We start from the raw sequence: 124,816 nt of genomic DNA on the forward strand, positions 1-124,816 counted from the left end.
CTCAAGCTAAGTGGTGAGTATACCATAGGGGAGTGGAAAAATCAGAACAGCTGAGATAACTCAGGATGGAGAGCTCAAGGATACAAATGGAACTATTTAACCCTTGCCACAGCAGAGCATGAGAAATCTGCCCAGTTAATTGGAAGGTAAAGCAGATCCAACCATTGCAGGTGCACGTATAGCCAGACGCCGGGATCTTCTGATCCCTCTGTTGCGGTATTCCCATGACACTGGGATTGTTTCATCAGACCTCTAACTGCAGGGAGCCAGTTGTCAATCAGCATAACGTTGGCAGTGATGCCTGTCAATAGAGCAGAGCGGAAAAGAAATAGCTGCTCTGTCGACTTGACTTAAAAGGAAGCAGAGTCACTGCCATATCATCACTGGGCAGACAGGCAGTTGGTTTGAAAGTTCTTAGCTCCATACAAAAAAAATAAAAAATAACCAAAGTCTCAGATAACCCCTTCTTTTTAATCCAGATGGCAAAAGTCGCAGACAGACCAAAAGAAAAAACTATGCCAGAATTGCAGTTTTCAGGCACCACTCCTACCTAAAAAAATGGAATAAAAGTGATTAAGACATCATATTAGTAACACATTGGTATCAATAAAACCGTCAACTCAACACGCAAAAAAACCAAGCCCACTTACAGTTCCATTGAAAGTAAAATAACATTACAAGTCTTATAGAATGGTAACACAACCCAAAATTTAAATTTTTCTACAAACGATTGATTTTTCTTCACAGCTTAAATAAAAAAAAGTATATTTTTATGTACAGTTTTTACTGGCCCATGGAGAGATTACCTTGGCATAACCAGACCAGAGAAGAGGCTGCAGAAGAAATGAGACTGGGCTGGTTGAACACCTTATGAAAGGCTTCCAAGAAGGACTGTAGGTTCGACTCTAACAGAACCCCTCTTTCCCACAGAGGATTGAGCAATGCAAGGGCCTCACCAGATAGGTGTGACATGATGAAGGCCACTTTGGCTCGGTCTGAGGTGAACTGATGAGCCATGAGTTCGAAGTGCAGCGTGCACTGGTTAATGAACCCTGACACAGGGTGGGATCTCCGCCAAAGCGTGGAGGAGCCGACAGACAAGGTCCAGAACCTGGTGCATAACTGGCTGTGTAGTGGATCACTGTGGTGGTAACTGCCGCCTGAGAAGATGTGGAAGCGGCTGGTACTGCCAGCGTATCAAGACAGGTATTCACAGACCGTAGACAGGATAGAATCTTGTCCTGCTGATCCTTCTGGAAGGAGACATCCTGGTATAGGTCCGAGATGGAAGACATCTGGGGGCCAGTGGATTCCATAGCCTGTGCAAACTGTAATGGGCTGGGTGGTGGAACCACTGTGCCAAAGCCCAAGGAAGACCTGGAGGGGTGTGACTAGGAGCCTCACCCAATCTGACCACCGACATGCAGCAGCTAATGACACCGAGGACCGTGGAGAGACAAGGGAGGTAATCCAGGTGCTACAGGACTGACTTTGGTTAAATGGCAGCTGACTCCTAGGAACAGGTAGCTGGAATGTCCCGGGGGAATGTCCAACAGATGCAGGCAGGTAGAGAACATGACAGGAACCGTAGGTGCAGACAGGACAGTCTGACAAAGAGATGAGTACTGGCAGGTGCAGCTGGCTCGGATGCAGCTGAGATGAGCACTGGCGGGTGCAGCTGGCTCGGCTGCCATTGAGGAAAGCACTGGCGGGTGCAGCTGGCTTGGCTGCCGTTGAGGTAAATACTTAACCCTGCTGTTCTGTTCGGGTCATAGTGACCCGAACAGACTTTTTGCGGACCTGTAGATATTTTTCTGTAAGTCTATAAAACTTGAGACTCCTTGACTTTTCCTCATTTGGGGGGTCCTACCTATGAGTATTTTTTTTTGTTTGTTTTCGTTTACTTTTTGTTACACGCAAAAAGTTACACTTGTTGTGTTCGGGTCATAGTGACCCGACATCATTTTTTACAGCTGTGAGGCCATATTTTCAGTGAAATAAAGGAGTTATAACCTCAGTTGGGTCTATTTATTGCATCTACTATTGTATATCAATTGATTTATTTCCTAAATTATTTCAATGGGGGTATGCATTGAGATCTGTGCACCATAAAAATGGCTTAATATTGATTATTTTTGGTGTGCAGTCTATTCTAAAATGTAGAGTGCATCCGGAGAGATCACTAGGTGTGCACTACACGTGTATATTATGCGCAGAACGAACTGCTCAGAACGCGCTGTCTAAGACGTTTTTTTTTGTAAAGCTGAGCTGTAAAATCTTGCAAATAATTTTTTTTTGCTAAGTAAGTCTGTCTTCCTGGCTTATCTGCTTGTTTTCAGAAGGGTGCTTCTACCCCCATGGCCTCTTCCGGCATCAAAAGAAAAAGATGCAGCTATTGCCCTTCTACTTGTGACAACAAGACGAGTATAACATGTTCTGGCTGTAAAACATTTCTATGCAAAAATCATGTGTATTGTTTTTCATGCAAGAATCCGTAAATTTATATGATCATGTAAATATATTCACATTGTAATGTTTATTATCTTTAATTTTTTTTATCACAAAATGTTTGATTTGATTGTTTTGTTTTTTGTTTTTTTTACAAAATATGTGTAGTTTTCTATTTTCGTTTTGCTCATTGGATGGATCTGTTTTTTCAGAATAAAAACAAAAAAAAAAGATTTCTAGTTCATTTTTCTTTTTTTTTTTTACTACCAATCATGTTCACAAACAGTCTAGTAAGCAAAAAGTATAAAAAAAATGGAGTTAGAGTGTCTAAAATCAAGGTTTAATAAGTCGGGTCATAGTGACCTGGAACACTACAAGTGTATAGTAAATGCGAACAAAACAGCAGGGTTAAGTAAATAAGGCAGCACACTGCAGCGCTAAAACATGCAAACATGAAACATGAAAATTGAACTGCATTACTGCACTAGAAATATGAAAAATGAGAGCATTTAGTGCATAAAAATGGCCAATTTTATGTGTACCTGGTAGCCACATTAGGGCATCTCTCTTATACCAGGTCCTAAACTTGCCTTTCCGCGCTGAGAATAAACGTCTCCATCTGAATGGGTACATGTGAAACCTCTTCTTAGACTAAAATTCTCTCTCTCTGTGGAGGGGTATTGGACCTGCTGTAATTAAAACACATGTGGCTAGGAGGCGGGAGTGCTCAATCAGAAGGCTAAAGAATACATTTCAAAAACCTGACCGTCACATCCAAACATAGACTAAGTGTGAACAGGTGCTGAACCTAAAGTTGCCAACTCGTATATAGTTAAGTGTTATGGACCTGGTGGTTAGGAGCACCCGGCACGACCTGATAGTTAAACTCACACAGGACAAGCTCTGGGATGTGGGAGCTCTGCTGACCGCAACCCCTAATCCTATCACAACAACTAGAAATAGCCGAGGAGCGTTCCTGACACTCCCTAGACGCCTCTTCACAGCCTAAGAGCTAACTAGCCCTAGAGATAGAAAATAAAGCCTACCTTGCCTCAGATAAATTCCCCAAAGGAAAAGGCAGCCCCCCACATATATTGACTGTGAGTAAAGATGAAAGTCACAAACGCAGAAATGAAACAGGTTTCAGCAAAGGGAGGCCAGACTTACTAAACAGACAGAGGATAGGAAAGGTATCTTTGCGGTCAGCACAAAAAACTACAAAAGACCACGCAGAGTGTGCAAAAAGACCTCCGCACCGACTAACTGTGCGGAGATGCCACTCTGCATCCCAGAGCTTCCAGCTAGCAAGGCAAAATCATGATATCCAGCTGGACAAGGAAACAATGAACAAATAATAACTAGAAGGAACTTAGCTTCTGCTGGAGTAGACAGGTAACCAGAAAGATCCAAGAGCGAACTGAACCAATGCAGGAACATTGACAGCTGGCATGGAGTAACGATCTGAGTGGAGTTAAATAGAGCAGCCAACCAACGGATAAACCACGTCACCTGTGGAAGGAACCTCAGAAGCAGCAGCTCCACTCACAGCCACCAGAAGGAGTCCATGGACAGAACTCGCCGAAGTACCATTCATGCAGGAGGGAGTTCGATAACAGAATTCACAACAGTTAAGTAAATAAGGCAGCACACTGCAGCGCTAAAACATGCAAACATGAAACACGAAAATTGAACTGCATTACTGCACTAGAAATATGAAAAATGAGAGCGTTTAGTGAATCACCCCCAGACACAGGGCCACGAGTTCTCGGTACCGGGCCTCTCTGGTTCGGTTCCTGAGGCTGTCACGGTGGCAAGACCCGGTCCGTGACCCTGCTAAGGGGCGTCCAATAAAGGTGGTACCATCTGTCAAGGGTTTGTGATGCCACCTGTGGTGTTCGGTCAGGGTGACCGACACTGCTGTGGGGTCCGCTGGGGTGATGGAATGGCAGCTAGATGGTATACCTTCCCACAGGTGAATAATGAGGACACAAGGTTGCAGTCTCTTTACCTCTTTACTGAAGGCTTCAGGATCCTCAATCCAGAGTACGTTTAACAGGGCTCTCTGAGACAGGCCGGTCTGATGGGCACTTCCAGAGTTTCCCTCGCAGATGGAAATCGTTGCCCACCACTAGCGCCTGTGTGTTGTAGTCTTACCCTGCTAAGCATTCGGTATAGTCCTCACAACTGCTGTTCTCATTCGTTCGTTCTCTACAGCTCTCTCTCTCTTTAGTTCCAGATGTTACTAGTTTCTCGTCCCCCAGTATGTTTTGGCTAGGACGCACCCGTATGACGGGAAGGCTTGGAGGTCTTCCGGGACCCTAGAGACGCCCCTCTCCCAATGTTGCCCCCTATGTCTTCTTAGGAAATTTAAGGTAGACAGCCAACCTATAATTAACTGTCCTGCGGAGTTCGAAGTAAGGCCTGAAGTCAGTTACTCCCGCGGTGTTCCGGCCACCGGCTACACGCCTCAGTAAGATGTTGCCTCGGTCTCACGGCACGACTCTTACTGGCTCTCCTTTGTGCTTGATCTCGTTTACACTGTTCCACAATATCCTTCCCTTCTTATCTCTTTCTTAGGATGCCGCCGCAGGAGGTGCAGGCGCAGCTCCGTAACGTTCTGTTCTGTTTGCTAGGCACCTGCCAGGTTCCCACGCCTGACAGGGAGCCCCCTGTGTCTTCTCCCTGCAACACCCCCTGCCACGGGGTGTTGCCTGAATCCAACCCAGTCAGCTTCTGACTAACTTCCTCCCCAGCCCCTAGTTTTACCAGTGTGAGGAGTGGCCCAATAAATAAAGCCTTTTTCTCCCCCTAGTGGCCGGAGTGTGAAGTGTAATGTGTTCTGGTGATACCTGGTCAGGAGAATTCCTTCAGTGTCATCAGACGTACCATCACTCCCCTTAGTGGCAGAGTGTCATACTGCAACGACCAGATCTCTGGGGCGCTGCACTAGCGCATAAAAATGGCCAATTTTATGTGTACCTGGTAGCCACATTAGGGCATCTCTCTTATACCAGGTCCTAAACTTGCCTTTCCTCGAGATGCCCTAATGTGGCTACCAGGTACACATAAAATTGGCCATTTTTATGCGCTAAACGCTCTCATTTTTCATATTTCTAGTGCAGTAATGCAGTTCAATTTTCGTGTTTCATGTTTGCATGTTTTAGCGCTGCAGTGTGCTGCCTTATTTACTTAACTATATACGAGTTGGCAACTTTAGGTTCAGCGCCTGTTCACACTTAGTCTATGTTTGGATGTGACGGTCAGGTTTTTGAAATGTATTCTTTAGCCTTCTGATTGAGCACTCCCGCCTCCTAGCCACGTGTTTTAATTACAGCAGGTCCAATACCCCTCCACAGAGAGAGAGAATTTTAGTCTAAGAAGAGGTTTCACATGTACCCATTCAGATGGAGACGTTTATTCTCAGCGACGAAAGGCAAGTTTAGGACCTGGTATAAAAGAGATGCCCTAATGTGGCTACCAGGTACACATGAAATTGGCCATTTTTATGCTCTAAACGCTCTCATTTTTCATATTTCTAGTGCAGTAATGCAGTTCAATTTTCGTGTTTCATGTTTGCATGTTTTAGCACTGCAGTGTGCTGCCTTATTTACTTAACTATATACGAGTTGGCAACTTTAGGTTCAGCACTTGTTCACACTTAGTCTATGTTTGGATGTGACGGTCAGGTTTTTGAAATGTTGAGGTAAATACTGGCGGGTGCAGCTGGCTTGGCTGCCATTGAGGTAAACATTGGTGGGTGCAGCTGGCTTGGCTGCCGTTGAGGTGAGCACTGGAGGGTGCAGCTGGCTTGGCTGCCATTGAGGTGAGCACTGGCGGGTGCAGCTGGCTCGGCTACCATTGAAGGAAGCACTGGTGGGCATAGCAGACTCGGCTGATGTTGAATGAAGTACTGGCGGGCACAGCAGACTTGACTGCCGTTGACGGAAACACTGGTGGGTGCACCAGACTTGGCTGCCATTGAAGGAAACACTGGTGGGTGCAGCAGACTTGGCTGCCATTGAAGGAAACACTGGTGGGTGAAGCAGACTTGGCTGCAATTGAGAAAAGCACTGGCGGGTGCAGCTTGCTCGGCTGCCGTTGAAGGAAGCACTGGCGGGTGCAGCAGACTCGGCTGCTGTTGAAGGAAACACTGGCAGGTGCAGCAGACTTGGCTGACGTTGAAGGAAGTCCTGGCGGGTGCAACAGACTCGGATGTAAGTACCTGAGAACTGACAAGCATGTTAGGAACAAACTCACAACATTGCATAGGCGGTCCCTTTAAGAAAGAGGAAGTGTGCATGTGCATGCTCTAAGCACAGTGCCTGGAGACCTGCAAGGAGTGCACCCCCCCCCCCGATCAGTAGCAAACCCAGAAGAAGCAGGACGGGAGCCTTGGCGTTGAGTACACTGGTGTCTCTGCAGGGAGAGAGGGACTGCAGGCAGAGATGTGGGTGCTGCATACTGTATACATTGACAGAACTGCTGATTGGCTACAGCGCTCACATGCACTGTAATCGTGAAGTCACTATATTATTCTGAATTATACTATATGGTGGACTATGGGTTACATTATACTATATGAAGAAATATGAGGAGTGCATTATACAATATGGAGGACTATGGGATGCATTATACTATATGGAGGACTATGGGGTGTGCATTATACTATATGGAGGACTATGGGATGCATTTTACAATATGGAGGACTATGAGATGCATTATACTATATGGAGGACTATGGGAAGTGTGGTACACTATATGGAGGGCTATGGGGAGTGCATTATACTATATGGAGGACTATGGGGAGTGCATTATACTATATGGAGAACTATGGGGTGTGCATTATACTATATGGAGGACTATGGGGAGTGCATTATACTATATGGAGGACTATGGGGAGTGCATTATACTATATGGAGGACTATGGGGAGTGCATTATACTATATGGAGGACTATGGGGAGTGCATTATACTATATGGAAGACTATGGGGAGTGCATTATACTATATGGAGGACTATGGGGAGTGCATTATACTATATGGAGGACTATGGGGAGTGCATTATACTATATGGAGAACTATGGGGAGTGCATTATACTATATGGAGGACTATGGGGAGTGCATTATACTATATGGAGGACTATGGGGAGTGTATTACACTATATGGAGGACTATGGGGAGTGCATTATACTATATGGAGGACTATGGGGAGTGCATTATACTATATGGAGGACTATGGGGAGTGCATTATACTATATGGAGGACTATGGGATGCATTTTACTATATGGAGGACTATGAGATGCATTATACTATATGGAGGACTATGGGGAGTGCATTATACTATATGCAGGACTATGGGGAGTGCATTATACTATATGGAGGACTATGGGGAGTGCATTATACTATATGGAGGACTATGGGGAGTGCATTATACTATATGGAGGACCATGGGGAGTGCATTATACTTCTGGTATGGAGCCCCATAACGTCCATGTACGCCCCTGGTGAGTATAATGGTTAATTTTTTTCTATAAATTAAAGAACAGAGGTAGAACGGGAAACACATACCAGAATCGGTCCAGGATAGGGACATACTGTATTTTGGACTACAAGATGCACTTTTCCCCAAAAATTTTGGGGGGATATGTCTTATAGACCGAATGCAGCTTATTTTTTTAAAAATATTTTTTTTAAAAAAAGCAAAAAAGTTTAAATCACCTACATTCCCCAGTTCAAAATTAAATTAAAAAAAACAAGACATTCTTTGGTCTGCAAACAACCAAACTACAACAGAATTAGGCTACTTTCACACTAGCGTCGGATTCGGCCCGTCGCAATGCGTCGGGCCAAGATTCCGACGCTAGCGTTTGACGCACTGCACAACGGAGGCAGCGGATGTATTTCTCCGGCGCATCCGCTGCCCCATTGTGAGGTGCGGGGAGGTGGGGGCGGAGTTCCGGCCACGCATGCGCGGTCGGAAAAAGCGGTCCCTCGGCAGCAAAAAACGTTACATTTAACTTTTTTGCTCCCGGCGGTCCGCCAAAACACAGCGCAACCGTCGCACGACGGTTTGCGACGTGTGTCAATACGTCGCAATGCGGCGGTAATGTTACTCTATGGGGCAAAAACGCATCCTGCAAACAACTTTGCAGTATTGCTTATATGCATTGTTAGGCTGCCTTGTATTTATAAAGGCACAGATGATTGGCCTCGGGGAGACCAAAACATCCAACACTGCGGAGACACCATCACGTGTTTCTCAACGCAGTGATTCCAGAACACTGCCCCCATCCCTTATGGGAAATATGCAGATGCATGTAAAGAAGCTGCGGAGACACCATCACGTGTTTCTCGACGCAAGCAGTGAATAGCCAGGCCTTTCCCCGGGAAGGAACAACCACGGGAAGGGCAGCATCCTATGAAGGAAAGCCACCTATGCCAAGCATGGTATCCATCCACAGACAGCTGTTTCGGGGTTTTTGCCCCTCATCAGTGTGGAGTAGGAATCTGGCTATTAGGAGCAGTGCCTAGTAAAAAGGCTATAAAGGCACAGATGATTGGCCTCGGGGAGACCAAAACATCCAACACTGCGGAGACACCATCACGTGTTTCTCAACGCAGTGATTCCAGAACACTGCCCCCATCCCTTATGGGAAATATGCGAGGCCAATCATCTGTGCCTTTATAGCCTTTTTACTAGGCACTGCTCCTAATAGCCAGATTCCTACTCCACACTGATGAGGGGCAAAAACCCCGAAACAGCTGTCTGTGGATGGATACCATGCTTGGCATAGGTGGCTTTCCTTCATAGGATGCTGCCCTTCCCGTGGTTGTTCCTTCCCGGGGAAAGGCCTGGCTATTCACTGCTTGCGTCGAGAAACACGTGATGGTGTCTCCGCAGCTTCTTTACATGCATCTGCATATTTCCCATAAGGGATGGGGGCAGTGTTCTGGAATCACTGCGTTGAGAAACACGTGATGGTGTCTCCGCAGTGTTGGATGTTTTGGTCTCCCCGAGGCCAATCATCTGTGCCTTTATAGCCTTTTTACTAGGCACTGCTCCTAATAGCCAGATTCCTACTCCACACTGATGAGGGGCAAAAACCCCGAAACAGCTGTCTGTGGATGGATACCATGCTTGGCATAGGTGGCTTTCCTTCATAGGATGCTGCCCTTCCCGTGGTTGTTCCTTCCCGGGGAAAGGCCTGGCTATTCACTGCTTGCGTCGAGAAACACGTGATGGTGTCTCCGCAGCTTCTTTACATGCATCTGCATATTTCCCATAAGGGATGGGGGCAGTGTTCTGGAATCACTGCGTTGAGAAACACGTGATGGTGTCTCCGCAGTGTTGGATGTTTTGGTCTCCCCGAGGCCAATCATCTGTGCCTTTATAGCCTTTTTACTAGGCACTGCTCCTAATAGCCAGATTCCTACTCCACACTGATGAGGGGCAAAAACCCCGAAACAGCTGTCTGTGGATGGATACCATGCTTGGCATAGGTGGCTTTACTTCATAGGATGCTGCCCTTCCCGTGGTTGTTCCTTCCCGGGGAAAGGCCTGGCTATTCACTGCTTGCATCGAGAAACACGTGATGGTGTCTCCGCAGCTTCTTTACATGCATCTGCATATTTCCCATAAGGGATGGGGGCAGTGTTCTGGAATCACTGCGTTGAGAAACACGAGATGGTGTCTCCGCAGTGTTGGATGTTTTGGTCTCCCCGAGGCCAATCATCTGTGCCTTTATAGCCTTTTTACTAGGCACTGCTCCTAATAGCCAGATTCTTACTCCACACTGATGAGGGGCAAAAACCCCGAAACAGCTGTCTGTGGATGGATACCATGCTTGGCATAGGTGGCTTTCCTTCATAGGATGCTGCCCTTCCCGTGGTTGTTCCTTCCCGGGGAAAGGCCTGGCTATTCACTGCTTGCGTCGATAAACACGTGATGGTGTCTCCGCAGCTTCTTTACATGCATCTGCATATTTCCCATAAGGGATGGGGGCAGTGTTCTGGAATCACTGCGTTGAGAAACACGTGATGGTGTCTCCGCAGTGTTGGATGTTTTGGTCTCCCCGAGGCCAATCATCTGTGCCTTTATAGCCTTTTTACTAGGCACTGCTCCTAATAGCCAGATTCCTACTCCACACTGATGAGGGGCAAAAACCCCGAAACAGCTGTCTGTGGATGGATACCATGCTTGGCATAGGTGGCTTTCCTTCATAGGATGCTGCCCTTCCCGTGGTTGTTCCTTCCCGGGGAAAGGCCTGGCTATTCACTGCTTGCGTCGAGAAACACGTGATGGTGTCTCCGCAGCTTCTTTACATGCATCTGCATATTTCCCATAAGGGATGGGGGCAGTGTTCTGGAATCACTGCGTTGAGAAACACGTGATGGTGTCTCCGCAGTGTTGGATGTTTTGGTCTCCCCGAGGCCAATCATCTGTGCCTTTATAGCCTTTTTACTAGGCACTGCTCCTAATAGCCAGATTCCTACTCCACACTGATGAGGGGCAAAAACCCCGAAACAGCTGTCTGTGGATGGATACCATGCTTGGCATAGGTGGCTTTCCTTCATAGGATGCTGCCCTTCCCGTGGTTGTTCCTTCCCGGGGAAAGGCCTGGCTATTCACTGCTTGCGTCGAGAAACACGTGATGGTGTCTCCGCAGCTTCTTTACATGCATCTGCATATTTCCCATAAGGGATGGGGGCAGTGTTCTGGAATCACTGCGTTGAGAAACACGTGATGGTGTCTCCGCAGTGTTGGATGTTTTGGTCTCCCCGAGGCCAATCATCTGTGCCTTTATAGCCTTTTTACTAGGCACTGCTCCTAATAGCCAGATTCCTACTCCACACTGATGAGGGGCAAAAACCCCGAAACAGCTGTCTGTGGATGGATACCATGCTTGGCATAGGTGGCTTTCCTTCATAGGATGCTGCCCTTCCCGTGGTTGTTCCTTCCCGGGGAAAGGCCTGGCTATTCACTGCTTGCGTCGAGAAACACGTGATGGTGTCTCCGCAGCTTCTTTACATGCATCTGCATATTTCCCATAAGGGATGGGGGCAGTGTTCTGGAATCACTGCGTTGAGAAACACGTGATGGTGTCTCCGCAGTGTTGGATGTTTTGGTCTCCCCGAGGCCAATCATCTGTGCCTTTATAGCCTTTTTACTAGGCACTGCTCCTAATAGCCAGATTCCTACTCCACACTGATGAGGGGCAAAAACCCCGAAACAGCTGTCTGTGGATGGATACCATGCTTGGCATAGGTGGCTTTCCTTCATAGGATGCTGCCCTTCCCATGGTTGTTCCTTCCCGGGGAAAGGCCTGGCTATTCACTGCTTGCGTCGAGAAACACGTGATGGTGTCTCCGCAGCTTCTTTACATGCATCTGCATATTTCCCATAAGGGATGGGGGCAGTGTTCTGGAATCACTGCGTTGAGAAACACGTGATGGTGTCTCCGCAGTGTTGGATGTTTTGGTCTCCCCGAGGCCAATCATCTGTGCCTTTATAGCCTTTTTACTAGGCACTGCTCCTAATAGCCAGATTCCTACTCCACACTGATGAGGGGCAAAAACCCCGAAACAGCTGTCTGTGGATGGATACCATGCTTGGCATAGGTGGCTTTCCTTCATAGGATGCTGCCCTTCCCGTGGTTGTTCCTTCCCGGGGAAAGGCCTGGCTATTCACTGCTTGCGTCGAGAAACACGTGATGGTGTCTCTGCAGCTTCTTTACATGCATCTGCATATTTCCCATAAGGGATGGGGGCAGTGTTCTGGAATCACTGCGTTGAGAAACACGTGATGGTGTCTCCGCAGTGTTGGATGTTTTGGTCTCCCCGAGGCCAATCATCTGTGCCTTTATAGCCTTTTTACTAGGCACTGCTCCTAATAGCCAGATTCCTACTCCACACTGATGAGGGGCAAAAACCCCGAAACAGCTGTCTGTGGATGGATACCATGCTTGGCATAGGTGGCTTTCCTTCATAGGATGCTGCCCTTCCCGTGGTTGTTCCTTCCCGGGGAAAGGCCTGGCTATTCACTGCTTGCGTCGAGAAACACGTGATGGTGTCTCCGCAGCTTCTTTACATGCATCTGCATATTTCCCATAAGGGATGGGGGCAGTGTTCTGGAATCACTGCGTTGAGAAACACGTGATGGTGTCTCCGCAGTGTTGGATGTTTTGGTCTCCCCGAGGCCAATCATCTGTGCCTTTATAGCCTTTTTACTAGGCACTGCTCCTAATAGCCAGATTCCTACTCCACACTGATGAGGGGCAAAAACCCCGAAACAGCTGTCCAGAGGCGTATCTAGGGTTTCTGGCACCCGGGGCAAGAATTCATTTCGGCGCCCCCCCCCCAGGACATATGTGATTTTCACACTTAGTCATGTACCCACGAGCTCCTCTCCCTAATGCTCTCAATATTCAGTGAAAAACTGAGAGAAGCAGAAGAGAAGCTCGTTGTCACAGGACCACAAGTCTGAAAGTCGCATATGAGTGAAGTGTCCATGTGACGACTACTGGAACCTGCAGAGCTGAATCCTGACATCGCAGCTTCTGAATTCTTTTAGGATTCTCCCTTGCCAGTGGACGGTCATGTCAGCAAAAGCATGTGATTTGTATACTTCTGACCACATTCCGACTAGACGTGCTGGCCTCGCTCAGTTCATTTTCATTGAGTGAGGCCACACATGTCTAGTCAGCACGTGACCGCATGTATGTAAATCACCAGCACGAGAGAATCCTGACAGCGTGCAGGGCGCACTGTGAGAATTCAGAAGTCTGCAGTCACAAAGAATGACTGCAGACTCATTACAAGCCTGGACAACCCCTTTAATGCTCCTAACATAAATAAAAACATGAGTTAGTCAGTATCACAATGTTATGATTAGGTAATTCAGAACCACAATGGACCTTGAAGTTCAGAGCACACAAGTGACCTGACAAAACCCACAAAACATAGGACGAGCTCTGAGACGTGGGAACTCTGCTGACCGCAATCCCTAATCCTATAATACCACACTAAAGGTAGCCGTGGAGCGCTCCTGACAGACCTAGGCGCCTCGGGCACAGCCTGAGAAACTAGCTAGCCCTGAAGGTAGAAAAATAAGCCTACCTTGCCTCAGAGAAATTCCCCAAAGGAAAAGGCAGCCCCCCACATATAATGACTGTGAGTAAGATGAAAATACAAACACAGAGATGAAATAGGTTTAGCAAAGTGAGGCCCGACTTACTGAATAGATCGAGGACAGGAAAGATAGCTTTGCGGTCAACACAAAAACCTGCAAACAACCACGCAGAGGGGCAAAAAGACCCTCCGCACCGACTAACGGTACGGAGGTGCTCCCTCTGCGTCTCAGAGCTTCCAGCAAGCAAGCAAAACCCAAAAAGCAAGCTGGACAGAAAATATAGCAACAAAATAAACACAAGCAGACTTAGCTTATGCTGAGCAGACAGGCCACAGGAAAGATCCAGGAGGAAGCAAGACCAACACTAGAACATTGACTGGAGGCCAGGAGCAAAGCACTAGGTGGAGTTAAATAGAGCAACACCTTACGACTTCACCACATCACCTGAGGAAGGAAACTCAGAAGCCGCAGTACCACTTGTGACCACAGGAGGGAGCTCTGCCACAGAATTCACAACACACAAATAACATTTACATCCAGGTACCTTATAGATGTCGTCATCTCTGGAGTCGTTCTACTTCTTTTCTTCATCTTGTCCAGACCCCATGATGAGTTTTCTCATCCACAGCCGTCTCTGCAGACTTCCATCTTGTCCGCTCTTTTGCAGAAAATCTCCACATGACGCCCTTAAAGATACAAGTGTCATTATAATGCTCCTGAATAAAAAATTGCCCCTCACTATATTGTCTGCCCAAAATATGACCCCCACACTGTCCCTCTTATGGTACATACTCTTCACTCTAACCTCTCCTTTCCATACCGGTCCCCTCTTCACACTGTCCTCTCACACTGTGTCCCCCTCTATAGGGCCCAGTATTTGTACTGTACTCTGATTACACTCCCCACTCCTTGGTATACCGTCCTCTGCTGGCTGTGCCCTTACACTGTCCCCTCATTCTATACCCCTACTGCTCAGTTTCTATTCTGTGCCCACTCACTTTTCTCCCGCATACTGTCTCCTCACACTATTCCCTTCCCTCCTCATACTGTCTCCTCTCACATCCCTCCTGTTCACCAAACTGTCTCCTCATATATTTACCCCCTCGCTTTCTATACTGCCTGCTCACCTGACTCCCTATATTGTGTCTGCACACATCCCATCACCCTCACTCCCCGTACTCTGTCCACATACATTTTTCACATTGCTACTCATACTGTGTCCGCATACATTCCCCCGTTCGCTCCTCATACTGTCTGCACCCATCCCCCATACTGTTTCCTCAGATATGCCCCCCATTCTCCTGAACTGTTTCCTCATATATGCCCATTATTTTCCTCTACCCCACCCCATCATTGCCCTCTTCACCACCACCACTATAATTGCTTTCTCCCCCACCACCCCATAATTTCCCATTCCACCACCTCCATCATTTCCTCCTTTGCCTTTTCTACCATATCCATCATTTTCTTTTCCCCCACCATCTCCATCTTTGCCCTTTCCACCACCATCATCATTGTCTTTTCCACCATCACCATACTTGCCCATTCCACCACCTCCATCATTTTCTCCCCCTCCAATATCATCAGTGTGCTTTCCACCACCACCATCCTTGTCCATTCTACCACCTCCATCATTTCTTCCCCCCCTCATTATTGCCCATTCCACCACATCCATCATTTCCTCCTCCCCCTCCATCCCAATTATTGCCCTCTCCCCGTCAGTCCCATCATTGCCCTCGCCTCTCCTCTCCGTACACACACAAAACCATTTACGTCTCTGCACATTCACCCGCAGCGCTACGCATGCACGCACAAACACACACACACACACTGAGTACAGTAATGTAATGGCCACACCTAGTTACTCCTACACACGTGGCTGAGCTCCGTACACCTTGCACACACGGCTCCGCTCCGTACACACGTGGCTCCACTCCATACACCTCGTATACACACGGCTCAGCTCCGTACACCTTGCACACACGGCTCCGCTCCGTACACCTCGTACACACACGACTCCGCTATGTACACCTCGTACACACACGGCTCCGCTATGTACACCTCATACACACACGGCTCCGCTCCATACACCTTGCACACACGCAGTTCAGCTCTGTACACCTCGTACACACACGGCTCCGCTCTGTACACACACACACGGCTCCGCTCCGTACACACACACACGGCTCCGCTCCGTACACACACACGCGGCTCCGCTCCGTACACACACACACGGCTCCGCTCCGTACACACACACAGCTCTGCTCCGTACACATATGGCTCCGCTCCGTACACACATGGCTCCGCTCCGTACACACATGGCTCCGCTCCGTACACACACACACGGCTCTGCTCCGTACACACACACAGCTCTGCTCCGTACACACATGGCCCCGCTCCGTACACACATGGCTCCGCTCCGTACACACACGGCTCCGCTCCGTAAACACACACGGCTCCGCTCCGTACACACATGGCTCCGCTCCGTACACACACGGCTCCGCTCCGTACACACATGGCTCCGCTCCGTACACACACACGGCTCCGCTCCGTACACACATGGCTCCGCTCCGTACACACACGGCTCCGCTCCGTACACACATGGCTCCGCTCCGTACACACACGGCTCCGCTCCGTAAACACACACGGCTCCGCTCCGTACACACATGGCTCCGCTCCGTACACACACGGCTCCGCTCCGTACACACACACAACTCCGCTCCGTACACACACACGGCTCCGCTCCGTACACACACACGGCTCCGCTCCGTACACCTAGTACACACATGGCTCTGCTACATCCACACAAACCACTCCTGACCCTTACCCTCGTCCAGCACCGAGCACCATGACAATCAGCAGAGTCCTGCACTACACAGAGGCCCTTCATCATGTGACTCCTGACTCCTCCCCCCCGTGACCTCATCACAGGTCCTGTGAGCACAGAGCTGCACAAGCAATAGCTGTGGTGTGCGGCTCTCTGCGGTGGAGGGGCTCTGCTCAGCTGCGGGACAAGTGCAGTCCCACCCGAGCCTCCTTGGACCGCCGCATCATCAGGCGGCCCGCTGGCGCCCCCCTGTCGGCTGCGCCCGGGGCACATGCCCCGGCTGCCCCCCCCTGGATACGCCACTGCAGCTGTCTGTGGATGGATACCATGCTTGGCATAGGTGGCTTTCTTTCATAGGATGCTGCCCTTCCCGTGGTTGTTCCTTCCCGGGGAAAGGCCTGGCTATTCACTGCTTGCGTCGAGAAACACGTGATGGTGTCTCCGCAGCTTCTTTACATGCCTTGTATTTATGTCTCATATGTTACAGTGTTACTTTGCAGTTGTATGTCTCTATATATATTTATTTATACTTTGTAATAGAGTTAGTACTTTTTACCTGTGTACTATTGAGGCATATGCATGTAACATAGTAACATAGTTAGTAAGGCCGAAAAAAGACATTTGTCCATCCAGTTCAGCCTATATTCCATCATAATAAATCCCCAGATCTACGTCCTTCTACAGAACCTAATTGTATGATACAATATTGTTCTGCTCCAGGAAGACATCCAGGCCTCTCTTGAACCCCTCGACTGAGTTCGCCATCACCACCTCCTCAGGCAAGCAATTCCAGATTCTCACTGCCCTAACAGTAAAGAATCCTCTTCTATGTTGGTGGAAAAACCTTCTCTCCTCCAGACGCAAAGAATGCCCCCTTGTGCCCGTCACCTTCCTTGGTATAAACAGATCCTCAGCGAGATATTTGTATTGTCCCCTTATATACTTATACATGGTTATTAGATCGCCCTCAGTCGTCTTTTTTCTAGACTAAATAATCCTAATTTCGCTAATCTATCTGGGTATTGTAGTTCTCCCATCCCCTTTATTAATTTTGTTGCCCTCCTTTGTACTCTCTCTAGTTCCATTATATCCTTCATGAGCACCGGTGCCCAAAACTGGACACAGTACTCCATGTGCGGTCTAACTAGGGATTTGTACAGAGGCAGTATAATGCTCTCATCATGTGTATCCAGACCTCTTTTAATGCACCCCATGATCCTGTACTATCCATGTACTATTCATGATTAAGTCTACCGCAGTCACTGCTATACTGCTTTTGTGAGGTCGGTCTATATGTGGGTCCCACTGTGTCTCTTTCCCGCATCAGTGGTTACTGTCCCAGTATTTGTATGTTTTTATGTGTTTTTCAATAAAGATTATACTCTCTTTTTATTATCTGGTCTTTCTGTGAAGGCATTTTTTCGGTTTTGGTGATTTATCTTCCTTCATGACCCTTTTTAGGGATATTATTTGGTGTTTCTTTCACACTAGCGTCGGGCTCGGCCCGTCGCAGTGCGTCGGGCCGAGGTTACCGACGCTAGCGTTGTAAGAGCCGCACAACGGGTGCAGCGGATGCAGATTTTCATCGCATCCGCTGCCCCATTGTGAGGTGCGGGGAGGTGGGGGAGGAGTTCGGCCGCGCATGCGCGGTCGGAAAAAGCGGTCCGTCGGCAGCAAAAAACGTTACATGTAGCGTTTTTTTTGTGCCGACGGTCCGCCAAAGCACAACGCATCCGTCGCACGACGGATGCGACGTGTGGCAATCCGTCGCAATGCGTCGTCAATACAAGTCTATGGGGAAAAAACACATCCTGCAAGCACTTTTGCAGGATGCGTTTCTTCTGCAAAATGACGCATTGTGACGGATTGCAGTTAACGCTAGTGTGAAAGTAGCCTTACTGTTCTTGAGACTTTGCAAACCGAAAATGAAAAAAAAATTAAAATGAATTAAAAGCTTCCTATGTCAAGGTAAAATAAAAAAAGTAATGGCTCCTGATAGGAGAGGAAGGGGGGAGAAAACAAAGTGTAAACGTGGAAAAAACCTGGTCATGAAAGGGTTAAAACGTTTTTCGGTTCATGATGTTCAGTAGGAGCCGGCAGACAGCCGAGTACAGACCACTTCACCACCAGGGAGCGCTCTATGGATTTGAACAGCGTATTCCGCCCATCACTGCGCAGCCAGCATCAGTCAACCACAGTAGCGACCTGATAGGCTGCCTTAAATCACGTGATTCCCTTCGGACTACTCATACTGCCTCCTCCCACTGTGTAGGCTCCTCCCGCAGCCGTCCGGGTCTCTCCACTAGAGCGTCATCTCTTACTTCAGGCGGGTCTCTGGTATTGTCGCCATTTTTGCGGCTACTACGCTATCAGATATTACCAGGATTGGTCTTCACTAAAATGGCTGCATAGTGCGTAAGCGGACATTGTGTGGAATCGGATTAGCAGCTGGTTTATGCTGAAAGCGGCTCAGTATTTTGAACAGTAATATTATTACTGTGTGACTTTGCTGGAGGGAGAAGAGTGACTTCGGTGTCAGGTATGTGCGGTGTGTATTGTGCTGTACTAGGTCTATCCACATTTATCAGCAGTGTACAGATGACCTGAAGTGTCAGAAAGCTGAAACACTGGAAACACAGGCTGTAGGACTACAGCTCCCAGCGAGCCTAGGGCTGGACATGGGTATTACCAGGGTCAGGAGTCCCAAAGCCTAATATTACTCCACCCCCTATATAGCGCCAACATCACATGTAAGGCTACGTTCACATTTGCGCTGTTGGGCGCAGCGTCGTCGACGCATGCGTCATGCGCCCCTATCTTTAACATGGGGGGGTGCATGGACATGCGCCGGTATGCGTTGTATTGCGTTTTACGACGCATTTACGACCAGACATGGCGCGGAGGACGCTACTTGTAGTGTTTTCCCTGCACCAAAATTCAGGAACATTACTAGTTTATGTCAACGCATGCGTCAAAAAACGCAGCATTGTGTATTGCGTTGTTGGTTGCGTTGACGACGCTGCGCCCAACAACGCAAATGTGAACGTTACCTAAGGTAGACACAGCGCAGCGTGCCGCCATGGACCATTATTAACCCTGTAGAGTTTGTGCTTTCGTTTTTTTTCTCCCGCTCTTCCAGGATCAATAATTATTTTATTTTTCTGTCCCTGTAGTCGTATTGGGGCTCGTGTTTTTTTCCCCCTCCGAATTAGTTGCAGTTTTGATTGACGCCAGTGTCTGTATTTTTGCATGCTGAGCTGTAGTTCTCATTTTCACTATTTTGATAACTTTTTTTTTTTTGTGTTTTTCAGAGGAAGAGATTGTTGCTGAAAATCATTGGGGCTGATTCATCAGAGAGTATACACCAGAAAACTCTGAACATTTTTGCGCAGCGTGGAAGGAGGAGGAAGCCGTGAGCAGGCGGGACGTGGCTGTGTATACCTGACTAATTCATCCATAATGGAGGCGTTTCTTACTCCAGAAGTGTCACACTAGTCCCCTACTGGAGTAACATTTATGACAAGGTGGGTGCACTCCCCTCTTTAAAGGGGTTCTCAGGCTTCAGGCTGCAAGTCATTGTGTGGGACTGCAAACTTGTGAGTCCTCACGTCGCGTACAGTGTGTACTGTAAGGATTCTCCAGCGGCGGTCATGTGACTTCAGGCACTTCTCACAAAATTAGAATATCATCAAAAAGTTAATTTATTTCAGTTGTTCAGAACAAAAAGTGAAACTCATATATTATATATAGTCATTACACACAGAGTGATCTATTTCAAGTGTTTATTTCTGTTAATGTTGATGATTATGGCTTACAGCCAATGAAAATCCAAAAGTCCACCACACACAGACGTATCCAGGACATGGGCTACAAGTGTCGCACTTCTTGTGTCAGGCCACTCATGACCAATAGACAACACCAGAAGCGTCTTACCTGGGCCAAGGAGAAAAAGAACTGGACTGTTGCTCAGTGGTCCAAGGTGTTGTTTTAAGATTAAAGTACATTTTGCATTTCATTTGGAAATCAAGGTCTCAGAGTCTGTAGGAAGAGTGGAGAGACCACAATCCAAGCTGCTTGAGGTCTAGTATGAAGTTTCCACGATCAGTGATGGTTTGGGGAGCCATGTCATCTGCTGGTGTAGGTCCACTGTGTTTTATTGAGACAAAGTCAGCGCAGCCGTCTACCAGGAATTTATGCTTCTCCTGCCGACAAGCTTTTTGGAGATGGAAATGTCATTCTCCAGCAGGACTTAGCACCTGTCCACACTGCCAAAAGTACCAATACCTGGTTTATAAACAACCGTATCACTGTGCTTGATTGTTCAGCAAATTTGTCTGACCTTAACCCCACAGAGAATTTATGGGGTATTGTAAAGAGGAAGATGAGACACCAGATGAGCTGAAGGCTGCTATCTAAGCCACCTGGGCTTCCATAACCTCTCAACAGTGCCATATGCTGATTTCCTCCATACCACGCTGGATTGATGCAGTAATTGATGCCAAAGGAGTCCCGACCAAGTATTGAGTGCATTTACTGAACAAACATTTCAGTAGGCCAACATTTCCGATTTTAAAATAATTTTTCAAGCTGGTGTTATAAAGTATTCTAATTAACTGAGATAATGAGTTTTGGGTTTTTATTCGCTGTAAGCCATAATCATCAACATTAACAGAAATAAACACATGAAATGCATCACTCTGTTTGTAATGACTCTATCTAATGAGTTTCACTTTTTGTATTGAAGAACTGAAATTAACTTTTTGATGATATTCTAAAAAAAAATTTTGTTCCAATAAATACATTTCTTTATCTAAATAAAAAACAAAAGTACACCTATTTAGTATCGCCGCATCCGTAACGACCCGACCTATAAAACTGTCCCATTAGTTAACCCCTTCAGTGAACACCGTAAAAAAAAAAAGAAAAAAAGGGACGAGACTAAAAATGACGCTTTATTATCATACCGCCAAACAAAAAGTGGAATAACACGCAATCAAAAAGACGGATATAAATAAACATTGTACCGCCGAAAACGACATCTTGTCCCGCAAAAAACGAGCCGCCATACAGCGTCATCAGCGAAAAAATAAAAAAGTTATAGTTCTCAGAATAAAGCGATGTTTTTATCGTATAAAAGCACCAAAACAAAAAAATGATATAAATGAGGTGTCGCTGTAATCGTACTGACCCGAAGAATAAAACTGCGTTACCAATATTATCAAACGTGGAACGGTATAAGCACCCTCCCAAAAGAAATTCATGAATATCTGGTTTTTGTTCATTCTACCGCACAAAAATCGGATTAAAAAGCGATCAAAAAATGTCACGTGTCTGAAAATGTTACCAATAAAACCGTTAACTCGTCCCGCAAAAAACAAGACCTCACATGACTCTGTGGATCTAAATATGGAAAAATTATAGCTCTAAAAATGTGGAGATGCAAAAACAATTTTTTGCAATAAAAAGCGTCTTTTAGTGTGACAGCTGCCAATCATAAATATCGGATAAAAAACCCACTATAAATAGTAAATCAAACCCCCCTTCATCACCCCCTTAGTTAGGGAAAAATAATAAAATTTTAAAAAGTGTATTTATTTCCATTTTCCCATAAGGGTTAAGGTTGGAGCTAAAGTTAGGGTTAAGGTTGGAGCTAAAGTTAGGGTTTGGATTACATTTACGGTTGGGATTGGGGTTAGAGGTGTGGTTAGGGATATGGTCGGGATTAGGGTTAGGGGTGTGTTTGCATTAGGGTTTCAGCTAGAATTGGGGAGTTTCCACTGTTTAGGCACATCAGGGGCTCTCCAAACACGACATGGCGTCCGATCTCAATTCCAGCCAATTCTGCGTTGAAAAAGTAAAACAGTGCTCCTTCCCTTCCGAGCTCTACCGTGCGCCCAAACAGGGGTTTACCTCAACATATGGGGTATCCGCGTACTCAGGACAAATTGGACAAAACTTTTGGAGTCCAATTTCTCCTGTTACCCTTGGGAAAATACAAAACTGGGGGCTAAAAAATAATTTTTGTGAAAAAAAATATATTTTCACGGCTCTGCGTTATAAACTGTAGTGAACACTTGGAGGTTCAAAGTTCTCACAACACTTCTAGATAAGTTCCTTACGTGGTCTTCTTTCCAAAATGGTGTCACTTGTGGGGGGTTTCAATGTTTAGGCACATGGTGTCCTATCTCAATTCCAGTCAATTTTGCATTGAAAAGTCAAACGGCGCTCCTTCCCTTCCGAGCTCTGCCGTGTGCCCAAACAGTGCTTTTCCCCCACATATGGGGTATCAGCGTACTCAGGACAAATTTTACAACAACTGGGGTCCAATTTCTCCTGTTACCCTTAGTAAAATAAAACAAATTGGAGCTGAAGTAAATTTTTTGTGAAAAAAGTTAAATGTTCATTTTTTTTTCTTAAACATTCCAAAAATTCCTGTGAAATACCTGAAGGGTTAATAAACTTCTTGAATGTGGTTTTGAGCACCTTGAGGAGTGCAGTTTTTAGAATGGTGTCACACTTGGTTATTTTCTATCATATAGACCCCTCAAAATGACTTCAAATGTAATGTTGTCTCTAAAAAAATGGTGTTGTAAAAATGAGAAATTACTGGTCAACTTTTAACCCTTATAACTCCCTAACAAAAAAAATGTTGGTTCCAAAATTGTGCTGATGTAAAGTAGACATGTGGGAAATGTTACTTATTAAGTATTTTGTGTGACATATCTCTCTGATTTAAGGGCATAAAAATTCAAAGTTACAAAATTGGATCAGGAAAAAAAAGGCATTTAACCCCTTAGCGACCGCCGATACGCCTTTTAACGGCGGCCGCTAAGGGTACTTAAACCACAGCACCGTTAATTAACGGCGCTGTGGAAAAAGTCCATAGCGCCCCCCAGAGGCCGATTTTCTCCGGGGTCTCGGCTGCCGAGGGTAGCCGAGACCCCAGAGAACATGATTCGGGGGGTTTTTAACCCACCCTGCATTTGCGATCGCCGGTAATTAACCGTTTACCGGCGATCGCAAAAAAAAAAAACCGCGATCTCTTTTTAATTTCTCTGTCCTCCGATGTGATCGCACATCTGAGGACAGAGAAAAGGGGTCCCAGGAGGCACCCCAATACTCACCTAGCTCCCCCGATGCTCCTCGTGTCTCCCGGTGGGCGCCGCCATCTTCAAAATGGCGGGCGCATGCGCAGTGCGCCCGCTGGCCGGCACCGGGAGAATCTTTGGGGTCTCGGCTGCCGGGGGTAGCCGAGACCCCAAAGAGCACGATCGGGGTCGGTATTACCGACCCCTGTTTTGCGATCGCCGGTAATTAACTGTTTACCGGCGACCGCGAAAAAAAAAAAGTAAAGTGTAATTCTCTGTCCTCTGATGTGATCGCACATCAGAGGACAGAGAAATAGGGGGATTAGGGGACCCTAGCATACTCACCTAGGTCCCTGGATCCTCTTGCTGCTCCTCCTGGCCGCCGGCAGCAGAACATGGCGGACGCATGCCCAGTGCGCCCGCCATCTGTCTCCATCTGCCGGCCGGCAGGAGAACAGCAGTTGGGGCTAAAATTAGGGGTAGGGTTAGGGTTAGGGGTAGGGTTAGGTTAGGGGTAGGGTTAGGGGTAGGGTTAGGGTTAGGTTAGGGGTAGGGTTAGGTTAGGGGTAGGGTTAGGGGTAGGGTTAGGGGTAGGGTTAGGGGTAGGGTTAGGTTAGGGGTAGGGTTAGGGGTAGGGTTAGGTTAGGGTTAGGGGTAGGGTTGGGTTAGGTTAGGGGTAGGGTTAGGTTAGGGGTAGGGTTAGGTTAGGGGTAGGGTTAGGGGTAGGGTTAGGTTAGGGGTAGGGGTAGGGTTAGGTTAGGGTTAGGTTAGGGGTAGGGTTAGGTTAGGGGTAGGGTTAGGTTAGGGGTAGGGCTAGGGTTGGGGCTAAATTTAGGGTTAGGGTTGGGGCTAAATTTAGGGTTAGAATTGGGGCTAAACTTAGGGTTAGGCTTCTTTCACACTTACGTCGGTACGGGGCCGTCGCAATGCGTCGGCCCGACATACCGACGCACGTTGTGAAAATTGTGCACAACGTGGGCAGCAGCTGTAGTTTTTCAACACATCCGCTGCCCAATCTATGTCCTGGGGAGGAGGGGGCGGAGTTACGGCCACGCATGCGCGGTCAGAAATGGCGGATGCGACGTACAAAAAAACGTTTCATTGAACGTTTTTTTGTGCCGACGCTCCGCCAAAACACAACTGATCCAGTGCACGACGGACGCGACGTGTGGCCATCCGTCACGATCCGTCGGCAATACAAGTCTATGGGCAAAAAACGCATCCTGCGGGCACATTTGCAGGATCCGTTTCTTGTCCAAAACGACGGATTGCGACGGAATGCCAAACGACGCCAGTGTGAAAGTAGCCTTAGGGCTAGGGTTAGGGTTGGGGCTAAAGTTAGGGCTAGGGTTGGGGCTAAAGTTAGGGTTAGAGCTGGGATTAGGGTTAGGGTTTGGATTAGGGTTCGTATTAGGGTTAGGGTTGGCATTAGGGTTACGCTTGGGATTAGGGTTAGGTTTGGGATTAGGGTTAAGGTTAGGGTTGTGATTAGGGGTGTATTGGGATTAGGGTTAGGTTTGAGGTTAGGGTTGAGATTAGGATTAGGGGTGTGTTGGATTTAGGGTTTTGATTAGGGTTATGGTTAGGGTTGACATTAGGGTTGTTTTGGGGTAAGGGTTGTGATTAGGATTATGGATGAGGTTGGGATTAGGGTTAGGGGTGTGTTGGGGTTAGGGTTGGAGCTGGAATTGGGGGGTTTCCACTGTTTAGGTACATCAGGGGGTCTCCAAACACGACAGCCAATTTTGCGCTCAAAAAGTCAAATGGTGCTCCCTCCCTTCTGAGCTCTGCCGTGCGCCCAAACAGTGGTTTACCCCCACATATGGGGCATCAGCGTACTCGGGATAAATTGGACAACAACTTCTGGGGTCCAATTTCTCTTGTTACCCTTGTGAAAATAAAAACTTGGGGGCTACAAAATCTTTTTTGTGAAAAAAAAAAATATTTTTTATTTTCACGACTCTGCATTCTAAACTTCTGTGAAGCACTTGGGCATTCAAAGTTCTCACCACACATCTAGATAAGTTCCTTGGGGGGTCTAGTTTCCAAAATGGGGTCACTTGTGGGGGGTTACTACAGTTTAGGTACATCAGGGGCTCTGCAATCGCAACATAATGCCCACAGACCATTCTATCAAAGTCTGCATTCCAAAAAGGCGCTCCTTCCCTTCCGAGCTCTGCCGTGCGCCCAGTGGTTTACCGCCACATATGGCGCATCAGCGTACTCGGGATAAATTGGACAACAACTATTGCAGTCCAATTTCTCCTGTTACCCTTGTGAAAATAAAAACTTGGGGGCTACAATATCTTTTTTGTGGAAAAAAAAATATTTTTTATTTTCACGACTCTGCATTCTAAACTTCTGTGAAGCACTTGGGCATTCAAAGTTCTCACCACACATCTAGATAAGTTCCATGGGGGGTCTAGTTTCCAAAATGGGGTCACTTGTGGGGGATTTCTACTGTTTAGGCACATCAGGGGCTCTCCAAACGCGACATGGCGTCCGATCTCAATTCCAGCCAATTCTACATTGAAAAAGTAAAACGGCACTCTTTCTCTTCCAAGCTCTGCGGTGCGCCCAAACAGTGGTTTACCCCCACATATTGGGTATCGACGTACTCAGGAGAAATTGCACAACAACTTTTGTGGTCTAATTTCTCCTGTTACCCTTGTGAAAATAAAAATTTGTGGGCAAAAAGATAATTTTTGTAGAAAAAATGCAATTTTTTTTTTTCACGGCTCTACGTTATAAACTTCTGTGAAGCACATGGGGGTTCAAAGTGCTCGCCACACATCTAGATAAGTTCCTTAAGGGGTCTAGTTTCCAAAATGGTGTCACTTGTGGGGGGTTTCCACTGTTTAGGCACATCAGGGGCTCTCCAAACGCGACATGGCGTCCAATCTCAATTCCAGCCAATTCTACATTGAAAAAGTAAAACGGCACTCCTTCGCTTCCAAGCTCTGCGGTGCGCCCTAACAGTTGTTTACCCCCACATATTGGGTATCAGCGTACTCAGGAGAAATTGCACAACAACTTTTGTGGTCTAATTTCTCCTGTTACCCTTGTGAAAATAAGAATTTTTGGGCAAAAAGATCATTTTTGTGTAAACAAAAGCGATTTTTTATTTTCACGGCTCTACGTTATAAACTTCTGTGAAGCACTTGGGGGTTCAAAGTGCTCACCACACATCTAGATAAGTTCCTTAAGGGGTCTAGTTTCCAAAATGGTGTCACTTGTGGGGAGTTTCCACTGTTTAGGTACATCAGGGGCTCTCTAAATGTGACATGGTGTCCGATCTCAATTCCAGCCAATTCTGCATTGAAAAAGTCAAACGGCGCTCCTTCACTTCTAAGTTCTGCGGTGCGCCCTAACAGTGGTTTACCCCCACATATGGGGTATTGGCGTATTCAGGAGAAATTGCATAACAAAATTTATGGTTACATTTCTGTTTTTACACTTGTGAAAATAAAAAAAATGGTTCTGAATTAAGATGTTTGCAAAAAAAAGTTAAATGTTCATTTTTTCCTTCCACATTGTTTCAGTTCCTGTGAAGCACGTAAAGGGTTAATAAACTTCTTGAATGTGGTTTTGAGAACCTTGAGGGGTGTAGTTTTTAGAATGGTGTCACACTTCATTATTTTCTATCATATAGACCCCTCAAAATGACTTCAAATGTGATGTGGTCCCTAAAAAAAAAATGGTGTTGTAAAAATGAGAAATTGCTGGTCAACTTTTAACCCTTATAACTCCCTAACAAAAAAAAATTTTGTTTCCAAAATTGTGCTGATGTAAAGTAGACATGTGGGAAATGTTATTTATTAACTATTTTTTATGACATATCTCTCTGATTTAAGGGCATAAAAATACAAAGTTTGAAAACTGCAAAATTTTAAAAATTTTCGCCATATTTCCGTTTTTTTCATAAATAATCGCAAGTAATATCGAAGAAATGTTACCACTAACATGAAGTACAATATGTCACGAAAAAACAATCTCAGAATCAGCGGGATCCGTTGAAGCGTTCCAGAGTTATAACCTCATAAAGTGACAGTGGTCAGAATTGCAAAAATTGGCCTGGTCATTAAGTACCAAATTGGCTCTGTCACTAAGGGGTTAAACTGGGTGACAAAGAGGAAATTAAAATGATACATCATGAATTGAAGCATAAAATAAAGGAGGCCCAGGAAGCCTTCAGAATTAAACTTGAAAAGAAACTGTCCCACAATAATACCAGAGAGGTTTGGGCAGGAATGAAATTACTGACTGGGCTTAAGCTGAGGCCTGAAAATGATCCAGGAACAATGGACAAGGCTAATGAGATGAATGAGTATTTCAATAGATTTAGCAGTACATGTGTACTGCCAACTGATAGTGGATGGGAACTGGGTGCAAATTCTGCAACATCGATATTGGAGGATGAGCAGACCAATTTTAGAGTATCCGAAAATGATGTGAGGAGGCAGTTTAAGTCACTTAACATTGGTAAAGCTGCAGGACCTGATGGTCTCAGCTCACGTGTCCTTAAAGTTTGTGCAGACCAGCTGTGTACTGTCTTTACACGCCTATTTAATGGAAGTCTACAAACACAGAGGGTACCAGTGTTATGGAAAACTTCCTGTCTGGTGCCGGTACCCAAGACTTCTTCTCCTGCAACCCTAAATGACTATCGTCCTGTAGCCTTAACATCTCACGCTATGAAGGCCTTGGAAAGATTAGTACTTGCTCACTTAAGACCAAGGGTCAATGCTTTTATCGATCCCCTTCAGTTTGCTTACCGACATAGATTGGGGGTGGATGATGCTATTCTTTCTCTGTTACATAGGGTACATTCATTTCTGGAGACTGATGGAACCACGGTGCGAGCGATATTCTTCGATTTCTCGAGTGCATTTAACTCCCTGCAGCCACTTTTACTACACAAAAAGATGACTGATATGAAGGTGGAGGAGGGGATGAGAAATTGAATAACTGACTACCAATCAGATCGGCCACAGTTTGTACAGATGAAAGCAGTGGTGTCAAGCAGATTACTGAGCAGTGTTGGTGCCCCCCAGGGAACGGTGCTTGCGCCCTTTCTATTCACACTGTATACTTCAGACTTTCAGTATAAATCTGAACTTTGCCACCTTCAAAAATTTTCGGATGACTCTGTGGTTGTGGGATGCATTAGGGGAGATCAGGGGGATGAGGAATATAGAAGGGTGGTGTCGAATTTCGTGGATTGGTGCAATGGTAACTATCTACAACTAAATGTTAAGAAAACTAAGGAGTTGGTGGCCAACTATAGCAGGATTAAGTTGGAATGCTTACCGATCACTATTGCTGGTCAGGAGGTAGAGCAGGTGGAGAGTTACAAATATTTGGGGGTCCATTTGGATAGCAAACTGGACTGGAGATGCCACTCAGAGTTTGTCTACAAGAAGGGGATGAGCAGATTGTATTTCCTAAGGAAACTGAGTTCTTTTAATGTGTGTAGCAAAATGTTAGAAATGTTCTACCAATCTGTAGTGGCAAGTGCCATCTTTTTTGCAATCGCGTGCTGGGGTAGTAGTGTGCGGGCCTCTGATGCTAATAAGCTGAATAAGATTATTAAGAAGGCAAGTTCTGCTGTGGGCTGCAAGCTGGACTCTTTTGGGGAGGTAGTGGAGAAAAGAACTCTGAAAAAGTGTATGGCAATTATGAACAATAATGCACATCCACTATATGAGCTATTCATGAGACAGAAGAGCACCTTCAGCAACTGGCTAATACTTCTGAGGTGTAAGAAGGAAAAATATAGGAAATCGTTTGTGCCAACTGCCATGGGAATGTACAACAATAACATTAGGGTTAAACCACCAAGGTGAATGTCTACTTATTTCTCTACATTTCAGTTCACTTGTTGTGTATGTCCTATTCTAATGTATAATGTTCTTCTGTCAACTCCACTGTCATGTCAACTATGTAATTCCTTTATGATTTTTGTGATTTAAGTCGTGCTGCTGTGATGCCATAATTTCCCACGGGATCAATAATGTGTATCGTATCGTAAATTGCGAAATGTTCAAATTTTTCGCCAAATTTCCATTTCTTTATTGCTTCATTGGGGGACACAGGACAACCATGGGTGTATGCTGCTGCTGCTAGGAGGCTGACACTATGCAAAAAAAGGAAAAGGCGAAGCTCCTCCCTGGCAGTATACACCCACCGACAGGCACCAAGCACCTCAGTTTGTGCTTAGTGTCTGTAGGAGGTGGACCTGGATCTTCAGATCTGCTGCTAACCTTGATTCCTTAACAGGTTTTGTTGTTTTTATTAACGTTTTGGCTTTCTTTTTCAGATCACAGCATTCAGTGATTCAGGGTGCAATCTTCCACCCTGCCTCCCCAGGAGGGCGGCTGAGCGAGCAGTGTGGTGTCGTCCGCATCGCAACTCTCAGACCACTGGCAGGACATTATCCCCTGTCATCCTCCCAGGTGCTCCAGGGTCTTTATGGTGGTGGTCCTTGCCAAACAGTCCCCCTCACCCCTCTTCTCGGAGAGGGCTGATAGGAAGACGGTGGTCACCAGCGGTGACCCTCCCCCTTGTCTTTGGGGTCGAGGCCGTCTTCTGGATGAAGGATTTCGTTTCCAGCGACTCCTCTCTCATTGGGCCCCTGGACGATCCTCTCTCCCCACTCTACCTGTGGAACCGGACATGCAGGTACCAGCGCTTCAGCAGCCGTTCCACCGCAGCAGTATCTCCCCCTGACTAGATGTACAGCGCTCTCACATAGAGTCCCGGCCGTTTTACTTTCACTTTCTTCGCTGCGGCCGGCCACGCCCCCTCTGATAGGCCACGCCACCTCCTCGGGCGCGCTTTTTCGGCCCTCTTTTCCTTCTCCAGTCAGGATGGCTCTTACATCTCGGGCACGCCCCTCCCTTTCGGTGCGGCCCTATCAGGAGCCTTGGCTTTTTCCTCACAGCACAGGTCCGCCCCTTCTTCCCCGCTGGCACTTCCTGCCTCAGCAGCTCTGTGCACAGGAGACATTGTGCGTTGGAGGACACAGACAACTCTGCGGTGCGGTAGGATTGCGACGCTATATTGGCCCCTCCCTCGGTATTGTCCATACCACTGTAGGCCCCTTAGTCTTTTCTGTAGTATAGTACTGCAGAATATCCTTATGTCCAACTCTTCTGGAGCCTTCCCTACCAAACCTACCATAACTCACAACGCCTGTGCTCGTTGTTAGATAAAGTGGTCAGTAGGCCAATCGTCGCCTCTCTGCCAGTCCTGCAGTCCTCCTGCCATGTCTGCCCCGCAGGAAGCTTCTGACTCTCGGGATGGGGGCGCTCCCCATTCCCCTGAGTGGGCCGTTGCTATCTCGCAGTCGGTCTCTGATTTGACTAAGGTATCTCAGTCCCTGGTCCAGGCGCTTGAACGTCTTCCACAGCTTCCTTCAGCCACCAGTGCTCCGACCATCTCCCATGGCGAGTCAGCCGCACCTGACCCTGAACCACAGGGAGACAAATCAGCCAGCCACTCTAGAAAGAGGACTCTGTCTGGCTCTTCATCTGGTTCTCCGGGTCTCTCCGCAGCGCTCAAACTGCTCTCCTCCTCCCAATTCCCCTCTTCAGAGGAGGACGTTGGGTCAGATGTGGATTACCAGTCCGATTCTGACTCCGAATCAGACCAGGCTTCTAGCATGCAGGCTGTCGTAGATAGTCTTATTTCGGTTATCTCGCAAACCCTCAAACTAAAACAAGACGAGGTTTCCCCCCCAGGATTCCCCTGTCTCTTTTAAGCGGGTGAAGCGTCCCTCTCGCTCCTTTCCTACCCATGATGAGTTTGAGTCTACCCTGTCTAAACACTGGGAACATCCTGAAAAACGTTTTTCGGGTAGAAAACATCTGGACGTGCTCTCTCTTTAGCGCCTATCATCTCTCCAAGTGGGCTGAGTCTCCCAAGGTCGATCCGCCGATCTCCCGTCTTTCTTCCAAGACGTTTCTCTCCTTACCGGACGGCGCGTTGCTTAAGGACGCATCAGATAGACAAATTGAGGCACTGGCCAAGTAAACTTTCGAGGCAACGGGTGCTTCCCTCTGTCCCAGCTTTGCTTCAACCTGGGTGGCTAAGGCCATCTCTGCCTGGGCTAAGATCCTCCGTCGGGTCATTTTGGCTTTGGCCTCCCCTACCGAGCTGGCTGACCTCGCAGACCAGATTAACCACGCAGGGAAATACCTTCTCACTGCCTCCCTAGATGCAGCAGCCTGTTCAGCCAGGGCAAGCAGTAACACTGTCGCTATTCGCCACATTCTTTGGCTCAAAGCATGGATTGCAGATGCTACTTCCAAAAAGTCTCTCACCAACTTGGCATTTCAAGGTTCCAGGCTTTTTGGTGCTCGTCTTTATCAAATTATCTCAGACGCGACTGGGGGCAAGAGTACCTCTCTCCCCCAGTCCAAGCCAAAACGCTTCTTTAACCCAAAGGGTCCTCAAACATTTTGCCCCTTTCGTCCGTTTGCAGCCTCAGATTCCTCATCGCAACAAGAGCGACCCGCTACCACAGGTGAACGTAGAAAACCCTCTTACAAGCCAGCTCCCATGTGCAGATCCAGGGCTCCACCTCCCAGGTCTTCCGGACCTCGTTCCAACAGATACCGTTCCAAGTGACGGGTCGCCCCCACCTAGGAGTCTTTCCAGGGTGGGAGGCAGGCTTCTTCTCTTCAAAGACACCTGGCTGGCTGTGATTAGCGACGCCTGGGTCAGAGAGATTATTACCTCCGGGTACAAGATCGAATTCTCTACCCTCCCGGAAAATCGCTTCTTTCTCTCTCGTCCCCCAAAGCAACCGTCCCATTTACCCGGCTTGCTTCAAGCCGTAACGTCTCTGGTCGCCGCCCGAGTCGTAGTTCCCGTTCCTTCCGAAGAATGTTTTTCCGGGTTCTACTGTAACCTTTTTGTAGTCCCAAAGAAGGACGGGTCTATTTGCCCTATCTTGGATTTTAAGCTTCTGAACCGCCACGTCCGACCTCGCCACTTCAGAATGGAATCCCTGCGGTCAGTGATTGCCGCCATGGAACCCGGGGAGTTTCTCTGCTCGGTCGACATTCAAGATGCGTACCTTCATGTTCCCATCTGTGTACGGCATCAAAGATTCCTTCGGTTTGCAATCGAAGACAATCACTACCAATTCACTGCTCTCCCTTTCGGTTTAGCGTCTGCCCCCAGGGTCTTCACCAAAATCATGGCGACGGTCATGGCTCTCCTCCGTTCCAGGGGGATCCTCGTTATCCCCTACCTGGACGATCTGTTGATCAAGGGGTCCTCTCGTCTAGACTGTGCTCACAGTCTCCAGGTCTCTCTGGACACCCTGACCGTCTCGGCTGGATTATCAGCCGGACCAAGTCCTCCCTGATTCCGTTCCAACGACTGCCCTTCCTGGGCATGGTGTTCGACACAAACTTAGCTTGGGTCTTCCTCCCAGAGGACAAGTTCTCAGTGCTCCTCAAGGCGGTCCGCCTTCTCAAACGCCCAGCTCCCCAGTCGCTTCGGTTCTGCATGGGAGTCCTGGGAAAGATGGTGGCCTCCATGGAGGCTGTTCCTTACGCCCAGTTCCACACCCGCCCCCTCCAGCTATTCCTCCTATCCACCTGGAACAGGTCTTTGGACTCCCTAGACTGTCCCGTCCACCTTCCCCTCCAGGTCCGTCAGTCCCTAACCTGGTGGACGCTGTCCTCCTCTCTCCTGAGAGGAAGATCATTTCTTCCCCTTCAGTGGCAGGTCATCACCACCGATGCCAGCCTTCTCGGGTGGGGAGCAGTCTTCCGACAGCACACGGCTCAGGGCCGTTGGACCACCCAGGAAGCTCTCTTCCCCATCAATCTTCTGGAGATCAGGGCAATCTTCCTTCCGCTAATCCACTGGCAGTCTCTTCTGACGAATCTCCCCATCTGCATCCAGTCGGACAGCGCCACGGCCGTGGCGTACTTAAACCACCAGGGCCGGACTCGCAGCGGCCAAGTAATGGAAGAAGCGGCAAAGATTCTTCGGTGGGCGGAACGCCACGTTCCGGCCATATCAGCCGTTCATATCCCCTGGGTCGAAAACTGGGCAACCGACTTCCTCAGTCTCCAGGGCCTAGCAGCGGGCGAGTGGTCTCTCCGCCCCGCAGTCTTCGATCAAATTTGCCTTCGCTGGGGTACGCCAGACGTCGACCTTATGGCGTCCCGGATGAACCACAAGGTCCCTCAGTTTGTCGCCAGATCCCGGGACCCTCTTGCCGTTGGCCACGACGCTTTGGTAATTCCATGGTCCCAGTTTGTTTCCCTACCTGTTCCCACCCCTCCCCTTGATTCCAAGGGTGGTAAATAAGATCAAGTTGGAAGGGATTCCAGTCATACTGATAGCGCCGGACTGGCCAAGGCGGCCGTGGTACGCCGAGCTTGTAAACATGCTCGCGGACACTCCTTGGAGAATCCCTGATCGGCCAGATCTCCTCTCGCAGGGACCTCTCTACCACCAGAGTTCTCAGTCGCTGAGTTTAATGGCATGGCTGTTCAGGCCGCAGTCTTGAAGAACTCTGGTCTCTCTCCCCAGGTCATACAGACCATGATCAGAGCCAGAAAACCGGTGTCTTCCCGTATCTACCATAGGTACTGGAAAGCGTTCTTGCGGTGGTGTGAAACTAATGAAGTTTTTCCAATGTCATTTTCTCTTCCGGAGCTTCTCGGTTTCCTCCAGTCTGGTCTCGATTCGGGCTTATCCCTCAGCACACTCAAGGGACAAGTGTCCGCTCTGTCGATCCTCTTCCAGAGTGACCTTTCCTCCATTCAGCAGGTTTGGACTTTTCTACAGGGAGTTGCGCATATCGCCCCTCCTTTCCGTCCTCCCTTGGAACCTTTGGACCTGAACTTGGTCCTTGGTGCTCTTCAGGCTGCTCCCTTTGAGCCTCTTCAGGACGTGCCCTTTTCCCTTCTCTCTTGGAAGGTCGCCTTCCTCATTGCCATTACATCTATCAGGATGGCCTCCGAGTTGGCAGCCCTGTCATTCCGTTCCCCCTTCCTGATTCTTCATCAGGATAAGGTCGTTCTTAGACCGGTTCCCGAATTCCTTCCCAAGGTGGTCTCGGCTTTCCACATCAATGAGGACATCGTCCTTCCATCATTTTGCCCTTCTCCGGCTCATCCTTTGGAGAAGTCCCTTCACAAGCTTGACGTGGTCAGGGCCATTCGGGTCTATCTTTCTAGAACCGCTCCTTTCCGTCAATCCGATTCTTTGTCGTTTCCGAGGGTCGTCGGAAGGGCCTTCAAGCGTCTAAATCCACTATCTCGCGCTGGATTCGCTCGGCAATTTCAGAATCGTACCGTGTTCATGAGGCACGTCCTCCTCCGGGGGTGCGAGCTCACTCCACCAGAGCTGTCGGAGCTTCTTGGGCTGTTCGCCACCAGGACTCCACCTTGCAAGTTTGCAAGGCCGCAACCTGGTCGTCTTTGCACACGTTTACGAGGTTCTATCGGGTTCATACCCAAGCCTCGTGCGATGCTGGTCTTGGTAGGAAGGTACTGCAGGCGGCGGTCGCACACCGGCCGACCTCAGACCTTTTCTCATTTCCTTTCTACCCACCCTTTTCCGGGACTGCTTTTGGACGTCCCATGGTTGTCCTGTGTCCCCCAATGAAGAGATAAAGAAAGAGGGATTTTTGGTACTTACCGTAAAATCTCTTTCTTGGAGCCTTCATTGGGGGACACAGCACCCTCCCTACTTGTTTGTTCTGGAACCGTGTTGGGGCCTGGAGGCCCTAGTTGAGTTGGTCCTTTTCCTATTATGAGTTCTGTTGCTTCTCCTACTGTTTTTTGCACTAACTGAGGTGCTTGGTGCCTGTCGGTGGGTGTATACTGCCAGGGAGGAGTTACGCCTTTTCCTTTTTTTGCATAGTGTCAGCCTCCTAGCAGCAGCAGCATACACCCATGGCTGTCCTGTGTCCCCCAATGAAGGCTCCAAGAAAGAGATTTTACGGTAAGTACCCAAAATCCCTCTTTTTTCACAAATAAACGCAGGTAATATAAAAGAAGTGTTACCACTATCATGAAGTACAATATGTCACGAGAGAACATTGTCAGAATCATCAGGATCCGTTGAAGCGTTCCAGAGTTATAACCTTCTAAAGGGACAGTGGTCAGAATTGTAAAAATTGGCCCGGTCATTTAAGTGCAAACCACCCCTGGGGGTTAAGGGGTTAATAAATGGATCTCTTAGACCTGGTGAAAGCTCTGTAGTTACATTGAAAATCTTTATCCGAAAGGTTACATAATGCTGATAGTAAAGTTAGCATTTTGAGAGCCCATTTGAAACTGTTCATTTTTTAATAGGCGGTAAAACTTTCAAAATTTTCCAAAAAAAAATACCCCAGCCTCATCGGTTGTGCTTGATCTGTAATAATGTTTGCAGTTTTTCTGCTGATATTTCCCCTTTAACCCCTTAGTGACAGAGACAAATTTTTGAAATCTAACCAGTGTCCCTTTATGTAGTAATAACTCTGGAACACTTCAACAAATCCCAGTGATTTTGAGATTGTTTTTTTCTTGACACATTATACTTTATAAATTAATTAATGGTAAATTTAGGTCAATATGTTTTGTGTTTATTTATAAAAAATATTAGAAATTTGGGAAAATGTAAACATTTTTGCAATTTTCAAACTTTGAATGATTAGCCCTTTAATTCAGATAGTCATACCACAGCAAAACATTAACCCCTTCACGACATGCGCCGTACTAGTACTGCGCATGCCGTGAATCCCCCTTTGATGTGGGCTCCGGCGGTGAGCCCACATCAAAGTCGCGACATGTCAGCTGTTTTGTACAGCTGACATGTGCGCGCAATAGCGGCGGGTGAAATCGCTATTCACCCGCCGCTATTAACCTGTTAAATGCCGCTGTCAAACACAGACAGCGGCATTTAACTACCGCATGCGGCCGGATATGACGTCATCGCCGACCCCCGTCACATGATCGGGGGTCGGCGATGCATCAGGAAGGTAATCATAGAGGTCCTTGAGACCTCTATGGTTACTGATGCAGGCCTGCTGTGAGCGCCCCCCTGTGGTCGGCGCTCACAGCACACCTGCATTTCAGCTACATAGCAGCGATCTGATGATCGCTGCTATGTAGCAGAGCCGATCAGGCTATGCCAGCTTCTAGCCTCCCATGGAGGCTATTGAAGCATGGCACAAGTAAAAAAAAAATGTTTTTAAAAATATGAAAAAAATATAAAAAATATAAAAGTTTAAATCACCCCCCCCCCCTTTCGCCCCATCCTAAATAAAACAATAAAAAAAAATCAAACATACACATATTTGGTATCGCCGTGTTCAGAATCGCCCGATCTATCAATTAAAAAAAAGCATTAACCTGATCGCTAAATGGCGTAGCGAGAAAAAAATCCGAAACACCAGAATTACGTTTTTTTTGGTCGCCGCGACATTGCATTAAAATGCAATAACGGGCGATCAAAAGAACGTATCTGCGCAAAAATGGTATCATTAAAAACATCAGCTCGGCACGCAAAAAATAAGCCCTCACCCGACCCCAGATCACGAAAAATGGAGACGCTGCGGTATCGGAAAATGGCACTTTTTTTTTTTTTTTTAATTTATTTAGCAAAGTTTGGAATTTTTTTTCACCACTTAGATAAAAAATAACCTAGTCATGTTAGGTGTCTACGAACTCGTAATGACCTAGAGAATCATAATGGCAGGTTAGTTTTAGCATTTAGTGAACCTAGCAAAAAAGCCAAACAAAAAACAAGTGTGGGACTGCACTTTTTTTGCAATTTCACCGCACTTGGAATTTTTTTTCCCGTTTTCTAGTAAAAGACATGGTAAAACCAATGGTGTCGTTCAAAAGTACAACTTGTCCCGCAAAAAATAAGCCCTCACATGACCATATTGACGGAAAAATAAAAAAGTTATGGCTCAGGGAAGGAGGGAAGTGAAAAACGAAAACGCAAAAATGAAAAAGGGCCGCGACTTGAAGGGGTTAATAAATAACATTTCTATCATGTCTGCTTTACATTGGCACCATTTGTAAAATGTTCTTTTATTTTATTATCATTTTAGGAGGTTTGAAAATGTATCAGTAATTTTTCATTTTTTCAAGGAAATTTTCAAAATTTCTTTTTTTAGGTACCTATCCATGTTTAAAGTGACTTTAAGGGTCCCATATATTGGTAAACCCCCAAAAGTTATGCCATTTTAAAAACTGCACCCCCTGACATATTGAAAACTTCTATCAAATAGTTTATTAACCCTTCAGGTGATTTTTCAGGAATTAATGCAAAGCGGCATGACAGAAATGAAAAAGTGCATTTTTACCACCTAAATGTTGCTGACTTCTGAACAGGTTACAACAGCCATCAGACACAAAGGCCTCTATTTGGCCGTGAATTGCCATGACAAACATTAGGACCTCACAATCATGATCTCAGAGTGCCAATGGGGATAAAGAGGAAGCCCCCACACTCTGTAAACCATTTATATGATGTAGTCACTACTGACAGCAGCATCTAAGGGGTTAAACGGATTTGGACGGTGCAAACACTGATCGTGGCTAATGCAGCAAGTTGTCAGATATAGTGTACAGCCGACAGCTGCTGGATTGTCTCCTGTGTGGGGATGATATTCTCTTATATCTCAGGTCAGTTAAAAGGCGTATTGGCGGTCATTAAGGGGTTAAGTATCTTTTTGATAAATAACTCCATACACATAAGATAACTTTGGCCGATTTGAGTTTTGTCAGCCAATCATCTAATATGTATGGGGCCCCGACTCTACCTCTGAATGACGACACAAATTCCTATTCTGCCGCTCAGAAGGCTGCGGTCGCGGCTTTCTCCTATCCCCATTGAAAGCACAAACGCTTGGGTGAGCAGAGCGTTACTGGGTATGGAGGAGTTAAGAAAGATGGCTGTGTACGGTGTATGGGAACCTTAGACTGTGCCACATGCTGTGACATGGTGAGCATGCACACACGGCAGTGGAGATATTGCAGGAGTGAGGAGCCATTATTAGTGAAACGTCACATTACACAACTCTGTACCGAATAGCATCACACAGAAGTAGTCGCCCACCCCTACAGAGTATTTGGGGGTGAAATGTGCCCCCATGCTAGTGACTTTTGTATTGTGCTCACTTTTGTTTGGCTTACTGCAGGCTCCCAATGCGCAGGATGGAGGCCTTGTTACAAGGAATGCAGGAGAAGAAGATGGGGTGAGTGTACCACAAGTCGGGATTTTTTTTTTTTTAAAGGGACTGTACCGAATATATAATTTATCCCCCCATGTGGCCTCGCTTCAAAGGTGACATGGCCTAAATGTGACCTTAGCACAAAAATTTGTGCAAAAATTGTGAGGCAAATCTCTGGCACAATGTAAGCCCTGCTAATAGGTGGATGCACGCACTATATATCAGGCAGCATGAACCACTGCGATAAACCTGGCGCATCTTAAGGCCTCATTCACATGTGCGTGTTGCATGTACGTGTTCTACCTGTCTTTCACGGATACAACTAGTAGTGGCTGTTCATATATCCGTATATTTTCACAGACCGCGTGTCCATGCAAAACTCACAGAGATATGCCAGTTCGTCTCTAGTATCGCAGATGAAAAGGGCCAATACAAGTCTGTGGGTCTGTAAACATACCTACAGCACACGAATGATATCAGTGTACGGTCTGTGTGCTGTCTGTATTTAAGATTGCAAAGTGTTGGGCGAGCTTAGTCATTTATATATTTATCTGTATGCATTATGGTGTGTGCACATCACGTAGGCGACACCCAGACTGCAGTGTGCACATCACGTAGGCGAGACCCAGACTGCTGTGTGCACATCACGTAGGCGACACCCAGACTGCTGTGTGCACATCACGTAAGCGACCCCCAGACTGCTGTGTGCACATCACGTAGGCGACCCCCAGACTGCTGTGTGCACATCACGTAGGCGACCCCCAGACTGCTGTGTGCACATCGCATAGGCGACACCCAGACTGCTGTGTGCACATCACGTAGGCGACCCCCAGACTGCTGTGTGCACATCACGTAGGCGACCCCCAGACTGCTGTGTGCACATCGCATAGGCGACCCCCAGACTGCTGTGTGCACATCACGTAGGCGACCCCCAGACTGCTGTGTGCACATCACGTAGGCGACCCCCAGACTGCTGTGTGCACATCACGTAGGCGACACCCAGACTGCTGTATGCACATCACGTAGGCAACACCCAGACTGCTGTATACACCTCACGTAGGAGATACATTATACCCCAGTCCCTGAGTCTCCTAAGTGCTCTATGTACACCTCTTTCTCGGGATTGTTCATAGCTATAAATAAATTGCTTGTGATGGCGGCATGTTGGGTCATTTCTGTTGATACAGAAACCTCAGATGACTTCCATGCAGTCAGGTGTTTTCTTTATTTCTCTTTTTTTTTTCTTTCAGGACACTTTTTGGTTCCTGTGAAGCTGAATTGCAAGAACTCATGAGGCAGATAGATATAATGTTGGAGCACAAGAAGTCGGAGTGGGAAGCCCATACTGAGACGCTGAACACTCTCCTACAGCTCCGAGACCAGGAGCTCAGCTCTGCTAGAACACGGGAAGACAGACTCAGCCAAGAGGTACCATCGCCTGCTGCGTACAGATGTTGTGCTGGGTATAGCATCTCACAATGCACCGTCTGAACAGGCACATGAGATACTGCTGTGTACTGACAGACCGGGGTTACTGCCATTGGATGCTGTCTGGCCTGTCAGCATAGCTATTCACTCCTTAATGTGATCCCTGAGCATTTCTGACATGCCCATTATTAAAAGGCGGAACACATATTTACTAACTATTCTGGATTGGGCTGTTCCTCTGTTACTCCTTTTGAACATTTATGAGTATATTGACAACTAGGTGTCCCCCCCCCCTTCCCCCCCATGTCCATCAGGTGTGTCCTTACACAGTCTGACAGCATTGCTTGGGTCAGTACAATGTAATGCTGATCCAAAATTGTTATTTCATGAAAAATACAAGTAATTACTAGAATGCACTTGTCAGGAGAACAGACAGATCTGACACATTTTCTGTGACTTTCACAATTGTTTGCTCTTCGGGTATTGTGCTGCATCCCCTTATCTGCGCTGAGCCCCCAACCCATATTTTATCGTGGAAGGCAACGCATGTACAGGGATTCTCTTTATGGGAGTGGATGCAGACAGGGTTATGGAGAACTAATGTAATTACTATAAAATGCTGCATTGTAGGACGGTGATTGCAGCAGCGGCACAATCAGTGGTGATGCTTTGTTCTTCAGCCAGACGTTCTGCGGAGAGATTTGGCCTCGTCCTTTTCTCTTTGAAGTCACACCATGTGCTATGATTGTGGAGAATCACTGTGCAGCTCTTAGTGGAGGTTTATGACTTAGAACGAGGAATTTTTTTAATGCATATTTTAATGAATATATTTGCAGATTAGGTCTCTGAGAAGGCAGCTGTCAGAGCAAGAGGAAACCCATCGCACCAAGACCGCGGACTATGAGTCCCAGCTGGCACGCTTCCAGGAAGAGGTTTGTTCTAACCTTTATTATTCCCATCGTGCTACTCCAGGGGTGTCAAACTGCATTCCTCGAGGGCTGCAAACAGGTCATGTTTTCAGGATTTCCTTGTACTGCACAGGTGATAATTTAATCACCAACTCATTATTTGTGTAGGTGATTAAATTATCACCTGTGAAGTTCAAGGAAATCCTGAAAACATGGCCTGTTTGCAGCCCTCGAGGAATGCAGTTTGACACCCCTGTGCTACTCCACACTCAAGCCCCCCATACACAGTACAAAGTTCAGCCGACAGCCATCTCTCCCCTCTCCCCCATACACACCAGATAGTTGTCGTTCAGCCGACAGTTCTCTCCCCAGTCCCCCATACACACTAGATAGTTGTCGTTCAGCCATCAGCTGTCTCTTCCCACTCCCCCATTCACATTAGATAGTTGTCTTTCAGCCAACAGCTGTCTCTCCCCTCTCCCTCATACACACTAGATAGTTGTTGTTTACTCTCCAGCTGTCTCTCCTAACTCTCCCATGCAAACTTGGTAGTTGTCGTTCAGCCGACAGCTGTCTCTCCCCTCTCCCCCATACACACTAGATAGTTGTCGTTCAGCCGACAGCTGTCTCTCCCCTCTCCCCCATACACACTAGATAGTTGTTGTTTACCTCCAGCTGTCTCTCCTAACTCTCCCATGCAAACTAGGTACTTGTCGTTCAGCCGACAGGTGTCTCTCCCAATTCCTCCATACACCGAAATGCTCAGCTCGGACCAGCGCAGATTCAGAAGCCTCATACACATTTAGACTATCTTTCGATGTTGGTGTGTTCGACCGATGTTAGGTGAGAGGGAACCTATCAAATCAGATAACATTACTAAACTACCTGTAGAATTGGTTAATTTGCAGGTTAATAGCATTAAGAAGGTGCTGCCAACCAGACATATATATTATATATTAAGAGCACATGCATGCATACATATTTATTTACTTGCTTGCTTAAATATAGGGTCAGCATTTTCTGTAGGAAGTCATTTCTGTCCATCAGAAGCAGGTGAAGAATCCAATATGGATTGGGGGGTGTAATGGTTCTCTGGGCCAGGCCAAGGGTTCATCACTGTCCACTCATTTGCATAGGCATTCAAAGATAAAGGAGTTGTCCAAAGGCCAAAGAAACTTTTCGTCTAAATCCCGATTTATTTTTGTATTCGTATTTTATTTCCCTTATTTATATCCCTATTTATTTCTCTAATCTAAACTATTTTCTAATATACTTGCATTAAAAATTCCCTACCATTCCCTAACTACACTATCTAACTGCTATTGTATTTTTCCCCCTACTTCCTGTGTGATGATGCTTTTAGAATCCCGTGGCATACTGGGATGCTCAAACAAAGCGCCATCATGGGGCAGAGGCCGTGTTGCCAGCTCAGATGTGTACTAACAAGCTGGCAAGACAGAGGAGAGTGCACTGTCAAAGCACGGTGTAAGGGTACCTGGCGTGCAGAGACCAGTGCTGCCCCCTGCAACTGCCGCCACTGGTCTTGGCACGCCATCGGGTATTCTGGCACTGTGTTTTTCAGCAGTTTCCCTAAGTGTATAGCGCAGACACGCAAGACTGTGTGCTCAATGTGTACCGCACTGCTCCTACTGCCCTGTCAGCTAGTTCCAGTGTGCTCAGTGATATTGGCACTTCTCAGTGTCCTTGATCTTCCTGAGGCACATTTTCTGGAATTTTAATCACTCATCAGCAACAAATGAGCCAGCAGCTGACAGAATAACACTGAAAGCTTCTGATTTCACTGAGGACACAGGAACCAGCTGAAAGGCAGGGAGCAGTGTGGTAAACACTGAGGGGAAGTGCCAATGTCACTGAGCACACAGCAATCAGCTGCCAGGCAGAAGAGCAGTGTGGTAAACACTGAGGAGGAAGTGAAAATGTCACTGAGCACACAGGAGGCAGCTGACAGGCAGAGAAGCAGTGTGGTAAACACTGAGGGGAAGTGCCGATGTCACTGAGCACACAGGAAGCAGCAGACAGGCAGAGAAGCAGTGTGGTAAACACTGAGGGGAAGTGCTGATGCCACTGAGCACACAGGAGGCAGCAGACAGGCAGAGAAGCAGTGTCGTAAACACTGAGGCGAAGTGACGATGTCACTGAGCACACAGGAGGCAGCTGACAGGCAGAGAAGCAGTGTGGTAAACACTGAGGGGAAGTGCTGATGCCACTGAGCACACAGGAAGCAGCAGACAGGCAGAGGAGCAGTGTGGTAAACACTGAGGGGAAGTGCCGATGTCACTGAGCACACAGGAAGCAGCAGACAGGCAGAGAAGCAGTGTGGTAAACACTGAGGGGAAGTGCCGATGTCACTGAGCACACAGGAAGCAGCAGACAGGCAGAGAAGCAGTGTGGTAAACACTGAGGGGAAGTGCTGATGCCACTGAGCACACAGGAGGCAGCAGACAGGCAGAGAAGCAGTGTCGTAAACACTGAGGCGAAGTGACGATGTCACTGAGCACACAGGAGGCAGCTGACAGGCAGAGAAGCAGTGTGGTAAACACTGAGGGGAAGTGCTGATGTCACTGAGCACACAGGAGGCAGCTAACAGGCAGAGAAGCAGTGTGGTAAACACTGAGGGGAAGTGCCGATGTCACTGAGCACACAGGAAGCAGCTAACAGGCAGAGAAGCAGTGTGGTAAACACTGAGGGGAAGTGCCGATGTCACTGAGCACACAGGAGGCAGCTGACAGGCAGAGAAGCAGTGTGGTAAACACTGAGGGGAAGTGCCAATGCCACTGAGCACACAGGAAGCAGCTGACAGGCAGAGGAGCAGTGTGGTAAACACTGAGGGGAAGTGCCGATGTCACTGAGCACACAGGAAGCAGCTGACAGGCAGAGGAGCAGTGTGGTAAACACTGAGGGGAAGTGCTGATGTCACTGAGCACACAGGAGGCAGCTGACAGGCAGAGGAGCAGTGTGGTAAACACTGAGGGGAAGTGCCGATGTCACTGAGCACACAGGAAGCAGCTGACAGGCAGAGGAGCAGTGTGGTAAACACTGAGGGGAAGTGCTGATGTCACTGAGCACACAGGAGGCAGCTAACAGGCAGAGAAGCAGTGTGGTAAACACTGAGGGGAAGTGCCAATGCCACTGAGCACACAGGAAGCAGCTGACAGGCAGAGGAGCAGTGTGGTAAACACTGAGGGGAAGTGCCGATGCCACTGAGCACACAGGAGGCAGCAGACAGGCAGAGAAGCAGTGTGGTAAACACTGAGGGGAAGTGCCGATGCCACTGAGCACACAGGAAGCAGCTGACAGGCAGAGGAGCAGTGTGGTAAACACTGAGGGGAAGTGCTGATGTCACTGAGCACACAGGAGGCAGCTAACAGGCAGAGAAGCAGTGTGGTAAACACTGAGGGGAAGTGCCGATGTCACTGAGCACACAGGAGGCAGCTGACAGGCAGAGGAGCAGTGTGGTAAACACTGAGGGGAAGTGCCGATGCCACTGAGCACACAGGAAGCAGCTGACAGGCAGAGGAGCAGTGTGGTAAACACTGAGGGGAAGTGCCGATGTCACTGAGCACACAGGAAGCAGCTGACAGGCAGAGGAGCAGTGTGGTAAACACTGAGGGGAAGTGCCAATGTCACTGAGCACACAGGAAGCAGCTGACAGGCAGAGGAGCAGTGTGGTAAACACTGAGGAGAATTGCCGATGTCTTGAGTGTACAGGAACCAGCAGACAGGACAGAATTGTGCCAACAAGATCTGACGGTGCTCGTGCACTGTGTGACTGAGGTTACCTGTCGCTGCACTGACATACAGAGCATCGGATCCAGCCAGGAGCGCTCATTCTATTTCGGCTCTGCCCCCGCCCTTAGAGACCGTATTCAGGGTGTGTGGAGCTGAATTCAGATTTGCTTCAGAAACAACATAGGGGACATCTTCCAGGAGGTTTTTGACAAGTTTTCTTTTGGTTTTCATGTACAAGGTAGATTTGAAAGATTATTAAAATTACCTGGTCTTCATCATTATTAGATAAAACAGTTATGCTATAATTTCACAATGGCTGTACTAATAACCATACAGTGTTAGTATGATTTTTACAGGGACTAAGTCCCCTATAGCACTGTATAGTTAGTTCAGGAGACATTGTGGAGCTGACAGACTCGCCTTAAACATCTGTGTCCTTACTAGGACGCCCTCATGTCTCAGAGCCAGTGGCTCCATCAGTGCCCTATATAAGCTCGGAGCTATTGCATCATACATATTGGGGTAGAGAACTATGATCCCAACACGTGGGGCATTTTTCACCCTGCGTGACTTGTGAGCAGTATTGGGGCAATTCAGAAGCCTAATTTTTGTTGGAGAGTTTTTTGTGTTTTTTCTGGATGTTTCTTTTTAACATCCATGTGCCCTGCTATCCTTCGCCCTTTACCTACAATATAGCTGGGGCTTTTCCATAAGGCTGGGCTCACACTGGTGACATTGGGGTAACATTTGCAGCAACTTCTCTTTTGGGGACAAGCATAAATGGATGTTCTAAATGTGAACATGGCCCATAACCATCCTATGTCATGTCTGAGCAGATTACTTTCTTTACTGTTGCTCTTATTATTTGGAGCAGGGGTGGGCAACCTGCTTCTGGGGGGCTCCATGCATGCCACAATACTAGTATCTGTCATAGACATGCTTGTTGTCTGGTAGCTGCTCACATGAATCTTATGGGACAAAGAATGGAGGAATGTTGTATAACGTGTGAACACCTTCTCGAGGTGCGGAAGACATAGGGTTAGTGCACTAGTAATTTGTAAGGATCCTGTGTAAATAAATCTTTAATGGGAATCTGTTAGTACGTTTTTACCACCATCTGAGAGCAGCATTTTGAAGAGACAGAAACCCTGATTCCAGTGTTGTCACTTACCAGGCTGCATCAGAACTGCTGCCCTCAGTGCAGTGACAATACTCTTTCTTTATCGCCTCTCATTGGGGGACACAGGAACCATGGGTGTATGCTGCTGCCACTAGGAGGCTGACACTATGCAAATAAAAAAGTTAGCTCCTCCTCTGCAGTGTACACCCCACCGACTGGCATTATACTCTTCAGTTTAGCTTAGTGTCAGTAGGAGGTGGACACGGGTCTTTCATTAGACCCTTATCTACCTCAATGTGCGTCGTTTTCTTTCAGTTTTCCTCGGAGGGATACAGGGTGAACAGTCACACCTGTATTCCCACAAGCGGACTATGAGTACGGTGTGTACTGCCACCCCGTATCCTCATAGATCCCTCACCAGGACCAAGATCCTGGCACACCAGCGTGCTCAGAAGTCCGGTCCTGGCTCCGTCCCCCACCCACTCGCCCACCAGAGCCTGTCGGTTGGAGGAGACGAGGACGTCCATCAGCCCTGGATGTCTCACCCTCCTTTAAGGTTAGTACGGCGTGGGATGTTTTTTAGGTGAGTATTTCCCCTATCCCATCCCAGATCCTTGTTAGGGGGGGGATTCTTGTTAAGGGCTCCCAGACGGTGACCCTCTCTTACCCGGTCATCGCCTGTATCCTTGCGGCGCGGTCGATATTTTATCGGTTCCTGGAGTTCCAGCATTTTCCCGTGACCAGCACCTTCTTTCTTGGCAGCTTTTGGCTGCTGTTCGCTCCTTTCCGCGGCGCACTATCAGCGCGGCGGTTTTTCACTGGGCACAGTCCTCAGCGCAGCAGCCCTGCAGTCTATCGCGCTGCTTATCGCTGCAGCGCATTGCTCCGGCGCCGCAGGAGGTGGATCTGCGGCGCCCTTCAGCGGCGCAGGCTGCGGCGCCTGTGCCGCCAGCCTCCCGTCGCGGCGCACTGCTCCGGCGCCGCGGGAGGTGGATCTGCGGCGCCCTTCAGCGGCGCAGCCTGGCAGGCTGCGGCGCCTGTGCCGCCAGCCTCCCGTCGCGGCGCACTGCTCCGGCGCCGCGGGAGGTGGATCTGCGGCGCCCTTCAGCGGCGCAGCCTGGCAGGCTGCGGCGCCTGTGCCGCCGGCCTCCCGTCGCGGCGCATAGCTCCGGCGCTCTATACCGGCGCCGCGGCTCGTTCCCCGGCCGCCGGTTCCTAATTTAGGCCCCGGCTTCGGCCGGGGCCTACTTCCGGTCTTCGGATCTGTCACTTCCGCTTCTGCGGGCGGGCTTTTTCCCGCCCGACATACTATGACCTGCCCACCGGCGCCTCTGCGTCTAGCTCCGCCCCCTTCCTTGTGGGACACTCGTCTGGTGTGAGCATCGCTTCACACCACAGCAGCAGCCCTTGCAGTGCCTCACGCAGCGCGCCACGCTCCTTCGCCCGCATCTTCTGTGAGCTCAGCACCAGGGGATTTCTCCACCAAGGACAAGTGGGACATCTTCCAGGACCGGGTCCGTGAGTAGCTGCACTGCAGTCTGACACCCCCCTCTGCCCACTGTCCCCTAACCAACTGGCATCTTCAGGGTCCCTCAAAATGTCTTCCTCTAAAGGGGGCCGCTCTCGCCCCCCTACTTCTTCTTCATCTACTACCTTAGTCACGTACTTTGCATGTTCGTCCTGTAACAGCAAACTTCCCTCAGGTCAGTCCTCCCCGCTGTGTCAGTCCTGCAGCAACCCGATTGCTCCCACCGCCCAGGATCCCCCGGCTGTTCCGCCCGAGAGTGATCCCCCCATCCCAGGCTGGGCCGCTTCTCTGTCACAATCGGTGGCCGATTTAACACGGGTGTCTCAAACCCTGGTGTCCGCGCTGGATCGGTTACCCCTGCAGACCCCTGCAGTGGCCAGCGGGTCGCAGGAACCGCCGCCCGAGCCCTCCTTGATTAGCCACAAAAGGTCCAGACAGGAACGTCGGTCTGAGTCCTCTTCGCGTTCCATCTCGCCGCACGGCCCTCCCCCGCGGTTGGTGTCGCACCGTTCCTCCTCCCCTGAGTCAGGCGAGGCTTTATCTGATGCGCCCTCAGAGGAGATGTCGGAGTTGGATCCTAGCCAAATCGCCACCATGAGTGAGTCGGTCCAGAACCTCATTCGGGCTATAAACCAAACCTGTGGCATTAAGGATCCCTCTACGGAACCCGCAGATCAGGCGGTTTCGTTTAGACGGGCCAAACCACCTTCAAAATTTTTTGCCCCTCATCCTGAATTCGAGGAAATCCTGGCCAGAGAGAGAGAGAATCCGACCAGACGTTTTCAGAGGGGAAAACGCCTGGGGGTGTTATATCCTTTTTCACCAGATCTTACCGCCAATTGGACGGTCTCTCCCTCGGTGGATCCACCTGTGTCCAGGCTGTCCACCAACACGGTGCTCCCACTGTCCGGCGGAGCGTCTCTGAAGGATTCTAACGACAGAGTTATAGAATCCTTCGCAAAATCTGCCTTCGAAGCGGCTTCAGCAGCGCTATGCCCGGCCTTTGCTTCCACTTGGGCCTCAAAATCCATCTCAAAATGGGCCAAGGATCTGCGGCGAGGTATCCTGGACGGGGCTCCTCCCGCGCAATTAGCGGAACTTGCCAACCAGATTTCCCACGCTGGCGAATACCTGGTTTCCGCCTCCCTGGATGTCGCCTCTTGTGCGGCTCAGGCTTCCAGCAATGCCGTTGCCATCCGCCGGACCGTTTGGCTCAAGGCCTGGCAGGCGGACTTGTCCTCCAAAAAGTCCCTCACTAGTCTGCCCTTCCAGGGCTCTCGTCTCTTTGGTTCCCAGCTGGACCAGATCATTAAGGACGCCACTGGGGGCACAAGTTCCCTTCTCCCCCAGGCTAAACCTCGTCGCCCTCCTCCTAGACGGCAGTTTCGCTCGTTCCGGCCTTTTCGTCGCTTCGCTGCGTCAAACGCCTTTTCCCAGCAGCAACAGAGGCCACAGGCACGTCAAGAGAAGAAGGCGGTGTCCTTCAGGCCCACTCCGTCCTGGCGTCCTCGCTATTCCCAGGGTAGATCGTCCAGGCCCAGGACTGGAAGATCCACTTCCGCATGACTCTCGGCAAGACTCCAGCCCAACTCCCAGGTTGGGGGGCCGTCTTCTCCGTTTCAGGGACGTCTGGATTTCCGCAGTAGAGGATGCATGGGTCAGGGAAGTTGTGTCTTCGGGATACAAAATAGAGTTCGCCTCCCGACCCAGAGATCGTTTCTTCCAATCTCGTCCTCCAAAAGATCCCGCTTTGGTTCCGGGCTTCTTCGCAGCCATCGCTTCTCTGCTCAAATCCGGGGTAATCGTTCCCGTCCCAGAAAAGGAACGGTACACGGGTTTCTACTCGAACCTCTTTGTGGTACCGAAAAAAGACGGCAAGGTTCGTCCCATTCTGGACCTCAAATTGTTGAACAGGAGGGTTCGCCTGAGACACTTCAGGATGGAATCCCTTCGTTCAGTAATTGCTTCCATGGAGGCTCAGGAATTTCTATGCTCTATAGATATCCAGGACGCCTACCTACATGTTCCAATATTTCCCGGACATCACCGTTTCCTGCGCTTCGCAGTGCAACAAGATCATTTTCAGTTCGTCGCCCTGCCGTTCGGTCTCGCAACCGCGCCAAGGGTGTTCACGAAAATCATGGCGGCGCTGATGGCCATTTTGAGAGTCAGAGGCTTGGTTCTGTTTCCATACCTCGACGACATCCTCATCAAGGCTCCGTCCTTTGCTCAGGCCCACGAAAGCTTGTCCATTGTTCTCGACACCTTATCCCGTTTCGGATGGCTGGTCAACCGGAAGAAGTCCTGCCTTATTCCTTCTCAGCGCATCATCTTTCTGGGCATGCTCTTCGACACTCGTCAGTCCAGAGTCTTCCTTCCCAAGGACAAGAGATCCACCCTTTGTCGGGACATTCTCTTGCTCCAGGGTCCTCGGCCTCCCTCCCTCCGATCGGCCATGAAGGTTCTGGGGAGGATGGTAGCTACCTTGGAAGCGATTCCCTTCGCCCAATTCCATTCTCGACCCCTTCAGCAAGCCATTCTGTCTCAGTGGGACAGGTCGGTCTTCTCCCTGGATCGGCCGATCAGACTCTCCTTTCGGGTCAAGCGGTCTCTCAACTGGTGGCTGACGTCTCCTCTCATCTCCCAGGGCAGGTCCTTCCTTCCGGTTCACTGGCAGGTGGTGACAACGGATGCCAGCCTGATCGGCTGGGGTGCGGTTTTTCGCCACCTGACGGTTCAGGGCCGTTGGTCGTTGCAGGAGTCAACTCTGCCAATCAATGTCCTCGAAATTCGGGCCATCTTTCTGTCCCTCCGCCATTGGGAAAGGATTCTCAGGGGCCTTCCAGTCCGGATCCAGACGGACAATGCCACGGCTGTGGCATATGTCAACCATCAGGGGGGGACTCGGAGCTCCTTGGCCCTTGCCGAGGTGTCCAAGATCCTCCTTTGGGCAGAGGCAACGGTTCCGGTGATATCCGCGGTGCATATCCCCGGCGTAGAAAACTGGGCCGCCGACTTCCTCAGCCGCGAGGGTCTCGCGGCAGGGGAATGGTCCCTGCATCCGGAGGTCTTCCATCAGATTTGTCTTCGATGGGGAACTCCGGATGTGGATCTCACGGCGTCTCGGATCAACAGGAAGGTTCCACAATTCGTCTCCAGGTCACGCGATCCTCTCGCAGTGGGCGTCGATGCTCTGGCCATTCCTTGGTCACAGTTCGAGCTGCCCTATCTGTTCCCACCCCTTCCATTACTTCCCAAACTGTTGAAGAAGATCAAAGCGGAAGGGGTGCCGGTCATCCTGATCGCCCCGGATTGGCCCAGGAGAGCTTGGTTCGCGGAGCTCGTCAACCTTCTCGCGGACGCTCCCTGGTGCCTTCCAGACAGGCCCGATCTGCTGTCCCAGGGTCCGATCTGCCACCCGAATTCTCGGTCGCTCAGTTTAACGGCGTGGCTGTTGAGACCGCGGTTCTAAGAGCGTCCGGCCTTTCGGACCGGGTGATTCACACCATGATTCAGGCTCGGAAGCCTTCGTCTTCCAGGATCTACTACCGCACCTGGAAGGCCTACTTCCGTTGGTGCGAGTCCAACCGTGTGCCGCCTATGGTTTTTTCCCTGCCTTCTCTTTTGGCCTTCCTTCAGGCAGGACTGGATTCGGGCCTGGCTCTTAGTTCCCTGAAGGGTCAGGTCTCTGCGCTTTCCATCCTCTTTCAGAAGACCTTGGCCTCTCGGCCACAGATTAAGACCTTCTTTCAGGGGGTAGCCCACGCCGTCCCGCCGTACAGGGCCCCTGTGGAGGCATGGGACCTAAACCTGGTACTGGACGTTTTGAAGGTTTCTCCCTTTGAACCTCTTAGGGAGATTCCTCTATCAGTTTTATCTTGGAAGGTGGCCTTTCTTGTGGCCATCACGTCCATTCGCCGCGTTTCCGAGCTGGCGGCACTGTCTTGCCGCCCTCCGTTTTTGGTCATTCACCAGGACAAGGTGGTCTTCCGACCTCCACCTTCTTTTCTTCCTAAGGTGGTTTCCACCTTCCACCTCAACGAGGACATCGTTCTACCTTCCTTTTGTCCAGCTCCGACTCATCCTCTGGAGCGATCGTTGAACAAGCTGGACCTAGTCAGGGCAGTGAGGATTTATCTGGATAGAACATCCTCTTTCCGGAAGACGGATTCATTTTTCGTCATTCCTGATGGCACGCGCAGAGGCCAGCCGGCTTCTAAAGCGACTATTGCTCGCTGGATCAGAACGGCAATTTTGGAGGCTTACCGGGTCAAGAACAGAGTGCCCCCTCCTGGGATTAAGGCTCACTCTACCCGGGCAGTCGGCGCCTCCTGGGCGGTGCACCACAGGGCTTCCGCCCTACAGCTTTGCAAAGCGGCAACTTGGTCTTCCATCCACACGTTCGCCAAATTTTACAAGGTCCATACCTACGCTTCGGCGGACGCCAGCCTAGGCAGAAGGATCTTGCAGGCGGCAGTGGTGAGTCCCCTGACCTGATGGAAGTCTGTTTTCCCGCCCTTGGGACTGCTTTGGGACGTCCCATGGTTCCTGTGTCCCCCAATGAGAGGCGATAAAGAAAACAGGATTTTTGGTTGCTTACCGTAAAATCTGTTTCTTGAAGCCTCCATTGGGGGACACAGCTCCCTCCCAATGTTTTCTGTTGTTATCTGTTCTATGACTGTTCTCACGTTACAGTTCTCAAGTTTGTGGTTATGGTTTTTCAACCTTGTTTCATTATCTCCTACTGCTTTCTCACTAACTGAAGAGTATAATGCCAGTCGGTGGGGTGTACACTGCAGAGGAGGAGCTAACTTTTTTATTTGCATAGTGTCAGCCTCCTAGTGGCAGCAGCATACACCCATGGTTCCTGTGTCCCCCAATGGAGGCTTCAAGAAACAGATTTTACGGTAAGCAACCAAAAATCCTGTTTTTGGGAAGTTTGTGTTACTGACTAAAAGTTTCTTCTTTTCTTTTCCAGTTAGACAAATTAAAAAAAACTTATGAAAAAGTCCAGAGAAGGCACCAGAGGCTGGAGATGAAAGGCAAAGGTGGGGAAGACCGATCAGAGGTCAATCGGTTGACACGCAGGCTGGAGGTAAAGATTTAACAATAGTAGCCAGTGTCACACACTTTTTTTTTTTTTTTTATTTAAATCAATTAAGTTTAGATGCATTTTTATTTTTAAAGCCAAACCTTTAAAATGTTTAGGAAAAATATAGGACAAACTTTGGCTCAAAAAATTGAAATGGCATTTGTTAAAAAATGCAATATTGGAAAGTACCGTAGCGACCCCTTGGCGACTTATGGCATGCTATGTTCGTCGTAAGTAGTGTTGAGCGATACCTTCCGATATTCAAAGGTATCGGATGGTATCGGCCGATATCCAAAAAATATCAGATATCGCCGATACCCGATGCCAATGCAAGTCAATGGGACACAAATATCGGAATGTATCCTGGATGGTTCCCAGGGTCTGGAGGAGAGGAGACTCTCCTTCAGGCCCTGGGATCCATATTCATGTAAAAAATAAAGAATAAAAATAAAAAATATGGCTATACTCACCCCTCCGTAGGACCCTGGCTGTCACCGCTGCGAGCGTCTGCCTCCGTCCCTAAGAATGCAGTGAGTGAAGGACCTTCGATGACGTCACGATCAGGTGACCGGTCACCTGACCGCTCACGTGACCGTGACGTCATCGAAGGACCTTCACTCACTGCATTCTTAGGGACGGAGGCGGACGCTTGCAGCGGTGACAGCCAGGGTCCTATGGAGGGGTGAGTATAGCCATATTTTTTATTTTTATTCTTTTTTTTTTACATGAATATGGATCCCAGGGCCTGAAGGAGAGTTTCCTCTCCTCCAGACCCTTGGAACCATACGCACCGCACACGCCGATTCCGATATCGCAAAAATATCGGAACTCTGTATCGGAATTCCGATACAGCAAATATCGTCCGATACCCGATACTTGCAGTATCGGAATGCTCAACACTAGTCGTAAGTTGTCTTCCTGGCACATAATGGCTGATGTAATCAGCCATCATCTGATTCTAACAGCCGCGGGTGGAGTGGAGCTCTGCCCACTACAATTAACCTGTTACATGCCGCTGGCCCCCATTGATCAGCTGTTGCCAGCATGGCTGCTGCTAGATGTTTACTGTGAATGTCGTGGAACAGCTCTGGACACTGGTTTGTCTGCTTTAAATGAATAGAATCTGGTCTGTGATATCCCGGATCGGCCACTGAACAGTGTGTGGCGCTGTGGTGTTTTATGCTGCACACTGCTTACATCCAGCTGCTGACAAAGCGGATAACAGCAGTCAGTGGTAGTACCAGGTGTCTGACCCCCACCCTCCAATCTGATGTTCATTAAGGACAGGTCATCAATGTTATAGTAGCGGAAAAAAACATTTCCATGTTCTCTTTAGACATGTTCTGCTAGAATACCCTGTAAATTATCCTACTTTCTGACTCTTATAGGAATTTCGACAAAGGTCTCTGGATTGGGAAAAGCAGCGTCTTCTGTATCAGCAGCAGGTAGCGGCATTGGAAGCTCAGCGTAGGACCTTGGCAGAACAAACTGAAAAATATCAGGTACATGGGATAGGCGTGAAGGATCTTGGTGTATAATTCTACCTTTAGCTTCATCCACGCAAACAAATATCTGCTCACCACAGTGGTGCAGGGTATACTCAAGAATTACAGATAGACCCCGAGTCCAGTCTCTTTGGCATTCCAGTAATGGCAAAAAAAACAGCATCACACACAGATCCCATGAAACAATCTGGACTTTTAAATATATTGTGAATAAGACTGAATTGTTTTATGGAAGCTCTTGTGACGTACGCGTGTATAAGTCAACCCGAGTATAAGCCGAGGCACCTAATTTTGCCACAAAAACTGGGAAAACGTATAGTCTCGAGTATAAGCCGGGTATACATTGTCCCTTCATCCCTATCATGGTATGCATGGCTTCCCCATCCCTGTCTTTGTATGCATGGCTCCCTGTCCCAGTATGCATGGCTCCCCTTCCCTGTCCTTGTATGTATGGCTCCCCATCCCCATCCTTGCATTCATGGCTCCCCATTCCTATCCTTGTATGCATGGTTCCCCATCCCTATCCTTGTATGCATGGCTCCCCATCCCTGTTCTTGTATGCATGGTTCCCCATCCCTATACTTGTATACATGGCTCCCCATTCCTGTTTTTGTATGCATGGCTCCCCATCCATGTCCTTGTATGCATGGCTCCCCATCCATGTCCTTGTATGCATGGCTCCCCATCCCTGTTCTTGTATGCATGGTTCCCCATCCCTATACTTGTATACATGGCTCCCCATTCCTGTTTTTGTATGCATGGCTCCCCATCCCTGCCCTTGTATGCTTGGCTCCCCATCCCTGTATGCATGGCTTCCCATCCCTGTCCTTGTATGCTTGGCTCCCCACTCCTGTTTTTGTATGCATGGCTCCCCATCCCTATCCTTGTATGCTTGGCTCCCCATCCCTGTCCTTGTATGCATGGCTCCCCATCCCTGTCCTTGTATGCATGGCTCCCCATCCCTGTATGCATGGCTCCCCATCCCTGTCCTTGTATGCATGGCTCCCCATCCATGTCCTTGTATGCATGGCTCCCCATCCCTGTATGCATGGCTCCCCATCCCTGCCCTTGTATGCTTGGCTCCCCATCCCTGTCCTTGTATGCATGGCTCCCCATCCCTGTATGCATGGCTTCCCATCCCTGTCCTTGTATGCATGGCTCCCCATCCCTGTCCTTGTATGCATGGCTCCCCATCCCTGTCCTTGTATGCATGGTTCATATAAAAAAAAACATCCTACTTGCCCTCCCTGCGCACTGCGCTCTCGCTGCATCTTGTTCTGTGCCAGCAGCTCTTCCAGCTGAGCGATCACGTGGCCCTTCTCATTAAGGTAATGAATATTCACTCCACGCCTATGGGAGTGGAGAGAGGTGAATATTCATTACCTTAATGAGCAGGGGACATGTGATCACTCGGCCTGAAAAGGTGCTGGCGCCGGAACGAGATGCGGCGAGGGTGCGCAGGGAAGATAAGTAGGATGTGTGCTGAAAGCCGGCGGCTGTAACTGTGCATGCAATAAGAGAAATGAATATTCACTGCCGGCGCAGTGAATATTCATTTCTCTTCAGCAGGCACATGCTTTAGCTGCAGCTGCCGGCTCCTGCCTCTGTGACCCGCTGCTCGCCCATTCCCCCTCCCCCACCTTCTTTCTGGGGCAATGACTCGTGTATAAGCAGAGGGGCATTTTCGGCACAAAAAAATGTGCTGAAAAACTCAGCTTATACACGAGTATATACAGTATTTTTTTTTTTTGTTAGTTTTTTTTTTTCTTTGTTGACTTTTATTCCTGCAAGTTCAGATTAAAAAAGGATTTGCGCTCCGGTTCCATGACAAATATGGAATTGCTGAATGAATAATTATATTGTCAGGTCACATTGGGCATGTGTATTAAAACTGATTTTCATTGAAAATCTATATGTAATTAAATAGATATTAGGTCTGATGATGCAGGTGTAATTACTCTGGAAATCCATGTCAGAATGACTGTATAATCTTGATATTAAGATTAGGTTTCTGTGAGTCCAGCTCTAGAATGAAATGGCTCATGAATCCAAATGTATTCAGTCTCCCCACACCCAGCCTGACTACTGCAGCTTGTAATGAGCAGTGTGAGATCTCAGCTGGGAGGAGGGACACTGAGGAACTGCAAATCAGCACAGGTGGGAGGAGAGGGAGTTAAACTTTCATGTAGGATTATATCGCTTTTTATTGGGATGAAGATTTTTTTGCTTTGTGCTGTAATAACAGGATTTTTGGTTGCTTACCGTAAAATCTGTTTCTCGGAGCCTTCATTGGGGGACACAGGAACCATGGGTGTATGCTGCTGCCACTAGGAGGCTGACACTATGCAAATAAAAAAGTTAGCTCCTCCTCTGCAGTGTACACCCTACCGACAGGAAGTAGGATATTCAGTTAGTGAGAAAGCAGTAGGAGAAGCAACATGTAAAAGAGAAAGAATAATATAATAATAATAAACTTTATATAGCGCCAACAAATTCCACGGCGCTCCATAGATTAACAGTTTCAAACACTCAGAGTGTTCAAAGAACTCAAACGTATACAGTAAACAGAGCTGTTAACTTGGGAGGGTGCTGTGTCCCCCAATGAAGGCTCCGAGAAACAGATTTTACGGTAAGCAACCAAAAATCCTGTTTTCTCTATCGCCTTTCATTGGGGGACACAGGAACCATGGGACGTCCCAAAGCAGTCCCTGGGGTGGGAAAAACAGACTTCCATCAGGTCCGAGGACTCACCACTGCTGCCTGCAGGATCCTCTGCCCAGGCTGGAGTCCGCCGTAGTTCGGCGAAACGTGTGGATGGAAGACCAGGTTGCCGCTTTGCAAAGCCGTCGGCAAAAGCCCCGTGACGTACCGCACTGGAAGCGCCGACTGCCCGGGTAGAGTGAGCTTTATCTCAGGAGGAGGCACTCTTGTTCTTGACCCGGTAAGCTTCGAAAGTTGCCGTTCTGATAGAGTGAGCAATAGTCGCCTTGGAAACCGGCAGGCCTCTACGCACGCCATCAGGGATGGCGAAAAGAGAATCCATCTTTCGGAAAGCGGCTGTGCTAGCCAGGGAGATCCTCACTGCCCTGACGAGGCCCAGCCTGTTCAATGATCACTCCAGAGGATGAGTCGGAGCTGGACAAAGGAAAGGTAGAATGATGTCCTCGTTGAGGTGGAAAGATGAAAACCACCCCAAGAAAAGAAGGAAGGAAGGAAAGAAGGCGGAGGCCTGGGACCACCCTGTCCTGGTGGAGAATCAAGAAAGGAGGTCGGCAAGAAATGGCCGCCACCTCGAAAACACGGCGGATCGAAGAGATGCACCTGAGAAAGGCCACCTTCCGAGATAGAACTGACAGGGAAAACTCCCTGAGAGGCTCAAAGGGGGAACCCCTAAGAACAACCAACACAACCTTTAAATCCCATGAATCCACAGAGGCCCTGTACGGAGGGACAGTGTGGGCTACTCCTTGAAGGAAGGTCGTAACCTGTGGCTGAGAAGATAACGCCTTCTTAAAAGGGAAGAAGAGCGCAGAAACCTGGCCCTTTAGGGAACTGAGAGCGAAGCCCGAATCCAGTCCTGCCTGAGGGAAAACCAAATGGAAGGCAGGGAAAAAGGACATAGGAGAAAAGCGGTTGGACTCGCATCAACGAAAGTATGCCCTCCAGGTAGGATAGTAAATCCTGCAAGAAGACGAAGGCTTCCCAGCCTGAATTATAGAGTGGCTCATCTGGGCCGAAAGGCCGGACGCTCTTAGAGCTGTGGAGTCCACAGCCACACCGTTAAACTGAGCGACCGATAATTCGGGTGGCAGATCGGACCCTGAGACAGCATATCGGGTCCGTTTGGAAGGCACCAGGGGTGTCCGCGAGAAGATTGACGATGTCTGCAGACCAAGACCTCCTGTGCCAATCCAGAACGATCAGAATGACCGGAACCCATCCCGCCTTGATCTTTTTCGACAGCTTGGAAAAGCAAGGGAAGGCGTGGGAACCGATAGGGGAGCACGAACTGCGACCAAGGAATGGCCAGAGTGACAACACCACTGTGAGAGGATCACGGGACCCTGGGCCGACCCGAGGGGCCTTCCTGTTCAATCAGGACGCCATGAGGTCCACCTCTGGAGTCCCCCATTGAAGGGCAATCCGATAGGAAACCTCCTGAAGAACCCTTCCCCCGCCGCGAGGCCCTCGCGGCCGAGGAAGTCGGCGGCCTAAAAGTCCATGCCGGGGACATGCACTGCGGAGCTCACCAGGACCGTTGCCTCTGTCCAAAGGAGGATCCTGGAATCTCGGCCGAGGCCAGAGAACGCCGAGTCCACCCCTGGTGGTAGACATATGCCACTGCTGTGTCATTGTCTGTCTGGATTCGAATTGGCAGGCTGCTGAGAATCCTTACCCAGTGAAGGAAAGACAGAAAGATGATCTGGAACTCGAGGACATTGATCGGCCAAGAGGACTCCTGCGCCGACCAACAACCCTGAAAGAACAGGAAACAAAGCCCCGCGCCTCCGCCGAGCGGCCTGGCGTCCATCGTCACCACCTGCCAGGGAACTGGAAGGAAGGCTGTGAAGGATCTACTCTGGGATAAGAGAAGTGACCTCGGCCACCAGTCGAGGAACAGTTTGACCCGGGAGAAAGCCGGATCGGACGATGCAGAGAAAAGACAGACCTGTCCCCTGTGATAGAATAGCCTGCCGAAGAAGTCTTGAATGAAACGGGCGAAGGGAAAATTGCTTCCGATGTTGCAACCAACCTCCTTAGGGCCTTCAAGGCCCATCGGAAAGGAGGGGAGCCGAAAACCCTGGAGCAAGCGAACTTCCTGACAAAGGAGGGATATCCTGTCTTCGGGAAGGAAGACTCTGGTCCGACAAGTATCGGAGAACATGCCCGGAGATACGAGGTGCTGAACAAGATGGAACTTCTTCCTGTTGACGAGCCACCCGCAACGGCTAGAATGTTGGGAAAGATGGATAGACTTTCGGGAGCCTGAAACCGAAATTCCTGAGCCTCCATGGAAGCGATTACTGAACGAGGGAATATCATCCTGAAGTGTCTCCGACGAAACTTCCTGTTCAGCAGATTGAGATCCGGACTGGGACGAACCTTGTCGTCCTCTGTCAGTACAAAAGGATTCGAAGAGAAGCCTGTGAACCGTTGAACCGTTCCAGTTCTGGGACGGGAACGATTACCCCGGATTTAAGGAGGGAAACAATGGCAGTAAAGAAACCCGGGACTAGAGCGGGGTCTCCTGGAGGTTGGGATTTGAAGAAAACGATCCCAGGACCGTGAAATGAAGATTTTGTCTCTAGAGAGAACAAGTGCCCTGGCCCATGCGTCCTCTACTGAGGAGACCCAGACGTCCCTGAGGAACAGGAGATGGTGGCCCAGCCTGAGACACGGGCTGGGGTCTAGTCGTGGGTCATGCCAAGGTGGAACTTCCAGTCCTGGACCTGGATAATCCGCCTTAGGAGTAGCGGGCACGCCAGGAAAGAGTGAGACGAAGAATACCTTCTTCTCTTAACGTGCCTGTGGCCTCTGCTGTTGCGAAGAGGAATCTGATGCCGCGAAACTACGAAAAAGGTCGAAAAGACCGAAGAAGCCGCCTAAGGGGAGGTGCGCGAGGTCTGGAGAAGGGGACTGGTGCCGCCAGTGGCGTCCTTAATAATTTGGTCCAGCTTGGAACCGAAAGGACGTGAACCTTGAAAAGACAGGCTCGTAAGGGACTTCTTTGATGACTCTTGAGCCAAACAGTGCGACGGCTGGCAACAACATCACTGGGCGCCTGTGCGGCAGAAGACGCGACGTCCAGGGAACCAATTATTCCCCTGCGTGAGTAATCTGGGTGGCAAGTTCCGCCAGCCGGCCTGATGGAGCTCCAGCTTGAATGCCCCAACGGAGTTGTTTAGCCCCTCAGATACAGACTTTGAAACCCAAGTGGAAGCCAAAGTCGGGCATTGGGATGATGCGGCAAGTTTCGAAAGCCGACTTCACGAAGGATTCCATGATCCAATCGATGGAATCTTTCAAAGCCGCCCCACCGGACAGCATAAGGACTGTGTTGGTGGCAAGTCTAGCAGCCGACGGATCCACAGGGGGAGAGGTCGTTCTCTAACGCCTCTCAATCCGGTTGGCAATGAGATCCGGAGGAAAGAGATTATGAGACTCCAAGACGCTTGTCTCATTGAGAACGTCTGGTCGAATTCGCTCTTTCTCTGGCCAGAAGCTCCTCGAATTCAGGATGAGGAGCCAATACCTTGGGAGGTAGTTTAGACCGTCTAAACGAAACCGCCTGATCTGCGGGTTTCGTAGAGGAATCTTTGATGCCACAGGTCTGATTGGTCGCTCCAATGAGGCTTTGAACCATATCCCTCATGTTAGCGATTTGGTTCGAACCCGGCCCCAAATTATCCTCCGAAGGCGCATCAGAGAAAACCTCGCCTGACTCCGGGGGGAAAGGCCAGGGGGAAGTCGACCACAGAGAAGGACTGTGGGGCGAAGTGGACCGAGAAGAGAACTCAGACCAGCGTTCCTGTCTGGATCTTTCGCGGCCTGTATTTGAAGTCTCGGACGGAGCTTCTTGCGACCCGCTGGCTACTACGGAAGTCTGCAGGGGCAACCGATCTAGCACGGACACAAGGGTCTGGGACACCCGTGTGAGATCCGCTACTGATAGAGTGGCGGGGGGGGAGGGGGGTCCTGGGCGGTGAGCATAATGTGGATGGAAAAATTCAGAAGGGAAGAGTATCAGTCTGCGGTGCAGAGCTACTCACGGCAGACGCTGCGGTGGGCATAAGGCGAACACGCAAAGTGTTAGACTAAGGCAGAAGAGGGAGAACAAAAGCGATTTCCCTTAAGATTAGACATGGCGATGAAGAAGCCAGAAGGTTAGTACTCACGACAGGTGATGGATGGAAAGCTGCACCTCATGATGTGGATGGTCCTTAACGCAGGGGTGCAGGCAGACAGAGCAGACTTCTGGGACACGCTTCTGTCCAGGACCGGCTGCAATGCTGAGCCGCAAGGGATGAGGACGCCAGGCTATGCGCTTTGAGGAGCCAGCGCAAAGCGGTCCTGGTGCCGAAAAACCACTTCAGGGGCGCAGGAGAAAGTGGGCGGGGCTAACCGCCAGGATGGCGCTGGTGGGCGGAGCACACCGACTTGAACCAGTCGGGTGGGAGAAAAGCCCGCCTGATGTAAGGAGGAAGTGGCGTAGTCGCGGCCGGAAGTAGGCCCCGGGGGAAGCCGGGGCCTAAATTAGAGGCCGGCGTCGACCTGTGCAAGACCGCGGCGCCGCGGGTATGAAGCGGCGGGGCAGCCTGGGACAAAGGCATCGCGGCCGCAGAGAGCGGCCGGAGAAGCGTGGCTGCAGGGGCCCGAAGCGGCGAGGCGGCCTGCAAATGCCGCCGCGCTGGCAAAGATGGCAGGGGAGCCGCCGCGCTGGCACAGATGGCGCTAAGGGCGGCCGGAATCGTACGGTCGCAGGGGCCAGAACAGGAGGCAGAACGGCCGCAGCTATGGAAGCGGCGCGGCAGACAGAAAAACACGGCCGCCGTGCGGTAAAGGGATCTCGGCCCGTGCGCGCGGATAAAACGGCAGCTGCCCGTGCAAACGGGCGACGACCAGTGGGATCCCCCCCTTAGAAGATCTGTATGGGGTGGGATGGAATGGGGAAAATACTCACCTTAAATATCCCACGTCGTTACTAACCTGAAGAGGAATGAGACGTCCAGGGAGCTGATGGACGTCCTCGTCTCCGCAACCGACAGGCTCTGGTGGGCGAGTGGGTGGGGGACGGAGCCAGGACCGGACTTCTAAGCACGCTTGTGTGCTAGGATCTTGGTCCTGGTGAGGGATCTATGAGGATACAGGGTGGCAGTACACGCCGTACTCATAGTCCGCACTGTGGGACTACAGGTGTGACTGTTCACCCTGTATCCCTCCGGAAAAACCTGAAAAGAAACGACGCACATTGAGGTAGATAAGGGTCTAATGAAAGACCCGTGTCCACCTCCTACTGACACTAAGCTAAACTGAATATCCTACTTCCTGTCGGTAGGGTGTACACTGCAGAGGAGGAGCTAACTTTTTTATTTGCATAGTGTCAGCCTCCTAGTGGCAGCAGCATACACCCCATGGTTCCTGTGTCCCCCAATGAAAGGCGATAGAGAAATTGCCAAATTGTTAAATATTTTTTTGCTGATTAATCCTTTATCATTTTTGGTACTTTTTGTTTTCATTATTGGCATATTTGTATACAGGCAAGATCAGGATACTATGTTCTAGCTTGTGAAAACCTATGAGATGTTGCTTTACCACCCCTAGCCGTGCCTCTCTTTTTACTTCAGTCTTCCTTTCCCCTAAGTTTTAGATTATATAGAATTTGTAATCTATTCCCTCATTTGTGTAAGGAGGAGTCTCAGACCCGAAAACATATGCTAGAGAAGACAAGTGTGGCCGGCCGTTCCGAGCTCCAGCACCTCAGCGGTCATCTGGTACGTGCTAATGACAGTCTTCATGCCAAAGAAGAAGAACTTGAAAGTGTAAGATTACGGCTGGACTCTGCTACAACGGGACGAGAGCGAGCCGAGCTGGAACTTGAGCAAGTGCGGCAAACAGTAAAGGTGACACTTGTGTGTTGTAAAAATGAAATGTGCCGTCCTTCATCAATCACTGCTGCAAACTACTGCCATCTGCTAGATGCTCTCTGTCACACAAGCTGCTATTTGGGGGTCAGCACCGCGCTGTCTGCACACAAGATACAAAGTGGAAGTCAGCAAATTATCATTTTCTACTGGTTATTTATAGATGTTTCACCTCTTTATTTTTTTTCCTGATGTTTATTACATTATGACTTAAAGGGAATCTGTTACCAAGTTTTGGCTACCTAATCTGAGCACCGTGATGCAGGGACAGAGTGCTTGATTCCAGTGATCCGTCACTTACTGGGCTGCTTGCTGTACTTTTGATAACTGAAGTCACTGTTTTAAGGATGAATAAGACTTGGCACTCAATGTGAGAAGAAAAGCTTCTTAGTTTATTGATGCATCCAGACAAACAAAACTGCTAAACGTTTTCGGTCCACACAGGACCTACGTCAGAGCATTTCTTTGACATTGACTGGATGAGGAAGCTCAAAAGCCTGGATGAGCGTCAGCTAGAACAGGATATACATAAGCTGCAGTATACTGGAGGATCACAATGGAGAGTAAAGCGCCACGGAAAGGCACAGAGCCTGAAGGGAGCAACGGCGCTGGATCCTGGGCGAGCGGTGTGCTGAGCAAAGAGGAGCGACGTATCCTGAAGTCACTGTTGTATCCGCAGGACACTATGACTAGAGTACTATTAAACCTGCTGCCAATGTAGTGCAGCCATGCTCCCACCACTGATTGGCAGCTTTCTGCCAATGCGCAGTACACATAGAAAGCTGCCAATCAGTTGGTGGGGATATGCAGAGCTCAACATTCAGAGAACTGCAGGAGAAAGAGCAGTTTTTAATCAAAATTGCAGCACCCTGTAAATTAAGTGACATATCGCTGGAAATCATGGTCTCTGCCCCTACATCAAGCTGCTCTCAAGTGGAGTAGAAAAAACCTGGTGACATATTCTCTATAATTGAAGTGGTTTTTTTTTTTTTTTTTTAGTTAAGTACAGGATATGTCAAAAATGTCTGTAAGGTTAGGCCCAAAATTGACCATTTTTTCTGTTTGCAATAAACCAATCAAACAAGTACAATTTTTAAATAGCTCAAAAATATACCGTATATACTCGAGTATAAGCCGACCCGAGTATAAGCCGACCCCCCTAATTTTGCCACAAAAAACTGGGAAAACTTATTGACTCGAGTATAAGCCTAGGGTGGAAATGCAGCAGCTAACGGTGAATTTCAATAATAAAAATAGATCATTATTTCCCCATAGCTGTGCGATATAGTGCTCTGCGCCGTTCATTATTGCCCTATAGCTGTGCCCCATATAGTGCTCTGCACCGTTCATTATTGCCCTATAGCTGTGCCCCATATAGTGCTCTTCACCGTTCATTATTGCCCTATAGCTCTGCCCCATATAGTGCTCTGCACCGTTCATTATTGCCCTATAGCTGTGCCCCATATAGTGCTCTGCACCGTTCATTATTGCCCTATAGCTGTGCCCCATATAGTGCTCTGCACCGTTCATTATTGCTCTATAGCGCTGCCCCATATAGTGCTCTGCACCGTTCATTATTGCCCTATAGCTGTGCCCCATACAGTGCTCTGCGCCGTTCATTATTGCCCTATAGCTGTGCCCCATATAGTGCTCTGCACCGTTCATTATTGCCCTATAGCTGTGCCCCATATAGTGCTCTGCACCGTTCATTATTGCCCCATAGCTGTGCCCCATATAGTGCTCTGCACCGTTCATTATTGCCCTATAGCTCTGCCCCATATAGTGCTCTGCGCCGTTCGCTGTGCCCCATACAGTGCTCTGCGCCGTTCATTAATGCCCTATAGCTGTGCCCCATATAGTGCTCTGCACCGTTCATTATTGCCCTATAGCTGTGCCCCAAATAGTGCTCTGCACCGTTCATTATTGCCCTATAGCTCTGCCCCATATAGTGCTCTGCACCGTTCATTATTGCCCTATAGCTGTGCCCCATATAGTGCTCTTCACCGTTCATTATTGCCCTATAGCTCTGCCCCATATAGTGCTCTGCACCGTTCATTATTGCCCTATAGCTGTGCCCCATATAGTGCTCTGCACCGTTCATTATTGCCCTATAGCTGTGCCCCATATAGTGCTCTGCACCGTTCATTATTGCCCTATAGCTCTGCCCCATATAGTGCTCTGCACCGTTCATTATTGCCCTATAGCTGTGCCCCATACAGTGCTCTGCGCCGTTCATTATTGCCCTATAGCTGTGCCCCATATAGTGCTCTGCACCGTTCATTATTGCCCTATAGCTGTGCCCCATATAGTGCTCTGCACCGTTCATTATTGCCCCATAGCTGTGCCCCATATAGTGCTCTGCACCGTTCATTATTGCCCTATAGCTCTGCCCCATATAGTGCTCTGCGCCGTTCGCTGTGCCCCATACAGTGCTCTGCACCGTTCATTAATGCCCTATAGCTGTGCCCCATATAGTGCTCTGCACCGTTCATTATTGCCCTATAGCTGTGCCCCAAATAGTGCTCTGCGCCGTTCATTATTGCCCTATAGCTGTGCCCCATATAGTGCTCTGCACCGTTCATTATTGCCCTATAGCTCTGCCCCATATAGTGCTCTGCGCCGTTCATTATTGCCCTATAGCTGTGCCCCATACAGTGCTCTGCGCCGTTCATTATTGCCCTATAGCTCTGCCCCATATAGTGCTCTTGCACCGTTCATATTGCCCCATAGAAAGCTCTGCCCCATATAGTGCTCTTGCACCGTTCATATTGCCCCATAGAAAGCTCTGCCCCTTATAGTGCTCTTGCACCGTTCATATTGCCCCATAGAAAGCTCTGCCCCATATAGTGCTCTTGCACCGTTCATATTGCCCCATAGAAAGCTCTGCCCCATATAGTGCTCTTGCACCGTTCATATTGCCCCATAGAAAGCTCTGCCCCATATAGTGCTCTTGCACCGTTCATATTGCCCCATAGAAAGCTCTGCCCCATATAGTGCTCTTGCACCGTTCATATTGCCCCATAGAAAGCTCTGCCCCATATAGTGCTCTTGCACCGTTCATATTGCCCCATAGAAAGCTCTGCCCCATATAGTGCTCTTGCACCGTTCATATTGCCCCATAGAAAGCTCTGCCCCATATAGTGCTCTTGCACCGTTCATATTGCCCCATAGAAAGCTCTGCCCCATATAGTGCTCTTGCACCGTTCATACTGCCCCATAGAAAGCTCTGCCCCATATAGTGCTCTTGCACCGTTCATATTGCCCCATAGAAAGCTCTGCCCCATATAGTGCTCTTGCACCGTTCATATTGCCCCATAGAAAGCTCTGCCCCATATAGTGCTCTTGCACCGTTCATATTGCCCCATAGAAAGCTCTGCCCCATATAGTGCTCTTGCACCGTTCATATTGCCCCATAGAAAGCTCTGCCCCTTATAGTGCTCTTGCACCGTTCATATTGCCCCATAGAAAGCTCTGCCCCATATAGTGCTCTTGCACCGTTCATATTGCCCCATAGAAAGCTCTGCCCCATATAGTGCTCTTGCACCGTTCATACTGCCCCATAGAAAGCTCTGCCCCATATAGTGCTCTTGCACCGTTCATATTGCGCCATAGAAAGCTCTGCCATTGTCGCTGCTGCTGCAGTAAAAAAAAAAAAACACATACTCACCTCTCTTGCTTGCAGCTCCCGGCGTCTCGTTCCGGCGTCCGGTCCCGGCGTCTCCGCTCTGACTGATCAGGCAGAGGGCGCCGCGCACACTATATGCGTCATCGCGCCCTCTGACCTGAACAGTCAGAGCGCAGAGACGCCGGGAAGATGGAGGCGCCGGGAAGATGGAGCGGCGCCCGGCGGCTGGAACGCGGACAGGTGAATATTACATACTTACCTGGTCCTGGCGTCCGGCTCCTTCTCCCGGACAGCTGTCTTCGGTGCCGCAGCTTCTTCCTCTGTCAGCGGTCACCGTTACCGCTGATTAGAGAAATGAATAGGCGGCTCCACCCCTATGGGAGGTGGAGCCGCCTATTCATTTCTCTAATGAGCGGTCCCACGTGACCGCTGATAGAGGAAGAACTGCAGCACCGAAGACCGTGGGACGGCAGGGGGAGCGTCAGGATCGCTGGAAGCAGGTAAGTATGCCTCAGCGCCCTCTCCCCCTCACCTGCCGACCGTGACTCGAGTATAAGCCGAGAGGGGGCACTTTCAGCCCAAAAATTTGGGCTGAAAATCTCGGCTTATACTCGAGTATATACGGTAAATGATTTCTCCAAATTCAGCACAAAATGCCTTTTTTACTGACTTCTGCAGTCTCTGAATTATTCAGCCCACATAGGACAAGCATCTTTACTAGTGATGAGCGAGTGTGCTTGTTACTTGAGTTTTCCGAGCATGCTCGGGTGTTCTCCGAGTTCTTTGGGCATGCTCAAAGATTATGTTTGAGTCACCGCAGCTGCATGATTTGCGGCTGCTAGACAGCCTGAATACATATGGGGATTCCCTAACAAACAGGCAATCCCTGCATGTGTTCGGGTTATCCAACAGCCACAAATCATGCTCGGAGAACACCCGAACATGCTCGGAAAACTCAAGTAACGAGCACACTCTCATCACTAGTCTTTACTAATTAATAGAGCACATTTGGCTGTTAGACCCTCCTGCTTACATGATGCTCATGGGGAATGGCCTCCAGTTCACTAATAGTCTTGGTTTTGGCTGCTACCACAGTTTTCTTCAAATCTAATCAAAGATTTTTTTATGGGGTTCAAATCTGGCAACTGTGACGGCCACTCCAGAATCTTCCAGGACTTCTGAAATTAATCCTCAGTTGACTTTGGCGTATATCTGGGTTCATTGTTTTGTTGCAAGGTCCAATGACACCCAAGCTGAGTTTTTCTTAATTGAATCTCTCTTGCCCTTCCCACTCTGCAGCTTTTCAGTGCTAGCGTAAGCAAAACAGCCGAAGTGTATCACCAAATCACCGCCATGCTTCACTGTAGGCAGGGTGTTTTTATCAGCATGTGCTTCATTCTTTTTCCGCCAGACATAACTGATAGGTAAACCAGAAACCTTCTAGTTTTGTTACAAGGCTTCACAGGGCAGAATCCCAAAACTATTGTTTTATTTATGTGGTTTGGAGCCAAATTTTCTTAAGCTTTTGGATCGGTAGGTGTCTATGTCTTGGCGTTTGGTATAGAGATTTAGTATGCTCCTTGCTGTGCAAACTGACTCAGTTCCTGCTGTCACCAAATCTTGCTGCAGCTTTTTAGCCCACTCTTCAGAGTCTTTCACCATGTGCCTTCTCAAGAATCTGCTGGCAGCCGGTGACGGCTTCCTCTTTCTACCACGTCCTTTATTGCAGACAGTGTTCCTGTAACTTGGAAAGTGTGAGTTCTGCTTCCACTTGTATCTGTAGGAACATGCACTGCCTTTCATATATTTATGTGTCCTTGTTTGGTTGATTCTAAAAAGCAATCCATCTCATAGTATAATAGAATAGTCCAGCTAGCCAGTCCATGTATTTGATGTTTTATCGCAAGCACAGTGAAGCTTATGATTAGTTTATCGAGATAAGCTTGAAACAAATGTGTGCTCTTATTTATTTTTTTATTTATTTTTCTCACTTATATAGCGCCATTAATTCCACATCGCTTTACAGACATCATCATCACTGCCCCCATTGGGGCTCACAATCTAAATTCCTTATCAGTATGTCTTTGGTGTGTGGGAGGAAACTGGAGAGAACATACAAACTCTATGCAGATGTTGTCCTTGGTGGGATTTGACCCAGCAAGGCTGCAGTGCTAACCACTGTTGAATAAGGTGACATTCGCACATCCATGTGTCGCCGTCCGAGTATGGAGCACAATGCATGGACTGGCTGCAGTTATCCTGACCCTACTGAGCAGCCTCATATATCTCTATGGGCTTGGGTGTGTGCATGTAGCCTAATTCTGAATGATCAAAATTGGCATTTCTCCTACGCCTCATTGGGGGACACAGAACCATGGGTGTTATGCTGCTGCCACTAGGAGGCTGACACTAAGAAAACACAGAAAGAATAGCTCCTCCCCTGCAGTATACACCCTCATGCTGGCTCTCAGTGAACCAGTTCTTGCTTAGTGTCTGTAGGAGGCACTTGGGTCTGCTTTCAGACCCCACCGTTTTTATTTTAGCTTTTTACTTTTTATTCTATTTTTCTTTAATGGAGCGAATGGGGGCGACGGATCCTTTCTAGGTTCCGATCTCCCCCGAACCATCAACAGGCAAGTACGTGGAGCGTCCCTGAACCGGTGACGGCTCAGGAACCACCTGTTGCTGATACTGAACCCAGTGAGCCTAGTCCCCCTTTCCTGGACAACCAAGAAAATAATGGACACCAGAGCTACGAAAGTATAACAACTTTTATTGAAAACCAAGTTTCTAAAATGTAACACGTAAGTATAAAAATACAAGTAAAAGATGCAATAATGAAGAGAAGGGTGAACCTAGTACCACACACGGTTAACAGCTAATGAAAAATGGAGCAGATCAATAATATCAAATCAGCAAACCATGCATACATATATATACGTGAGTGATCCTCCGGGTATAGAGACTTCAAGGTAAAGGCCTGAAAAGAACCTAACACAGACTATTACACAAATACAGAAATAATGCTAAAGGACCCCCTGTATACACAGCAAAGAGGGACAGTGCCACAGCCTATGCCTACCAAATAGCTAAAGGGGAAAAGAGGTTGTACAAAAATCCGGTGCGATGTAAAACATGTACCAACCTGCTGCTGCCGTGTGTGGTCAAGAGGCAGCACACACGGCAGCATTATTTCTTCAGTATATCTGTGAGTATGCCAGGATAGGGTGAGATTGCATTCTATACCATCCGGATCTGAGCATTTGATTCACTCGCTTTATTCCTCTCTTGTACCACCTTGCTGCCAGCTTATACGCTCTTCTATATATTTATTTGATTTGGAGCCTTCTCCTCCCTCCCCTCGGTATAGTGGCCCATTCTCTACTATCACAACTTTGTGTAATAGTCTGTGTTAGGTTCTTTTCAGGCCTTTACCTTGAAGTATCTATACCCGGAGGATCACTCACGTATATATATGTATGCATGGTTTGCTGATTTGATATTATTGATCTGCTCCATTTTTCATTAGCTGTTAACCGTGTGTGGTACTAGGTTCACCCTTCTCTTCATTATTGCATCTTTTACTTGTATTTTTATACTTACGTGTTACATTTTAGAAACTTGGTTTTCAATAAAAGTTGTTATACTTTCGTAGCTCTGGTGTCCATTATTTTCTTGGTTGTCTAGTAGTTTAATATGGCGGAGCATATATGTTTTTTGCTCTTTGTATAGGTTTTCTTACCTCCCTTTCCTGGTCTATGGCATCCCTGGCAAAAGCGTTAGACTCGTTCCGAGACCCTTCCTCTAACCAGGGCACTAATACGGACGACGCTTCCGATGGTCAGAACCCCTCGTACTCCAGGGGTCGTACCTTGCCATGGAGTTCTCACTCTTCCAGGATAAGGACTCGTGCCATATCCCCAGACCATCACCGGGATTCGGGTTCTGAGAGCTCCATTTCTCGCTCTCCTTCCATTGGGGCTAGTAGAGAACCTGTTTCAGAGGACGATTCTGACACGTCCCTAGATCAGGAATATCATCACGATCAGGAGACTCTCGACTCTCTAATTGAGTCAGTGAATAAGGCTTTGAGACTTGAAGAGGAACTTTTATCTAAAACGGATCATGCCGTGTCCTTTGAGGACCAAACGAGCTCACAGAGTGTTCGCCACTCATCCCGAGTTTAAGCAAATTGTTGAATCTCACAGGATCCGTCCAGATAAACGATTCACAGGGCAGAAGTCCATGGAGTCCAAATATCCCTATGCCCAGGATCTAAGAAAAGATTGGTCACAATCTCCCCCAGTAGATCCCCCGGTATCGCGCCTGGCTACGAAATCTGTTTTATCCTCCTCGGAGGGCGCCTTTAAAAATCCAACCGATCGTCAGATCGACAGTATGGCGCATTCAGCTTTTGAAGCCTCAGCGGCCGCACTCTTTCCATCTTTTGCCGCTACGTGGGTGGCTAAGGTTATGGCCCACTGGGCTGAGGTCTTGTCTTCAGCAGTACTGGACACCAATCTTCCCCCGAGATAGCAGACCTCGCTACTCAGCCAGAGCTGGAGATTGTGTAGTGACCGCATCCCTGGATGCTGCTGACTGTGCTTCTCAAGCAGCAGCCAATGCCATCACCATCCGGAGGTCCTTATGGCTCAGGGACTGGCGTGCGGATTCTGCTTCTAAAAAGTCATTGACTTCTCTCCCATATCAGAGCGGTCGCCTTGTTTGGCAAAAAGCTCAACCAGTTAATCTCTGACGCCACTGGAGGGAAGAGTAAATTTCTTCCTCAACAGAGACCCTCTCGGCCCTTTCGGAACCTGCAACCACAGGCTTAGTCCCGATTTTTTATTTTTTTTTTCGTTACTACTCAAACTGGTCCTCTACTTCCACATCTCCCGGTTCCGGCCGGGCACAACGTGGAGACAGAGGTTCACAGACCTCTTTTAAGCCTTCCCCTTCATGGAGAGGCAGGCCAAGACAGCCGGGATCCTGAGACGCCAGAACAGGCAGACCTTCCACACAATGACTCACTGCGGTATCAGGGGGACACCCTCAAAGTAGGCGGCCGCCTGCTTTCCTTCAGTGCCGCGTGGCTCTCGGTCGTTCACAACGAGTGGGTCCGCGGTCTAGTGTCCTCCGGATACAAGATATATCTCTTATCTCGTCCTCCAAACCGTTTTTTCCTGTCTTCTCCCAGGGCAAAAGAGTTCTTCAAAGCTATAAGCCTTCTGAGAAAAGACGGAGTTATTGTTCCGGTCCCTCAAAATGAAAGGTTTCAAGGTTTTTATTCAAACCTCTTCATTGTTCCAAAGAAGGACGGTACAGTATGGCCCATACTGGACCTAAAACTGCTGAACAAGTTCGTCAGGGTGCGACGGTTCCGGATGGAATTGCTTCGTTCTGTCATCGCCTCCAGGGAAAAAGGCAATTTCCTGGCGTCTATAGACATCCAGGACGCATACCTCCACATTCCTATTTTACCTTCTCACCAAAGGTTTCTTCCCTTCGCAGTTCAGGAAGATCACTTCCAATTCGTTGCTCTGCCCTTCGGCCTCGCCACCGCCCCCAGGGTATTCACCAAGGTCATGGCGGCTGTCGTGGCCATACTCCACACCCGAGGTGTGGTGGTGCTTCCGTACTTAGACGATTTCCTCATCAAAGGCCCCTCTTTCCGCTCCTGCAAGGAAGCCGTGGCCATCACAATAGATACCTTTTCTCACCTGGGTTGGAAGATAAAATTCAAAAATCTTCACCAGTACCGGCTCAGCGAATTTCCTTTCTAGGAATGATACTCGACTCGTCCCGGGGGTTGGTTCTTCTTTCCCCAGAAAAGATCTGTCTTACAGCGAGAAGCTCGGAAACTCTCTCAGCCTCGCTCTCACTCTCTGCGCTTCAGTATGAGAGTCCTCGGCAGGATGGTAGCAGCTATGGAGGCGGTTCCATTTGCCCAACTACACCTCCGTCCCCTACAGCATGCCCTCCTGGCTGTTTGGGACAGGAACCCGTTGTCCCTAGACCGTCGGTTCCTCCTTCCCCAGTGAGTCAGACAGTCTCTCAGGTGGTGGACGTTGAAATCCTCCCTGAACCAAGGGAAGTCCTTTCTTCCACTACACTGGCTGGTTGTGACGACAGACGCCAGTCTTCTAGGCTGGGGAACGGTGTTCCTTCATCACACTGCTCAGGGCCACTGGTCCCCCCCCCCAGGAATCACGCCTTCCAATCAACATCTTGGAAATCCGGGCGATCAGGCTGGCACTTCTCCAGTTCCATCCCGTCCTAGCAGGTCGCCCGATCAGGATTCAGTCCGACAACACCACTGCAGTGGCATACATCAGCTGCCAAGGAGGAACCCGCAGCAGGGCGGCCATGACAGAGGTAGGCCACATTCTCCGATGGGCCGAGGAAAACCATTGAATGATCTCTGCGGTTCATTTCCCGGGAGTGGACAATTGGGAGGCAGACTTCCTCAGTCGGCAATGCCTCGACTCCGGGGAGTGGTCTCTCCATCCGGAGATCTTCCACCAGATCTGCTGTCGCTGGGGAACCCTGGACGTGGATCTGATGGCCTCACGGCTGAACTCCAAGGTTCCCAACTTCATGGCTCGGTCCCACGATCCAGCAGCCATTGGGGCAGACGCGCTTGTACTCCCGTGGCATCATTTTCGGCTTCCGTACATATTTCCCCCGCTTCCTCTCCTGCCGAGAGTCATCAAGAAAATCAGAGCAGAGAGGGTAACGGTTATCCTGATTGCGCCAGATTGGCACAAGTTTGTAAGGCTGCGACTTGGTCCAGCCTGCGTACCTTTACAAAACATTACTATATTCACTCTCAGGCCTCGGCAGATGCGACCGTCGGCAGACGAATTTTGCAGGGGGCTGTGCCGCATCTGTAACTTGGGGGTACAAGCAGCAACTGCAGTTAATTGTACATACATAGGCTATACAAGCAAAGGGGTATTACCATCATGGCAAAGAAGAGGGATAGTAGATATGTCATCTGTGTCAGAAGGTAAGTATAGATTCCTCACCCAACTGTTGGCATATACCTAGTTCAAGAATGACCCCATGGAAATCATCATGTTTATAAATAAAGTGCTTACCCATTTTGTTAGAATATTGCACTAGGCCGGACGAGACCCCTGACGCGCGTTTTGCTGTAGCTTTGAAATTGTATTTATTGATTATATATATATATATTTCATAACCAATGTTTCTCCTACGCCTCATTGGGGGACACAGGACCATGGGTGTTATGCTGCTTGGCACTAGGAGGACACTAAGTAAACACAAAGAATTAACTCCTCTGCAGTATACACCCCTTGACTGGCCAGTAATGACCCAGTTCTTGCTTAGTGTCTGTAGGAGGCACTTGGGTCTGTTTTCAGACCCCAACGTTTTTTTTTAATTTTAATTTTCTGTAAATTTTTATTTACATCAACATCAACCATCAACAGGCAAGCACGGCGAGTATACCTCCCCGTACCTCTCCTGCGATGACTGGGGCACGCCTAATCTATGCTAGGGCGACTGTTCCTATACGATCCCGATCTCCCCCCTGTAAGATGGCGAGCACATAGAGTATATCTCTTATGTGCATCTCCTGGGCTCCTCCGCAACTAAGCCCTCACCTGACGGCGTCATGTAGTTCCCACAGTAGCCGTAAGGCCCCTGCGGCAGGCACATCTGAAGACGCACAGATGTTCTCCATCTCCCGACATAGGGAGGATCGATTGAGCTGTGGTCCGGGTCCCTGGGAAGAGGTACCGCTGGCTAGATGCCAGCGGCGATCATTAGGCACGGCGTCGCGGCCGCCGGCGCGCTCCGCCGGCCGGCTCCACAAATTTAGTCCCCGGCTTCTTCAGCCAGACTAGGCCGCAGTTCAAAAATCCCGCCCACCGTCGGATCTCGGGCGCCATCTTGGGACTCCACTTCTGCGGGGAAATCTGCCGAAAACGCTAGTTTTCCTCTCTTCCTCCCTGGGGACGCCAGCACAGGACCGTGGATAAGCTGCTCCACTCTATAGGGAAAAGCTTAACCCTTTCTCTGCACCCATAGCCCTGCTATCGCAGTTTATTGGAGGTATAGACATACACTATGTCTCAATCTAAGGAGGCTAAAAGGGGCAATAAAAAGCACACTGTGTTTTTTTTACTTCATTTGCCACTTGCAATTCTGCGTTGCCACGTGCCCACAATACCCCTTTGTGCCAGAAATGTGACCCGGCCTGTGCGCAGCGCCTTCTGCCCCCGCCTCCAATGTCTCCACTGACCCAGTCGAGCCTAACCCTCCTGAGTGGGCCGCTTCCTTGTCACGTTCTATGGATTCTTTGGCCAAGGCATTGGACTCTTTCCGGGGATCCTCCCTAAGCCAGAACTCACCTCCGTCGACTGCGACGGAATCTGGCGCCGGTACGGGGCCGTCCGACCACAGGGGGCGTACTGTACTACGGAAATCTTGGGGTGCCAGGAAAAGAACCCTTCCCTCGTCTCCCATACACACTCGAGCTTCAACATCTGTGAGCTCATCTTCTCGCTCTCCCTCCACTGAGGGTCGCAGCATACATGACTCGGAATACGAGTCGGAGGAATCTTTAACGCAAGACTCCTCGATCGGTCAGGAGACACTTGATTCCCTTATTGAGGCAGTCAACAAAACCCTAATGGTGGACGAGGAATCTGTATCCACTCAGGAACACGTCGTGTCTTTTAAAAAGACTAAACGCGTTCAAAAGATATTTGCTAATCACCCTGAGTTTCAGGACATTTTCCAAAAACACAGGGAACACCCGGATAAGCGATTTACGGCTCAAAAAGCCATGGAAGCTAAATATCCTTTCTCCAAGGACCTGATAAAGGAGTTGCTTCTCTCTCCATCTGTGGATCCTGCCGTATCGTGACTCGCATCCAAAACAGTCCTATCTCTGTCCGACGGTTCATCAGTCAAAAATCCTTCTGACCGTCAAATTGACTACCTGGCTGGCTCAGTCTTTGAAGCCTCAGGAGCAGCACTCCTTCCATCTTTTGCCGCTACCTGGGTTGCTAAGGCAATGGTTGCCTGGGCAGAGGTGTTAACCTCTACCGTCTATGACAGTAATCTCCCCCCAGATGCGGCCAGACTCGCTAACCAGATAGCTCAGGCCGGAGATTTCGTTGTTAACGCTTCCATAGATGCGGCTAATTGCGCAGCGCAAGCGGCTGCAAACGCAATCTCCATCAGAAGGGCCTTATGGCTCCAAGATTGGCAAGCAGATTCTGCTTCTAAAAAGTCGCTGACTTCTTTACCCTACCAAGCTGGCCGTTTATTTGGGCAGAAACTAGACCAAATCATTTCCGACCCTACCGGAGGGAAGAGCAAATTTCTTCCCCAGCAAAAACCTGCCCGGCCTTTTCGGAATCAACAACAGTTTTGACTCCGGTCCTTTCGTAACAACTCGAGTTGGTCGTCCACTTCCCCTGGTTCGGGACGGCGGGAAAACAGAAATCCCCAGGTCTCATACAGGCCTAACCGTTCCTGGAAACCCAGACCGAGACCTTCTGGCCGTAAGGCATCCGCATCCCTTAAACCTTCTGCACAATGACTCGTCGACGTGTCTGGCGAACACCGACAAAGTAGGCGGATGTCTTCTTTCGTTCCGTCAAAATTGGCACTTGGTCGTTCACGACGAGTGGGTCAGAGAGCTCGTGTCTTCTTCTATGCCCCTACGCGCTTCTTCCAGTCCTCTCCCCCCAAATCAAGGGCGTCACATCTTCTTCAGGCAATACAGGAGCTTCTAAGGGATGGTGTCATCGTTCCGGTCCCTCGAGACCAAAGGTTCAAGGGGTTTTACTCCAACCTATTTGTGGTCCCAAAGAAGGACAGAACTCTATGGCCCATACTGGACCTCAAGCTGTTAAACAAGTTCGTACGGGTCCGACACTTCAGGATGGACTCGCTCCGTTCCGTTGTCGCGTCCCTGGAAAAAGGAGAGTTCCTTGCATCCATAGACATCAAGGATGCTTATCTACACATCCCAATTTTTCTCTCTCATCAGCAGTTCCTGCGCTTCGCAGTCCAGTAAGAACACTTCCAGTTTGTGGCCTTGCCCTTCGGACTCGCCACTGCCCCCAGAGTCTTCACGAAGGTCATGGCAGCTGTCATGGCCATTTTTCACGCTCGGGGAGTGGTTGTTCTTCCATATCTGGACGACCTATTAATCAAGGGTCTGTGCCATTCTGCCTGCGAGGAGTCTGTAAGTATCACCGTGGATTCTCTTTCTCGCCTGGGTTGGATAATCAACTTGGAGAAATCATCTCCAGTGCCGGCTCAGCAAATCTGCTTCCTGGGCATGATTTTGGACTCTTCCTGCGGGTTAGTCATTCTCCCTCCAGAGAAGGTCTTGTCCTTACAACAGTGATCGCGCAAGCTCTCCCGCCCAGTCCCTCACTCCATTCGCTTCACGATGCGCATCCCCGGGAAAATGGTTGCGGCGACGGAAGCCGTTCCGTTTGCGCAGTTCCATCTCTGTCCCCTGCAACAGGCGCTGCTGTTAACCTGGGACAGGAGTCCGTTCTCCCTCGACCGTCGTTTTCGCCTGTCCCCACAGGTCAGGCAGACCCTCAGGTGGTGGATGCTGCAGTCCTCCCTGAACCAAGGGAAGTCCTTTCTCCCAGTGCGCTGGTTAGTGGTGACCAACTTGGTGACCACCAATGCCAGCCTTTTGGGCTGGGGCGCAGTTTTCAATCACCACACGGCACAGGGTCGTTGGTCCATAAGAGAGTCGCATCTTCCAATCAATATCTTGGAGATTAGAGCGATCACCCTTGCCTTACGCAACTTTCACCACTATCTCGCAGGCCATCCCATCAGAATCCAATCCGACAACGCCACAGCAGTGCCGTTTATCAACCGGCAAGGGGGAACCCGCAGCAGGGCAGCCATGCTCGAAGTCTCCCACATCCTACGCTGGGCCGAGACCAATCATTCGCTCATCTCGGCGATCCACATACCGGGTGTGGAGAATTGGGAAGCGGACTTCCTCAGTCGCCAAGGTCTTGCCTCAGGCTAGTGGTCCCTCCATCCTGAAGTCTTCCAGCAGATTTGTCTTCGCTGGGGGACGCCGGATGTGGATCTCATGGCCTCCAGACTAAACAACCAGGTTCCCCAGTTCATTGCTTGATCCCGTGGTCCTTGCGCCATCGGAGCAGACGCTCTGGTTCTGTCGTGGCATCGGTTTCAGCTGCCGTAAATATTTCCTCCTCTTCTGCTCCCGAGGGTCATCAAGAAGATCAGGGCAGAGGGGAGACCGGTGATCCTTGTCGCGCCGGACTGGCCGCTCCGAGCATGGTACACGGAACTCGTCCAAATGGTCGCCGACGTCCCCTGGCGACTTCCAGATCGCATGGATTTTCTCTCACAGGGCTCGATTTGCCACCAGAACTCCGGGGCCCTGTCTTTGACGGCGTGGCCGTTGAATCCTGGATTTTAGCCCATGCCGATTTCTCTCTAGGGGTTTCTTCCACCATAATTCGTGCTAGGAAACCCGAATCCATGCACATTTATCATCGCACCTGGCGCATCTTTTCATGGTGCAATGCCCATGGACATTCTCTGGTGTTTAACATTCCGTCCATTCTGGAGTTTCTCCAATCAGGTTTAGAGTCAGGCCTTGCCCTAGGCTCACTCAAGGGACAAGTGTCCGCATTGTCAGTTCTATTCCAACGAAAGATCGCTTCAGACTGCCGGTTAAGACGTTTATTCAAGGAGTCTCCCGGGTGGCCCTCCCTATAGAATGCCTTTGGATTCATCGGATCTTAACTTGGTTCTCTGAGTTCTTCAGGAGGCACCTTTCGAACCATTGCAGGACATCTCTCTCACCCTCCTTTCATGGAAGGTGGTCTTTCTCGTGGCGATTACGTCAATCAGGAGAGTTTCTGAGTTGGCGGCCCTCTCTTGCCGACCCTCTTTTCTGATTTTTCACTCGGACAAGGTGGTTTTGAGAACCTCTCCCTCTTTCCTACCTAAAGTCGTCTTCTCCTTTCACCTAAATGAGGAAATTGTCTTGCCGTCATTCTGTCCGGCACCAACCCATCGTATCCAAAAAGCTCTCCATACTCTGGATGTGGTTAGAGCTCTTCGGCGGTACATATCTCACACGGCTCCCTTCCGTAAGTCGGATGTCCTGTTCGTGCTTCCGGAGGGACATAGGAAAGGTCTACCCGCCTCAAAGGCCACTCTTGCCAAGTGGATTCGCTCCACTATTCAGGACTCCTACCGCGTCAGGAACACCCCCGTCCCAGCAGGGATTAAGGCGCATTTGAATTGGTCGGTCGGTACTTCTTGGGCCATTCGGCACCAGGCTTCAGCACAACAGCTTTGTAAAGCTGCGACTTGGTCCAGTCTGCAAACCTTCACGAAGCACTATCACCCAGGCTTCGGCAGACGCTGCCCTTGGCAGGCGCATTCTGCAGATAGCGGTACCTCAGTAAGCCAGTGGTACATGGGGTTTTAGCAGTGCAATTGCTCCCCACCCAGGGACTGCTTTAGGACCTCCCATGGTCCTGTGTCCCCCAATGAGGTGTAGGAGAAAAGGAGATTTTTGTGTACTCACCGTAAAATCTTTTTCTCTGAGCCAATCATTGGGGGACACAGCACCCACCCTCTTAGCCTATTGGCTGGTTGTTGTTGTGCTTTGTTCCTGAGTTCTGACAGTTTACTTGTCTTTTTTTTTTTTTTCTTAAACTTCGACTGTTTTACTACCGAACTGGGTCACTACTGGCCAGTCAAGGGGTATATACTGCAGAGGAGGAGTTAATTCTTTGTGTTTACTTAGTGTCCTCCTAGTGGCAAGCAGCATAACACACATCGTCCTGTGTCCCTCAATGATTGGCTCGGAGAAAAAGATTTTACGGTGAGTACACAAAAATCTCCTTTTTTTTCACGATACTGGGACAAATTTTGGTCGTCCTTTTAACTTTATGCCATTAACATTGTGATGATATATATATATATTTTTTTATCTTGAATTTTTGCAATAAAATTGACAGCAAAGTACTCCAATCTCTCTTTTTGCGCCCCTAAAAACAGTGGAGATGGCATCGGAATGCCTTCATATAAATTAAATTGATGATTGCTGGCATCCAAACAATGGGACGAGCGCTGTATAGTGCCTTTTTCTAGCAGTTCCCTAGACAATGAATAGAAGAGAAGTCGAGCGTGTGGATATCTGCTCCATTAAAGACGAGCCTCTGCAAAGTCCCGTTCTCGGTATCACTGGGGGAAACAGTAATCTGACCCATCAACAAGATATTCCTTATGTTATAGATAAGACATAGCTTCTTTCTGAGAAATGTAAGTAAACCAAGGCAAGACGTTATAATATATTTTATGCACGGCTGCTTCTCCTCTTGTCTTAGTTTGGAGTTGATACCAGCAGTATTATAGCTAGCACATATGTTTCTTGCAATAAAGGTTGGAAAAATGTTCTGAAATCCTTTTTCCCATTCATCATGCCCTCTGTATCCAGGAGCTAATGGTCAGACATGTCCCACAGGCATTCGACCATTGGCAGATCCCATTGAGATGTTTTTCTCATTGTGATTTTCTTATCTTACTAGGTTCTCCAGGAGGAAAAGGCCGAGCTGAGGGCCACCATACAAGCTCATGCAGACTTCTTGGAAGGATCTAAATCTCAGAAAGAAGAGCTTCACAGAGAGGTGCTCAGGGTCACGGATATGCTGCGGGACAAGGAGAACTGCATCAGGTAATACCCTTGCTGCATACATGTCGAATTCAGGCCCGCCGTGCGGCTTTTTCCCTTTAGGCCTTTTTGGAGCATGCCATGATTTATTTTATTGCTTTATATCATGTATTCTCTATTTTGTTTTGGATTTTTTTTGTACGTTATCATTTACCTATATATTGGGATCTTGCCCTTGTTGTTCACTCCCTACCATCCTGACTCTGATTTTATGAAAATTATATAAAGTAGCCCAGTAAGTGACACATCACTGGAATCAGGGTCTCTGCCCCTATATTATGTTGCCTTTTAGATGGGGTAGCAAAAATCTGGTGACAGATTCCATTTAAAGGGGTTGTCCCACGAACAAAAGTATATTTTAATCAATAGATCTTGGAATAATAATAATTTCCACAATTGGATGTGATAAAATAAAATGTTCCTGTGCTGAGATAATCTTATATATGTGCCCCAGCTGTGTACTGTGTGATGGCCGTGTCTGACCGTGCACATAATCCATAGTATGAAAACCTACTTCACTAATTGTTCAGAAATATTAAAATTACATACAAAATATGCAAAATAATGCTCTAAAAGCTTCTACATGCTCAAAGTGCCTGCTCTATTTATTAACAAAGGGATATATCTTATGAAATGAGGAAAACGGTGGCTCAGTGGTTAGCATTGCAGCGCTGGGGTCCTGGGTTCAAATCCCACCAAGAAAAACATCTGCAAGGAGTTTGTATGTTCTCCCCGTGTTTCCTTCGGTTACTCCTGTTTCTTCCCACATTCCAAAGACATACTGATAGGGAATTTAGATTGTGAGCCCCATCGGGGACAGCGATGATAATGTGTGTAAAGTGCTGTGGAATTAATGGCGATATATACGGTAAGTGAGTAAAATAAATGAAAATCGTATAAATCCATCCATAAGAAATATATGCAGCCCATGTGAGTGCCAGATTCCCCGATGCGAGTATCGTAGGGGTTTCTCCCAGGGGTTTGGCTGCAATCTGATTCCAAACCTCATGTCACCTGGTGGCCTGGTAGAACTTGCCATGACCGGTGCTTTGCATTAGTATCTACTGTACCCTAAGTAAAGTCACATGCAGCTTTTTTTTTGTTCTCAATGAAAACTATAGTAGGTGGAAATACACAGGGTAAAGTATGTAAGTTTTTTGTGCGAAGCCATTTCTTTATCACTTCATTGGGGGACACAGGTAACCATAGGTGTATGCTGCTGTCGCTAGGAGGCTGACACTATGCAAAAAAAGGAGACTAGCTCCTCCTCCGCAGTATACATCCACCGACAGGCACAAAGTACCTCCGTTTAAGCTTAGTGTCTGTAGGAGGCGGACCTGGATCTGATCCCAGATCCGTCTTTTCCTTTTCAGGTCACCTGTTGTGTTTTATTAATCTTTTCCCTTTGTCTGTAAGGTTCTTCAGCTTCAGGCTAACAGGGTGTAATGTCTCCCCCTGTTTTCCCACAATTATGCGACCGAGAGAGCAGTGTGGTATCGCCCACTCTCGGACCCGCAGGCAGGACTTTATCCCCTGTCACCTTTACGGGTGTCTCAGGGTGATTACTGGTGGCCAGTCCTTGCCTTTTCCCCTCCTCACCCCTCTCCTCGGACAGAGCTGAGAGGAAGACGGTGGTCACCAGCAGTGACCTCCCCCCTTCTGGTAAGGGGTTGATGCCGTCTTCTGCACCATCCAGAGTCGGTGCGGGAAGGAGGATCCCGGTTTCCAGTGACCCTCACCCTCCCTGAGGGCTCCTGATGTGATCCTCATCAGTGAAGAGGGATTTGGGACTCACCTTTTACAAGTATTTCCCTTCCTCTATCCCCGGCAGCTACCCGCCTGCCTCACTGTTTACCCATGAGAACGCTGCACAGAACATGACGTCACTGAAGGACATCGGCCATCTTTTCTTCGTTAACGCCCCCCGCATTAAGCGTGCGTATTTATTGCACGCTTTTCTCCCTATCAAGGGGCCTCCTCTCCCTGCCCGGTGCACTCCTCAGGACTCCTGACTAGGACCTTTGTTAATGCCGTTTCCGGCCCTGTCACTGTGGGTGCCGAGACTTCGCATAATTCCATGTCCTCCGTTAATTTAGCCCCCGGCTTTGGGCCCCTACTACCTGATACCGTCAGACGTTGCTAACTTTCATACCGGACCTGGACCTTGGTTAATGCCATTTTCCGGTCCTGTCATTGTGGGCGCCGAGGCTTCGCATAGTTACATGTCCTCTGTTAATTTAGCCCCCGGCTTTGGGGCCTTCTCCCGGACTCTGTGTAGCCATGCCCAATTACTGGGTCCCCGGCCAATAAGCGGTCGCCTTCTGCTTAGCCATGCCCCCTTACTGGACTCTCGGCTAACTAGGGCACGCCGTACGCTGAGGCCCTGTGTCCTGGCCTATGAGAGAGTGTGTCTTTTTCTCTATCCCTCTCTCCTGAGACGCCCCCCGCAGGGGGGACATAGTGTGTGTGTGTGTGTGTGTGTGTGTGTGTGTGTGTGTGTGACTCTGTCTGCAAGGTGTGGGAAGATTCAAAACTGTATGAAGATTTGTGCAGTCACCATCATCTTCCAAAGGGCACAACAGGCATCCACACTGGATCTGGAGGACACTGCAGCCTGAGCAGGACAGCACTATCTCTGTTATCAGTTAGGACCAGCCCAGGCTGGTTAATTTCTCTCTTCATAATGGTTTAGCTCTCTCTAGCTTTAGCCCTAGTATATCACTTATGCCCAATCTCAGGGAGGCGCATTCCTGTTCCTATAATCCGCGACACCTGTGCCATCTGTAATACATAAGTGGCATTCAGAGAAACCCTCCAACGCCCAGGACGAGAGCACTCCCCTCCCTCCGGAGAGGGCTGTTGCCATGTCAGTCGGTCACAGATCTGACTAAAGTCCCACAGTCCCTGGTCCAGGTCCTGGAACGACATCTACATTTGTCTTCTGCCACCAGTGCTCCGAACACCTCTCACGGTGATTCGCACGCACCTGACCGCGACCTTCACAGGGACAAATTGGGTATAAGGTAAAGGAACCTGTGGGCCACTCTACCTTCTCCTGGAGGCACTCGCCATCCCATGCCCCTCCTCGGACCTGGAAGATGCAAGATATGCTCTATAGCCTCATCTTGGCAGATTGCCAAAATTCTGAACCTAAGAGAGGACGAGGCACCTGCTCAGGACCACTCCGTTACTTTCAAATGGGTAAAATGTCCTTCCCGGAGTTTTCCCTAATCACAGGGAAGTTGTCATGATTATGTCTAAACACTGGGAAAGCGCTTCCTGGGTAGGAAGACGCTACACAATAAATGGGCAGAATCCCTAATGTGGATCCGTCGGCTTCTCGCTTGTCCTCCAAGACAGCCTTATCTTTACTGATCAGTGCATCGCTTATGGATTCTTCAGATGGACAGATTGAATCCTTGGCTAAGTCAACCAGATCTGGCAGATCAGATCGCCATGCCGGCATATCTCTCGTGATTGCTCCCTTTTGATGCGGCTGGTTCATCTGCCACGGCTACCAGCAACATCATTGCTTTACGCCGCACTCTCTGGCTTCACTGGCTTTGTTTTCCAAGGCTGTAGACCTTTGGATCCGAACTGGGTCAAATATTTTCGGATGCTACCGGCGGGAAAAGCACCTCGCTTTCCCGGTCCAAGTTTAAATGTCCTTTTAATAGGAAAAGGTTGCTTCATTCTTGAGAGAGATAGCCGCCTTGGCTGCCAGCAACATCGTTGCTATATGCCACATTCTCTGGCCTGACTGGCTTTGCCTTCCAAAGTTCTAGTCCTTTTGGATCCAGGCTGGATCAAATAATTTCGGATGTCACCGACGGGAAAAGCACCTTGCTTTCCCGGTCCATGTCTAAATGTCCTTTTAATAGGAAAGGTTGCTTCAATCTCGAGAGAGATAGCGACTTTCGGCTACAAAATCGACCTTTCTTCTTCTCCAGGAAGAAGTTTCCTTCTGTTTTCGCCCGCCAAGACATACATCGCAGGCTCCAGGAGTTCTTCAGGCTGTCCTTTACCTACTGTGCACAGGAGTGATCGGACCTGGTTTTCAGGGTTTTACTCTATTCCTTTAGACGGACCGCTCCCTCCCTTTTTGGACCTCGAGCGGTTTACCTGAGACGTTCGGTTCTGTCTTTTCAGCTATGGTCTGCAATCCAGGATGGTCTTTATCAGTTCTCGGCCCTTCCTTTTGACCTAGCCTCTGCTCCCAGCGGTCAGGGATATCCTTCTCTCCAAGGGTTTTTTTCATATTTCCCTACTTGAATGATCTTCTGTTCAAGGAGCTGTCCCGCCGAGACTGCAACCAGAGCCTTCAGTTTCCTCTAGATAACCTGGTCCATCTCAGCTAGATTATAAACAGAGAGAAGTTCTCCCTCACCTTTGCTCAGAGCCTGGGTATTCTAGGAATAAGGTTCGACATGACCCAAGCCCGTGTCTTCTTTCCAAAGGAGAAGGTTTTCATTACTGTGCCAAGGGTTCCGTACTCTAAAGCGACCAGCTTCTCTCTGATACGGTCCTGCATATGAGTTCTAGGGGAAATGGATTGTCGCCACGGAAGCCGTTCCTTTTACCCAGTTCCATGCCCGTCCTCTTCAGTTGGCCCTCTGGTCGTCTCCCCGGATGATCCCATGCTTCTACCTCTCAAGGTGAGGCAGTCCCTCACCTGGTGACATTGTCGGCATCTGTCCTATGAAGGAAGTCCTTCCTTCCTCTCTGGTGGCAGGTCTTCGCCACCGACGCCAGTCTCCTCATTTGGGGAGCCGTTTTTTCTTCGTCACACAGCGCAGGGCCACTGGAATGTCAACCTCCTGGAGATCAGGGCAATTTTCTTTGCTCTTTACCACTGGCATTCTCCTTTCCGAGCCAGCTGGTCTCAACACAGGCGGAACTCGCAGTAAACAGGTTAAGTTAGAGGTAACAAGAATTTGGCGATGGTCAGAAAGTCACGTTTCTGCCATATCAGCCGTGCACTTTCCGACAGTAGAAAATCTGACAACCGATTTTCTGAACCATCAGGGTCCCGCTTGGGCTGGTGCTTGCTCAGCTCCCTGTCTTCATCCAAATATGCTGAAATGGGGCTCTCCGGACATCGGCCTTATGGCGTCTCGGATAAACCACGAGGTTGCTTGGTTCGTAGCCAGGTCCCGGAACCAGCTACCCACCTATTTAGATTCCCTATTAATATCGTGGTCACAATTCCAACTGCCTTATACTTTTCCGTCTCTCCCCTTGTCTCGAGAGTTGTGAAAAGGATAAAGGAACAAGGGGTCCCTATATTCCCGATAGCTTCGGACTGGCCAAGAAGGGCCCGGTGAACATGTTCCTGGACGTCCCCTGGAAGCTTCCAGGCTATCCAGATCCTCTCGCTCTCTCAAGGTTCCCTGTTCCTCCAGAGTTCATAGTACCTGAGTTTAACAGCATTGCCAATGAGGCCATAGTCCTATGGAGGCTGGTTTTTCCCATCTGGTCATTCACGCCATGATTGGGGCCAAGAAACCAGCATCCTGGTGAATCTACTACAAATACTGAGAAGCCTTCTTCTAGTGGAGTATGGACTGGGGTTGGTCCCCATGTCCTTTTCTCTTCCTTTCATTCTCGGTTTTCTTCAATGTGTGGCCCACCTGGTGCCTCCTTATTGTCTTCCAATAGATCCATGGGTTTTTTTACCCTCGTCTTTTACGCGCTGCGGTGCATCACTGTTGAGTCCGTTCAAGACATCACATTTTTTCTCTTGTCTAGGACAGTTGTCTTCTTAGTTAAATTACGTCTACCAGGAGAGTTTCTGAGTTAGCGGCATTGTCCTGCCGTTCCCCGCCCCTGATTCTATATCAGGACAAGGTAGTCCTCAGGCCTGTTGCTGTCTTTCTAACCAAGGTGGCCTTTTCATTTCTCATTGATGAAGACTTTGTCCTTCCTTCTGTGTCTCTCCTGTCCATCCCCTGGAGACGTCCCTCTACAAGCTGGATACCGTCACGGCTCTCCGAGTCTATTTTTCAAGGGCTGCTCCCTTTCGCCAATCTGACGCCCTGTTCGTCATTTCTGAAAGTTACCTTAATGGGCTCCTAGCTTCTAATTTCACTATTGACATGAGGTATTCCGCATTCAGGACAAACAGCCTCTTCCGGCGGTGCAGGCTCTTCTGGGGGTGAAGGCTCACTCCGCTCTGCGGTGTGGTTCTCCTAGGTTTTTCGTTATTAGGTTTTTGCTTCCAGTTTGTAAGACCGCAACCCGGTCATCTTTACCCTCTTTTGCAAGTTTTTTGCAGGGTTCATACCATGCCTCGTCTGATGCAGGCCTGGGAAGGAAGGTGCTGCATGCGGCGGTTTTCCACCGACCGACCTGAGCTAATTTATTCCTTGGATCTTCCTGTTTCCCAGCCTAGGGACTGCTTTGGGACGTCCCATGGTTACCTGTGTCCCCCAATGAAGCGATAAAGAGGGATTTTTGGTACTCACCGTAAAATCTTTCTTGGAGCCTTCATTGGGGGACACAGCACCCTCCCTAACTGTTTGTACCATTATTTGGTCTATGTGCCTTCTTTGTTGGATTGGTACATATGTTGAGCTTTTGGTTGCTTCTCCTACTGCTTTAACACTAACTGAGGTACTGTGTGCCTGTCAGTGGGTGTATACTACCGAGGAGGAGCTAATTGGGGCAAGAGAAACACATTGCAAATGCATCGTGTGAACACATCCTAAGTGTTAAGTGTAACATTATGGCGGAGGCAAATGGAAAAGAAGAATCCTTCAGCGATGAGGAAAAAAAAAATAATTCTACAACTTTACATTTATTGAGTATCTTTAAAAAATATCATATTGTACTAAACAGCAGAACCCCTAACGTGCTATAAACCAATGTGTTTTGGCGTAGAGCCTTACTCAAGGTCTAGTGAGGAGGAGTTCAGTCCAGTTTCATTCCATCGCAGCCTTACACTTGTGCCTAGAGAATCGACATGGAGCATCGAAGAGGGTCAACTTTCAAAATAATGTTACAAGCCCCCTCTACCTTCTTTACTTAAACTTGTTTATTGCATTTAGCTATAATGATAAAGAAAGAGTTCCAGCTCACCCTCCTACGGCTGTGATGAATCCGGGCACCCGTGATCAGCGCTACTGCAGGCGCTCAGTATGCAGGTAGAAAAGACGACGTTCCAGCTCCCAGTACACCAGATATCAGTGATATGTATTCTTTATTCCAAGCAATTTAAAAGCAAATCTATCTCCAACAATTGTCCATGGGTATATGAGCCATGATCCATGGTAGGAAAAGAGGGGGAACATAGGGAAAAGAGTGCCATCACCCGCGTTCTCCCTCTCTTCTTACCATGAATAATGGCTCATATACCAATGAACATGTGCTTGGAATAAAGAATACGTTTTACCGATATCAGTCGTGCTGGGAGCTGGGTCGTCGGCTTATTGCATTTAGCAGATTGTGGTGATTTGTAATTATGTTCTATGGGTGATGTTGTATTAAATGCTCCGCAGAGCAGCCAAGCAGTGGTGGAGCAGGAGCAGCAGGTGATTGGGAGGGGGGGGGGGTAATTATATTTTTACCCATTTTTAGTTATTGGTTGAAAATATAGAAAAAAGACCAAATACAACCCACCAATGAAACAATTAATTAATGTGTTTTATTCTGAATGAACTGCAGATCTCTAGAAGAAAGACTAAGACAGACAAAGCGATTAGATGTGCAACCGGAGATAGAAGTGCTGCACTCGCAGCTGTCAATCAGTCGTCTGAACGAGCAGAGATTGGAAGATGAAGTGACCCGTTTGGAGGAGCACGTCCGGTCAGTCACCACCCAGAGTCAGCAGTTCTCCCAAGAAATGAAGGTCATGGCTGAATCACGGCACCTGTTAGAAGAGGAGCACAAGAAATGCTGGACAGAGATTAAAAAAGTCAGTGGTCTTTCTCTTTTTACACTTGAATAGTGTTTTAGAACGTACAATATATTTCTCTTTGTGGCAAAATGCTGACGATCTCTTGACAACTATTAACCCCAGGAGCTTTTTTCGGCTTTGCGTTTTCGTTTTTCGCTCCCCTCCTTCCCAGAGCCATAACTTTTTTGTTTTTCCGTCAATATGGCCATGTGAGGGCTTATTTTTTGTGGGACGAGTTGTACTTTTGAACGACACCATTGGTTTTACCATTTTTATGTACTTGAAAATGGGAAAAAAATTCCGAGTTCCGTGAAATTGCAAAAGTGCAATCCCACACTGGTTTTTTGTTTGGCTTTTTTGCTAGGTTTACTAAATGCTAAAACTGACCTGTCTTTATGATTATACAGGTCATTACGAGTTCATAGACACCAAACATGTTTGGGTTATTTTTTATCTAAGTGGTGAAAGAAAATTCCGAAATTTGCTTAAAAAAATTGCACAATTCTCTGAGACCCGTAGCTTCTCCATTTTTCGTTATCGCATTTTAATGCAATGTCGCGGCGACCAAAAAAATGTAATTCTGGCGTTTTTAATTTTTTCTCGTTTAGCGATCACGTTAATCCTTTTTTAATTGATAGATTGGGCGATTCTGAACGTGGCGATCCCAAATATGTGTAGGTTTGATTTATTTTTTTTTATTATTGTTTTATTTTGAATGGAGCGAAAGGGAGGTGATTTAAACTTTTATATATTTATTTTTTTCATATTTTTTTAAAATATTTTTTTTTTACTTTTGCCATGCTTCAATAGCCTCCATAGGAGAATAGAAGCTGCCACTTCCTGATCGGCTCTGCTACATAGGAGCGATGCTCCTATGTAGCTGAATTACAGCATTGCTATGAGTGCCGACCACAGGGTGGCGCTCACAGCAATCTGGCATTAACAACCATAGAGGTCTTCAGGAGACCTCTGGTTGCTATTCCAACGTACCAATGACCCCCGATCACGTGACCAGGGTCAGCAGTGCACGCATTTCTGGCCCAATGGCCGGAAGTTATTGTTAAATGCTGCTGTCAGAGTTTGACAGCGGCATTTAACTAGTTCCGCCCACCGCTATTGCACGCACTTGTCAGCTGTTCAAAACAGTTGACATCTCCTGGCTTTGATGTGGGCTCACGACATGAGCAGTACTAGTACGGCACATGTCATGAAGGGGATTTTAATTAGCATAATAATTGATGAGAAAGAACGCAGAGGGAGAGAAGATGCCGAGACAGAGGCCTTGGAGACTCCTCACAGAAATATACATACAGTCTGTGTGTATACAGTGCTCAGCATAAATGAGTACACCCCCTTTGAAAAGTTAGACTTTAAATAATATCTCACTGAACACAAAAACAATTTCCAAAATTTTGACAAGTTCAAGTTTCATAGAACATTTTTTTAAACACACAACATGAAAGTAAGGTTCATAATATAACTTTCATTGCAAAATTTTCAGTTTTACCCAAATTAGTTGATGTAAAAATGTTAGATGCAACATTAGAAACATCTACATCTAGTATTGTGGATGACCTCCATGATTTTTAAGGACAACACCAAGTCGTCTAGGCATGGAATGTGCAAGTTGGTGACATATTGCAACATCTGTCTTTTTCCATTCTTGAAGAATGACCTCTCTTACAGTCCGGATACTGGATGGAGAGTGATGACAACTTGTCTCTTCAGAATTCCCCTTAGGTGTTCGGATGGGGTCAGATCAGGAGACACTTGGTCACTGAATTACTTTCACACTGTTCTACAGAAATGCAACAGATGTGTGTTTTGGATCATTGTCATATTGGAAAAGCTTTGAAGAAAAGATATATAAACCAGCTCACCCGTAATGCATTAGCTTAGCTTCGGGAGCACGGACCCGCTGTGTCCAAGCGTATATAATCCAAAAGAAGAAAGATGTCCAGCTCCACCGAATCTGTGAAGAAAAAGTTTGTTTCTCCATCGCCACATTTGGGGACACAGGATCGTGGGTGTATACTGCTGCCACTAGGAGGCTGACACTAAGCGCACCGCGGGCTCGGCCGCATTTTGCGGCCGGGCACCGCTAATTTAGTCCCCTGCTTCGGCCTCAGCTAGGCCACGTTCCACCCACTGCGCGCGTCATGCGCGAGGGCCCACCCACCGGTTCAACGCACACTGCGAGAAGCGCCCCACAAACTCGGCGGCCATCTTTGATGCCAGGAAACATGGACGCCGGCTGCATCTTCTCGGTCACAGCGATGCGACAGGACACAGGACCTGGGTAGGTGCGCTTCACGCTGACACAGGCACTCATACTCTTCACACAGTGCTCCGCCTTCTAGCTGCATAGGTGCCCCACAGCCCTGCACGGAGGTTAATTGACATCATGTCTCTGCCTAAACCCAAAAAGTCTGCAAAAACACTCTGAAAAAAAAAAAAATTTGTAATGCTTGTGACCCTAAATGCGCTCAGGAGCCCCCCGCCGCAAATGAGCCCGTGGTGACCAGTCCCCCTGAATTGGCTGTGTCACTTTCGCAATCTATGGCTTCTTTGACTAAAGCTATTGAGTCCCTTCAGGATCCAACCAGGAGCAGGACCACTAATCCGCCTATTCAGGAAGCTCCCCCTACGGCTGCGGAATCTTCAGCCTGCAGGGGCCACTCTCATTCTAGGCACAAGCGGACATCTAGGAAGCGCGTCCGTAGCTCGTCCCCCAGGCCCTCTGGTGCCTCGGCGTCCGTTAGCTCCGCTTCCCGCTCTTGCTCCCCAGGCACCTCTTCCGACCAGGACTCTGAACCTGAGTCTGATGGGCCTCTAGATCTGGAGTCGCCAGGTTATCAGAGCACTACAGATAGTCTCATTGAGGCCATCAACTAGTCCCTTCAGGTTGATGAGGAACCGGCGACCTCCAGTAAGGATAATTTGGTGTCTTTCAAAAGGACCAAACGTACTCACAGGGTGTTTACCAATCACCCGGAGTTCCAGGACATAGTCCAGCGACATAGGGAGCGTCCAGACAAACGCTTTCAGGGCCAAAGATCTCTGGAGTCCAAATATCTTTTTTCTCCTGATCTCCGCAACCAATGGACAGAATCCCCTCCTGTGGATCCTCCTGTCTCACGTTTGTCCTCTAAAACTATGCTATCCGTGCCGGACGGATCTTCTATCAAAGATCCCACAGACCGCCTAGTTGACAGTCTTGCCCATTCAGCATTTGAGGCTTCAGGCTCGGCACTCTTTCCCTCCTTCGCTGCTACCTGGGTAGCCAAAGCCGTGACTTGTTGGGCAGACTCTCTGCATAAGGCCTTACAGAATAGTGACCTTTCTCCTGACATAGCAGAGCTAGCAAATCAAATTTCCTTGGCTGGGGATTACTTAGTAAACGCTTCCCTGGATGAGGCGAACTGCTCTGCACTTATGTCTTCAAGCGCTGTGGCGATTAGGAGACCGCTATGCCTGAGGAACTGGCGAGCGGACTCCATATCTTAAAAGTCCCTCACGTCTCTGCCATATGTCAGTGGCCGTCTATTTTGTGAAAAGCTGGACAAACTGATTTCAGACGCTACGGGAGGAAAAAGTACTTCCCTTACGCAGCAGAGAGTCAGGCAACCGTTCCAACGACAGCCGCAGGCTCGTTTTCGGCCCTTTCGTGGAACTTACGCATGGCATTCCTCAGCCAGTTCCTCTGGTTCTGGGCGCCGTGCCGGCAGAGACAAAAGCCCTCAGGCTTCAAACAGGCCCAACCATTCCTGGAGGGGCTGCTCCACGCAGTCTAGGTCCAGGGGATCCATCTTCTAGGTCCAGGGGATCCATCTTCTTCTAAATAACTCGCAATCTTGTCCGGACGACACCAGCAAAGTAGGCGGACGCCTTCTCTTGTTTTGTCATGCCTGGCTCGCAGTCGTTCACGACGAGTGGGTCAGGGATCTAGTGTCCTCCGGTTACAAAATCGATTTTTTTCCTTTCCCCCTTCAACCCGCTTTTTCGCTTCCCGCCCTTCCGAAGCGGGAATGCGCGCTTGGGCTTTTTCCCAGGCCATTCAGTCGCTCCGACAAGACGGAGTGATTGTCCCTGTTCCAGAAGACGAAAGGTTCTGCGGTTTTTATTCAAATCTGTTTATGGTCCCCAAAAAGGATGGAACAGTAAAGCTCATCCTGGACCTAAAGCTCTTGAACAGATTTGTCAAAGTCCATCGTTTCAGGATGGAATCTCTCCGTTCCGTCATTGCCTCGATGGAACACGGCGAATTCTTAGCATCTATCGACATGCGGGATGTTTACCTCCATATCCCAATCTTCCCACCTCATCAAAGGTTTCTTAGCTTCGCCGTCGGACAGGAACATTTTCACAAAGGTCATGGCGGCGGTCATGGCCATTCTGCATTCTCAGAGTCTAGTCGTGCTTCCCTACCTAGACGACTTACTGGTCAAAGGCCCATCTTTCCGAGCCTGCGAGGAGTGCGTCCGCATTTCCTTGGATACTCTTTCTCGGCTGGGCTGGTTGATCAATTTAAAAGTCATCTGTTGTTGCAGCTCAACGGATCTCCTTCCTGGGCATGACCCTGGACACCTCCTTAGGGTTGGTGCTTCTTCCTCAGGACAGGGTCCTAGTTCTTCAACAGGGGGTCTGGAAGCTTCTTCAGCCATCCCCCTGTTCCATTAGTTTCGGCATGAGGACTCTCGGGAAGATGGTGGCCGCAATGGAGGCGATTCCATTTGCGCAACTACACCTCTGTCCCCTCCAGCATGCTCTGCTGCACGTATGGGACGGGAGTCCGTTTTCCCTCAACCGACTGTGTCCTCTCTCTCCTCGGGTCAAACAGACACTCCAATGGTGGATGCTCCAGTCCTCTCTTCTCCAAGGGAGATCCTTCCTCCCAGTCCATTGGCTGGTAGTCACTACCGACGCCAATCTCCTAGGCTGGGGAGCTGTCTTTCGCCATCACACTGCGCAGGGAAACCTGGACTCCTCACGAGTCTCGTCTTCCAATCAATATCCTGGAGATACGTGCCATTCGGCTGTCCCTAAAGCGGTTCCACCATCTCCTAGCAGGCTGCCCCATCCGTATCTAGTCGGACAATGCCATGGCTGTGGCTTATATAAATCATCGGGGGCACCCGCAGCAGAGCTGCAATGCGCGAGGTAGAGCACATCCTTCGCTGGGCCGAACACAACCACCCGGTCATATCGGCCGTTCACATTCCAGGAGTGGAGAATTGGGCCGCGGATTTCCTCAGCCGGCAAGGCCTTGCCTCAGGAGAGTGGTCTCTCCATCAGGACATATTCCAACAAATCTGCCTTCGTTGGGGTACTCCGGACGTAGACTTGATGGCTTCCTGGTTCAATGCCAAGGTACCTCAGTTTATGGCCCGTTCCCGGGATCCCAGAGCAATCGGGGCGGACGCGCTAGTCCTTCCTTGGAGTCAGTTTCGCCTCACTTACCCGTTTCTCCCTTGCCCCTGCTTCCCAGAGTCATCAGGAAGATCAGGGCAGAGGGTGTCCCGGTAATTCTCATCGCCCCAGATTGGCCTCGCCGGGCGTGGCATGCAGAGCTGGTCCAGCTCATCGCAGACGTTCCTTGGCGCCTACCAGATCGTCGAGATCTAGTTTCTCAGTGCCCGATCTACCACCAGAACTCAGGAGCCCTGTGTTTGATGGCATGGCCGTTGAATCCTGGGTTCTGACTCAAGCGGGTTTTTCCCGTGAGGTAGTTTCCACCTTGATCAATGCCCGAAAGCCCGTGTCATTGCGCATCTACCATCGGACCTGGAGGATCTTCTTTGATTGGTACAGAAGCAGAGGTCGCCCTCTGATGGTTTTCAACATCCCTACCATCCTGGATTTCCTCCTGTCTGGTCTGGACTTGGGGCTTTCGTTGAGTTCCCTTAAAGGGCAGGTCTCGGCCTTGTCAGTCCTTTTTCAATGAAGAATTGCTTCCAAACCTTAGGTCAGAACGTTCTTTCAGGGAGTCTCTCACGTCGTGCCTCCCTACAGACCGCCTCTAGAGGCTTGGGACCTTAATCTGGTCCTAGGCATTATTCAGGAATCTCCCTTTGAGCCGTTGCAGGACATCTCTCTATCTCTCCTTTCATGGAAGGTGACCTTTCTCGTCGCTATTACCTCAATCAGACGAGTCTCGGAGTTTGCTGCCCTTTCCTGTCGGACGCCGTTCCATACGTTCCACCGGGACAAGGTGGTCCTCAGACCATCCCCTACTTTCCTCCCAAAGGTGGTGTCTTCCTTCCACCTCAATGAGGATATCGTGCTTCCATCTCTTTGCCCTACTCCAACGCACCACGTGGAGAAGGCTCTTCACTCATTGGATCTTGTTAGAGCTCTCAGGAAGTACGTGTCTAGGACAGCATCTTTTCGACAGACAGATGCTATGTTTGTGCTCCCGGCGGGACACCGGAAGGGACTGGCCACTTCTAAGTCGACAATCACCAGATGGATTCGGTCGACTATTCAAGATGCTTACCGCGTCAGAGGCAAGCCTATCCCTGCGGGCCTCAAAGCACACTCCACTCGGTCGGTGGGTGCTTCCTGGGCCATTCGGAATAAAGCGTCTGCAGAGCAGGTTTGCAAAGCCGCGTACTGGTCTAGCCTGCACAACTTTTCAAAGCATTACAATGTCCATACTCAGGCATCTTCTGATGCAAGCCTGGTTAGGCGTATTCTGCAGGCAGCGGTAGCGCACCTGTAGACAGCAGGTGCCATAAGTTTACACTGTTGGGTTGTTATTTCCCACCCAGGGACTGCTTTTGGACATCCCACGGTCCTGGGTCCCCCAATGTGGCCATGGAGAAATAGGGATTTTTGTGTACTCACCGTAAAATCCGTTTCTCCGAGCCACTCAGTGGGGGATACAGCACCCACCCTTGGTTTGGCTTGTTGCCTATGATAAGTTTTTAGTCTCTGACATGTTGTTCCTACGGTTAAATCTTGTTAATCTCCTACTGCTTGGCTACGAACTGGGATTATCCGGAGCCAGTTGGCGGTGTATACTGCAGAGGAGGAGCTAACCCTTTTTGTATTTACTTAGTGTCAGCCTCCTAGTGGCAGCAGCATACACCCACGGTCCTGTGTCCCCCAATGAGTGGCTCGGAGAAAAGGATTTTACGGTGAATACACAAAAATCCCTATTTATTCACAAACTTTGACATAGAGGGTACAAACTTCAGCACCAAGGTCATGATTAAGGGAGCTTAGTCACCAGAAACACGTTGAGATTCACACCCATTTGGTTTGTGCTGAAGTTTCTACCCTCTATGTCAAAGTTTGTGAATAAAGAAACTTTTTCTTCACGGATTCGGTGGAGCTGGACAGCTTTCTTCTTTTATTTTGGAGAAGCACCAAGGGCACGGAGTTCTGACAGCGTCTTCTCTTTCAATATAAAGAAGAACAACTGTGAATTCATGATACCACCAATGAAATGTGGTTCCAGACACCATCAGCACTCATTCAGCCCCACATAAGGACACTGCCACCATGTTTCACAGTAGGCACCGTGCATTTTTCAAAATTCATCTTATTAAATGTGTATGTATATATTTGTATAACAGTATCAGAAGTTTTAACAGTCCCTATGTGTGTAGTTCTCCAGATTTCCTCCTTGATATCCTCTCACATAAACATCCATTAAAAGAAGGGTAATACGCCCAGGAATTGTGAAACTTGAGAAATGCTGTCTTCCTTCCATTGGACACGTGTTTTACTTAACAAAAGTTTTCGGTATGTGTGGATAATATGCAGCAAAGTAGGAATGCTTTAAAAAAATGTAAGTGTTTATCAAAATACAAAATGAGTAAACAAGAGAAATCAGAAATCAGACCAATATTTGGTGTGACCTCTTTTTAACTTCATAAGAGCATCAAAGCATCAATTCTTCTAGGTAACTTACACCCAGTTTTTGAAGGAACTGACAAGTTGTTCCAAACATCTTGTAGAGCTAACCACAGATCTTCTATGGATGTAGGCAACTATGGGTTGTGCAAAAATGTTATGACTTTTCAAAATGATTTGGCGTAATTGTTTTGATGATTTGGGGCCTATGAGCCCCATGTTCACTCTGGTCTTGAAGAGGGGGTGTGCTGCAGTCAGATTCTCCTGCACGCCTCTGCATGAATCTGCAGCGTCTCACACGTGCGCCTCCAATCACTACACCAGAAATCTTACTCCAATCAGATACTGTAGTGATATTTCTAGTGTAGAGAATGCCATGAATTAGATGAGCTGTGGCATCATACCCCCTGTCCCACCCCAGCTCTGCCCTTTTTGTCACAGCTTCGTGAAATCTGCTTGAAAACAGCAAAAATCTTCAAATTTTGATGCAACACGGAGTCATGAAAATTTTGATGAATCGGGCCCATTATGTTTATTATTAAAATCGAAGGAATTCATGTTTATTTTAGTAAGGAGAGAGAAGTCCGCTCCTGCCAGCCTCTTTTTAATATGTTGAGATCTGAGAGGCCCCCCATACACATTAGATAGTTGACCGGCCCCTTCAAAATCAGGTGGTATGGCACCAGCTTTGATCTAGCGTTTATGGCTGCGTTATATTGAGCACTCGTGCTGGATGTTACTTTGGCCAGGTGAGATTTTCCTTGGCAGACTTTCTCTCCTTTACCCTGTGTAATACTTTTCATGTCGATCTTTGTGCAGCTGAAGAGTCAGCTTACCCAGGCCGAGCTCTCCTACAGCAGTGTCCTAGATGGGATGAAGAAGGAGATCTCTCAGCTCACAGAGGAGCTGCACCAGAGAGACACCGGCATGGCCTCCTGTAGCTGTGTTGCCAAAGACTGGGAGAGGAAGATTCAGGCTGAGAAAGAAAGAGCGGACAGAGAAGCATCAGAGCATAAAGTAGGTGCCAATATTAAAGAGGTCATAAGGATAAAAAGCATGGTTCTTCTATAGTTTTTGGGCTTCTTCCTGAGGTTTGACCTCTAGGTCCCCTATCCATCCCTAGAACAGGGCTGTCCCATCTGGAGTGGAGCTTTTGTGTTCATTGTCTATGAGACTTCTGGAAATAGTACAGCGCTCGGATATTTCTGCCTGTAGGATGGAAAGAGCCATTGATTACGAGGGGCAAGCTTACACTGGAGGAGTTTCCAGACCAGGTCTTATCAAGCTTTGTTTGCTGAGGCCTCACCGGAGCTCATAGTCCTTGCCAAAATGAATCACAGAATGTTGAGGCCTATTCTTCGGGAGCAATCAGCATGTCATTGTGGTGGTGTTCTCTCGCTCTCTTTCATATTTATTCATCAGCTCATTTTGTTTTGTATGCAATTTTATTGTTTGAAGGTTTCGTTGGCAGCTCTTGAGACCTTGCGAGAGGAGAACCGGCAACTGACTGCGACGTTGGAGAGACAAGAGCCAGAAGTGCGTCTGGTAAGATGGAGGCCCCGCCGTACTGTACACACAAGACACCTACAAATGTTATTGCCTCTTACATTGCACCACTGCGTAATGAACAGAGTAGGAATTGACTTTGGCTTGTTATAGCTTTGCGTTGCATCGTTTCCATTTTGTGCATTTTTGCCCCATGTTATTTACATTCTCAGGCATTAGATAACCTGGAGTGTGAGAATCAGAGACTACAGAAAGAATTGTCACAGGCCAGGAGAAATCTGGAGCTCGTCCTGCACACCAGGCAGACTGACATCCAGAGTGCCGTGGAAAGGTAAGAAAACCTAGCTCGCTGTCAACCCCTTATCAGACCAAGCTGATAGCATAAGCCTTGTGGGGGGTATTGAACTATAAAAAAAAATCAAAAATCCAACTTCACAGTTCTAATATCTGCCTGCGTTCTGCAGAAACTGAAGTGTAAGCAAATATTCTAATTAGGGTGCTTGGTGCACCTTGGGTGTGGCTGAGGGGCTCCGCACACTGTTCCTCCCACTGGTTTTGCATGTCTCTGCCTCCTTCCTTGGCGATTGACAGTTCTGGCTTGCCTAGAATGGGCTCTGTCTGCAGAGAGAGCTCGGGCACGCCAGTAATGTCGATCACCAGTGAGGGAGGCAAAGATACGCAAATTCATTAGGTGGAACATTGCACTTAGCCTCTTGGCTACACTCAGGGTGCACTGAGCATCCTAATTGGCATATTTGATTTTTTCACAGTCAGTTTAGCTGACAGCCAATTTTTTGTGCTTAAGTTTTTATTTTTCTTCATTCGAAAAGCCAATACTTTTTTTATCTTTACCTAGGCTTAGCCTTACGTTGCCTTATATTTTGCAGGACAAATTGTAGTTTGGATTAACATTATTCATTTTACTGTACAAAGTATTGAAAAATGGAAACAAATTCCAAGTGCACTGAAATGGTGAAAAATGCCTTTTGGGTTATGTTTTTCCGGCTCTTATTGTGTAGTAAATATTTATTGTTTTTTTTTTTTTTCGGACTATGAGACGCACTGAGGTTTTAGACGAGGAAGATAGAAAACAAAATTGAAGCAAAAAGTGTGGTCAATTCTGTACGAATATCCCCCTTTCTGGCATATATATATGTCCCCAATCGAGGTATACATGGCCCCCTCATCCGCATCCTGGTATACATGGCCCCTTCATCCCCATCCTGGTATACATGGCCCCCCTCATCCCTATCCAGGTATGTATGCCCCCCCTCGTCCCTATCCTGGTATACATGGCCCCTTCATCCCCATCCTGGTATGCATGGCCCCCCTCATCCCTATCCAGGTATGCATGTATGCATCCCTATCCTGGTATACATGGCCCCTTCATCCCCATCCTGGTATATATGGCCCCCCTCATGCCTATCCAGGTATGTATGGCCCCCCTCCTCCCTATCCTGGTATACATGGCCCCTTCATCCCCATCCTGGTATACATGGCCCCCCTCATCCCTATCCAGGTATGCATGGCCCCTTCATCCCCATCCTGATATACAGTGGGGCAAAAAAGTATTTAGTCAGTCAGCAATAGTGCAAGTTCCACCACTTAAAAAGATGAGAGGCGTCTGTAATTTACATCATAGGTAGACCTCAACTATGGGAGACAAACTGAGAAATAAAAATCCAGAAAATCACATTGTCTGTTTTTTTATCATTTTTTTTGCATTTTATGGTGGAAAATAAGTATTTGGTCAGAAACAAACAATCAAGATTTCTGGCTCTCACAGACCTGTAACTTCTTCTTTAAGAGTCTCCTCTTTCCTCCACTCATTACCTGTAGTAATGGCACCTGTTTAAACTTGTTATCAGTATAGAAAGACACCTGTGCACACCCTCAAACAGTCTGACTCCAAACTCCACTATGGTGAAGACCAAAGAGCTGTCAAAGGACACCAGAAACAAAATTGTAGCCCTGCACCAGGCTGGGAAGACTGAATCTGCAATAGTCAACCAGCTTGGAGTGAAGAAATCAACAGTGGGAGCAATAATTAGAAAATGGAAGACATACAAGACCACTGATAATCTCCCTCGATCTGGGGCTCCACGCAAAATCCCACCCCGTGGGGTCAGAATGATCACAAGAACAGTGAGCAAAAATCCCAGAACCACGCGGGGGGACCTAGTGAATGAACTGCAGAGAGCTGGGACCAATGTAACAAGGCCTACCATAAGTAACACACTACACCACCATGGACTCAGATCCTGCAGTGCCAGACGTGTCCCACTGCTTAAGCCAGTACATGTCCGGGCCTGTCTGAAGTTTGCTAGAGAGCATTTGGATGATCCAGAGGAGTTTTGGGAGAATGTCCTATGGTCTGATGAAACCAAACTGGAACTGTTTGGTAGAAACACAACTTGTCGTGTTTGGAGGAAAAAGAATACTGAGTTGCATCCATCAAACACCATACCTACTGTAAAGCATGGTGGTGGAAACATCATGCTTTGGGGCTGTTTCTCTGCAAAGGGGCCAGGACGACTGATCCGGGTACATGAAATCATGAATGGGGCCATGTATCGTGAGATTTTGAGTGCAATCCTCCTTCCATCAGCAAGGGCATTGAAGATGAAACGTGGCTGGGTCTTTCAACATGACAATGATCCAAAGCACACCGCCAGGGCAACGAAGGAGTGGCTTCGTAAGAAGCATTTCAAGGTCCTGGAGTGGCCTAGCCAGTCTCCAGATCTCAACCCTATAGAAAACCTTTGGAGGGAGTTGAAAGTCCGTGTTGCCAAGCGAAAAGCCAAAAACATCACTGCTCTAGAGGAGATCTGCATGGAGGAATGGGCCAACATACCAACAACAGTGTGTGGCAACCTTGTGAAGACTTACAGAAAACGTTTGACCTCTGTCATTGCCAACAAAGGATATATTACAAAGTATTGAGATGAAATTTTGTTTCTGACCAAATACTTATTTTCCACCATAATATGCAAATAAAATGTTAAAAAAACAGACAATGTGATTTTCTGGATTTTTTTTTTCTCAGTTTGTCTCCCATAGTTGAGGTCTACCTATGATGTAAATTACAGACGCCTCTCATCTTTTTAAGTGGTGGAACTTGCACTATTGCTGACTGACTAAATACTTTTTTGCCCCACTGTACATGGCCCCCCTCATCCCCATCCTGGTATACATGGCCCCCCTCATCCCCATCCTGGTATACATGGCCCCCCTCATCCCTATCCAGGTATGTATGCCCTCCTTGTCCCTATCCTGGTATACATGGCCCCTTCATCCCCATCCTGGTATACATGGCCCCCCTCATCCCTATCCAGGTATGCATGGCCCCTTCATCCCCATCCTGATATACATGGCCCCCCTCATCCCCATCCTGGTATACATGGCTCCCCTCATCCCTATCCTGGTATACATGGCCCCCCTCATCCCCATCCTGGTATACATGGCCCCCCTCATCCCTATCCAGGTATGTATGCCCTCCTTGTCCCTATCCTGGTATACATGGCCCCTTCATCCCCATCCTGGTATACATGGCCCCCCTCATCCCTATCCTGGTATACATGGCCCCCCTCATCCCCATCCTGGTATACATGGCCCCCCTCATCCCTATCCTGGTATACATGGCCCCCCTCATCCCCATCCTGGTATACATGGCCCCTTCATCCCCATCCTGGTATACATGGCCCCCCTCATCCCTATCCAGGTATGTATGCCCTCCTTGTCCCTATCCTGGTATACATGGCCCCTTCATCCCCATCCTGGTATACATGGCCCCCCTCATCCCTATCCAGGTATGCATGGCCCCTTCATCCCCATCCTGATATACATGGCCCCCCTCATCCCCATCCTGGTATACAGTTAGGGCCAGAAATATTTGGACAGTGACACAATTTTCGCGAGTTGGGCTCTGCATGCCACCACATTGGATTTGAAATGAAACCTCTACAACAGAATTCAAGTGCAGATTGTAACGTTTAATTTGAAGGGTTGAACAAAAATATCTGATAGAAAATGTAGGAATTGTACACATTTCTTTACAAACACTCCACATTTTAGGAGGTCAAAAGTAATTGGACAAATAAACATAACCCAAACAAAATATCTTTATTTTCAATATTTTGTTGCAAATCCTTTGGAGGCAATCACTGCCTTAAGTCTAGAACCCATGGACATCACCAAACGCTGGGTTTCCTCCTTCTTAATGCTTTGCCAGGCCTTTACAGCCGCAGCCTTCAGGTCTTGCTTGTTTGTGGGTCTTTCCGTCTTAAGTCTGGATTTGAGCAAGTGAAATGCATGCTCAATTGGGTTTAGATCTGGAGATTGACTTGGCCATTGCAGAATGTTCCACTTTTTGGCACTCATGAACTCCTGGGTAGCTTTGGCTGTATGCTTGGGGTCATTGTCCATCTGTACTATGAAGCGCCGTCCAATCAACTTTGCAGCATTTGGCTGAATCTGGGCTGAAAGTATATCCCGGTACACTTCAGAATTCATCCGGCTACTCTTGTCTGCTCTTATGTCATCAATAAACACAAGTGACCCAGTGCCATTGAAAGCCATGCATGCCCATGCCATCACGTTGCCTCCACCATGTTTTACAGAGGATGTGGTGTGCCTTGGATCATGTGCCGTTCCGTTTCTTCTCCAAACTTTTTTCTTCCCATCATTCTGGTACAGGTTGATCTTTGTCTCATCTGTCCATAGAATACTTTTCCAGAACTGAGCTGGCTTCTTGAGGTGTTTTTCTGCAAATTTAACTCTGGCCTGTCTATTTTTGGTATTGATGAATGGTTTGCATCTAGATGTGAACCCTTTGTATTTACTGTCATGGAGTCTTCTCTTTACTGTTGACTTAGAGACAGATACACCTACTTCACTGAGAGTGTTCTGGACTTCAGTTGATGTTGTGAACGGGTTCTTCTTCACCAAATTAAGTATGCGGCGATCATCCACCACTGTTGTCATCCGTGGACGCCCAGGCCTTTTTGAGTTCCCAAGCTCACCAGTCAATTCCTTTTTTCTCAGAATGTACCCAACTGTTGATTTTGCTACTCCAAGCATGTCTGCTATCTCTCTGATGGATTTTTTCTTTTTTTTCAGCCTCAGGATGTTCTGCTTCACCTCAATTGAGAGTTCCTTTGACCGCATGTTGTCTGCTCACAGCAACAGCTTCCAAATGCAAAACCACACACCTGGAATCCACCCCTGACCTTTTAACTACTTCATTGATTACAGGTTAACGAGGGAGACGCCTTCAGAGTTAATTGCAGCCCTTAGAGTCCATTGTCCAATTACTTTTGGTCCCTTGAAAAAGAGGACGCTATGCATTACAGAGCTATGATTCCTAAACCCTTTCTCCGATTTGGATGTGGAAACTATCATATTGCAGCTGGGAGTGTGCACTTTCAGCCCATATTATATATATAATTGTATTTCTGAACATGTTTTTGTAAACAGCTAAAATAACAAAACTTGTGTCACTGTCCAAATATTTCTGGCCCTAACTGTACATGGCCCCCCTCATCCCCATCCTGGTATACATGGCCCCCCTCATCCCTATCCAGGTATGTATGCCCTCCTTGTCCCTATCCTGGTATACATGGCCCCTTCATCCCCATCCTGGTATACATGGCCCCCCTCATGCCTATCCAGGTATGTATGGCCCCCCTCCTCCCTATCCTGGTATACATGGCCCCTTCATCCCCATCCTGGTATACATGGCCCCCCTCATCCCTATCCAGGTATGCATGGCCCCTTCATCCCCATCCTGATATACATGGCCCCCCTCATCCCCATCCTGGTATACATGGCCCCCCTCATCCCTATCCAGGTATGTATGCCCTCCTTGTCCCTATCCTGGTATACATGGTCCCTTCATCCCCATCCTGGTATACATGGCCCCCCTCATCCCTATCCAGGTATGCATGGCCCCCTCATCCCCATCCTGATATACATGGCCCCCCTCATCCCCATCCTGGTATACATGGCCCCCCTCATCCCTATCCTGGTATACATGGCCCCCCTCATCCCCATCCTGGTATACATGTCCCCCCTCATCCCTATCCAGGTATGTATGCCCTCCTTGTCCCTATCCTGGTATACATGGCCCCTTCATCCCCATCCTGGTATACATGGCCCCCCTCATCCCTATCCAGGTATGTATGGCCCCTTCATCCCCATCCTGATATACATGGCCCCACTCATCCCCATCCTGGTATACATGGCCCCCCTCATCCCTATCCTGGTATACATGGCCCCTTCATCCCCATCCTGGTATAAATGGCCCCCCCTCATCCCTATTCAGGTATGCATGCCCCCCCTCGTCTCTATCCTGGTATACATGGCCCCCCTCATCCCCATCCTGATATACATGGCCCCACTCATCCCCATCCTGGTATACATGGCCCCCCTCATCCCTATCCAGGTATGCATGGCCCCTTCATCCCCATTCTGATATACATGGCCCCCCTCATCCCCATCCTGGTATACATGGCCCCCCTCATCCCTATTCAGGTATGCATGCCCCCCCTCGTCTCTATCCTGGTATACATGGCCCCTTCATCCCCATCCTGATATTCATGCCCCCCCCCAACCCCATCTTGGTATGCATGACCTATATCAGAAAAACCTACAATAAAGCATTAAACATCCTACTTGCCTTCCCTGTGCTCCCTCTCACTGCTTTGGGGTCTGCGTTGGACTACTCTACTCTATCCCTCTGTTCCCTGGTCAAGGGTGATTTTTCTATATTTTGTCTGAAATACCAGAGCATTTCAGAAAAAAAAAATCATGCTGCCTGTGGCTTGATCAGCATGAACTGACAGATAGGTTCCTTTTAATGACTGATGAGTATTTGTTTTTGACAATAAGTTATCATGAGGCTTGGTTTCATGCCAGACAAATTGTTTTATTCTCAGGCACTGGTTTAATGTACATATAAATCATTGGAAATCATAAATCACACCAAATAACCCGTTAAATTAATTCACCTGGTCATGACTTTTTTTTTATTTTTGTATTTGATATGTATTTTATTTGAAATATACTGTGTATATAATTTTTTTTCTTTTTTCTTTGTTCTTTTGGATTTTTACATAATTTTCACCCCAAGAGATCAGGAAGACATCTGGGGAACATATATATTTTTATATTGTGCATTTTTCCACTGTAACTGGAGCATCCGTAGGAAACCCAGTTACAGGGGAAAATAGCCTCCTGCTGTGCTGGACTGGATCTGCTAGCACCAAGCATCTTTGGTCTTTCTGGGCAGCCACCCGGCGGTCCTACAGAAGCATCGGCCTTTCTCCCCAAGCACGGAGTGGCTTGGTTTATTCCTGCTTCTGCCGCCTTCTCCCCAGGGTCCTGCGCTGTGTCTGACAGCTGGGAACAAAACCTTACCCTACTAGATTGCAGATTCTTTAACCTTGAGCTGTAAATGTACAGTTTTGCAGAGTTGATGCCCAGAATGAACAAATCTTGAGACGTTTGGTCCTTATGAGGTTAATAGTTTAACCCTCCGTCACATACAATATTCGGACTAACGAGTTCACATACAATGTGCCTGTCAGGCGCCTGCTGGAAAAATACCTATAATATCTAATGTTTGCAATTTCAGAGCTCTAAAAGTGATCAGTGACCTTCATAGGGATGTAATAAAAGAGACTACACATAATCAGTTGCAAAAAAAAACATTTACTTAACATAAAACTAATAACTATGAAATACAAACTTTTCAAAACTCCCGCCAAATAGTCCCCAGTTCGACTCTCTCAAAAAAATGTACAAAGAAAATTTTTGAACACAAACTTAATTTTAAGGTACCTTAAGTACTATTAAAAACATATTCAATCAGAAGTAGATGCTGAGGTTTCCCCAGAAAAGTCACGCTTGCAGAGCAAAGAGCAAGAATTACACACCATTTTTGCATGTGTCAGGCAAATTGCTTTATGACATTTGAGACATTCATAATTTGAAAGCATTCTGGTTCCGCTTTCCGTTTGGCAGGTGGTGCAGCTCCTTCTTTTGTGAGGTGGTGCAGATGGTGACTTTTCACCATCATCTTCTGGGCGGAACCTTTTGAGCTGAACTTGAAGGCGAGAGGGGATACCGATAGTTTTCACGCTTCTCCTGCGTAGCTCTCCAAGTACTAGTTCATGGGCCGATTTTTTCAGATACAATCGTCTACGGAGTGGTTCAAGATTGTTTTCAAGATAAATTACTTGTGAATTTATACCACCCAAATTCAACATAGCAAAAAATATGACCATTGGCCAGCGTTTGATGTTTCTGCTGACGTTGAAAGTGGAGCACATCTGATCTGCTGTATCCACACCCCCTTTGGTGGCATTGTAAAATGTAATTATCACCGGTTTTTTTCTGCCCCAGTCCCAGGATCGATGGCAGCATCATCATGAAGTGTTGATAGAAGAAGTACGATTTTTTTGGCATGTGGTACATAGGAAACTAAAGCCTTTCCATTATGGAATGCAAACATACTGCTGTACTGTTGTCTCTCTTTCACACTTACAAACTGTGGCGGCAATTCCCTTTTGTTTTTTCTTACAGTTCCCACATATGACAGCTTCTGAATTTTCAGATAATCAATCAGATCACAACTTGTAAACCAATTGTCAGCTGTAATATTGCGACCCGATCCAAATAAGGGTTCAGCCAGTCTTTTTACAACATCAATGGGTTTGTTGCTCACACAGTAAGGACCTTCTGGTTGTTTTCCTGCATAAACTTCCAGGTTGTAAGTGTAGGTCTTACTGGCATCAACAAGGGCATAAATTTTTATCCCATATTTGTTTGGCTTTGATGGAATATATTGACGAAAGGCACATCTACCACGAAAACCAGGGAGCATTTCGTCAATAGTGAGATTCTCTCCAGGGTAATAACTTTGTTTACAGTTTACAACAAATCTTTGAAATATATCACGAATTGGAGCAAGTCGGTCATGTGTTTTGCGTTCGGTTCGGGTAGTTCTGTCGTCAAACCGAAGGCAACGAATTAGAATCTTGAATCTGTTTATGGACATAACCAGGCTAAATTTTTCAACTCCATCCCCATCTTTACCCCAAAGTTCCTCCAAACTTTGTCTATTTGCCCTATAAGCTCCTGCAAGGTACAGTAATCCAAAAAAAGCACGCAGTTCTATTTCATCTGTGGGCTTGATGGTTCTGTTGCAGATGTACTTGTCCTTTATAATGTCTATATATTGGTTGGTATATGTGACAATAGAGTCCAGAATGTCATCTGTAAATATACTGTTCCAGCATTCAACTGCAGTTTTTGCATTACGTGCAGTTCCTATTACTGCAGGAAGGTGAGTAATAATGTTTAAAGGTTCCCTACATTTTTTCTGGAATGGCTTCTTGTTCCATTTAGTATTTTTATCTTTTCCAATATAATATGATCCAACTTCTTCATCCTCACCACTGTCACCATCTTGCTCTGTTTCAGAATCCAGGACACATTCTTCCACCTCATCATGAGAATCAATCTCACTTTCCTCTCCTAAATCCTCATTCAGTGTGAGGTCTCTATCATCTAACAGCATGTTTGTTACTTCCTCAACATCAAGTTGTTTGGATAAATTGTACATTTAAAACATAAAATACCAACCTTACTGAATGTGACGTATTCACATACAATGAGCCTGAGAGATCTGTGCAGCTATATCCTCTCCCCTGAAGCTCTGAAATCCAACTGTGATATCAGGTTTCACAGACCTTCAAGAGACAGGAGACTACCTGGAGGGAGGTGGTTTCCTCACAATCTGGTGAGGAAGGAGAAATGAAAGTAAAAGAGAAGCGCCTGTCAGATCAGTTGTATGTGACGGAGGGTTAAACTCTGCTCTTTAATTTTATGCTCTTCCATTGAGAAATCAGCAGAATAATATTTCTTCGTAAGTAATTAAAATGCGTTCTGGCCACAATCTCTCTTCCAGTTTGTCTGTAATTCTGTAGGAGGACACAGGATCTGTTGGACAGACATGAGGACGAGCTGAAGGCACTGAATGAGCGTCTGAATGACGTATCGCAGCGGTACGAGGAGCTGCGGCAAACGGCAGGCTCCAAGCAGGAAGCTGCCGGTGTCCAGCAAGGATCCAGTAGGCCAAGTTCTCTGGAGCACAAGTCTTCTGAACTTCACAAGGTTGATGATGGAAGTGCTGAAGATTCCTGCCAAGAGGTGATACTATAACCTGTACTCATCACTTTCATTTTCTTCCTACCATTCTGTCAGTAGAGGTCACAAAGTCCAATGTGACTAGTGCGGCAGCGCATGTGTGATCCACCTCAACTTTCACTGGTGATGGCCTTTGGGAGTAGTAGTCGGCGTGTTTGGAGCCCTAGTCATAGATGCACACTAGTGCCCAACTGAGACATTATTGTGATCAGTGCGTGTGGGGTTTTTTAGTTACGTAGGTCCCACCAAACCATACGTCTGTCACCTGCCCAGAGGATGGATGGTAATTGTTGGTTTTGGGATAAAGCCTTTGAATGTATGCTTGCACTGTTATCAGTTTTTAGGTTCACCCCCCCCTCCACTATAGTTACTGTACAACTTCATATACCGTACTGTTCAGAACACAAGAAGAACCTTACTGTAAGACTCTTCGCACTTTTGCACATAAAAAATAGCAAAAAATGTTTTCTTAGAATTAAAACCTCCCTGTTGGTGTAAATAAGTCAAGGGGTCAGTATCAATGAGCAGAAGCCATTAACACCATTATGAATACTTTTGGCTGGTCCTACTAGTGTTCTTCTGCATCATGCACATAATGCTCATAATATACACAACTCTGCAGCACACACAATACTACTGAATGCACAGTACACAAACGCTCCGCTGCACAAACAGTGCATATACACAACTCTGCAGCACACACAACACTGCTGAATGCACAGTACACAAACGCTCCGCTGCACAAACAGTGCATATACACAACTCTGCAGCACACACTACACTGCTGAATGCACAGTACACAAACGCTCTGCTGCACAAACAGTGCATATACACAACTCTGCAGCACACACAACACTGCTGAATGCACAGTACACAAACGCTCTGCTGCACAAACAGTGCATATACACAACTCTGCAGCACACACTACACTGCTGAATGCACAGTACACAAACGCTCTGCTGCACAAACAGTGCATATACACAACTCTGCAGCACACACAATACTACTGAATGCACAGTACACAAACGCTCCGCTGCACAAACAGTGCATATACACAACTCTGCAGCACACACTACACTGCTGAATGCACAGTACACAAACGCTCTGCTGCACAAACAGTACATATACACAACTCTGCAGCACACACAACACTGCTGAATGCACAGTACACAAACGCTCTGCTGCACAAACAGTGCATATACACAACTCTGCAGCACACACAATACTACTGAATGCACAGTACACAAACGCTCCGCTGCACAAACAGTGCATATACACAACTCTGCAGCACACACAGCACTGCTGAATGCACAGTACACAAACGCTCCGCTGCACAAACAGTGCATATACACAACTCTGCAGCACACACAACACTGCTGTATGCACAGTACACAAAGGCTCCGCTGCACAAACAGTGCATATACACAACTCTGCAGCACACACAATACTACTGAATGCACAGTACACAAACGCTCCGCTGCACAAACAGTGCATATACACAACTCTGCAGCACACACAACACTGCTGAATGCACAGTACACAAACGCTCCGCTGCACAAACAGTGCATATACACAACTCTGCAGCACACACAACACTGCTGAATGCACAGTACACAAACGCTCCGCTGCACAAACAGTGCATATACACAACTCTGCAGCACACACAACACTGCTGTATGCACAGTACACAAACGCTCCGCTGCACAAACAGTGCATATACACAACTCTGCAGCACACACAACACTGCTGTATGCACAGTACACAAACGCTCCGCTGCACAAACAGTGCATATACACAACTCTGCAGCACACACAACACTGCTGTATGCACAGTACACAAACGCTCTGCTGCACAAACAGTACATATACACAACTCTGCAGCACACACAACACTGCTGTATGCACAGTACACAAACGCTCTGCTGCACAAACAGTACATATACACAACTCTGCAGCACACACAACACTGCTGTATGCACAGTACACAAACGCTCCGCTGCACACAGTATATATACAAACTCTGCAGCACACACAACACTGCTGTATGAACAGTACACAAACGCTCCACTACACAAACAGTATATATACACAACTCTGCAGCACACACAACACTGCTGTATGAACAGTACACAAACGCTCTGCTGCACAAACAGTACATATACACAACTCTGCAGCACACACAACACTGCTGTATGCACAGTACACAAACGCTCCGCTGCACAAACAGTGCATATACAAACTCTGCAGCACACACAACACTGCTGTCTGCACAGTACACAAACGCTCCGCTGCACAAACAGTGCATATACACAACTCTGCAGCACACACAACACTGCTGTATGCATAGTACACAAACGCTCCGCTGCACAAACAGTGCATATACACAACTCTGCAGCACACACAACACTGCTGTATGCACAGTACACAAACGCTCCGCTGCACAAACAGTGCATATACACAACTCTGCAGCACACACAACACTGCTGTATGCACAGTACACAAACGCTCCGCTGCACAAACAGTGCATATACACAACTCTGCAGCACACACAACACTGCTGTATGCATAGTACACAAACGCTCCGCTGCACAAACAGTGCATATACACAACTCTGCAGCACACACAACACTGCTGTATGCATAGTACACAAACGCTCCGCTGCACAAACAGTGCATATACACAACTCTGCAGCACACACAACACTGCAGTATGAACAGTACACAAACGCTCCGCTGCACAAACAGTGCATATACACAACTCTGCAGCACACACAACACTGCTGTATGCACAGTACACAAACGCTCCGCTGCACAAACAGTGCATATACACAACTCTGCAGCACACACAACACTGCTGTATGCATAGTACACAAACGCTCCGCTGCACAAACAGTGCATATACACAACTCTGCAGCACACACAACACTGCAGTATGAACAGTACACAAACGCTCCGCTGCACAAACAGTGCATATACACAACTCTGCAGCACACACATAACTGCTGTATGCACAGTCCATAAACGCTCCGCTGCACAAACAGTACATATACACAACTCTGCAGCACACACAACACTGCTGAATGCACAGTACACAAACGCTCTGCTGCACAAACAGTGCATATACACAACTCTGCAGCACACACAATACTACTGAATGCACAGTACACAAACGCTCCGCTGCACAAACAGTGCATATACACAACTCTGCAGCACACACAACACTGCTGTATGAACAGTACACAAATGCTCCGCTGCACAAACAGTATATATACAAACTCTGCAGCACACACAATACTACTGAATGCACAGTACATAAACGCTCCGCTGCACAAACAGTGCATATACACAACTCTGCAGCACACACAACACTGCTGTATGCATAGTACACAAACGCTCCGCTGCACAAACAGTGCATATACACAACTCTGCAGCACACACAACACTGCAGTATGAACAGTACACAAACGCTCCGCTGCACAAACAGTGCATATACACAACTCTGCAGCACACACAACACTGCTGTATGCACAGTACACAAACGCTCCGCTGCACAAACAGTGCATATACACAACTCTGCAGCACACACAACACTGCTGTATGCATAGTACACAAACGCTCCGCTGCACAAACAGTGCATATACACAACTCTGCAGCACACACAACACTGCAGTATGAACAGTACACAAACGCTCCGCTGCACAAACAGTGCATATACACAACTCTGCAGCACACACATAACTGCTGTATGCACAGTCCATAAACGCTCCGCTGCACAAACAGTACATATACACAACTCTGCAGCACACACAACACTGCTGTATGCACAGTACACAAACGCTCCGCTGCACAAACAGTGCATATACAAACTCTGCAGCACACACAACACTGCTGTCTGCACAGTACACAAACGCTCCGCTGCACAAACAGTGCATATACACAACTCTGCAGCACACACAACACTGCTGTATGCATAGTACACAAACGCTCCGCTGCACAAACAGTGCATATACACAACTCTGCAGCACACACAACACTGCTGTATGCACAGTACACAAACGCTCCGCTGCACAAACAGTGCATATACACAACTCTGCAGCACACACAACACTGCTGTATGCACAGTACACAAACGCTCTGCTGCACAAACAGTACATATACACAACTCTGCAGCACACACAACACTGCTGAATGCACAGTACACAAACGCTCTGCTGCACAAACAGTGCATATACACAACTCTGCAGCACACACAATACTACTGAATGCACAGTACACAAACGCTCCGCTGCACAAACAGTGCATATACACAACTCTGCAGCACACACAGCACTGCTGAATGCACAGTACACAAACGCTCCGCTGCACAAACAGTGCATATACACAACTCTGCAGCACACACAACACTGCTGTATGCACAGTACACAAAGGCTCCGCTGCACAAACAGTGCATATACACAACTCTGCAGCACACACAATACTACTGAATGCACAGTACACAAACGCTCCGCTGCACAAACAGTGCATATACACAACTCTGCAGCACACACAACACTGCTGAATGCACAGTACACAAACGCTCCGCTGCACAAACAGTGCATATACACAACTCTGCAGCACACACAACACTGCTGAATGCACAGTACACAAACGCTCCGCTGCACAAACAGTGCATATACACAACTCTGCAGCACACACAACACTGCTGTATGCACAGTACACAAACGCTCCGCTGCACAAACAGTGCATATACACAACTCTGCAGCACACACAACACTGCTGTATGCACAGTACACAAACGCTCCGCTGCACAAACAGTGCATATACACAACTCTGCAGCACACACAACACTGCTGTATGCACAGTACACAAACGCTCTGCTGCACAAACAGTACATATACACAACTCTGCAGCACACACAACACTGCTGTATGCACAGTACACAAACGCTCTGCTGCACAAACAGTACATATACACAACTCTGCAGCACACACAACACTGCTGTATGCACAGTACACAAACGCTCCGCTGCACACAGTATATATACAAACTCTGCAGCACACACAACACTGCTGTATGAACAGTACACAAACGCTCCACTACACAAACAGTATATATACACAACTCTGCAGCACACACAACACTGCTGTATGAACAGTACACAAACGCTCTGCTGCACAAACAGTACATATACACAACTCTGCAGCACACACAACACTGCTGTATGCACAGTACACAAACGCTCCGCTGCACAAACAGTGCATATACAAACTCTGCAGCACACACAACACTGCTGTCTGCACAGTACACAAACGCTCCGCTGCACAAACAGTGCATATACACAACTCTGCAGCACACACAACACTGCTGTATGCATAGTACACAAACGCTCCGCTGCACAAACAGTGCATATACACAACTCTGCAGCACACACAACACTGCTGTATGCACAGTACACAAACGCTCCGCTGCACAAACAGTGCATATACACAACTCTGCAGCACACACAACACTGCTGTATGCACAGTACACAAACGCTCCGCTGCACAAACAGTGCATATACACAACTCTGCAGCACACACAACACTGCTGTATGCATAGTACACAAACGCTCCGCTGCACAAACAGTGCATATACACAACTCTGCAGCACACACAACACTGCTGTATGCATAGTACACAAACGCTCCGCTGCACAAACAGTGCATATACACAACTCTGCAGCACACACAACACTGCAGTATGAACAGTACACAAACGCTCCGCTGCACAAACAGTGCATATACACAACTCTGCAGCACACACAACACTGCTGTATGCACAGTACACAAACGCTCCGCTGCACAAACAGTGCATATACACAACTCTGCAGCACACACAACACTGCTGTATGCATAGTACACAAACGCTCCGCTGCACAAACAGTGCATATACACAACTCTGCAGCACACACAACACTGCAGTATGAACAGTACACAAACGCTCCGCTGCACAAACAGTGCATATACACAACTCTGCAGCACACACATAACTGCTGTATGCACAGTCCATAAACGCTCCGCTGCACAAACAGTACATATACACAACTCTGCAGCACACACAACACTGCTGAATGCACAGTACACAAACGCTCTGCTGCACAAACAGTGCATATACACAACTCTGCAGCACACACAATACTACTGAATGCACAGTACACAAACGCTCCGCTGCACAAACAGTGCATATACACAACTCTGCAGCACACACAACACTGCTGTATGAACAGTACACAAATGCTCCGCTGCACAAACAGTATATATACAAACTCTGCAGCACACACAATACTACTGAATGCACAGTACATAAACGCTCCGCTGCACAAACAGTGCATATACACAACTCTGCAGCACACACAACACTGCTGTATGCATAGTACACAAACGCTCCGCTGCACAAACAGTGCATATACACAACTCTGCAGCACACACAACACTGCAGTATGAACAGTACACAAACGCTCCGCTGCACAAACAGTGCATATACACAACTCTGCAGCACACACAACACTGCTGTATGCACAGTACACAAACGCTCCGCTGCACAAACAGTGCATATACACAACTCTGCAGCACACACAACACTGCTGTATGCATAGTACACAAACGCTCCGCTGCACAAACAGTGCATATACACAACTCTGCAGCACACACAACACTGCAGTATGAACAGTACACAAACGCTCCGCTGCACAAACAGTGCATATACACAACTCTGCAGCACACACATAACTGCTGTATGCACAGTCCATAAACGCTCCGCTGCACAAACAGTACATATACACAACTCTGCAGCACACACAACACTGCTGAATGCACAGTACACAAACGCTCTGCTGCACAAACAGTGCATATACACAACTCTGCAGCACACACAACACTGCTGTATGAACAGTACACAAATGCTCCGCTGCACAAACAGTATATATACAAACTCTGCAGCACACACAACACTGCTGTATGCACAGTACACAAACGCTCTGCTGCACAAACAGTGCATATACACAACTCTGCAGCACACACAACACTGCTGTATGAACAGTACACAAATGCTCCGCTGCACAAACAGTATATATACAAACTCTGCAGCACACACAACACTGCTGTATGCACAGTACACAAACGCTCTGCTGCACAAACAGTGCATATACACAACTCTGCAGCACACACAACACTGCTGTATGCACAGTACATAAACGCTCCGCTGCACAAACAGTGCATATACACAACTCTGCAGCACACACAACACTGCTGAATGCACAGTACACAAACGCTCTGCTGCACAAACAGTGCATATACACAACTCTGCAGCACACACAACACTGCTGTATGCACAGTACACAAACGCTCTGCTGCACAAACAGTACATATACACAACTCTGCAGCACACACAACACTGCTGTATGAACAGTACACAAACGCTCCGCTGCACAAACAGTACATATACACAACTCTGCAGCACACACAACACTGCTGTATGAACAGTACACAAACGCTCCGCTGCACAAACAGTGCATATACACAACTCTGCAGCACACACAACACTGCTGTATGAACAGTACACAAACGCTCCGCTGCACAAACAGTACATATACACAACTCTGCAGCACACACAACACTGCTCTCTGCACTGTAAACTCACAATTCTGCAGTATGCACATGTATAGAGTAATAGTTGTGACCCATATATACATATGCACAGCTAATGAGTGAAGAAAAATCTCCACTAAAAATGCCAGTTTTGCCTCTGCGTTATGATCTGCCAAGAGATGCAGAAATAAACACTTGTGTGCACATACCCTTGAAGTCAGGAAAATACCATGTTTTTGGACTTTTGTTTAGCTTTAACTTGCAGGATGCGTTTTCTGTTTCTGCAGCTCCCACTACCACCCTCCTCCTCACTGAACACCATTGCATCAAGGTTTCTTCAGGAGGAAGAGCTCCGGTCACAGGACCTTCTTCAGCGCCTGGACTCTCACATTGAGGAATTAAAGCAGGAAAGTCAGCGGACAGTGCAGCACTTCAGCAACCTAAAATAAGCTGATGTCATAAAGAAGTGGTCTCCAGCATGTGCCGGCTGTCATCCGGTCCGGGGGCTCCCTCCAATAATGTGTGCAGCCTGTATTGTGAAATCCGGTGACCACAGGGGGCTAATGTGGCCATATTATGGATGTAGCCAATATGTGCTTCACCACCGTGGGGAAGGGAAGCGCAGCTTTAAGCTGCTAACAGCTGAACTTTTGAGCTCAAGGGACTTGGGCTTGTAACGGAAGAAGAAACCGAATATATGCCGGTATACCGGCCGTCTAGTAACCAGTAAATGACCGCTGCCTCGCATGTACATTACTTTTACCTACGGATATTATCTGGCTGAGTACAAGGAAAAGGTTCTGTAGTTTGCGGATAGAATATTCCTCTTTAATATGCTGTTATAAAGTCCTGCAGGCTCTTACCACTGATGAAAACGGGTGCTACTTGCTCTCAGGACTAATTTCGGGATGCTGATGCCAGACACCCACCCTAGTCTATCTTATGACACAACTAATTGACTTGACTAACATCTTTTGTGTGGAAAAAAAACGCTTCCGATTTAAAGGGATTGTCTTCTGCTATTTCTTCAGGAGCGCACCGCTCTCCAGCCTCCATGCTTCCTGCTTGCCTGGTGAAGATGTGCTCCTGATTGATGAACTGTATCAGCTGAGCTGGTGACATATCGGCCCGAACTCTGTGCTCTCCGATGCTGCCACTACACACGTTTGCCCCTGCAGCATCAGAGGAGCGCAGGGACATTGAAACTGGCTGAATCCAGCGATTTGGCAGAGCTACAAACACCAATGAGACCATGATTGGTGAACTAGGCAGCGAGCAGGAAGCTATAAAATTAAAAACCGTTCTGTTTCTGAGAGCAGAAAAGATTTTTAATGCAAGGTAAATTGCAAAGTTGCTTGTTTTTCCACGCACTTAGTAATTTTACACATTTAAAAAGATAACCCTTTTCCCCCCCTTTTAAAGGGAATCTGTCTGCAGGTTTTTGCTATATAATCTGAGAGCAGCATAATATAGGGAAATAAAGCCTGATTCCAGTGATGTATCACTTACTGGGCTACTTGCTGTAGTTTTGATAGAATCCCTGTTTTCTCTGCTGTAGCTGTTCTCTGAATGCTGAGCTCTGTAGAACCCCGCGCACACCACTGATTGGCAGCAAGCAGCCAATCGGTGGTGGGGGTGGAGTTACACAGATTATCCCGACTGCCCTCCATGTGAGACTTAGTCCTCTAGTGATAATACTAATTGTATTGAAAATACAACACCGCCTAAGTGACACATCACTGGAATCGGGTTCTCTTGCCCTACATTATGCTGCTCTCAGATTAAATGGCAAAAACTTGATGACAGATTCCTTTTAATAAAGGTATGTTAAAGTCCTTGACAGTAGCAGTCCCAGCTTCATATATATGAAACATCTGTATTTTATATGTTGTTTTTTATTTATTACATTTTCTTAATTTTTGTATGTAATGCATTGCAAGCCTCAGTAAGACTAGGAATTGTCATGCTTGTGTGTATATTTGTATATAAATGTGATTAAATATATATATATATATATATATATATATATACATACATATATATATATATATATATATATATATATATATATATATATATATATATATATATATATATATATATATTCTAGACATAGATATATATCTATCTCTAGATATATATACATACATAGTGCGTGTGTCTATTAGTATACACGTGCATGCATACGCTTTTCCACATCCTAATTCCGCAAAACATCTCTTTAGTCTGTTTGCAGCATTCTCTGTGATATATTCTGTGTTACTAGTTAATTATCAGTATGACGTATAAGATAAAATTCTGTTTATTTTAAAAGTGTAATTTATTTTTTTAGGAATTCAGCACTGACGGCTGGTTCTATTTTTTGATGAACACTTTTGTTCAATTGAAATATTTTGTTACAAAATAAATGATAATTTCTACATTTGTGTCCTGTTTATGTTGCATGGGTAATTATGATAATTGCACCATCTCTTTGCTTGGTACACACCAGGATAATACATCTAGGACAATCTGTTTAGTAGGAACCTGTAACATCACTTCTGCATTTACGAATGTAATCCCTGTGGAGCATCCACAACAAAATCTGTGATATGAAAGGAAAAAATGTTTCTTGGAAATTTGTCAGTATTTTAGTACATATAATGTATTTGTTTTCACAGCAAATCATTGTGAAATTACTAATATTGGCTGTATAGGAAATTAGTCGTGCTTTTATTTGCAGTTACAACCAAACACATTCAACCTCCGTACAAATTAGATTAGTTTTAAAGCTTTTGCTGTTTTTCATAAGTCAATCAAAGAAGAACAGTTTTTATAGCTCAAGACAAAAAGTGGTTTCTCCAAATTCAACATAAAATTTCACTTTTAATGCAGTCTCAGAATTATTCATTGCCTTCATGACACATATCTTTAGTAATTCGTAAAGCCCCTTTGATTATTATGACCTGCTTTAAACATGATGTATAGCCACACAACAGCTTCTGAGCCACCACCATACTTCACTGCAGGTGGGTTGTTCCTTTCAGCATCTTTTTCATGCCTTCTCCTTTATAAGCTTGAACAGTATGTTTTGTTTCATCGTTCCACAGAAGAGAATCCCAAAACGTCTGTGTCTTAGTTATATAGTTTTGAGCATTTTAAAGTCTAGTGCTTTTGGGTCCGTAGAAGTGTACGTTGTTGTCTGGCATGGATACCTTCAGCGTTTACTGTGCACTTTTTTGTGAAAACTGATACCGCAGTTGCTGCTGCCAATAAATCTTATGGCACTGCTTTTTCGATGGTTTTTTATTACCTGACTCCTCAGGAATCTGATGGCAACCGATGACAGCTACATCTTTCTGCCTTGTCCAGAAAGTGTAGCGAGTGTGAATAGAGCTGTGATTCTATTGCTATCGTAATTGTGGGTGCGCATCTTTGCAATGGTACCCTAAGGTACATTTATCCTGCGCTCTCTGGTGAGCGCTTAGGTCTGGGTTTCCGTGTGAATCCCACAAAATGCAATTCAGATGAATCCTCCCATGGAAACGCTTATGAGGCAGATGGGGTCACTTTGGACTTCTTCTGGTCTGTGTTCCCGGCAGTGTCCCATAATTTTTGGCGCCGTTTTAGCCCACAAGTGTGGGTGACCATAGTTTTGTGCATGCCTAAAAAGATGGATACCACTGGAACAGACACCAAACGGACTCCAAATTGTCTCCTTCTACCTCATTATGGTGGGTGGTTCCATCGCGGGGTTTGTCTAAATTACATTTTTGTGGAATTTACACAGAAAGGAAGTGCTCAGTGTAGATCATAAAAAAGTGATCCCAGACTTATACTGAAAGTGATCAAAAAATGTTATGTACTCTGAAGTGTTACCAACAAAACCCCCTAACTTATCCCACGTAAAATGACCCCCCCCCCCCCAGGTCCGTCATCTGTTACTATAGGGGATTCCCATGTTACTGGTAGAACAAAGACTCTGGAAAATTGACACTTCTCTAAACCCCATTAAATAGAATCAAGTGAAATCTGCTCTCTAAATGCCCTCCTCCTTCTGAGACCCACTGTGCCTAAACTGCAGTAAGAGGCCACATGCTGGGCATTAATGTAGTGGAGAGAGCGCATTTAACAATTTATGGGGTGCATGTTGCCAGAATCACAAGCTGGCAACAATGTATGGGGGTGCTACACTGTATAGTGGCACTACACAGTATGGGGGCACAATGTATGGGCACTAAATGGGCTTATTTGCAATTCTCCAGGAAAAAAAGCCTGGAGTGGATGTTACAAAATAGTCACTACAGCGGTAGAGGAATTCAATTAGAAGTGCAATTTCTACATTGGGGTCACTTTTTAGAGTTTTTTTTGGGGCTCCTCTATTGTCGCCTGTAAACTATTCTAGCAAAATCTCTGCTCCAAAAGCCAAATAGCGCTCCTTCCTTTTCAGCCTTGACATGTGGCCTAGCAGTAGTTTCTGATGACACATGGGACAGCACAGCGTTTGGGAGAAATTACACAATAAATTATGGGTTCCAGTTTGACAAATTTGCATCAAATAAAAAAAATATATTTTTACTAATAAAATGTAATATTTCCACGTCTCAATTTTATAAAATTCTGTGATTCATCTATGGGTTCAAAATACTCACTACACCACTAGATGAATTAATTAAGCAGTTAAATTGCCAATATGTTGTCATCTGGGGGGGTTCCGCTGTTCTGACACCTCCGGGGCTCAGCTAATGGAGCCCACAATCTAGTCAAACAAAATCTAAAAGCCAATTAGTTCTCCTTCCCACTAGTGTACAACCACATATGGGGTACCGCCACATTCAGTAAAAATTATATAATCAATTGGGATCCATCTCCTAATACTCCTCATGTAAATTATAAATTTGGTGATAAAACTGTATTTTAGTGGAGAACATGTATTTTTTGTTTTCACATCTAAATCTTATAAAGTTTTGGGAATTACCTGTAGGTTACAAAGCTCAGTACACCAATAGAGGGTTAAAAAATATTCCTGACTGCAGTTTTGAAGTGTATGAGGAGTGCAGTTTTTAACCCTCCGTCACATACAACTGATCTGACAGGCGCTTCTCTTTTACTTTCATTTCTCCTTCCTCACCAGATTGTGAGGAAACCCCCTCCCTCCAGGTAGTCTCCTGTCTCTTGAAGGTCTGTGAAACCTGATATCACAGTTGGATTTCAGAGCTTCAGGGGAGAGGATATAGCTGCACAGATCGCTCAGGCTCATTGTATGTGAATACGTCACATTCAGTAAGGTTGGTATTTTATGTTTTTATTCATCACAATAGTTTATTTAGCTTGTTTTATGAATGTATAGCACAAAATGTGAGGATATTTCATAGAAATAAGGGAGATTTTATAAAAGAAAGTGTGCTGCTCAGGCATATACAGTAGTTCCCTAACATATTCCTTCTCTTGCTTCAGATTATCTGCTGAAATGGAGAGGAAAATGTACAATTTATCCAAACAACTTGATGTTGAGGAAGTAACAAACATGCTGTTAGATGATAGAGACCTCACACTGAATGAGGATTTAGGAGAGGAAAGTGAGATTGATTCTCATGATGAGGTGGAAGAATGTGTCCTGGATTCTGAAACAGAGCAAGATGGTGACAGTGGTGAGGATGAAGAAGTTGATGGTGAAAAGTCACCATCTGCACCACCTCACAAAAGAAGGAGATGCACCACCTGCCAAACGGAAAGCGGAACCAGAAGGCTTTCAAATTATGAATGTCTAAAATGTCATAAAGCAATTTGCCTGACACATGCAAAAATGGTGTGTAATTCTTGCTATTTGCTCTGCAAGTGTGACTTTTCTGGGGAAACCTCAGCATCTACTTCTGATTGAATATGTTTTTAATAGTACTTAAGGTACCTTAAAATTAAGTTTGTGTTCAAAAATTTTCTTTGTACATTTTTTTGAGAGAGTCGAACTGGGGACTATTTGGCGGGAGTTTTGAAAAGTTTGTATTTCATAGTTATTAGTTTTATGTTAAGTAAATGTTTTTTTTTTGCAACTGATTATGTGTAGTCTCTTTTATTACATCCCTATGAAGGTCACTGATCACTTTTAGAGCACTGAAATTGCAAACATTAGATATTATAGGTATTTTTCCAGCAGGCGCCTGACAGGCACATTGTATGTGAACTCGTTAGTCCGAATATTGTATGTGACGGAGGGTTAAAATGGTGTCACATTTTGGGAGTTTCCAATATATAAGCCCCGCTAAGTCCATATAAATCTTAATAGGTCCCTAAAGAAAAAGGTTTTGTAAATTTCTTGAAAAAAATTGAGATTGCTGTAAAAAAAAAAAAAAATGTTGACAGCCGCAACACATGCATGAATGTCGTTGACAATCAGGCAATCCCTGCATATGTTGTGGCTGTTGAACAGCCGCTAGACATACAGCCGCGAGGACTCGAACATATTTTTCGAGCACGACAAAGTCGCTTGGTTATCACACGAGCATGGTCGGATAAAACCTTATCCCAGCACATTCGCTCATCACTAGTTCCAGACTTATTACCACATAAAGTGACATTGGTCAGATTTCAAAGATTTGGAGAGTGATCTGCTGCCTGAAACATCCTTCAGCATGACCAGTTTGGCAGTGGGTCAGTAATGGTGTGGGGTGGCATTTCTTTGGAGGGCCGCACAGCCCTCCATGTGCTCGCCAGAGGTAGCCTGACTGCCATTAGGTACCGAGATGAGATCCTCAGACCCCTTGTGAGACCATATGCTGCTGCGATTGGCCCTAGGTGCCTCATAATGCAGGACAATGCCAGACCTCATGTGGCTGGAGTGTGTCAGCTGTTCCTGCAAGATGATGGATTGAAGCTATGCACTGGCCCGCCCGTTCCCCAGACCTGAATCTGATTGAACACATCTGGAACATCATGTCTCGCACCATCCACCAATGTCACATTGCACCACAGACTGTCCAGGAGTTGGCGGATGCCTTAGTTCAAGGGTGTCAAACTGCATTCCTTGAGGGCTGCAAACAGGTCATGTTTTCAAGATTTCCTTGTACTGCACAGGTGATAATTTAATCACCAGCTCATTATTTGTGTAGGTGATTCAATTATCCCCTGTGCAGTACAAGGAAATCCTGAAAACATGACCTGTTTGCAGCCCTTGAGGAATGCAGTTTGACACCCCTGCCTTAGTTCCAGGTCTGGGAGGAGATCCCTCAGGAGACCATCCGCCGCCTCATCAGGAGCATGCCCAGGCATTGTATGGAGGTCATACAGGCACGTGGAGGCCACACACACTACTGAGCATAATTTCCTTGTCTTGAGACATTTCCACTGAAGTTGGATCAGCCTGTAACTTAATTTTCCACTTTGATTTTGAGCATCATTCCAACTCCAAACCCCCGTGGGATATTAGTTGATCATTTTTAGGTTTTATTGTTCTCAACACATTCCAATATGTAATGAATAAAGATTTACAAATAGAATATTTCATTCAGTGATATCTAGGATGTGGGATTTTAGTGTTCCCTTTATTTTTTTGAGCAGTGCTTATTCTTAAATCATGATGAAATACCTCTGAAACGTTGATGATCAGTATCAATTCTCCATTCTTCTATGGATTTTAAATATTGAAATAAAGTGCTAATTTTAACCCATTTAGATCGAGCTGGAAAGCATCATTTCCTCAACCTTAGGGTCTTATCCTCTTACCAATAATGCTTAGAAATACAGCAAATAAACTTGACTGATCCGCTGTAAGGACCCGCACATTTTGTGCCTTTAGGACAGAAAGATAATTTAGGACAAAGATAAGTTTTGTCAATGTCACATTCTAGTAGCTGAAATATTTGTATTTTTTGTCTTATTCCAGAGAAATCCACTTTTTATAATATTTAAATGAGCTGTGAAAGTAAATAAAAGGGGGCATCACCAGTGTAGATCAGGGGAGCAGACTTTCAGTCACATGCCTCTCACTGGTAACTCCCCCTTTCATTTAAAAATAAGCTCTGGAGGCAAATTCTCAGGGAGATCTACGTACGGCCCATAGATCTTAACAGGTCATTTACTTATTAAAGATGTAGATTTCTCTGGAATTAGATATCGTATCTCAGATATCAAGGTATCATTTTATTCTGCCTCCTATGACCTGCATGCCCATATAGACTGCTTAGTTCCATGGAGCTGTTGCAAATCTTGAAAAATCACCAGGCAGAACCAATGGCGACTTCCAGATCATGTCTGCTAATCACGGCTCGCACTGTCTAGAGCTGTGTGCTTCTACAAATGCCCTATTATCTCTGTGAAAATATAGTGATAGTAGTGTAGATTCGGAACAAACCACTGATGGCTGATTTTGTTACGGCTGAGATGTGCTGAGCTTTACAATATTACTAATACTACAGCTGTACCACTCACCAGAACTGTCACGGAGGAGAACCTGCCCCGCCGGACACCAGGAAGTAAGAAGACTGCAGAGGTGCGAGCTGCTCAAGAGACAACTTGAGAATAACCCCTTAAAAATAAAACCAGGAAACTGGTGCAAGAATTAGACCAAAGCTTGCAAAACTAAGAAAAACAGTCACTGAAACCGGAAGGTGCAAAAACCTAAAAGTTTAATTTTTTTCACAACATTGTTTATGGTGACAGTGAAGCAATATTTTAACAGATGCAGTAGGATATTCATTCAAACCAGTGTTTTCAATGCCCATCTAAACCTGATTTTTAGATATACACTTATAATTGTGCTGCAATTTAAGGCAGAAATCAAAGTTAATCTCCTGATCCACAGTTGGCCACATTCTGTCCTGTAATCAATATGTTGTTGTCCCTGTCTTCCATGTGGCAGATACAGTGGAGCCCCATCATGGTCAGTATTTTTGCAAGTCTACTAGCTCACAATATAGCTGCCCCTTCTTTCCCCTCCACCTGCTCACACTGAAGATAGACCAGGTAGTTGAGTCAAATCTGAGCTGATGGAAACACAGGACTTTTCTACCGATCTATACAGTTGAGAAGTTCCTGTTTGAGTAAGATATTAAAGGAAGTTCACCTGTGCCTCTCATTCACTGGAAAACCATTTTAAAGGGACACTGTCACCTGGATTTGGATGGAACAATCTTCAGCCATGGAGGAGGGGTTTTGGGGTTTTTGATTCACCCTTTCCTTACCCGCTGGCTGCATGCTGGCTGCAATATTGGATTGAAGTTCATTCTCTGTCCTCCATAGTACACACCTGCGCAAGGCAAGATTGCTTTGTGCAGATTTTTCTGGTATAAAAATATTACAAATTTTCATTAATTCGCTTACACTAGTGGTTAGTGCAAAGTTTGTTGAAACAATGGTGGCCATTTAAATCGAAAGTTAGAGGTATTCTTTAAGTAAGGTATTGAAATTAAGAACTTTTTTTTTGCCTTTTTCCGAAAGGGCTCTTGAGTCTCTTACTCTTCTTCACTGCATAACAATGATGAGGAGGGTTTTGAATGACTCGGCAGTCAAGCATGTGTGCTGCCGCTCTACTCAGTCTATGGGACTAATATAAAATTTGACAATTTCATAGTCTTTAAGTAGAGTGACTGCACACAGTCCCCAGTGCTGCTCCGTTCAACTATATCCTCACTTCCAAAATGTTCATACTTGTTTTTTTATTTAACCTGTGCTGTAGATAAGCGAAAAATTGCCATTAGTGGGAAAACCCTTAGAGTGGATCTGTCAC

General features: G+C 47.6%; 1 protein-coding gene across 5 annotated transcripts; it reads left to right on the forward strand.

Moving 5' to 3' along the window:
* Positions 1-18,688: 18,688 nt before the first annotated feature.
* CEP63 (centrosomal protein 63) lies at positions 18,689-117,130 on the forward strand. Of its 5 annotated transcripts, none has more exons than XM_069727928.1 (15): positions 18,689-18,941; positions 19,714-19,926; positions 38,660-38,716; positions 39,943-40,120; positions 40,957-41,052; positions 52,405-52,521; positions 53,907-54,020; positions 62,432-62,644; positions 79,883-80,028; positions 87,688-87,937; positions 96,599-96,796; positions 97,238-97,324; positions 97,498-97,616; positions 107,275-107,497; positions 115,404-117,130. In XM_069727928.1, exons 2-15 carry the CDS (start codon positions 19,919-19,921, stop codon positions 115,563-115,565), a joined length of 1,968 nt encoding a protein of 655 aa, XP_069584029.1. In that variant the 5' UTR covers positions 18,689-18,941; positions 19,714-19,918; the 3' UTR covers positions 115,566-117,130. The 5 variants fall into 5 exon arrangements, with proteins under 5 accessions (XP_069584029.1, XP_069584033.1, XP_069584031.1 ...); XM_069727930.1 differs by having other exon boundaries at positions 18,781-18,941; positions 97,238-97,315; XM_069727929.1 differs by having other exon boundaries at positions 18,781-18,941; positions 62,435-62,644.
* The last annotated feature ends 7,686 nt before the right edge of the window (positions 117,131-124,816 follow it).

Source organism: Ranitomeya imitator, chromosome 5, assembly GCF_032444005.1.
Source record: "Ranitomeya imitator isolate aRanImi1 chromosome 5, aRanImi1.pri, whole genome shotgun sequence".
NCBI classification, from domain to species: Eukaryota; Metazoa; Chordata; class Amphibia; order Anura; family Dendrobatidae; genus Ranitomeya; species Ranitomeya imitator.

Coding starts and splice junctions, on each gene's coding strand:
- CEP63 (XM_069727928.1), top strand. Junction 40,121..40,956: donor AAGACAGACTCAGCCAAGAG/GTACCATCGCCT, acceptor ATATATTTGCAG/ATTAGGTCTCTGAGAAGGCA. Junction 80,029..87,687: donor GACAAGGAGAACTGCATCAG/GTAATACCCTTG, acceptor AATGAACTGCAG/ATCTCTAGAAGAAAGACTAA.